This window comes from Macaca mulatta, chromosome 4 (genome assembly GCF_049350105.2).
Source record: "Macaca mulatta isolate MMU2019108-1 chromosome 4, T2T-MMU8v2.0, whole genome shotgun sequence".
In the NCBI taxonomy this organism is placed as follows: Eukaryota; Metazoa; Chordata; class Mammalia; order Primates; family Cercopithecidae; genus Macaca; species Macaca mulatta.
This window is the reverse complement of record NC_133409.1, coordinates 15989166-16111061: the sequence shown is the minus strand read 5'-3', so window position 1 is coordinate 16111061 and position 121896 is coordinate 15989166. Positions and strand designations below refer to the sequence as shown.

At 43.5% G+C, this 121896-nt stretch overlaps 2 protein-coding genes, 2 long non-coding RNA genes, 2 other non-coding genes and 1 pseudogene across 9 annotated transcripts; 3 read left to right on the top strand and 4 right to left on the bottom strand.

Annotated features, from left to right (window-relative positions):
* Positions 1-3519: 3519 nt before the first annotated feature.
* Positions 3520-46885, bottom strand: RPF2 (ribosome production factor 2 homolog). Its single transcript, NM_001258154.1, has 10 exons — positions 46844-46885; positions 43582-43714; positions 39655-39692; positions 36348-36387; positions 30279-30360; positions 27641-27717; positions 19071-19170; positions 11691-11793; positions 4797-4941; positions 3520-3709 (listed from the first exon to the last, which is right to left on the bottom strand). Exons 1-10 carry the CDS (start codon positions 46864-46866, stop codon positions 3530-3532), a joined length of 921 nt encoding a protein of 306 aa, NP_001245083.1. The 5' UTR covers positions 46867-46885; the 3' UTR covers positions 3520-3529.
* LOC114677819 (U6 spliceosomal RNA) lies at positions 18839-18942 on the top strand. Its single transcript, XR_003729261.2, has one exon. It is a non-coding gene; the product is annotated as a U6 spliceosomal RNA (small nuclear RNA).
* An 84-nt stretch (positions 46886-46969) lies between the features above and the next one.
* On the top strand, positions 46970-70163 carry LOC144340263 (uncharacterized). 2 transcript variants are annotated; one of them, XR_013416161.1, is made up of 4 exons: positions 46970-47080; positions 59811-60031; positions 62197-62974; positions 68887-70163. It is a non-coding gene; the product is annotated as an uncharacterized LOC144340263 (long non-coding RNA). The 2 variants fall into 2 exon arrangements; XR_013416162.1 differs by having other exon boundaries at positions 46970-47087.
* LOC144340264 (uncharacterized) lies at positions 56219-58355 on the top strand. The gene is made up of 2 exons (XR_013416163.1): positions 56219-56456; positions 56771-58355. It is a non-coding gene; the product is annotated as an uncharacterized LOC144340264 (long non-coding RNA).
* GTF3C6 (general transcription factor IIIC subunit 6) lies at positions 60628-70790 on the bottom strand. Of its 3 annotated transcripts, XM_001087346.5 has the most exons (6): positions 70669-70790; positions 70239-70319; positions 68988-69051; positions 68855-68899; positions 66948-67061; positions 60628-60987 (listed from the first exon to the last, which is right to left on the bottom strand). In XM_001087346.5, exons 1-6 carry the CDS (start codon positions 70720-70722, stop codon positions 60707-60709), a joined length of 639 nt encoding a protein of 212 aa, XP_001087346.2. In that variant the 5' UTR covers positions 70723-70790; the 3' UTR covers positions 60628-60706. The 3 variants fall into 3 exon arrangements, with proteins under 3 accessions (XP_001087346.2, XP_028702866.2, XP_028702865.2); XM_028847033.2 differs by lacking the exon at positions 66948-67061; XM_028847032.2 differs by lacking the exon at positions 68855-68899.
* On the bottom strand, positions 66206-66309 carry LOC114677906 (small nucleolar RNA U13). The gene has a single exon (XR_003729332.1). It is a non-coding gene; the product is annotated as a small nucleolar RNA U13 (small nucleolar RNA).
* A 34871-nt stretch (positions 70791-105661) lies between the features above and the next one.
* LOC697906 (28 kDa heat- and acid-stable phosphoprotein pseudogene) lies at positions 105662-110254 on the bottom strand (annotated as a pseudogene).
* Positions 110255-121896: the final 11642 nt, after the last annotated feature.

Sequence of the window (121896 nt, the reverse complement as noted above, 5' to 3'; positions counted from 1 at the left end):
AGCCTGGCCAACATGGCAAGACCCTGTCTCTACTAACAATACAAAAATTAGCTGGGCACAGTGTGCATGCCTGTAATCCCACCTACGCGGGAGGCTGAGGCACGAGAATCGCTTGAACTCAGGAGGCGGTGGTTGCAGTGAGCTGAGTTCGCACCACTGCACTCCAGCCTGGGCGACAGAGCAAGACTCTGTCTCCAAAAAAATAAAATAAAAACTTTTTCTCAAAGAGCTCTGAAATGGAAAGAGTGCACAATAGCTTCAATTCAATGATGGCAAAGTTAAAATTCCTAACATGGTCTCCTGGCACACTCTGGATGATACGGGAAACACAGTGACATCCTTGCTGTTTTTAAACTTGAGCAACTCAAGTTGTTAGTATGAGAGGCAAATAATTAACATCTAAATGCAAGCTGACTTTCTTCTTACAGCTAGCATATACCTCAAGTCAGCAAGCCCATTTCATCTTCTTTTTCGAATAGCTTCTGTCAATGAATTCTCTACAATTTCATAATGTATACATGCTAGGATGCATTTGTCTTAAATGCAGTTATGTTTTGACTATTTCTAAGTAAAAGTGCATTCAGAACATAATGAAGCCCGTATTTTTTTTGCACTGTCTCTTAATTTTATGGTGGATAAAGCACCAATTTCTGAAATTCAATAAAAGCAAATCTTCCTTTGTTGTTCAGATCTTAGCAGTGGGTTTAGTAGTTTTAACCTCTTCCATTTTGAAGCTTTCCATTTTTAGCCTGAAGTAGCTAAACATATAAAGGAAAGGAAGGAGAGATCATCTAAGTAGCTAATCAGATAAAATGAAAATTGACTTGAAGTTAGGCTTTATTCTCCCTTTCTTTTCTTGAATTGGATAATAACAGCTCTACTTTGGATTATGTTCAATAACCAAGAAAACAAACAGCACTTAAAAAAAAAAAAAAAAAAAAGAAACCCAAATTCCATGAAAAAATAGCTTGGTAATATATTGTATTAATATTCCAGAAAAAAAATATAAGAAGTTTGGTATTTAAAACAAAACAAATAACCAAACTGCTTTCCTCATCTACCAAAATCCAACATTAAGTAACACTTAAAACAGGCCATTTACCACCTCCATTGAAATGAATACATAGTCTCCAATTTATATATGTTGTACTCTAAAGTAAGGACAACTGAAAATTAAGATGCGCTTTCCACAGAAAGTGATATAAATGGCAGCTCAAGAGTTCCAGATGCTATAACACTACAAGGTGTTCTCAACAAAAAGTCTTTGTTAGACTTCAGCAATACTATTTGGTACTTCTAACAGCAACTAGGAAGCATTCCAATACTTATTAGATCCTCTACCATCAGACACAGAAATTACCTAGAAAATAGAAATGTATTGCCAAATCTCAAACAAGAGGGCTACTGATTAAAACAAACAAAAACACCCTTATGACATCTCACATACAGAAAACATGGCCGTCTTTGGGTTACGATTGGCTGATTTTCCAGTAGTGCTCGGGTAGGTCTTCCTGATAGAGGGGTCCGGGAATGGCAGGGTCCCATAAGCGGCTGGTGAGCAGGACCCACTGCTTTGCCTCCTACCAGTGAGGAGCGAGGATTTGGGGAAGGACTATGCATCCATCGCTCCTGATGTTCTTTTCATGGCTCCCCTTCTCCTCAGTTATTGTCCCTCTACCTCCAGATGGCAGCAAACGACTTATTTTAGCCCTTTCTTCTCATTTAGATATAAAGTGCAAATGTCTGATTCAGATACAAGACTGTATGGTCTTCGGTTAAATGTATAATCAAACTAAAAGTATAAATGATACCAGCTCCCTGATTTTTCTGGCAAGAGGGGAGTAACAGCTATCTAGAGAGGACTAGGGAAAGCTAAGGAATGGATTCACAGGAGAACGGAAAGGTAAAAGGTAAAGCTGAGTGAGGCTCGAACTTTTGCTTAGTGCCAGCATTGTTGATCTGCACCTGAGCAATCTTACATAAATGCATGTACACACAGGCACGGAGCTCTCTAACATGGAATTGAGGTGAAACCCTGTCTCTATAAAAAAATACGCCAGGTGTGGTGGTGGGCGCCAGTAATCCCAGCTACTCGGGAGGCTGAGGCAGAAGAATCGCCTGAATCTGGGAGGTGGAGGTTGCAGTGAACTGAAATCGTGCCACTGCACTCCAGCCTGAGCTACAGAGTGAGACTGTCTCAAAAAACAACAAAAACAAAAGCATTGGTACTTCACGTAACAAATTATGATTTGCATATGTCTGTACTTTTACAACATAACTGGCACTTGTATAAAGGAAATTCTTTGTCAAGGACTGAATCAAGGAACTTAACACCCTATTCTGGAAAAACAAGTATGCAATACTAGTAGGAGGAAGTAGAAAGCTGCTTTCTGTTTTCCTAGGCACAGGGCCTGTCTTCAACTTTCAAAACAGGTAGTTAGGCTTTGGCTGGCTTCTACACCATCTGCAAATGCCCAAGGCCTTCATGCAACCTTTAGCTACCTAGGGCTACCCAGTACCCTAAAGTGCCCTGCACCTTAAAACTCACCTGTTTTCTCCTTTTTCATTTCTGCCCCTATCACTGCCTTTCTGCTAGGTGCAGTGGACTAACACCTGTAGCTCCAGCTGCTCAGGAAGGTAAGGTGGGAGCATCACTTGAACCCAGGAGTTTGAGTCCAGCCTGGGCAACACAGCAAGACCTCACTGCTTAAAAAAAAAAAAAAAAAAAAAAAAAAGTAGGGCTCAGTGACTCATGCCTGTAATCCCAGCTACACAGAAGGCTGAGGCGGGAGGATTACTTGAGCCCAGGAGTTCGAGACTGTAGTTAGCTGTGATTGTGCCACCACACTCCATCCTAGGTGACAGAACAAGACCCCATCTCTTAAAAACAAACAAACCAAAAATCACAGGCTTCCTCTCAGAGAAGGGGGGTGGGGCTCTACTTAGTAGCAGAGTCTCTTAATCAACAGTAGTGTAATGTATCAATAATCAGATACATCACTTTCAGAGATCTATATTTTCAGCCACAAAGCTTAAAATCTCAATTGTCAACTAGTAGGATTTCCGGCAAAATAACAGAAAAGTAGAAAATAAAAAAATCAGGTTGTAGATCTATGTTGGGAAAGGAGGTTAACTTTCCAGGTAGTTCATATTCAACGTGTCTACACAGCTCCTGCGGGTCATTTCTGCTTTCTATGTCTTCCTTTAGCTAAGGCCATTAATTCAAAAAAATTCAAAAAAATTCCATTGGTTATGGAGATCCCTCTTAACCCACCCATTCACTCAATGAGAAAGAAGAATTTGTGGAAGGCAGGGGATATCACAAGAGAAAATGGCACACCAGAGTGTAATGTCTCAAATAAAAGGCTTACTTTACACTTAATACTAGTATATTACTGTTCATAATATTGTAAAATTATCATGTTATAAAAATATATAATAAGATCTCATAAGAAACTCTGAATGGACTGACACTTGATAATTCTCTTAAGTAGAACACAATGAAACAGTAGTGGCTGGCTAAGTTCCATCAATTTTTTTTAACTCTTTTTGACTTTTTCTCCTGGTCTTCTGTTATCCTTTCTGCAGGTCGCTTCTTCAACCCCTTCATTTTCCTGGTTTGTAGTTTGCTTAGGTCTTGCTTCTGCATATGAATCCTTCCATAAGTTGTACCAAAAGTATCATGGGAGATATTTTTCTTCTTCTTTGGCTACGACAAAAGAATACGTATATATTTAATGGCCTTCTACTATAATGAGCCAGTAAAAACCTAGTCTGTAACAACTATCTTAGTAGCAATTTCCATTAGTGCCTGCCCCTTCAATGACAGAGTATATATAGCCCTATATACTTTTCTTCTCAAACTTAAGTGTACATACAAATCACTTGGGATCTTGCTAAAGCACAGATCCTAATTCAGTATGTCTAGGGTAGGGCCTGATATTCTGCACAATTCCCAGGTAAACTGTCAGGCCACGCTTTGAAAAACAAAACTATAAACTACACTAACCACTGTCAAACATCAAGAAAATATCCTGTGTGTAGCTTAAGGAGTTGTGACTATCATTTCAATTTCTATTGGCATTTTAGGGATTACATTTCTGCTTGTCTTTTAAGACTACTTAAAAAGTCAAAACACATTTTATGCACATATGGTTTACATACTCTGTGCTCTAAATCCTCAGTCTTTACAGCGTCCCAAACAACTCTCTTCCTTTTGTTGAAAACAGCAGTCTTGACTATCAGAAGGCACTCAGCCAAACCTCACGTCTGGGTTGTGCAACTCTTTTTTTTATTATCCCTTATTGTTGGCTTATTTGGTTCTCTGTCCTTTTCCTGGCTCTGTGAGTCCTAGTTTAATCTATCGTATTGATCTCTTTATGTATGTCCTTGTCTTTTTTTTTTTTTTTTTGAGATGGAGTCTTGCTCTGTTGCCCAGGCTGGAGTACAGTGGCGCAATCTCAGTTCACTGCAAGCTCCACCTCCCAGGTTCACACCATTCTCCTGCCTCAGCCTCCCAGGTAGCTGGGACTACAGGTGCCCACCACCACGCCCGGCTAATTTTTTGTATTTTTCGTAAAGACGGGGTTTCACTGTGTTAGCCAGGATGGTCTTGATCTCCTGACCTCATGATCCGCCCGCCTCAGCCTCCCAAAGTGCTGGGATTACAGGTGTGAGCCACCATGCTGGGCCCATCCTTGTCTTTTAATACAATATGCCACAAATCCTTTTTGGAAACAAAAAGGATTAAAGTAGAATATACAAATAAATATGGCACCAAGCTCTAAGTCATATACCTTGAGAGCTTTTGGCATTTTCATAGATAATTTATAAAGGTCATCCGATGCCAGGTGTGTCCTCCTCAGAACGAGATCCAATGAGGGTCCCATCTCTTCCAATTCAATCCGTGGTGTTCTGCAACCAGATTTCTTCAACAGCAACCTTTAGGAAATAGGTAAAAAGAAATGTTGCTATGACTTTCATAAAAGTCCTCTCCACCAAATATTTTTTGTTCAGGGGATTTACAGGTCCATTAAATGACATAAAATGTTTAGAGAGACTTACTTGAATACTTCATACATTCAAGCCAAGCATATCCTTTGGTTCACTTTTTGTTTTATAAATTTTTTTTTTTTTTTTTTTTGAGATGGAGTCTTGCTCTGTCGCCCAGGCTGGAGTGCAGTGGCGCAATCTCGGTTCACTGAAAGCTCCGCCTCCCACATTCACACCATTCTCCTGCCTCAGCCTCCTGAGTAGCTGGGACTACAGGTGCCCACCACCACGCCCAGCTAATTTTTTGTATTTTTAGTAGAGATGGGGTTTCACCTTGTTAGCCAGGATGGTCTTGATCTCCTGACCTCATGATCCACCCGCCTTGGCCTCCCAAAGTGCTGGGATTACAGGCATGAGCCACCGCGACTGGCTTTTTTTTTTTTTTAAGTCTTTTATCCCTTTTTGAGCTAAAGGGTCGCACAAATATCAAATTAAAAAAAAAAATTTTTCCCTGAGGTAAAGGACAGTTTGCTTATTTTTAAAAATCAGAAATAAAATTATACAATATTGTTAAGAAACAGCGAGATACAAAATTCTCAGAAATGAAATAAAATCCTTTGATTTGACTTCATCTTACTCATAGACTTATATATGTATAAAAATAATTTTAATTGGCTTTTTCTTTGAAACAGTATGTTTGTACGATTAACAAGTTCTTATCTAAGACTGTAGGAGTTAAATCAACCCATTTGGAATCAACTTTTCCTCATAGCACAGATATTTACTAACTTCCTTACATTGAAGTGAACTTTAAAATCTTAAAATAACAAAACCACAACTTTCTGAATAGCCTATGACTAAACAACTCTGGATCTGGAAACACTGGTGGAGGGGAACTGGGGAGTACAGGCAGGATAAAGGGATGGTGGAGCAGCCTGGCGCAGTGGCTCACACCTGTAATCCCAGCACTTTGGGAGGCTAAGGCAGGCAGATCACCTGAGGTCAGGAGTTCCAGACCAGCTGGCCAATATGGTGAAACCCCATCTCTACTAAAGACACAAAAAATTAGCTGGGCGTGGTGGCGGGCGCCTGTAGTCCCAGCTACTCGGGAGGCTGAGGCAGGAGAATTGCTTAAACCCGGAAGGCAGAGGTTGTAGTGAGCCGAGATAGCGCCACTGCACTCCAGTCTGGGTGCCAGGGCGAGACTCCATCTCAAAAACAAACAAAAAAGAAATCAAGGACGTGTATTTACATTTTCAACTAAAATTTTTTCTTCCACTTAAAGTGCTAATTTTCAGCTAGTTAGAAAACTTGTGAATTCAAAACAGCTCATGGCATGTCTGATAGATTCAAATCACCCAAGTACTACTATACACTGCCAAAAGCACTTTTGAATTAACTGAAGCCCCTTTTAATTAACTAAAAATAATTTTAAAAATTGATGCATAACAGATGTACACAGCTTCAGGGTATACATAGTAATTTAGTATAGTGCCTTTTTATTCACACAAATGTCCTAATGAATTAATTTTTTGAGTGGTACATAAAATTAAGATTTCCAAGTAACTATGTATAACTACCTATGTTGCTGTTTCATTAAAGAGTTAAGTACAATGCCATACTTGTCTGTGTAGATGATGTGATCTTAATCATTTCAGTGAGTATGTTTACTGGAACAGCAAACTGATTTAAGCAAATATTCTCTGGCTTTTAGTTATCTGCAAATAGAACCCAGTTCTTTCTCTCTCAGATGGATTCAAGCTGGTAGATATGCTAACTGGTAATTGCTACATATTTTAAAATATTATTTGCCTATTTCTTGAGGAAGAGTGACATTACTACTACTGTTCAAATTGTAATTTCCTCATTTTTCTCCCTCTCATACACTTTTCTGGCTGAAAGTGTGTTTTCATTAAGTAAACTCCTCTATTAGAATGTTGTGTTTGCTTTTCAAAGTATGCTAACACTTTGTTTTGCATATTCCCCCCCATAAGGCCTAACCATTGTGCAAAGGCACATGTGGCATTACTAACATTTTGTTTCATATTCATGGCCCTGACTCTACAGTGAATAGAATTTCCCAAGGGACATCAACAGTCACTCACATATAAGGAATAATTACTACAGGATGTATAGGAACAGTGGTCAGTAACACTATGATTTATTCTCCCAAAAGATCATGTTAAAGGTTATATTAATATAATTTCATGTTTAGAGTTCCTTTCATCCAAAAAGCTCAAAACCATTTTATAAGCCTCATTAATCTTCACAAATAAAGTGTGTGAATATTAAATATTACCATTTTCAAATTGCTTAAGGGCTAATTTGCAGTAAGAGAGAAGGAAAGGGTTCCACAGTATAGCCCAAAGAATGCCTGGGGAGCCGAGTTAAGTCAGACACACTTTCTGGTATATGCCCATCTATGAGTACCTCTTTACTCTTATAAAGCAGTACTGTCAATCTTACGGGGACCTCAGAATTACCTAAACGGTATTGCTATAGTTTGCAGAGGAAGAAACAAAGACCCTGAGAAGTGGTGACCTGCCCATGTCGGGTGGCTGAGCCCAGCTCAGAGCCAGGTCAGTAGGCTCAGATGTGATGTGGAATCCCTGGACCACCCCTTCCTCCCATCCTCAATGCTCCTCAAGTGTGGCACAGCCTCTGGAAGCTAAGCTGATCCACGTGTTTAGTGATTCTTTCAAGTAGCAGCTCACTCTCAATCACACTGTCCATTTATCATTTCAAATTAATAGCTAACAAGTATTACAGGCACATATGGAACATCTAGTGATCAAAATTACATACTGGGGTCTCTGATTTTAAAAATTCAAACTTTTCTTTTTTTCATTATGAAAGATGTCATGCTAGTGTAAAGGTGATTCTAGCAATCGGATTTTTGGTGGATCTATGCATTATAGTTACACTGCTAGTTTTTTGTTTTTGTTTTTGTTTTCATTTTTATTTTTTGAAATGGAGTCTTGCTTCGTCGCCAGGCTGGAGTACTGTGGCACAATCTAGGCTGGCTGCAATCTCCGAATCCCTGGTTCAAGCAATTCTCCTGCCTTGGCCTCCCAAATAGCTGGAATTACAGGCATGCGCCACCATGTACAGCTAATTTTTTGTATTTTTAGTATAGATGATGTTTCACCATGTTGGCCAGGATGGTCTCGATCTCCCAACCTCATAATCTGCCCACATTAGTCTCCCAAAGTGCTGCTGGGATTACAGGTATGAGCCATTGTGTCCGGCCTTACTGCTAGTTTATTCTTTTTTTTTTTTTTTTTTGAGATGGAGTCTAGCTGTCACCCAGGCTGGAGTGCAGTGGTGCGATCTTGGCTCACTGCAACCTCTGCCTCCCAAGTTCTCCTGCATCAGCCTCCTGAGTAGCTGGGATTACAGGCGCACACCATGTTGCCCAGCTAATTTTTGTGTGTTTAGTAGAGATGGGGTTTCACCATGTTGGCCAGGCTGGTCTCAAACTCCTGACCTGAGGTGATCCACCCACCTCGGCCTCCCAAAGTGCTGGAATTACAGGCATGAGCCACCACGCTGGGCCAGTTTATTCTTGTTCTAAAGTCTGACTTGATAATTCTCTATTTTGTTTTTCTCTGTATCCTTTTCACTAAATAAATAAATCCTTTTCACTAAATACAAGCGAATACTTTCTATGAAACTGTTCAACACAGAATAGTTTTAGGCTACTGTTATTATTCATTTCTTATTCTCAACAATTGTTTATTGTTATATTTTTATCTCCCTTGTATCCCCTCTATGTTTAACACAGAGGGCATACATATCCACCTAAGGCAGGAGAATCGCTTGAATGCGGGAGACAGAGGTTGCAGTGAGCTGAGATTATGCCACTGCACTCCAGCCTGGGCAATAGCAAGATCCTGTCTCAAAAAAAGAAGTGTTCCAGGCCGGGCGCAGTGGCTCACGCCTGTAATCTCAGCACTTTGCAAGGCCAAGGCGGGTGGATCATGAGGTCAGGAGATCGAGACCATCCTAACATGGTGAAACCCCGTCTCTACTAAAAATACAAAAAATTAGCCAGGCATGGTGGCAGGCACCAGTAGTTCCAGCTACTTGGGAGGCTGAGGCAGGAGAATGGCATGAACCCGGGAGGCAGAGGCTGCAGTGAGCTGAGATTGCGTCACTGCATTCCAGCCTGGGCAACAGAGTGAGACTCAGTCTCAAAAAAAAAAAAAAAAAAACAAAGAAAGAAAAGTGTTCCAGATTTCTGTTTTTTTTTCAGATTTTGAAATACTTGCATACACATAATGAGATATCTTGGGGATGAGACCCAAGTCCAAACACAAAATTCATTTATGCTTCATATACAGTTTATACACATAGCTTGAAGGTAATTTTATACAATTTTTATTTTATTATTTTTTATCTGAGATGGAGTTTCTTTCACTCTTGTTGTCCAGGCTGGAGTGCAATGCCGTGATCCAGCTCACTGCAACCTCTGTCTTCCAGGTTCAAGCAATTCTCCAGCCTCAGCCTCCCGAGTAGCTGGGATTACAGGAGTCTACCACCATGCCCGACTAATTTTTGTATCTTTAGTAGAGACGGTATTTTGCCATGTTGGCCAGGCTGGTCTGGAACTCTTGACCTCAGGTGATCCACCCGCCTAGGCCTCCCAAGTGCTGGGATGACAGGTGTCCAGCCAACATAAGGTTTTGTTTTTTTTTCAGACAGTCTTACTGTGTCGCCTAGACTGGAGTGCACTGGCATGATCTCAGCTCATTGCAACCTCTGCCTTCCAAGTTGAAGCAATTCTCGTGCCACAGCCGCCCAAGTAGCCGGGATTATAGGCGTGTGGCCCAGGCTCAAGCAATTCTTGTGCCACAGACTCCTGAGTAGCTGGGGTTACAGGCGTGTGACACCATACCCACTTAATTTTTGTATTTTTTAATAGAGACGGGGTTTCTCCATGTTGGCCAGGCTGGTCTTGAACTCCTCATCTCAAGTGATCCGCCCACTCTCTGCAACCTCTGCGTCCTGGGCTCAATTGTCCTGCCTCAGCCTCCTAAGTAGCTGGGAGGACAGGCGTGTGCCACCATGTCCAGCTAATTTTTGTATTTTTAGTAGAGATGGGTTTTGCTGTGTTGGCCAGGCTGGTCTTGAACTCCTGGCCTCAAGCAATCCACCCACCTCGGCCTCCCAAAGTTCTGGGATTACAGGCGTGAGCCACCATGTCCGGCCTGAGTACCTTTTTATATTAGTGATTTTTCATCTTTTATTTCTTGTTCTCTAAATAACAGTCATCTACTGTATAGTATAATATATACTTAGAAGCCCCCAGATCACATATGGAAACTCAAACAGGAGACTTAGGGCTTTCGATCTTAACTAGCTAAAAATTATAAAGTCACTAACTACATCTTATGATCATTGGGTATTTTATTGCATTTTGCCTTATTATTTTATTTTTAGTGAGAGGAAAATAGAAAAACAGAAGTGGTTGTATTAATCATATGGAGAAAACTAAGTGTCTCTGATTTAATACGGTTGAGCCCAAGATGGAAATTACTAGCTGACAAGAGGTGAATATATAAGTTTCATTTGGACATTTCATTGGACATCAGTCATGTATTTCATTGTGAAGGAAAACAAAAACCATGCACGAAATGCTAGATACAAATGGCTGCACAACCAGCACGACTGGACGGAAGACACTGTCAACACCAAGCTGTCAGCTCTCAGGCTGCGGCGCCAGCCACACCATAGCTCAAAATGTACAGCAAAGTCTAAACTCAATGTACAGAGAAAGGCAATTTGTGGGAGTCAGTGTATTCTTTAGGAAACTGTGTGCTCTGTCAGCCAGTACCAACGCCTTAAAAAAGAGAAGTCACACACTTACCTCAAGAACCACAATTACAGCATGTCATTAATTCTTTAATAAACATAGAATCTGCTTAAGAGGTTATTTTTTTGTTTTTTTTTTTTTGAGACAGGGCTCTCACTTTGTTGCCCAGGCTGGAGTGCAGTGGCACAATCATGGCTCACTGCAACTTGCACCTCCCGGGTTCAAGCGATTTTTGTGCCTCAGCCTCCTGAGCAGCTGGAACTACAGGCATGTGCCACCACGCTGGGCTAATTTTTATATTTTTTTAGTAGAGATAGGGTTTTGTCATGTCAGCCAGGCTGCTCTTGAACTCCTGGGCTTGAGTGATCTGCCTGCCTCGGCCTCTCAAAGTGCTGGGATTACAGGTGTGAGCCACCATGCTCAGCCTGCTTAAGTTATAATATAGTTATACTGTGGTAGGGGTAGAAGGCCTAGGCTAGAGAGACAGGGTGAAATGAATCTAGCCACTGAATCTTCTTATTCCTTTTAGACTCAATTGTTTAGACTTAGGGTTTTGAGATTTGCTTCGGCTGGCCAAGGATTTGTGGCTTAGTGCTGCGAATCCAACCAAGAACAATAAAGAGATGCTGCATAAAGCTAGGAAGAGCTGGTGCACCTGGCTCAGTGACACTGCAGTATCAGATGCTCTGGGGCACTGGAAAAGTAGGGTTTCGGAGGCAAAGGACTGAGGATCAGCAGAAAGCTGGTGCCACTGCTATCCCGCCAACTCTCCAAAACACCTTTTGGCCAGATACCAATTCTAAGTTTGGGCTCTATAAAACAGTCACACAGTTTTAAACGCTAACCCTGAGGATTAAGAAAATATGCGAAGAAATGCTCTTACTTATAGCTTCGAAAGTAAATCTTCCCATTCAGTGCAGTGAAGTGCAGAACATACTCTAATCCAGCCAGGCGGATATTTGATACTGTGGGGCCTCTGAAGAAATCTAAAAGCACATATTAAATTGTTAACAAAACAAAACAAATACTTGCAAAATTCAGTTACAACTGCATTCTAAACAGTTTTGTTCTAATACTTATCTAAAAAAGCACAAAAAACGATTCCTGAAAAATGTCTGAAGGTCTCACCCCTTAAGCATTTAATCTCATGACTTTATTTCTGTGTTCAGTTCACTGAGACATTTAATGTTTCAGTTTTGAAGTTCTTCCTCTGAGTCAGCTCGGCAACAAAAAATCATATCCATTAAAAAAATGTAAATCAAAGCATAAAATTTTAACCTATAGGTAGATGAAGGTAGCAAATTTCTGTAAAAATGATTGTTCAAACTGACTATTAAAATCAAATTAGCTTCAATTTTTTTTTCTATGAGGGAGGTCAACAAGAAAAAAATTCTAAGAAGAAATTTTGATTATATAAGCAAAGGATAAGAAACTTTATAAACTGTTAATGCCAGAAAAGAAACTTGGATATCAGGGATAGGCTTTTTTCTCACAAAGTGGTAATCATACCACTGGTGGCACATGCGAGCATTTTAATGATACAAAGCCAGATATAATTTACTACATATTTATTTTATCATGTACCATTCTCCATTTATGACAGGGACATAAAGTTTCCTTTTAAAAAGAGTAGTTGGCCAGGCAGTGGCTCATGCCTGTAATCCCAGCACTTTGGGAGACTGAGGTGGGCAAACCGTTTAAGCTCAGGAGTTTGAGGCCAGTCTGGGCAACACGATGAAACCTCATCTCCACTAAAAGTATAAAAATTTAGCCAGGTTGTAGTCCCGGCTACTGGAAGGGCTAAGGTGGGAGGATTGCTGAACCACTGGACTCCAGTGAGGGTGACAGAGCAAAACCCATCTCAAGCAGTAACATAAAAAGAGGAGTAATTAAAAGAAAATCTCCAGTGAACTGCACGCTATAGATACTACACGGACTTGGCTATGAAAGAAGTTTGGAAAACAAGTGTGATACCTTAATTTTACAGCTGAGAAAATCGAACCTCAAGAAGGCTAAATGGAAATTCATGAATAACATTTGACTAAGATAAAGTTCTATATAAAAATGTATCCAAGTTTGCTTAGGAAGAGCTGCCCAAGGCAGGTGACGTAGTAAGTAGGAAATTTTATTCTAGTCCCATTCTGTAGCCACCTAGCATTTTCCTTCCCTCTTCCCATTAGCCCATAAGATGCAGATGATCTCCATGTGCACAGATGTACACATCTTTTGTTGTCTGCTTTTCCCTTCTTGTGGTTAACCAAAAGAAAATCACAGGCCGGATGCGGTGGCTCATGCCTGTCATCTTGGGAGGCCGAGGCGGGCGAATCACGAGGTCAGGAGATTGAGACCATCCTGGCTAACACAGTGAAGTCCCGTCTCTACTAAAACTACAAAAAATTAGCGGGGTGTGGTGGCACGTGCCTGTAGTCCCAGCTACTTGCGAGGTTGAGGCAGGAAAATCACTTGAACCTGGGAGGCAGAGATTACAGTGAGCCGAGATCGTGTCACTGTACTCTCCAGCCTGGGTGACAGGGCAAGACTCAGTCTCAAAAAAAAAAAAAAAAAAAAAAAAAAATCAGCATTAATGTGTATAAAACAAACACAAGTGTACAGGCACATTTATATATTACCCTTCTCTACTCCCCCAAACGAGAAAAAAAAACAAAAAACCCTAATGAACATTTTTAATTTAAAAAAAGTACATATATTACATATATTTATACATATATTATATAGAGATGGGGTCTCACTATGTTGCCCAGGCTGGTTTCGAACTCCTGGACTCAAGCACTCCTCCTGCCTTGGTCTCTCAAAGTGTTGGGATTACAGGCATGAGCCACCATGCGCCTGGCCTGGGACATTTTTATAAAACAAGTTTGTACTTTTCAAGATATTTTAATCTAAATATCATAATAAAGAGCTTTCCCATAATTTTGCCAAAGCCTGGCTCTCCTTCAGTGGCCAAGTTATGCTTCGGTAATGCCACACCAATGCCAAGCCCACTCATTGGTGTGGCATTACAGAAGTCAGAGTAGTTCTGGGGAACAAAATATGTACATTCCAGTCTGCTCCGAAACAACTTTCATAATGCAAAATTTTCAGGGCATCTGTGCTTTTTCCATAAGCTTTGGGAGAAAACTTTAGGAACACAATAAGCACATGGAAAAGTACTCTTTAATAGGTCAAAATTTCTAAGACTATGAATATAAAAGGATTTTCAGTCTGTATCCAATAGTTTGAAGTAGTCATCCTTTTATTACAACATTTCTCTTAACTGCCAAACTGAAATTTCCCTAAAGTTTGCAAATCATCAAGGTAACACAAACAAGTAATGAATGAAAATGGGAGGGCATAAATGGTAGTACTTAGTAACCAAAAGCAAATACAGCTAACAGCATGATATTTTCTGGCTAGAAACAACAGAGTATTGTTTATACATGAATACCATTGGCAAGAATCCATTCACTTAACAAATTCTACCAGAGCACCTATTATGCATAATGATAAATGACATATAGCATCTTTCTACCAGGGGCCCCGCATTCTAGGTAGATATGAATACATACAAACAACGCAATTTAAAATAGCACATTAAAGGAGAACAGTATAAACCATTCTGGAAGTTCTGAGGAGAGAAAGATCATTTCTAGTTGGGAACGATCCCATGCAAGTGGTACATACATTGTAAGGATTTTGACCAAGAAGTATGATAAACAACTTTATGAACCTGAGAACCTGAAGTATAATAATACTGTATAAATAAAAGCATGGCTGGGCATGGTGGCTCATGCCTATAATCCCAGCACTTTGGGAGGCCAAGATGGGTGGATCACCTGAGGCCAGGAGTTCGAGACCAGCCTGGCCAACGTGGCAAAAACCCATCTCTACAAAAAATACAAAAATTATCCAGGCATGGTGGTGAATGCCTGTAATCCCAGCTACTCAGGAGGCTGGGGCAGAAGAATCGCTTGAACAGCTGATGCAGAGGTTGCAGTGAGCCGAGATTGCACCACTGCACTCTAGCCTGGGCGACAGAGTGAGACTCCATCTCAAAAACTAAACAAATAAGAAATAAAAGCATGTACTATAAAAAGACCTAAATTCAAAACTTTAATATGCCACTTGGTAAATGCATGACCTTAGAAAAGCTACTCACCTCTTCAGGCCTCAGTTTTCTCAATTATATAATGAAAATCAGAATTAAAAATTCCTCTACTCCAAATTTTAAAAAAACCACATAAATAATATGCTACCATTTAAGAAGGGAAGAATAGGCCAGGCACACTGGCTCACAACTCCAACTTTGGGAGGCTGAGGCTGGAGGGCTGCTTGAGTCTAGGACTCTGAGACCAGCCCAAGCAATGTAGCAAGACCTCATGTCTACAAGAAATAAAAAAAAAATTAGCTGGGCGTGATGACATCTACCTGGGATCCTAGCTACTGAGGGGAATGAGGTAGGAGGATCGTTTGAGACCAGGAAGTTGAGGCTACAATGAGCCATGATTGTGCCACTGCACTCCAGCCTGGGCAACAGAGTGAGACCCTGTCTCAAAAAAAAAAAAAAAAAAAAAAAAAAAAAAGATGCAAACAAATTCAGAATGAACAAAATGGGTATCTTGCATGAAAAAAAAGGTCAATTTTTCTTTTTGGTCAAGAAAAAAAAGAAAAGGAGCTTCCTAAATGAAAGCCCTTCATACATTTCTTGCTCCCTACTGATATTTCATTTGAACACACAACATAAACCAAGGAGCAGTTGTTTTACTTCATATTTATACTGAAAACCCAACTTCCCTTAGTGCCCTACAGTCTGAATCTGTTCCTCTTCTACCTTTCTGCTTCTGTACAGATTCCTTTTTGGTTTTCACTCCCTTCCACTCATCACTGCATTATGTGATTATTCCTGCCATCTAGTGGAAGCACAAAATAATGAGAAGGTGGGGCTTATTAAAATACAACAAACATTTAAACAAATGCAAACAAAAGCTCTCTCTGTTATAACAAATTATAAGTATCTGCCTCACTGACAATAAACAATTATATGGGAGACCTAGGGGAAAGAGAAAAAGGCAAAAAATCGGGGTCAATGGAGTACAAGTAATGGAAATCTTAGCTGAAAATCTGGCTGACAGTTTGGCTGGAAAAATATCCTTGGCCAGGCACGGTGGCTCACGTCTATAATCTCAGCATTTTGGGAGGCCAAGGCAGGCAGATCACTTGAGGTCAGGAGTTCAAGACCAGCCTGGCCAACATGGTGAAACCCAGCCTTTACTAAAAATATAAAAAATTAGCTGGGTGTGGTGGTATGTAACCGTGGTCCCAGGTACTAAAGAGGCTAAGGCAGGAGAATTGCTTGAACCTGGGAGGTGGAGGTTGCAGTGAGCTGAGATCACACCAGGGCGACAGAGTGAGACTCCATCTCAAAAAAAAAAAAAAAAAAAAAAAAAAAAATAGCCTTGATAATTTGGGATATATAATATTGAGAGAAGGAAATATTGGTCATTGTCTTTCATGTACGAATTCATGGAAAATGTGGATAAGAACCTAGAAAGATTCTAGAAGGGATCATGGGAATATGTTCACCACAGGCAAGATGGACAGTAGGGGAAGAAAAGCTCAGGCTTTGGAAACTTCAGGTTTCAACTCGGCTTTACCTACTTAATAGCTCTCATTTAAGTTCTCAGAGCCCCTGTTTGTTTTCCCATCTGTAAAATGGGAACGCCATTGAACTCAAGAACTTTTGTAAAGATTAAACAGATAATAGTGGTTCTTTAATAAGGGAAATAAGTTCTAAAAAGTACAATGCCAAGAATGGGTGACTGGGTTTTTTTCCCCTAAAAATTATAATCCTGATAATAAAGACCAAAAATAATCCCAAAAAGAAAAAATGAAAGCGATATGTTTGTCACAAAGTTTTTTTGGTGGGCTCAGATTTGTAAAGCATGTGTATACAACTTAACTTTATATGCCATCAATTTTTCAAAAGTGATCTAGGGCAAAGTACATAAAAATTTAAAAGAAGGGTAACAAAAAGTGTAGCATAAGCCTGTAAGCATGGTGCAAGAAAAGCTCAAATGGAATAACGTAGAAAATGCCACTGAGCATTAGATGGAGGCCTCGTGGCTATCAACACTGAGGTGAAAGAGGAACATAAAAGACTGCTGCTTTGAGAGTAACAGTGCACTGTGCAGGAAAAGCTGAATCTCTCAAACCCCATGAGGGAAAAGAAGCAAAAAATTCAGTAAGATTTTCTTAAATTGGAGAGAGCTAGGTGCAGTGGCTCATGCCTGTAATCTCAGCACTTTGGAAAGCTGAGGCAGGTGGATCGCTTGAGCTCAGGAGTTCAAGACCGGCCTGGGCAATATAGAGAGACCCCCATCTCAACAAAAAATTAAAATAAAAACTAGCTGGGCATGGTGGTGTGAACCTGTAGTCCCAGCTGCTCAGGAGGTAGAGGACTGCTTGAGCTCAAAAGGTTGAGGCTGCAGTAAGGCATGATCACACCAGTACACTCCAGCCTGAATGACAGAGCAAGATGCTGTCTCCAAAAAAAAAAAAAAAATTGAGAGACAGAGACACAGACCCCCTAGACCCTTTAAATTAGTACCAATCTCTTGGAAAATTAAATTACTTTCTAGAGTTATAAAAGAGCTGGCAAATAGAATCGCGGAATGCTAAGTATTAGTAACCTTTTAAAAATCATGGAGGCTGGGTGTAGTGGCTCACACCTGTAATCCCAGCACTCTGAGGGGTTGAGGTGGGAGGATTGCTTAAGTCATGAAGTTCAAGACCAGCCTGGGCAACACAGTGAGACCCCGTCTTAACAAAAAATTTTAAAAATTAGCCAGGTATGGTGGCATATGTCTATGGTCCCAGCTACTTAGGAGGCTGAGGTAGGAGGATCACTTGAGTCCCAGAGGTTGAGGCTGCAGTGAGCCATGATTAAGCTACTGCACTCCAGCCTGGGCATCAGAGCACGACTTGTCTCATGAAGGAGAAAAAAACAGAAAAGGATGTAGTCCTTACATTCATTACACAAATCATTAAGAACTAGCATAGTTCACTAGGTGTGGGTTATCTGTAGAACAACCTCACGAGGTTCTTGTTAGAATGAAGCAGTGTATATGAAGTGCCTACTATATGCCTGGCACTTAGGATGATGATGGTAATAAAGTAAAAATGAGCCGGGGCCTGTCGCAGTGGCTCATACCTGTAATCCCAGCACTTTGGGAGGCCAAGGAGGGTGGATTACCTGGCGTTAGTAATTCAAGACCAGCCTGGCCAACATGGCAAAACCCCATCTCTACTAAAAATTAAAAAAAATAAAATAAAATTAGCGAGGCATGGTGGCAGGAGCCTGTAATCCCAGCTACCTGGGAGGCTGAGGCAGGAGAATTGCTTGAACCCGGGAGGTGGAGGTTGCAGTGAGCCGAGATCACATCATTGCTCTCCAGCCTGGGCAACAGAGCAAGACTCCATCTTTAAAAAAAAAAAAAAAAAAAAAAAAAAAAGGAGCCAGGAAGGTCACTGAGGGCTTCCTGGAGAAGAAAAGAAACTTGACGATCTGACACTGAAATGAATTAGTAGAAACTGGATAAGTAAGAGTAATACCAGAATAGACAACAGAAATGTGAATAATATATTGGCAATAAACCCTTTCTAATGGAAAAAAGAAGTAGGAGATCAAGAAGGCCAAGTTACATTGGTTATATGTTGTGAAAGGCCTTGTATATTCAACTCAGAAAAACTAATTAAGGTTTTTGAGTTGGAAGTCAGTGATACATACAATCTTGAAATTTTAATCCCTCAACTTTCTAAATTTAATTTTAAATGATGCTAGGAATGACAGGAGATGGGTGCAGGAATTTTATAAAACACTATGTAAGTAATACCTAAGTTACTAACACATTGGGAAATAATCATCTGCACAGTACAACAGCTGCTTTAACTCTCCCGAGACACTTAGGTACTTTCTTGCTGCTGGTAAGGGGGAAAAAAAAGAAAAAGGTCCAAAAAAAGGAGGAAAAAGAAGCTGTGCTCACTTCGGCAGCACATATACCAAAACTGGGAGCACACAGAGATTAATATGGCCCCTGTGCAAGGATGGCCTGCAAATTTGTGAAGCACTCCATTATTTTCAGTATATATTATTTTTAAAATAAGAGAAAAAAGAAGTTACAAACCTAAAGTGGCAAACTGCCACCAGTGACAGTCTGAGACTGCCTTCCTGAGCTACTCTGAAGATAATAAATGCTAAAATACTTACCAATAAGAAGACTTTTTAGTCTTCTATAATCTTCTGTTACATCAAAATCATCACCAGCAAATATTAGCATGGGTTTTGTTCCCTCAGGACATTTACTGTTCTAAAAAAAAAAAAAAAAATGCAATTATATAATTACCAAAGTCTAAACTGTTTACATACTGATTTTTTATTATTATTATTATTATTTTTGACATGGAGTCTCACTCTGTCATCCAGGCTGGAGTGCAGTGGCGCAGTCTCAGCTCACTGCAACCTCCACCTCCCGGGTTCAAGCAATTCTCCTGCCTCAGTCTCCCAAGTAGCTGGGACTACAGGTGCATGCCACCATTCCCAGTTAATTTTTTTGTATTTTTCGTACAGACTGGGTTTCATCATGCTGGTTACGCTGGTCTCAAACTCCTGACCTCAAATGATCCACCTGCCTCGGCCTCCCAAAATGCTGGGATTATAGGTGAGAACCACGGTGACTGGCCTATACTGATTTTAAAGTAGTCGGTACTTTACACTAATTTGTTTTCACATTTTAACTGTTCTAAAACTATGTCTGTGAATACTGATATTAGAGGTAAAAACAGAGGTGGGATTTTTTTTTAAAGAGACAGGCTCTCGCTGTGTTGCCTAGTCTGGACTCAAACTCTTGGGCTTAAGACATCCTCCAAGTATCTGGGCTAAAGGTGCAGGCCTGGCTAAGATGACGTTTTTAAGCTTCTAGACTTCTATACTAAAAAAACCATTCTTTGTCCCATTCATTTACATTAGCAAATAAAATATGGCAAAAGAATGATGTAACGGGCTTTTTAAACATTAGTCTATGCAAAGAATAAAATTAAAAGTTACACTTGCAAAAGCAAAACACAACACAACACAATACAACCAACTAACCAAAAGAGCCTTCTGATGGCCAGCATCCCTGAATCAAAATAAATTTAAGGCCAGGTGTGATGGCTCATGCCTATAAACCCAGCACTTTGGGAGGCCAAAGCAGGAAGACGGCCTGAGGCCAGGAGTGAGTTCAAGAGCAGCCTGGGCAACACAGTGAGACCTCATCTCTACAAAAACCTTTGTTTTGAAATGGAGTTTCACTCCTGCTACCCAGGCTGGAGCGCAATGGTGCTATCTTGGCTCACTGCAACCTCTGCCTCCCAAGTAGCTGGGATTACAGGCATGAACTACCACGCCTGGCTAATTTTGTATTTTTAGTAGAGACAGCTCCATGTTGGTCAGGCTGGTCTCGAACTCCCCACCTCAAGTGATCCACTGGTCTTGGCCTCCCAAAGTGGTGGGATTACAGGCATGAGCCACCACACCTGGCCAAAAACAACTTTTAAAAATTAGCTGGGCATGTTGGTGAGTGCCCATGGTCTCAGACACTCGGAACATGAGGTTGGAGGATCGCTTGAGCCCAGAAGGTGGAAGCTGCAGTAAGCCATGATCGTGCCACTGTACTCCAGCCTGGGTGACTGAGCGAGACCTTGTCTCAATGAGTAAATAAATTTAATTATAATTTATTTGTACCACTGTACCTTTCCTACTATATCTTATAAAAAGTATTTTAAAATGAAGGCTATGGACTGGGCACAGTGGTTCACGCCTGTAATCCTAGCACTTCCAGAGGCAGAGACTGGCTGACCACTTGAGGTCAGGAGTTCGAGACCAGCCTGGCCAACATGGTGAAACCCTGTCTCTACTAAAAATAGCAAAAGTTGGCTGGGCGTGGTGGCACACGCCCGTAGTCTCAGCTACTCCAGAAGCTGAGGCAGGAGAATCGCTTGAATCCAGGAAACAGAGCTTGTAGTGAGCCAAGATCATGCCACTGCACTCTAGCTTGGGTGATAGAGCAAGATGCTGTCTCAATTAAAAAAAAAAAATGAAGGCTATAGGCTAGGTATGGTGGCTTACACTTGTAATCCCAGCACTTTAGGAGGCCAAGATGGGCAGATCGCTTGAGCCCAGGAGTTTGAGATCAGCCTGGGAAACGCGGTCTCTACAAAAAAATATAAAACAGGCTGGGCACGGTGACTGACCCTTATAATCCCTGCACTTTAGGAGGCCGAGGCAGGTGCATCACTTGAGGTTAGGAGTTTGAGACCAGCCTGGCAAACATGGTGGAACCCTGTCTCTACTAAAAAATATAAAAATTAGCCAGGTGCAGGGGTATGTGCCTATAGTCCCAGCTACTTGAAAGGCTGAGACAGGAAAATCACTTGAACATGGGAGGTGGAGGTTGCAGTGAGCTGAGATAGCGCCACAGCAGTCCAGCCTCGGCGACAGAGACTCCATCTCAAAAAAAAACAACAAACAAAACACAAAACAATTAGCCAGGCGTGGTGGTGCACATCTATGGTCCCAGCTACTTGGGAGGCTGGGGTGGAAGGATCACCGGAGCCCGGGGAAGTCCAGGCTGCCGTGAGCCGTGCTCACGCCACTACACTCCAGCCTGGGACAGAGTGAGACCCTCAAAAACATAAATAAATAAAAATAAAATGAAGGCTAAGTTAAACTACCAACTAGACATTCACATGAGAAGCAATGTAATTTTATATAAGCTATAGAAAGTATAGGCCAATTCTCATCAGCAGTGTTGAAACTCTTACTATAAAAAGTATTTTCACCAGTTATAGATTTTTTACACCAAATAGAATGTGATGTGATTAAAAAGAGGATTTAGAAGCCACCAAAGAGGCAAAAAATGAAAGAATAACAATTCTTTAACTGAGTGAGTAATTTATGGAGGAAGGTGAATGACTTGGTCTGGGCTTCCTATAAATTCTCTGTTCTGACCAAAAATCAAGGGCTATCCAAAATCCAGCAACAAAACAAAACAAAAACAGTACAAAAACCAAACACCCTCTGCCCTAGGACCAGAGGTCACCTGTTGCTTTGCTGCTCACCATGACCACTCTTGTTGACATTCTCTACTTCCAAACCCGGAACCTCAACGGTCTATACTTAGGAGATGGAGATGTGCCTAACATCTGTCTGTCTGATAGAGAAGCTGAAAGGACATTCCAGATCTAACAGGTCTTCCATGCTCCAGCCATGCCAGTCTGACCCTAGGTCTATAGAGTCTATTTAGGTGTACAGAAGGGAACAAAAAGCACAGCATCATCAACAACTACTTTTGGCTTCCAAACCATCCTGACCACAATGCACAGTAAAAAAAAAAAAAAAAAAAAAAATTGAACTTGTCACCCAGTATACACATCATACAAATACAAATCAAAGTTATGTGAAACAGTAATTGGCTGGGCACGGTGGCTCACACCTGTAATCCCAGCACTTTGGAAGGCTGAGGTGGGTAGATCACTTGAGGTGAGAAGTTTGAGACCAACCTGGCCAACATGGTGAAACCCCATCTCTATTAAAGCTACAAAAATTAGCCGGGCGTGGTGGCGCATGCCTGTAATCCCAGTTACTTGGGAGGCTGAGGCAAGAGAATCGCTTGAACCTTGGGGTGGAGGTTGCAGTGAGCTGAGATAGCACCACTGCACTCCAGTCTGGGGGACAAAGCAAGACCCTGTCTCAAAAACAAAAAAAAAACAAAAACAAAACAAAAAAAAACACCAATACTTAATACATACAGCACTGATATTTTTTACTCTATTCCATTTTTAAAAAACACTAGTCACGGCTGGGCACGGTGGCTCATGCCTCTAATCCTAGCACTCTGAGAGGCCAAGGCAGGTGGATCACGAGGTCAGAAGTTCGAGACCAGTCTGGCCAACATAGTGAAACTCCGTCTCTACTAAAAATACAAAAAATTAGCCGGGGATGGTAGTGTGCGCCTGTAATCCCAGCTACTTGGGAGGCTGAGGCAGGAGAATCGCGTGAATCCAGGAGGTGGAGGTTGCAGTGAGGCAAGATCATGCCATTGCACTCCAGCCTGGGCGACAGTGTGAGACTCCATTTCCAAAAAAAAAAAAAATGCTAGTCACATGCACATCATGAAGACCCTGAACTAGGTAGGAGTCTACAACAGATGAGCTGGCTGGGGGCGGTGGCTCACATCTATAATTCCAGCACTGTGGGAGGCCAAAAGTGGGTGGATCACCTGAGGTCAGGAGTTCAAGACTAGCCTGACTAACACGGTGAAACTCCGTCTCTACTAAAAATTCAAAAATCAGCTGGGTGTGGTGGCACACACCTGTAATCCCGCTACTCAGGAGGCTGAGGCAGGAGAATCTCCTTAACCCGGAAGGCGGAGGTTGCAGTGAGCCGAAATTGGGCTGCTGCACTCCAGCCTGGCCAACAAGAGTGAAACTCTGTAGGTGAGGGAGACGTGATGCCTCACTCTGTTACTCAGGCTAGAGTGCAGTGGAGCGATCATAGCTCCCAGCAACCTTAAACTCCTGGGCTCAAGCGATCCTCTCACCTCAGCCTCTCAAGTAGATGGGACTGCAGGCACATGCCACCATGCAAGGCTAATTTGTCTCACTATGTTGTCCAGGCTAGTCTTATTTCATTCAATATAATCATCCTTCAATGTATGGCCATCTTGAGAAAACAGGCTCCTAGAATACTAAATTTCCTGGTAGAGTCTAATATTAAATATTCTCATTGAGTTTGTTTAAAGAGTTAAATATTCTCATTGTATCTGCTAAAAATACAAAAAAATTAGCCGGGCATGGTGGCAGGCACCTGTAATCCCAACTACTTGGGAGGCTGAGGAAGGAGAATTGCTTGAACCAGGGAGGCGGATGTTACAGTGAGACGAGATCGTGCCACTGCACTCTAGCCTGGGTGACAGAGCAAGACTCTGTCTGGTGGGGATGGTGGAGGAGACGGACAAGTTAACGGAGGAAAGAGGGTTGGCAACAAAAGTAGGTAGGTGAGGTAAGAAATACCTAGCAAAACATCTTAAAAACAAAGGAGAAGTAAAGGGAAGATAAGGGAAAGTGTACCAAAACAAATTAAAAATATAAACCTGTAATCAATAATGGGGTATTGGTGACACCGGTGTTAGAAAATTTAAAAAAAAAAAAAAAAAAAAAAAAAAGAGGTAAAAAGTGAAAGACTAGGGCCGGGTACGGTGGCTTACGCCTGTAATCCCAGCACTCTGGGAGGCTGAGGCAGGTGGATCACCTGAGATCAGGAGTTCAAGACTAGCCTGGCCAACATGGTAAAACTCCGTCTCTACTAAAAATACAAAAATTAGCCAGGCGTGGTGGTGGGCGCCTGTAATCCCAGCAACTTGGGAGGCTGAGGCAGGAGAATTGCTTGAACCTGGGAGGCAGAGGTTGTAGTGAGCCAAGATCATGCCACTCTGCACTCCAGCCTAGGCCACAAGAGCAAAACTCCATCTCAAAAAAAAAAAGGACTGCCTAATAAGTCTGAGTACACGTAAGAATTGCCAATGTAAGCACATTCTCAATTAATAAAATTTATAGTTATATATATACTCCATGAGTGAAAATGTAGTGTTCAATTTAAACGGTTCTTGTTTAGAATGAGACCTGGGCTGGGTGCAGTGGTTCATGTCTGTAATCCCAGTGGTTGGGGAGGCCAAGGCGGAAGGATCGCTTGAACTCAGGAGTTTGAGACCAGCCAGGGCAACATGGTGAGACCCCATTTCTTAAAAAAAAAAAAAAAGGCCGGGCGCGGTGGCTCAAGCCTGTAATCCCAGCACTTTGGGAGGCCGAGACGGGCGGATCACGAGGTCAGGAGATCGAGACCATCCTGGCTAACACGGTGAAACCCCGTCTCTACTAAAAAATACAAAAAAAACTAGCCGGGCGAGGTGGCCGGCGCCTGTAGTCCCAGCTACTCGGGAGGCTGAGGCAGGAGAATGGCGTAAACCCGGGAGGCGGAGCTTGCAGTGAGCCGAGATCGCGCCACTGCACTCCAGCCTGGGTGACAGAGCCAGACTCCGTCTCAAAAAAAAAAAAAAAAAAAAAATTTTGGCAGGGCTGGGTGGCACACACCTACAGTCCTAGCTGCTCAGGAGACTGAGGCAGGATAATAGCCTGAGCCCAGAATTCAAGGCTGCAGTGAGTGGTGATCCCACCACTGTACTCCAACCTGGGCAACAGAGTGAGACCTTGCCTCTAGAAAACAAAAAAAGAAATGAAACCTGGTAATAATGGTTTTGTGGTCCAGTTTACTTTTTTATTTTCTTTTTTTTAGACAAAGTCTTGCTCCGTCGCCCAGGCTGGAGTGCAGTGGCATGATCTCGGCTCACTGCAACCTCCACCTCCCGGGTTCAAGAGATTCTCATGCTTCAGCCTCCCAAGTAGCTGGGATTACAGGCATGCACCACCATGCCTGGCTAATTTTTTTACTTTTAGTAGAGATGGGGCTTCGCCATGTTGGCCAGGCTGGTCTCGAACTCCTGAGCTCAGGTGATCTGCCTGCCTTGGCCTCCCAAACTACTGGGATTACAGGTGTGAGCCACTGCGCCTAGCCGGTTTACTTTATACATATACGAGACAAGGTCTCGCTATGTTGCCCAGGCTTGTCTCAAATTCCTGGCCTCAAGTAATCCTCCTGCCAGGGCCTCCCAAAGTGATGGGCTTACAGGCATGAGAGCCTGGACTGTGGTCCAGTTTAGAAGCTGCACAGTGAATGAAATATTTCATTGCTTTGGAAGTGAAATGGAAAGACTAGAGGGGCTGGCATGTGCTCATTAGCCAGTGCTCCCTCCCACTAAGCTGGTGATAAGCTAGTAGCAGTGGTAAAGGTGAAATGGGGTTACGCTGGTCATCTCCAGAGATTTGTGCATGCTCCCAAAGAGACACTATAATAATATGACAGCTGGGCACCCCAGCACTTCGGGAGGCTGAGGCAGGAAGATCTCCTGAGTCCAGGAGTTTGGGACCAGTCTGGGCAACACTGTGAGAGCTTGTCTTTACAAAAAAAAAAAATTAGCCAGGTGAAGTGGCACACACCTATAGTCCCAGGTACCTGGGAGGCTGAGGTAGGAGGATTGCTTAAGCCCAGGAGGTCAAGGGTGCAGTGAACTGAGATCGCACTACTACACCCCAGCCTAGGTGACAGAGCGAGACCCTGTCTCCAAAGAAAAAAAACAGAAAGAAAATAATATGAGGGCTTCCACCATAATCAAGCATCACAGTTTATATACTTTACAAAATACTTCCCAAAATATTATCTTTACTGATAAGCACTTTCACATATATTATCTCATTTGATGTTGTTATACTTATTTTATATGTGATTGCAATTGAAGGTTAAGGAAGCCATTAACTTGTCAGGTCACAAATGTCATCTAAATAGCCAAGACAGGCCTCAAATCCAAGTGTTCTGCCTCTAAATCCAATTTCAGACCACTGTTCCACCTGTACCTGAGGAAACTGGGGTGACTGACTAAATGGGGATCTGGTAAGAACCTTTTTTTTCCAAACTCATGGGATAAAGTCGCTTAGTACAGGAATTCTACCCAAACCTGGAAAGCATGTCCTCTCTTAAAGTCAGGCAGGGAAAAGAGTAATTATATATTTTTGCTACAATTCTTCCGACTAGACCATGAGCCTCAAAAACCCATAAACTGCCAGTAGTTACATAACTTTCTATTACCAACAATAATATCACTTCTCCCAAAGCCCTGGAGTCCTAATCTTGGTTATACTGACTATATGTGTGATTCTAGTTCACCAGTGAAACCCCTACGGGCCACAATCTCCAAATCTATACAAAAAAGAAAATTACTTAGGCCTTACCCAGATTGCTATGAGGTCTAGGTGAAATAATGTATTTGCTAAGATAGATTAAGCCTGAAGCAGAGTTCTGAGGGAACAGTAGCCCAATTTGTACCTAAGAGCCGAGTTAGAACACTCTATTTCATACTATCATTAAAACAAAGATGACACAAAAGATACAACTCCCCAAGGGTGAACTGAGCTGCCATTTGGTGGTTAGTAACCAAAATACTATAGAATCAGCCAGAGCTTCCTGGGTTTACAAGAGGACTCAATTTGAAAATTCTACAGGTTTTTCTAAGGTTCCATAAAATAGATGCTGTGATAATTGAGAGGAAGAGGACAGCATTTAAACTATAGGCCTACAGGTGCTTTGGCTCACACCATGGCAGGGGGAGCCCTTGAGCTCAGGGATTTGAGACCAGCTTGGGCAACATGACAACACCCTGTCTCTACAAAAAAAAATACAAAACAATTAGCTGGGCGTGCTGGCACGCCCCTGTGGGGGCTTGCTTGAGCCCGGGAAGTCGAGACTGAGTAAGCCATGTTCATGCCACTGGTCTCCAGCCTGGGTGACAGAGTGAGACCCTGTTTCAAAAAAATAAAATAAAACAAAAAAAAAAAATAAAAAATAAATTCAAACTATGAAAAAAGCAAAAAAAAAAAATTAAACTATGGCCTAGACAAGAATTAGTAACCACAGTCTGAAGTCTAACAGCCACAAGGTCCACATATGTTGCTATGCACTACAAATATATTCCTCTTTTTAAAAGAAAGGTAAAATAAAATTGCATTTTTATCCTAGAGCATGTCAAAATAAAAACACAAAGTTCTTGATCTACTCTTCACCACAAGATGTCACTACTGGCCAAGAGAAGCATTACAAAATACTTTTCATTTCTATGATGAGTATCTTACCTTAATGTCTTTTAGAGAGACGAAATTCTCAATACCTAATTCAATCATATCCAGCACATGGTGGTCATACATACGACCTGGAAGGAAAATGTATTTTTAAGTATGTATTTTTCCCAAAGAGCCACCTTACATATCCCCACATGAGCTGTGTATTCAAAATGTCCTAATATCTGCCTCTTTTCTTTCTCCCTATAATCCCGCAAACATATCCCACTTTCTTACATTTTCAACTCTACTTATTGTTATGATATTAGTCATTGAAAGGATCTTAGACATTACCTAGCCCAACTCCTTTATTTTATACTAGAATAAATGATGGCCCACAAAAGGTAAAGGGCTTGCCTAAGCCAGTGAGCATGCCAGACTCAATCTCAATACACTGAGGCAAAGGTTCATTTTCAAATCTACTTACTCAATAGATATTAGAGCAAGGTTAATTTACATGGGTCGATACACTAACTCTAATATTGATTTAGTACATATATATATATATCATACTAAAAAAAAAATCTACAGCTTCGGATAATTTTTTTCCCCCAATTCCAATGGATCCATGCTACGTGGGAGCTCAGAGACACTCAATGCAAGTATAAAGTAATCATGTTGCATCTACAACCCAGTAGGCAGGGATGCTGAGAGCCCGAAGAGACCACGGTTCCTATTTAAATCAGAATTTGATTCCAACAGAGACAGAAGGCAATGGCATTCTAAGAAACATGAATTACCAGGAAATCTTTTCATATTCTTTCTTACTTGTGGCACTTCACTGTATCGGTAGGGTCATATTTATTTATATGCCCCATTCTTTACTTGCAGACTGACATAAATTTTTTTTTTTTTTTTTTTGAGATGAAGTCTTGCTGTGTCACCCAGGCTAGAATGCAATAGCATGATCTCAGCTCACTGCAACCTCCGCCTCCCTGGTTCAAACAATTCTCCTCCCTCAGCCTCCCGTGTAACTAGGATTACAGGTGTGTGCTACCATGCCTGGCTATTTTTTTGCATTTTTAGTGGAGACAGGGTTTCACCATATTAGTCAGGCTGGTCTCAAATTCCTGACCTCAAGTGATCCACCCACCTCAGCCTCCCAAAGGGCTGGATTTACAGGCGTGAGCCATCGTGCCTGGCATGATCTAAAAATTTTTTATTCAATGTCACAAGGTGAAAACAAAACCAAAAAACCCCACCAAACTAGTTTACAGCTTATTGATTACTCCTGATCCCTCAATACCATCAGTTAATCTGAGTCACAGAGCTTGTTACAGTAGATAGGCAGACATGCACGGGACAGGAGAGGCTGCCCACTCACCCCACCCCAACCAGGAATGTCAGGCAACCATCAGGTGATGGTCAGGTGGCTGTTTAACTGTCTCTCTAAAATAATAATTGGTTGCAGCCAGTGCCAAGGAGAGGCATGCTCCCAAGAAATAGATAACACCTGAGGCTAGTAATCAGCAGCTTCCCAATAAGATCTCAGGAGTTGGGTGGGTGGGCTCAAGCACGCACACTAGGAGGCAAAATGGCAGACTTTACCTGGTATATGACCTTGCTCTATGCTTCAAATGAGCATATGTATAACTCCAATAAACACACTGTGCATGTGGCCCCTCCCAAGTGCTGGCAGGCCACTGCACAGGCAGACAGCTCATCCCAAGGAAAAATCAAGGTAGGAGGAGAGGCATGCTGGCTCATGCCTGTAATCCCAGCACTTCAGGAAGCGAAGGTGGGCAGATCACTTGAGGTCAGGAGTTCAAGACCAGCCTGGTCAACATGGTGAGACCCCCCATCTCTACGAAAAATACAAAAATTAGCTGGGCATGGTGGTGGGCACCTATAGTCCCAACTACTCAGGAGGCTGAGGCAGGAGAATTGCTTGAACTCGGGAGGTGGAGGTTGCAGTGAGCTGAGATTGAGCCATTGCACTCCAGTCTGGGCGATGGAGCAGACCAAGACTCCGTCTCAGAAAACAAAAAAAAGAAGAAAAGAAAAACCAAGGGAGAAGAGACGCCAAACCCCTGAAGCATACCAACGTATAAAGCCCCCAAGTCAAAGGTCAAACAGCACACTTGAATCTTTCAAGTTGCCTGCTTGGCGCTGCAAGGGTACTTTACTTCCTTTTACTTTCTTTTGTTTCTGCTCTATAACTTTTTTTTTTTCCCTTGAGACAGGGTCTCACTCCGTCGCCCAGGCTGGAGAACAGTGGCGCCATCTTGGCTCACTACTACCTCCACCTTCTAGGTTCAAGCAATTCTCATGCCTCAGCCTCCCCAGTAGTTGGGACTACAGGCATGCACTACCATGCCTGGCTAATTTTTGTATTTTTAGTAGAGACAGGGTTTCACCACGTTGGCCAGGCTGGTCTCGAACTCCTGGCCTCAAATGATCCACCCACCTCAGCCTCCCAAAGGGCTGGGATTACAGGCATGAACCACCATGCCAGGCCCCTGCTCTAAAACTTTTTAATAAACTTTCACTCCTGTTCAAATAATTCCCTCAGTCTCTTACTCTGCCTATGCCCCCTGGATGAATTATTTCCTCTGAAGAGGCAAGAACCAAGTTGCTCCAGACCCATATGAATTCGCTGCTGCTAACAAGTTGACTCTAACAGTGAAAACATTAAAAAGTAAATTATACTTACCTATTACTAGATTATTTGGCCGCTTCTTATTATGGGAGCCAAACATGAATAAAGAACAATCTGACTTCTTTGAAAAGAATTCCTATAAAACCAAATAAATCCCATTTAGTCAACGCATAAATTTAAGAACTTTAAGAATCTTACCTTTAAACTCAGGCCAGGCACGGTGGCTAACACCTGTAATCCCAGCACTTGGGAGGCCGAGGCGAGTGGATTGCTTGAGATCAGAAGTTTGAGACCAGCCTGGACAACAAGATAAGACCCTGTCTCTACTAAAAATACAAAAGACAGCCAGGTGTGACGGCACACGCCTGTAATCCCAGCTACATTAGTGGCTGAGGCACGAGAATCGCTTGAACCCAGAAGGCAGAGGTTGCAGTGAGCTGAGAATGCAACACCGTCCTCCAACCTGGGGGACAGAGTAAGACTGTCTCAAAAAAATAAAACAAAACAAAACAAAAAACTATACCAGTTTTTTTTTTTTCCCCCAGTGGAAGTTAATGAAGACTTAATGAACCAGAAAGGAAAATACAGGGGAAAAGTATTTCTAGCTTTTTACTTCAAGTTTTCTGATTTGGGGTACTTAGGGAAAAGATGTACATTTCAAGACTAAGAATACATGAAAACTATTCAGTTAATAAATAAAATGAAACCATTTATTTTGTTATGCTGTCATTTTGGAATAGCACACCAAGTGTTCATTTGCTGAACAAATCCCTTTAACTCATAGGATATCACTACTATCATTGCATACATTTAAAACACATGAGGCCCAGTAAGGTGGCTCATGCCTGTAATCCCAGCACTTTGGGAGGCTGAGGCAGCTGGATCACCTGAGGTCATCTGATGTCAGGAGTTTGAGACCAGCCTAGCCAACATGGTGAAACCGTGTCTCTACTAAAAATAAAAAAAATTAGCCAGGCGTGGTGGTGCATGCCTGTAATCCCAGCTACTCAGGAGGCTTAGGCAGGAGAATTCATTGAACTTGGGAGGCAGAGGTTGCAGTGAGCCGAGATCACGCCATTGCACTCCAGCCTGGGCGACAAGAGCACTGCACTCCAGTTTAGGTGACAAGAGTGAGACTGACTTTAAAAAAAAAAAAATTATCTGGCTGGGTGCAGTGGCTCACGCCTGTAATCCCAGTACTTTGGAAGGCTGAGGTAGGTGGATGGCTTGAGATCTGGAGTTTGAAACCAGTCTGAGTAACATAGTGAAACCCTGTCTTTATGAAAAATACAAAAAATTAGCTGGGTATGGTGGTGAGCACCTATAGTCCCACCTACTTGGGAGGCTGAAGTGAGAGGAAGGATCACTCGAGCCCAGGAGATTAAGGCTACATGCAGTGAGCTGTGATAACACCACTGCACTCCAGCCTAGGTGACACAGTGACAACATCTTGGAAAAAAGAAAGAGAGAGATCTTATCCATTTGGTTCTCAGAAGTATAGACTTCCATTACAGATTTCAGAGTAGTAAAAAATCTAAGTGTGGGGTTCTAATCCTAGACAGCTCTTTTTACACTGTGCCTATAGTCTCCACATCCCACATGCTTTGATTCAGTTTACTGAGATCACCACTCTTAGCACAAAAATTAGAATTAACATGTTTTAGTCCAAAAATCAATTGGAAAGCCTCTTATTAAGAAAAAAAAAAAAAAAAGGCCGGGCGCAGTGGCTCACATCTGTAGTCCCAGCACTTTGGGAGGCTGAGGTGGGCGGATCACCTAAGGTCAGAGTTCGAGACCAGCCTGACCAACATGGTGAAACCCTGTCTCTACTAAAAATACAAAATTAGCCAAGCGTGGTGGTGCATGCCTGTAATCCCAGCTACTCGGGAGGCTGAGGCAGGAGAATCACTTGAACCCAAGAGGCGGAGGTTGCGGTGAGCTGAGATCACGCCATTGCACTCCGACCTGGGCAACAAGAGCAAAAACTCTGTCTCAAAAAAAAAAAAAAAAAAAAAAGAAAACAGATGAAAGAGTCATAACCCTCAATTTTTCTTTACTCCTTACAAGACTCTCTGAGGTATGAGCCCCTAGTTTGGTTATCATTCATTCTAGTCTCTAAACAGAAGAATAAAGGACAAACAACTACCCAGCTGGCCTGTCCACAACCAGTATGGGGGATGCAGAGTCAGAAAGTCCAAGAATTCAGGCTCTGCCACTAAGTATCTGGACAAATAATCTTTTCTGAGAATTAACTTTATCAGCAGGGATAATACCACCTCCTGCAAAAACTTGCAAAGGCCACATGCGATGTCACGTGAACGCACCTTGTACAATGTTGTACAATGTCCTGAACAAAGTAGGTGTCCAGAAAATACTTTTTATGGCCAGGTGTGGTGGCTCTTGCCAGTCACCCCAGCACTATGGGAGGCTGAGGTGGGTGGATCGCACGAGCTTAGAAGTTGGAGACCAGCCCAGGCAACATGGCAAAATCCTGTCTCTAGTAAAAATAGAAAAAAATGTCCGGGTGTGGTGGTATGCACCTGTGGTCCCAGCTACTTAGGAGACTGAGGTGGGAGGATCACTTTAACCCAGGAGGCGGAGGGTGCAGTGAGCCGAGATGGTGCCATAGCACTCAAGCCTGGGTGATAGAGCGAGACCCTGTCTCAATTAAAATATATATATTTATTTTGTATGTCTAAATCAATGGAATTACTTTCTTAAAATTTCTTAAACATTCTCATGGTATGACTAACATCCCAAAGCTTTCCACAAAACACCCTTCATATATACTTGAGTGTTTTATATATATACCCACACACGTGTGTGTGAATGTGTGTGTGTGTATACGTGTATATACGTATATATAATCTCATCCCATTCTCCACAAAGTCTACTTTTTATTTCTTAAAATTCTAGAACAGGGGTAGTCAAATTACCTGCAAAAAGCCATATAATAAGTATTTTAGGCTCATCCTTTTGTTTTGTCTTTAACCAACTCTTCTTTTTTGTGTGAGACAGGGTCTCACTCTGCTGCCCAGGCTAAAAGTGCTATGGTGCAGTCATGGCTCACTATAACCTCAAACTCCTGCACTCAGCAGATCCTCCTGCCTCAGTCTCCCAGACAGTTAGTACTTGGGCTCCCACCACCATTTCCTGCCAATTTTTTACTTTTTTAAGAGATGGAATCTCAATATGCTGCTTAGGCTGGTCTAGAAATCCTGGCCTCACGCAATCCTCCCACTTCATCCTACCAAAACAATGGAATTAGAGGTATGAACCACGGTGCCCAACCTAACCTAACCAACTCTTTTTTTTTTTTTTTTAATTGAGACGGAATTTCACTCTTGTTGCCCAGGCTAGAGTGCAATGGCACGATCTCGGCTCACTGCAACCTCCGCCTCCCGGGTTCAAGTGCTTCTCCTGCCTCACCTCCCAAGTAGCTGGGATTATAGGCATGCGCCACCACGCCTGGCTAATTTTGTATTTTTAATAGAGACGGGGTTTATCCATGTTGGTCAGGCTGGTCTCGAACTCCTAACTTTAGGTGATCCACAGGCCTTGGCCTCCCAAAGCGCTGGAATTACAGGCATGAGCCACCACGCCCAGCCTAACCAACTCCTTAAAAATGTAAAAACCATTCTTAGCTCATGAGCCTCACACAAAGAGGGATTTGGTTTGCAAGCAGTGTATTTTTGCCAACCAACCCCTGTTCTAAAGCAGCAAAACTCATGTCTCCAAGATCGTAGTGAAAAAAATGTGTGGAGAGGGTCAGGAGGAGAAAATTGATCACTATTTCCAACACAACCACTCCTTCCATAGCCATTTTGAGCTCTGTAGGTCTGGGATTCAGATAGCTAATAAATATATCCTATATCTGGAGATAGGAGATCAAAGAGAGGGAATGTCACAAACTTAAGAGTAAGAAAAGCTGTTATATCAACACTAGACTAAAAAAGCTCAAGTGCTACAGCTTTCACTATGGAACACTGCCACAAAGTGGTCATGCAACTAAAAGCATTATGGTATCACAAAACAAAGCCAGGCCTTGATTAAGTGGTATATGAAACAGAGAATTCTGAGATAAATCTTTTATTTTTACTTCCAGGATCTCTTCAACAAATGACTGTAAAAAATACGAGACAAGGCCGGGCGCGGTGGCTCACGCCTGTAATCCCAGCACTTTGGGAGGCCGAGGCGGGCAGATCACAAGGTCAGGAGATCGAGACCACGGTGAAACCCCGTCTCTACTAAAAATACAAAAAATTAGACGGGCGCGGTTGTGGGCGCCTGTAGTCCCAGCTACTCGGGAGGCTGAGGCAGGAGAATGGCGTGAACCCGGGAGGCGGAGCTTGCAGTGAGCCGAGATCGCGCCACTGCACTCCAGCCTGGGCGACAGAGCAAGACTCCGTCTCAAAAAAATAAAAATAAAAAAAATAAAATAAAAAAAAATAAAAGTAATTTGAAAAAAACTGAGTAAAATGCATTTTATCGATACTATCTTAATTTTCACTGCAGTTAGTTACAATAAGATTATTTGATTTTAATCTAATTAATCATTAATTTCTTTCTTTTAAATTCGCTAATTAAAAGAAAAAAAATTACAAAAGTCAAATGAGCTTAAGGAAAAAACAACAAATAATGGGTTCCTGGTTGGGTGCGATAGCTCACACCCATAATCCCAGCACTTTAGGAGGCCAAGGCGGGCAGATCATTTGAGCTCAGGAGTTTAAGACTAGATTGGGCAATATGACAAAGCCCTGTCTCTACAAAAATTAGCCAGGCATCGTGTCGTGCACCTGTAGTGCCCGCTTCTGAGGTGGGAGAATGGCTTGAGTCTGGGAGGTGGAGACTGCAGCAAGCAGAGATCATTCCAACGCACTCCAACCTAGGCAGCAGAGCCAGACCCTATTTCAAAATAAACAATGGGTTCCTATCAAGAAAACATAATCATATTAAGTTTTTTAAATTTTTTTAAATAGAGACGGGGTCTCACTATGTTTTCCAGGCTGGTCTCGAACTCCTGGGCTCAAGCAGTCCTCCTGCCTTGGCCTCCCAAAGTGCTGGGATTACAGGCGTGAGCTACTGTGTCTGGCCCAACTCTTAAGGAAGAAACTAATTTTCTTAAGGAAGAAACTAATATCATCACATACTGAAATCCATTCATCATTCCCCATTTACTATAAACAATCTTTGATTTCACTTCCTAGTTTTTTCATTTAGTTTTGGTTGACTATATACTCAAACAAGAATCTGATTAACTCTAAGAAAACAACTGACATCTGTTACCAATAATTCAAGTAGCGTTTCTTGTTTTAAAAGTATCCATGCTAGTTGCGGTGGTGCACACCTGTAGTCCCATCTACTTGGGAGACTGAGGCAGGAGGATTGCTTGAGCTCAGGAGTTTGAAACCAGCCTGGGCAACATAGCAAGACCCAATCTTAAAAAGAAAAAAAAAAGTAAAAGCATCGGAAGGAAGAATCATATTTTTAGAACTCAAACTTGCTTTATAAAAATAGGTCTATAATAAACTTCCTTTTGAAAATTCATTATGTCCTTTAAATGCAACTCAAGTTTTACTTTTTTTTTTTTTTTTTTTTTTGGCGCTGGAGTTTCACTCTTGTTGCCCAGGCTGGAGTGCAATGGCGCAACCTTGGCTCACTTAAACCTCTGCCTCCCGTATTCAAGTGATTATCCTGCCTCAGCCTCCTGAGTAGCTGGGATTACAGGCATGTGCTACCACGCTCGGCTAATTTTTTTTGTATTTTTAGTAGAGATGGGGTTTCTCCGTTGGTCAGGCTCGTCTTGAACTCCTAATCTCAGGTGATCCACCCGGCTTGGCCTCCCAAAGTTCTGGGATTACAGGCGTGAGCCACCACGCCCGGCCAAGTTTTAAAAATTTTATCAATGTATTTGCAGGCAATGAATAACACATTTCCCAGCCACAGTGAAAAGAAAGATCTATAGATATTTTTAAAAGTATTTCCTCTCCATTTTACATCAAAATTCCCTCACATAGGATGACCTCTAATTTAAAAAAAATCACAAATTTGGAGTACAAATGAATTAATCTGAATCATTACTACTTATATGTTCTCTTAAATCATAAAGATTATTGTACTTACCAGTGATGTCTGATCCTCAAAAGGTCTTGTAATATTTTTCCTAAGAATATAAAAAAAGTGACTGCAATTTTAATAACCTCAATAAGTATATACAATGAATGTATTAAGGTAATTTTATATTCAGATGATAAAAAAATTGAAAGGATATTCATTCATTCAAATATTTATTCAATGCCAATTATATGCCAGGCCACCATTCTAGGAGCTAGTGATACTATACTACTACATCAAACAAAATGCTTGCTTTCATGGAGTTTACAGGCTTGTGGAAAATAAAGTCTTCTGTATATATGGATTCTGCATCCTTCCGCATCCTTCTGCATCCATGGATTGATTTGACCAACCACAGACTGCTAGTATTCAATAGACAAAGAAAGTGTGTTTTTAAAAAAAAAGGTGGGGGGGCTGGGCACAGTGGCTCACAACAGTGAGCTATGATCATGCCACTGCACTCCAGCCTGGGTGACAGTGAGACCCCGTCTCTAAAAAAAAGTTAATCAAGAAATAAAAAGAAAGAACAATAAAAAGCAGGATAAACCAGAAAATACAGCATTATAACGATTTACATAGTATTACATTATATTAGATATTATAAGTAATCGAGAGACGATTTAAAGTATATGTGACTTACTTTTATGGGAAGCATTTTTTAAAAAAAGTACACAGGAGGATGTGCGTGGGTTATATGCAAATACTAGGCCATTTTATGTAAGAGACGAGCATACCTAGATTTTAGTATCTAAGGGGAGGTTTCTGGAACCATTGCCCACAGATACTGAGGGATGACTGTAGCTTATTCCAGGGCTGTGGTAAGGAAAAAGACAAGATGAATCCAGAGAATTTTGTGATGTTAGAAAGTAAGGAAGTGCTCAAAAACAGGAGGCATGTTGAAAGGTCATAGGAACCAAACTAAAAGAGTTCCCAACTTTGGGAGGCCGAGGCGGGCAGATCACGTGGTCAGGAGATTGAGACCATCGCTACAAAAAAAAAAAAAAAAAAAAAAAAGACAAAAAAATCAGCCGGGCGTGGTGGGCACCTGTGTAGTCCCAGCTACTAGGGAGGCTGAGGCAGGAGAATGGTGTGAACCCGGGAGGCGGAGCTTGCAGTTAGCCAAGATTGCGCCACTGCACTCCAGCCTGGGCGACAGAGCGAGACTCCACCAAGAGCTCCCAGCTGGGAGTGGTGGCTCACGTCTGTAATCCCAGCACTTTGGGAGGCTGAGGCTGGTGGATTACCTGAGGTCAGAAGTTCAAGACCAGACTGGCCAACATGGTGAAACCCTGCCTTTACTAAAAATACAAAAATTCGCTGGGCGTGATGGTGGGCACCTGTAATCCCAGTTACTCAGGAGGCTGAGGCAGGATAATCGCTTGAACCCAGGAGCTGGAGGTTGTGCTGAGCTGAGATTGCACCACTGCACTCCATCCTGGGTGACAGAGACTCTGTCTCAAATTAAAACAAACAAATAAACAAACAAAAAAACGGGGGGTTCCCAATTGCCAAACAGAACAATTTAAGCAATTAAATTAAGAACACTGGATTAGGCCGGGCGCGGTGGCTCAAGCCTGTAATCCCAGCACTTTGGGAGGCCGAGACGGGCGGATCACGAGGTCAGGAGATCGAGACCATCCTGGCTAACACGGTGAAACCCCATCTCTACTAAAAAAATACAAAAAACTAGCCGGGCGAAGTGGCGAGCGCCTGTGGTCCCAGCTACTCGGGAGGCTGAGGCAGGAGAATGGCGTAAACCCAGGAGGCAGAGCTTGCAGTGAGCTGAGATCCAGCCACTGTACTCCAGCCTGGGCGACAGAGCGAGACTCCGTCTCAAAAAAAAAAAAAAAAAAAAAAAGAACACTGGATTAGAATCCAGAAGAATATATGAGGAAAGTGCAACATTTTTGTAGTGTTCTTGACAAACATGCATAACCTCAGCCAATTCATGAGAAAATTTAAACCCAAATTGAGGGATAATTTACAAAATAACTGACAAGTACTTGTCAAAAATGTCAAGGTCATCAAAGACAAGGAAAGACTAAGGAACTGTCACAAATTGGAGAAGACTAAGGAGGCATGAAAACTAAATGCAACATGGGATGCTACAAGAGAAAAAGTATTAAAAGGAAAACTAGAGCCGGGCGCAGTGGCTCACGCCTGTAATCCTAGCACTTTGGAAGGCTGAGATGGGTGGATCACCTGAGGTTGGGAGTTCGAGACCAGCCTGACCAACATGGAGAATTCCGTCTCTACTAAAAATACAAAATTAGCCGGGCATGGTGGCACATGCCCATAATCCCAGCTACTTGGGAGGCTGAGGCAAGAGAATTGCTTGAACCCAGGAGGCGGAAGTTGCGGTGAGACCAGATCGCGCCACTGCACTCCAACCTGGTCAACAAGAGTGAAACTCCATCTCGAAAAAAAAAAAAAAGAAAAGAAAGAAAAAAAAACTGGGCCGGGTGTGGTGGCGGCTCACGCCTGTAATCCCAGCACTTCGGGAGGCCGAGGTGCAGAGATCACCTAAGGTCAGAAGTTTGAGACCAGCCTGACCAACATGGCGAAACCCCGTCTTGACTAAAAATACAAAAATGAGCTGGGCGTGAAGGCATGTGCCTGTAATCCCAATTCGGGAGGCTGAGGGAGGAGAATCACTTGAACCAGGGAATCGGAGGTGGCAGTAAGCTGAGATCGTGCCACTGTACTCCAGCCCGGCGACAGAGCTAGACTCCGTCTCAAACAAAACAAAACAAAACAAAACAAAAAAACCACAAAAAAATTAGCCAGGCATGGTGGCATGTGCCTATAATGCCAGCTACATGGGAGGCCAAGGCAGAAGAGTGGAAGTTGTAGTGAGCAGAGATCACGCCACTGCACTCCAGTTGGGCGACAACAGGCCTCCGTCTCAAAAAAAGGAAAAAAGAAAAACTGATGCTAATCAAATATGTCTGTCATTTGATTAACATTAGTGAATCAGTGTTAATCTGTTAGTTTTGATCACTGCGTTATGGTTATGCAAGATGTAACATTAGGCGAAGCCAGGTGAAGGGTATATGGGAATTTCGCATTATTTTTGTACTTTTCTGTAAATCTGTAAGTATTTCAAAATAAAATACATATGCTATGGTCACAACTATGCAAGGACATTCAATACAAATGAAAAAATAGAACAAAAGAAAGAAATTATAATATTAATAACTGTAAGGAATTTTAGTATCTTTAAAAAATTTTTTTGTTTTCCAAATCTTCTATAAAGTAGTTACTTTTATAACGAAACAAAATCATTTAAAATACAGTAAAAGAAATCATGACTTACTTTTTATACAGGACACCATATGGTTTTTTCAGTGCATACTGTAAAACAAAATTTATAGCTTTTAAAACAAACACATTCTGAAAAGCAGAAATAAAAATAAAACATCATAACAGTCACTCTCCAAGACTGCTCTGGGGCCTCAATCTTGTCCTGAGGCCTTCTTCCTGGCTCCCTTTTCATCACTTACAGTAACTTGAAACATAAACTTAATATTCTTGGACTAGACTTTCCTATTTAAAAGTTTCTATGCCCTTTCAATAGTCTATCAAACTTAAACCATTTCCTTCATGTCTTTAAACTCGACTTAGTCCAGTCTCTCTCTGGGGAAACAATGCCAGGTACAGTGGCTCACGCCTGTAATCCCAACACTTTGGGAGGACAAGGCAGATCACTCGAGCCCAGGAGTTCGAGACCAGCCTAGGCAACATGGCAAAACCCTGTCTCTACAAAAAACTGCAAAAATTAGCCAGACATGGTGGTGCATGCCCGCAGTCTCAGCTACTTGGGAGGCTGAGGTGGGAGGATCACCTGAGCCTAGGAATTTGAGGCTGTGGTAAGACTTGATCGCACCACTGCACTCCAGCTCTGGTGATAGTGTGAGACCCTGTCTCGGAAAAAAAAAAAAGTAGTAGATAAAAACAGAAAAAATAAATTCTATCAGGAAAGGTTGATGTTGTGTGGAGATAAGAAAACTCAGAAACAGTCACAATGATGACAACTAGAATACTAGCCAGGGGTTAAACACAGCTCTTTAAAAAATGCCTATTATTCAATGTTCTTCATTTTTTTCCCTACTTCTACCCATCCACTAATAATCATTCATTTTATTTTATTTATGTATTTTGAGACAGGGTCTCACTCTGTTGCCCAGGCTGGAGTGTAATGGTGCGATTAAAGCTGACTGCAGCCTCAAACTCCTGGGCTCAGGTGATCCTCCCATCTCAGCCTCCCAAGTACAGACACATGCACCACACCCAGCTAATTTTTGTATTTTGAGTGGAGATGGGGTTTCACCATGTTGTCCAGGCTGTACTTTACTATTTTTAAAAATTTAATTTATAGAGATGGGGTCTCACTTTGTTGTCCAGGCTGTTGTACTGGGCTTAAGCAATCCTCCCACCTCAGCCTCCCAAAGTGCTGGGATTACAGGTGTCAGCCACCACACCTGGCCTATAATCACTTATTACTTGTATGGCCAGTACTGCTCTACCACAGAGAATAACAAAGATGTCATCAGGTACTACCTTGCATTAGAGAAATGGGTAAATGAGGGAAACAATGAAAAATAAGGTATAATAATCATTCATCAACTATCAGAGTTGGTGAACAAAGAAAATGCAACAGTAAAATCTGCCTTTTTAAGTATAAAACTTTTGATGATTCGTGGCCAACTATTTCCCTGTTTCCGTGTAATAAACATTGCCACCTCTTCTTTCTTGATAACTCAGATGAATTTTGATAATCATGATGAATTTTAATTATTGTAGTAATCTGTAATATTGTGCTGCTTTTAAAGCTTACTTAAATATGTAGGATCATTGTGCTGATGGATATACTAGGAGAGGGGCAGTGTCCCGTCAGCACAATGACATTCAGACAAACATTTCAAAAAAGGGATGGGCCTATATAAGGCATTCAGACATCTGAATTGACTATGCTTATCAGGCATAGAGTTTGGCAAGTTTAAAAATGTATTCAACGCCAGGTGTGGTGGCTCACTCCTATAATCTCAGCACTTTGGGAGGCTGAGGCAGACAGATCACTTCAGGCCAGGAGTTTGTGACCAGCCTGGCCAACATGGTGAAACCCTGTCTGTACTAAAAGAACACAGAAATTAGCCGGGTGTGGTAGCATGAGCCTGTAGTTCCAGCTATTCGGGAGGCAGAGGCAGGAGAATCGCCTGAACCCGGGAGGCAGAGGTTGCAGTGAGCCAAGATGACACCACCGCACTTCAGCCCGGGTGACAAAGTGAGACGCCATCTCAATAACAACAAAAATGTATTCAATTACTTAATTGATTTAATTCAAAGACCTATTAGCTGTACTGAAGGCCTAATTAGTCAAATAACCTACTAGATATCTCCACATACTATGCCTTTTTTTTTGAGATGGAGTCTTGCTCTATTGCCCAGGCTGGAGTAAGTGCAATGGCGTGATCTCAGCTCACTGCAATCTCCACCTCCCAGGTCCAAGCAGACTCTCCTGCCTCAGTCTCCTGAGTAGCTGGGATTACAGGCGTCCACCACCAAGCCCGGCTAATTTTTGTATTTTTAGTAGAGATGGAATTTCACCATGTTAGCCAGGCTGTCTTGAACTCCGGACCCCGTGATCTGCCCGCCTCGGCCTCCCAAAGTGCCGGGATTACAGGTGTGAGCCACTGCGCCTGGCCCTTCTTTCATTGATTACCTATATATTGAGTACCTACTATGTACAGACACTGGGCTGGACACTAGGCTACAGAGGTAGAAAAAACAAAGCTTTTATTTTCATTACTTAAATCACATGTCCCAAACTGAATCTTTCACCTTTCCCTCCAAACCTGCTCCACTTGACACATTTTCTAATTGGCATTATTGCCCATCAGGCACTCAAGCCAAAAACCTGGGAAGTCATACTTTTCACTAGTTCCCAACTCTTCTACCCTCAACATCTATTTTTTTCTGGTCATTTCTCATTTTCATTGCCACCACTGGACTCCAGATGCTCTTCACCTAGCTGGCAGCAATGGTTTAGTTTCCTACATTTGCTCTCAACCCTCTCTAGTCAAGCCAATTAAAAAGACTGGTGGTCCTTTTAATTCTCTTGCTTATTATCTTTCAATGACTACATGGAGCTTTCAGATTAAAATTCAAACTCCATTTTACTATATGACCCATGCCTCTTCTTCTAGCCTCATCTAGCCCACTCTCCTTTGGCCATGCCCAATTATTTATAGTTCTCCAAATGCATCAACGCTCCTTCATACTCCCTTTTGCACAAACTTCTTTCTCAGTCTCAGAGGGTCTTCTCTTTCTCTCCCACTTCTTGCACCAACTTCTCCTTCAAAATGAAGCTGAAGTGTTATCTCTGGGGGGACCTACCCTGTGTGGGGGTCCCCCATGTGATTTTCTTTTTTTTTTTTTTGAGATGGAGTCTTTGTCACCCAGGTTGGAGTGCAATGGTGCGATCTCGGCTGACTGCAACCTCTACCTCCCCGGTTCAGACCATTCTCCTACCTCAGCCTCTGAGTAGCTGGGACTACAGACATGTGCCACCACACCCAGCTAATCTTTTTATTTTTAGTTTTCACCATGTTTCACCATGTTGGCCAGGCTGGTCTCGAACTTCTGACTTTGTGATTCTCCTGCCTCGGCCTCCCAAAGTGCTGGGATTACAGGCGTGAACCACTGTGCCCGGCCTCCCTTATGTGATTTTAACTGTTTCCCACCCTACCCTGTCCATGCCTCCAACACAGCACAATGTGAGAACTTTTTACATGTCTATCTCTCTAAGCTCACTGAAAGAACTGTGTCTCACGTATTAACTCCCAGCAGAGGCACAGTAACTGGTGTTGTTGAATGACTAAATATATAGCAATATGCAGTTATTTCTCTTTACAAATTAAATTTTTTCCTAAAATGTGAGTAAGCCAAATTCTAGTAATTGAAAACAGCTTAAATTTACTAAGGGAGACCTTCACCCTACCAGACCCATCTGTGCTCCTAAAAGATAATAATAAAATTTACTAACAGAACTAGTTGCTTTAAGAAAAACTAGTAGTTGGTGCCTCGCAGGGTAAAGAACCCCCCAACTTTAGCTCTTCTCTAAGATTAGTAGTTCTTATGGTAAGGCAAGCTTATCTATGTATTTTTCCGGCAGCCCAACCTAGCATGCTGAAAATTCCAAAATGACTTCAATACCTTTTAAAGATTAAGTATATATACTCACCACATCTTTAAGTACTTGTGTCACTGTTGCATTTGCATTTCCCCCTTTAATCAGCATGGCATTTTTAATATTTTCATTGAGTTTCGGTTCTCTCTTCTCAAGGAATCTCTTGGCTCTTTTCGTTTTGGGCTTTCTGTTCAGAAAAGCACAATTCATAACTATTTAAACATTTTCCTCACATTGCAAAGGCATTACTTAACTAATATGCAAATTCTTAAAAACACATTTGTCATTTAGGACTCCACCCTTAAACAAAATCTCACTTTTTTTTTTTTTTTGAGATGGAATCTCACTCTTGCCCAGGCTGGACACAATCTGGATGCAATGGCACAATCTTGGCTCACTGCAACCTCCATCTCCTGGGTTCAAGCAATTCTCCTGCCTCAGCCTCCTAAGTAGCTAGGATTACAGGCACACACCACCACACCTGGGTGATTTTTGTATTTTTAGCAGAGACAGGGTTTCACCATGTTGGTCAGGCTATTCTCGAACTACTGACCTCAGGTGATCTGCCTGCCTCGGCCTCCCAAAGTGCTGGGATTACAGGTGTGAGTCACAAGGCCCAGCCAAAATCTCACTTTTTTGGGAGATATCAGTAAAAGATATTTCCTTATGATTGTTAAATAAGTGTTTTGTTAGCTTTTAAAAAAAAAGCTTTCATTTTTATATTTCCACCATTCTTTTACTACTGCTTTTTTTTTTTTTTTTTTGAGACGGAGTCTCGCTCTGTCGCCCAGGCTGGAGTGCAGTGGCCGGATCTCAGCTCACTGCAAGCTCCGCCTCCCGGGTTTACGCCATTCTCCTGCCTCAGCCTCCCGAGTAGCTGGGACTACAGGCGCCTGCCACGTCGCCCGGCTAGTTTTTTGTATTTTTTAGTAGAGACGGGGTTTCACCGTGTTAGCCAGGATGGTCTCGATCTCCTGACCTCGTGATCCGCCCGTCTCGGCCTCCCAAAGTGCTGGGATTACAGGCTTGAGCCACCGCGCCCGGCCTACTACTGCTTTTTCAAATCTTTTTTTTAAGTAAAAAATAAAAGGCTCAAGTAAATACTGTCGCTATTTTTACTCTTCTTTTTTCTTCAAGCCTTAAGTAGTCAAACTGTATCCTGTACCCTAATACAAAGAATTGAGCATCAACTGCTGATCAACCTGTGGGCATTTACTAAACATGAGACTAATGACTGCTTACCTTTCTTTTAGGTTTAAGACCACAATGCCTGCCAGGAAGTATACACTGTTGCACTCCAAAATCATTGCTGAGAATGTCAATATTATTGCCAACAATGGGGAATAATAAGGTTGATGTTTACCTGGAGTCACTCTATTAAGGCTTAATCTTCACCACAATCCTGAGAGTTACAATTCTTTTTTATTTATTTATTTTTTTTGAGACGAGTCTCTCTGTCTCCCAGGTTGGAGTGCAGTGGCGCGACCTCAGCTCACTGCAAGCTCCGCCTCCCGGGTTCACGCCATTCTACTGCAGGCGCCCGCCACCATGCCCGGCTAATTTTTTGTATTTTTAGTAGAGGCAGGGTTTCACCGTGTTAGCCCAGGATGGTCTCGACCTCTTGACCTCGTGATCTGCCCGCCTCAGCCTCCAAAAGTGCTGGGATTACAGGTGTGAGCCTCCACACCCGGCAAGTTACAATTCTTATCTTCACTTTACAGATGAGGCAACTGAACAGACAGGTAATGTGCCCAAGATCACACAGCAAGTAAACAGGCCAATTTTCAAAATGAGCTAGGGCTGGGCGGCCACAGCCTGTAATAAAAACACTCTAGGAGGCCAAGATGGACGGATCACTGAGCCCAGAAGTTCAAGACCAGCCTGGGCAACATCGCAAAACCCTGTCTGTACAAAAAAAAATACAAAAATTAGCTGTGGTGGTGCATGCCTATAGTCCCAGTTACACGGCAGGCTGAGGTAGGAGGGCTGCTTGATTCCGGGGAGGTCGAGGCTGCAGTGAGCTGTGATCGGGCTACTGCACTCCAGCCTGGGTGTCAGAGCCATACCCTGTCTCAAAAAAAAAATGTTTTTTAAGCCAGATTTAAAAATTCATGTAGACCAATTACCCTGTAAACTATTAAGGGAAAATAAATTCATTATTCTGACTTTATGATGTGACAGTAGGAATGGCGTATTTTTATACATTTCTGTTCAAAAAAGGGGCTTCACCTCTGCTTCCTCTACAATGAGCACCCTGATTTTTCAGACAGTTCTCTGTCATCTACTGAAAGAATTCTCCTCCCAAACAATTATGACCCTCCCTCGTCCAGTCCCATGGACACTTTGGGAAGAAAGAGACTATACATGCACTTTAGTTTCCCATGTAGATTTTAAAAATCCTCCTCCAGAGATAATGTCACATATAAAGCTTCTAATCATTTACTGGTTGATAAAGATACAAATTATTCTATCTTCTGTAACTCATTAAACAGCAACAAATGCAAATAGCGATTAACATGTTTTATTAGCTGCCTGGCTCCCAATTAATGTGTAAACTAGTCCCAATACCTAGTAAACGACTCTTCTTTGTAGTCCAAACAGCTAGAGGCATAGCAGGTGTGCAAAAAAATCTCTGAATGACTAAAACTGTCGTTTTGGATACATACTAACCTACGTAAATAGCAAGAAAACCACAGCAAATAACAGCAGGGCTGTTTAGCACAATAAATATTCTTGAACAAATTTAAAACAGGTATTATTCAAGGATAACTCAGAGGAGTGTACAAAGTCGGAAAGAAAAAAAACCAAAACTAATGAACATTTCTACGTGCTGCAGCAAAGGCTCTACATACATTCGCAAAACTAACCCTCACAGCTCTAAGAAATATGACTATGATGAGTGCTATTTTACAGAGTAAACTGAGATTTAGAGACATTTAATGACCCAAAGTCACAAAGCTTTAAGTGAACACGCCAGACTGTCACCCAGATCTGTCGGATTCCGAGGGCTGTGCCCATAACCCCACTCTAACTAACCTGTCTCATACTTCGGAAGTCAGATGTTTTTCAACTGACTAGGATAAAAGCGGCCAACGCTTCAATCCCACATCCCATCCCGCGATTCCCACCTGAGAGCTTCCCCACTGTCTCCTGGCAAGTAGCTCGCGCTGAGGAAAACCCCGGCTGGTGATCGATCGGCTCCCACCCAGGCAAGAAGAGGGGTAACCAGGAAGAGTGAGAGGCCGAGACAATACCACCCTCATCACGGGACCCTTTCACCCCAACGTTCCCCGGGGCGGAGAACCAGCGAACTTACACAACTCGATCCAGAGTGTCCATCGCTACTGCTCCCTGCAACTCTTAACTAAGTGGATGCACGTGCACCCGGCGATTACGTGCGCCGGAACAGGCAGAACCGGAAGCTGAGCGCAACGCCACTTCCGGGGACGCCCTCGCCGACGGTGCCTGGAGGTGTTGGCGGCCATTTTGATTGGAATCGCGCCCTGTTCCCTTGGTTACGGATTTTTGCCCTGGCTCTTTCCCGGAATTACAGGTGCGAGGTAATACTTTTAAGTAACATTGGCCGGGTGTGGTGGCTCACGCCTGTAATTCCAGGATTTTGGGAGGCCTAGACGGGCGGATCACCTGATACCAGGAGTTCGAGACCAGCCTGGCCAACATGGCGAAACCCCGTCTCTACTAAAAATACAAAAATTAGCCGGTCGTGGTGGCGGGCGCCTGTAACCCCAGCTACTCGGGAGGCTGAGGCAGGGAGAATTGCTTGAACCCGGGAGGGGGAGGTTGCAGTGAGCCGATATCGCGCCACTGCAAAATCCGGCCTGGGCGACAGAGCGAGACTCCTTCTCAAAAAAAAAAAAAGTAACATAGACTCTCACAGTATGATGTACACGCTAGTTGTATACTTGGAGTCAGGTATTCAGAAGCCAGATTTTATTCTTCAGGGAATCCCAGGATGCTAGAAAGGTTGATTGCACGGTAGGTACTCACATAATCACTAAAAACATTAATGTGAAATGGGCACTATTGACAACTGTGCGATCAGCGTGACAGAGTTTGTCTATCACAGTTGCCCAGTACATAAAATATGCGCAGAAAAGGTACTGCTGATCGTGATTTTTTCCCCAGTTTTTAAGTTACCACATAATTCACATACCATAAAATTTACCCCTTTAAAGTGTACAATTCATTGGTTTTTCGTGTATTCACAAAGGTGTGCAAACATCACCACTAATTCCAGAATATTTAATCACCTCAAAAAGAACCCCCTCGACACACAAACCCAGTAGCGGTCCAAGCCCCACTTCCCCCTCCTGCCAGCCCTTGGCAACCAATAATCTACTTTATGTTCGGTGGATTTGCGTATTCTGAATATACATAAATGAATTCGTGCAACGTATGGCCTTTTGTGTCTGACTTCTTTCACTATCTGTTTTTGAGGTTCATACATGTTGTAGCATGGATCAGTACTTCCATTTTGTTAGCACTGAATAATATTGCTTTGTATGGATATACCACATTTTCTTTATCTGTTCGTCAACCTAGGTACTTTTTTTTTTTTTCCGACGTAGTCTTGCTCTGTCGCCCAGGCTGAAGTGCAGTGGTGCGATCTTGGCTCACTGCACCCACCACCTCCCAGGTTCAAGCAGTTCTCCTGCCTCAGTCTCCCAAGTAGCTGGGATTACATGCACGCACCACCACACCTTGCTAATTTTTGTATTTTTTAGTAGAGACAAGGTTTCACCATGTTGGCCAGGCTGGTCTTACCTGAACTCCTGAGCTCAGGTAATCCACCCGCCTCAGCCTCTCAAAGTGCTAGGAATACAGGCGTGAGCTACTGTGCCTGGCCAGCTTATGTACATTTGAGTGGTTCCCATTTTTTGGCTACTGTGGATTATGCTGCTTTGTGTTTTTTTGTTTTGCTTTGCTTTGTTTTGTTTCTGAGACAGTCTCGCTCTGTCACACAAGCTGGAGTGCGGTGGTGCAATCTCAGCTTACTGCAACCTCCATCTCCCGGGTTCAAGCTATTCTAGTGCCTCAGCCTCCCAAGTAGCTGGGACCACAAGCGCGTGCCACCCCACCCAGCTGCTTTGAATATTATTTTCCAAATTTTGTGTGGACATATGTTTTCAGTTCTCTAGGAGTAAAATTGCTGGGTCATATGCTAACTCTTAAGTGTAACATTTTGAGGCACTGGTAAACTGTTTTCCAAAGCACCTGCACCACTTACATTTCCCATGAGCAATGTAAGAGGGTTTGGTATTAGTTTCCTATTTCTGTTGTAACAAATTACCACACATTTATTATTTTATTCTTCAGGAAGTCAGAAGTCTGAAATAGTTTTGCAGGTCTAAAACGAAGGCCAGGAGCCGTGGCTCATGCCTGTAATCCCAGCACTTTTCGGAGGCTGAGGTGGGCGGATCACGAGGTCAGGACATCAAGACTATCCTGGCTAACATGGTGAAACTCCATCTCTACTAAAAATACAAAAAATTAGCCAGGTGTGGTGGCACACCTGTAGTCCCAGCTACTTGGGAGGCTGGGGCAGGAGAATCACTTGAACGCGGGAGGTGGAGGTTTTGATAAGCCGAGATCGCACCACTGTACTCCAGCCTGGACAACAGAGTGAGACTGTGTCTCTTAAGTAAGTAAGTAAGTAAATAAATAAATAAATAAATAAATAAAATAAATCGAAGAAGTCAGTAGGACTACCTTCCACCTGGAGGCTTCAGGGTAGAATAGGTTTCTTGGCTTTTTCCAGCTTCTAGAGACTGTCTGCATATTTTGGCATTTCTCCATCTTCAGAGGTCATCAGTTGAACTTCTGCTTCCATTGTCACATCTTTTTCTGTGATGCTCTGACACTTCTAACTCCCTCTTAATAAAACGCTTGTGATTACATGGGCATCACCTGGATAATCCATGATAATCTGAAGATCCTTAATTGTATAGCAAATTCCTTCTGGGCATGTAAAGTAACATATTCACAGATACTTGGGGTTCTCAACATCTTTGGGCTGGGAGTTGAAGGAAGCATTATTCTATCTACCAAAAGTTCCAATTTCTCCACTCCTCACCAAAACTTAGCATTGTCCATCTGTTTTATTAAGCCGTCCTAATGGATATGAGTGCTGTCTCATTGTGATTTTCATTTCCCTGATGGCAAATAATGGTGAGCATGTTTTCATGTGCTGATTGATTACCCATTTTTATATCTTCTTTGGGAAAATGCCTATCCAAATCCTTTGCCCAGTTTTTAAATTGGGTTGTCCTTTTATTGTTGAGTTCTAATATTTTCTCATGTATTCTAGATATAAGTCCCTTACCTGATATATAATTTACAAATATTTTCTCCAATTTAGTAGGTTTTTTCATTCTCTTGTTAATGTCCTTTTGAGCACAGATCTTTTGAACTTTGTTCAAGCCCAGTTTACCTATTTTTTTTCTTTTGTTGCTTGTGCAGCGTATGCATTTTTTCCTTTTGTTGCCTGTGCCTATGGTATTGTGTCTAAGAAGCCATTCCCTATTCCAACATCACAAAGATTTGCCCCATGTCTTCTTTCAAACATTTTTAATTGTAGCTCTTATATTTAAGCCTTTGGTCCATTTTAATTTTGATATATGGTGTGAGATAGGGGTTCAACTTTATTCTTTTGTACGTGGATATCCAGTTGTCCCAGCATCATTTGTTGAAAAGATTATTCTTTCTCCATTGAATTGTCTTAGCATCCTTTTGCAATATCAGTTGACCATAATTGTAAGGATTTATTTCTGGACCCACAATTCTATTTAATTGATCTCTCTGGTTTTCATTATGCTAGTTCCACAACTTTGATTACCATATAGCATTGTAGTAAGTTTTGAAACTAAGAAATGTGACTTCTATGATTTTGCTCTTTTGCAAGATTGAATTTCCATATGAATTTTAGGGTCAATTTCTCAATTTCTGCAACAAAGGCAGCTTGGATTTTTCTTTTTTTTTTTTTTCTTTTTTTTTTTTTTTTTTTGAGATAGGGTCTCCCTTTGTCGCCCAGACTGGAGTGCAGTGGTGTGAACACAGCTCACTGCAGCCTTGACCTGCGCTCAAGCGGTCCTCTCACCTCAGCCTTCTGAGTAGCTGAGACCACAGGCATGCACCACCATGCCTGTGGTCTCACAGCCCAAAAATTTAAGAATTAACACCTCGCTAATTCTTAAACTTTTTGTAAAGATGGGGTCTCACGTTGCCCAGGCTAATCTCAAACTGCTGGGCTCAAGCAATCCCCTTGCCTCAGCCTCTCAAAGTGTTGGGATTATATACGTAAGCCACAGCACCCAGCCTGACTTATTTGCCTAGTTTGTTGAATGCTTTTTATGCTTTTTATCATGCAAGTGTGTTGGATTTTGTGTGTACTTTTTCTGCATCTATTGAGATGATCATGTGGTTTTGTCCTTTATTCTATTAACATTTTATATTACACTGATTTTCATATGTCCAACCAACCTTACATTCCTGGAATCAATCCTATTTGGTCATGGTGTATGATCCTTTTTATATGTTGGTGCGTTCAGTCTGTTGATATTTTGCTGAGGATTTTTGTGTCTATATTCATCATATTGGCCTGTAGTTTTCTAGTGGGAATCTTTGTTTGGCTTCGGTATTGGATTAGTACCGGCCTAATAGATTGAGATGGGATGTGTTCCCTCCTCTTCAGTTTTTTGGAAAAGTTTGTGATGTCTGCTGTTAAGTGGCAAGAATGGTGGTGATGTTAGTGAGATTTTGCAGATGTTATTGAGGATTTTTTTTTTTTTTTTTTTGAGATGGAGTCTCACTCTGTCGCCCAGGCGACAGTGTGCAGTGGTGTGATCTCGGCTCACTGCAACCTCTGCCTCCCAGATTCAAGCGATTCTCCTGCCTCAGCCTCCCTAGTAGCTGAGACTGCAGGTGCCCACCACAACGCCTGGCTAATTTTTGTATTTTTAGTAGAGACGGGGTTTCATCATATTGGCCAGGCTGGTCTCAAATTCCTGACCTTGTGATCCACCTGCCTCGGCCCCCCAAAGCCTGCACTGCACCCGGCTAAGAATCTTTTTTTTTTTCAGTAAACTTTATTAACCACTCATTATTATCAGAATACAAATAGGAGTACACTGCACAGTGAAGAATTTGCATAGCAAATGAATGACATGAACAAAATATTCAGAAGTGTCACACACTTAAATTGATTAATTCAAGTAATTGTTTTCGTGAAAATAATTTGTGAATGGCATGGTCCCTATCATTCTCCCCTTAATAACTTTTCAGTAACATGTTGTAAGATAAGTTAATACAATTGTATTTCATTTATCCTTAAATTGTAGTTGTTTTGATATATACATGTAATTTGGACTGGCCTCTTATGAAAAAATTAGTATTTAACAGTACACAATTACTAATCACCATTTTAAAAAATGTACGATACAGCTGAGTAAAAGTATAGAAAATATTATATTTTATAAATCTAAATATAGGTCAAGTTATTCTTGACAAATTCTTTGGAAAGAAGCTAATGCAAACAAATACTAGAGCAGCACCCCCTATAAGAAAGTACATGGTCCCTAGCACTTTGGGAGGCTGAGGCAGGCAGATCTCCTGAGGTCAGGAGTCCAAGACCAGCCTGGTCAACATGGTGAAACCCCGCCTCCACCAAAAACGCAAAAATCAGCCGAGCATGCTAGCAGAAGCCTGTAACCCCAGCCACCCAGGAGGCTGCAGCAGGACGGGCTAAGATTCTTCAAAATAGGGAGATTATCCTGGATTTTCCAGATGAGCACCAATCTAATGACAATGGACTTTATAAGAGGGAGGTAGAAGTTTAAGAGTCAGAGAAGGAAATGTGATAATGGAAGCAGAGGTCGGAGTGAGAGAGATAAGAGGTAATGCAGCTGGCTTTGAATATGGAGGAAGGAGCTACAAACCAAGGAATTCAGGCAGCCTCTAGAACCTGGAAAAAGCAAGGAAAGAGATTCTCTCCTGGAGCTGCCTGGAGCCCTACTAACATCTTGATTTTAGCCCCATAAGACTCGAACTTTTTTTTTTTTTTTTTTTTTTTTTTGAGATGGAGTCTTGCTCTGTTGCCTAGGCTGGAGTGTGCAATGGCATGATCTCAGCTCACTGCAACCTCTGCCTCCTGGGTTCAAGCAATCCTCCCACCTCAGCCTCCCAAGTAGCTAGGATTACAGGAATGGACAACCATGCCCAGCTAAATTTTTTTGTATTTTTAGTAGAGATGGGGTTTCACCATGTTGGCCAGGCCGGTCTCAAACTCCTGACCTCAAGTGATCTGCCTGCCTTGGCCTCCCAAAGTGCTGGGATTACAGGCGTTAGCCACCACGCCCAGCCTTGAACTAAGAATTTGACCTCCAGAACTGTAAGATAATAAATTGATGTTGGTTTAAGCCACTAAGTTTGTGGTGATTTGTTAACAGCAATAGTGGAAAATAATACAGTGCCCAAATGGGAGCATGAAATATGAGTACAAAATGAAATTTTCAAGACATGATAGTAAAAGAGATCTTATTTGGGATCTGAGAAAAGTAGAACCTCTACTATTTTGACCTTCTTATTAATGATACACAAGTATGGCCGGGCTCCGTGGATCACCCCTGTAATCCCAGCACTGGAAGGCCGAGGCAGGTGGACCTCCTAAGCTCAGGAATTCAAAACCAGCCTGAGCAACATGGTGCAACCCTGTCTCTACCAAAAAATACAAAACATTAGCTGGGTGTCGTGGCATGTGCCTGTGGTTCCAGCCACTTGGGAGGCTATGGTAGGGGGATCACTTTAGCCTGGGAGGCGGAGGTTGCAGTGAGCAGAGATCATGCCACTGCAGTCCAACCTTGGTGACAGTGTGAGACTGTCTCAAAAAAAAAAAAAAGCAGGTGTATGGCTGCCTTGAACCCATGTACTATCAGTAACTACCAGCTACAAATTGACATTAACAAAGGTGTATATTTACTTTGTACTGTATTAATAAAGTAAAATGTACTTGTAGACAATTTTATAAACAGCATTTTCTCATTCCACAAGGAAATAATGGTCAAAGTTATAAAATGTAGCAAATTCATCTCCAAAATCAATACAAACATTTCTGGAAGATAATTCCATGTAAACCTTAGACATATTAGGAAAGTTGAATATTTTCACTTAAGCTGTTGGAACAAGAGGAAATAAAAACAGATTCTAAAAAATTAAAAACTGCTGCTATACGAATAGAAAAGTATATATCGTCAATAGTTTCACTGAGCTGGCTGGCCACAAATTTATGATCTGCCATGCAGTACATAATGAATAAATAAGTGAACTTGCAAACATTTTGAGACAGAGTCTCGCTCTGTTGCCCAGGTTAGAGTGCAGTGGCACGATCTTGGCTCACTGCAACCTCCACCTCCTGGGTTCAAGCGATTTTCCTGCCTCAGCCTCCCAAGTAGCTGGGACTACAGGCGTGTATCACCACGCCTGGCTAATGTTTTTGTATTTGTAGTATAGACGGGGTTTCACCTTGTTAGCCAGGATGGTCTCGATCTCCTGACCTCATGATCCACCTGCCTTGACCTCCCAAAGTGCTGGGATTACAGGTGTGAGCCACCGTGCCCAGCCGCAAACATATTTTGTAATGGGCTTAAGGAATAATTCTCGGCCGGGCGCGGTGGCTCACGCCTGTAATCCCAGCACTTTGGGAGGCCGAGGCGGGCGGATCACAAGGTCAGGAGATCGAGACCACGGTGAAACCCCGTCTCTACTAAAAATACAAAAAATTAGCCGGGCGCGGTTGTGGGCGCCTGTAGTCCCAGCTACTCGGGAGGCTGAGGCAGGAGAATGGCGTAAACCCGGGAGGCGGAGCTTGCAGTGAGCCGAGATCGCGCCACTGCACTCCAGCCTGGGCGACAGAGCGAGACTCCGTCTCAAAAAAAAAAAAAAAAAAAAAGGAATAATTCTCCATGATGCACCTTAACAATACAGTCTTTTTTTTTTTTTTTTTTTGAGACAGGGTTTTGCTCTATTGCCCAGGCTGGAATGTAGTGGTATAGTCACAGCTCATTGCAGCCTTGACTTCCCTGGGCTCAGGTGGTCCTCCTACCTCAGCCTCCTGAGTAGCTGCAACTACAGGTGTGCAACACCACACCCAGCTAATTTTTATATTTTTTGTAGAGATGGGGTTTTGCCATGTTGTCCAGGCTGGTCTCAAACTCCTGGCCTCAAGGAATCTGCCTACCTCGACCTCGACCTCCCAAAGTGTTGGGATTACAGGCGTGAGCCACCGCGCCCAGGCAACAATATGATCCTTCTAAATTGAAAAGTATTATTTGTCAACAAAAGCAATCCACTGTATTTAGTGTCAAAAGTAGTACTTAGTGGGAGGCCGAGGCAGGCAGACGGCTTGAGCCCAGGAGCTCAAGACCAGCCTAGGCAACTGGCAAAACCCCTTCTCTATTTTTAAAAAATAATATTATTAATTTTTTTAAAAAGTAGTACTTAGTGTGATAACTATGCAGGGATTCTGGTTCTTTTTTTGTTTTGTTTTGTTTTGTTTTGTTTTTTGAGACGGAGTCTCGCTCTGTCGCCCAGGCTGGAGTGCAGTGGCGCGATCTCGGCTCACTGCAAGCTCCGCCTCCTGGGTTTACGCCATTCTCCTGCCTCAGCCTCCTGAGTAGCTGGGACTACAGGCGCCCGCCACCGCGCCCGGCTAATTTTTTGTATTTTTAGTAGAGACGGGGTTTCACCGTGGTCTCGATCTCCTGACCTTGTGATCCGCCCGCCTCGGCCTCCCAAAGTGCTGGGATTACAGGCGTGAGCCACCGCGCCCGGCCGGGATTCTGGTTCTAACATTAGCTTTTAGGTAATCCTAGTGAGTTACTAAGGCAATTAATGGCAAAGAAATTCATAAATGAAATTCTAGTCTCACAAAATATTATATAGTTAAAAAATAAGACTATTTTACTAAATTTGAAACACTTATAAATAGGTAAGGAGCTTAACACGTATGTTTTCATCAGAATTTAAGATTTTATTTTCCTCTCAACTTAAGGTAGAACTACACTATAGTGTAGATCACTTTCTTTGGCAAGATTACAAATCTCGGGAATATTTTATTTCTTTATACTTTTTTAATAGAGATGAGGTCTTGCTCTCTTGCCCAGGCTGGTCTTGAACTCCTAGTTTAAGCAGTCCTCCTGCTTTGGCCTCCCGAAGTGCTGGGATTACAGGCATGAGCCACCGTGCCTGGCCTACTCTTTAATATTTTTCATGTTTTCTAAAATACATATGTATCAGGCCGGGTGCGGTGGCTTATGCCTGTAATCCCAGCACTTTGGGAGGCCAAGGCAGGTGGATCACTTGAGGTCAGGAGTTGGAGACCAGCCTGGCCAACATGGTGAAACCCTGTCTTTCCTAAAAATACAAAAAATTAGCCAGGCATGGTGGTTCACGCCTGTAATTCCAGCTACATGGGAGGCTGAGGCAGGAGAATTGCTTGAACCCAGGAGGCAGAAGTTGCACTGAGCTGAGATCGTGCCACCGCACTCCAGTCTCGGCGACAGAGTGAAGACTGTCTCAAAAAATAAAAAAATAAAATACATATGTATCAATTAGTATTATGTTTGGCTATTACAGAGTGACCTAACAGAGAGCAGCTAATTTCCCTCTTTATATAAAAGAAGTCCAGAGGTAGAAAATGGCAATGCCTCAATGCCTTCTCTGCCTAAACATCAGCAATAGCTACAGGTTTGGAATGACACAATCACAGGACCCCAGTAAGCCTTGTGGAACGCAATCTGGCACCCAGCTCACTTAGTATTCCAGGATACAGAACAAAGGACAGCACAGCAACACAGCAGCATGAGACTTATTTCTGCAGGAGTCTTTATTCCAGCCTCCCAAGTGTCAGCTGAGGGGTAAAGAAACTAGATCATGGCCGGGCGCGGTGGCTCAAGCCTGTAATCCCAGCACTTTGGGAGGCCGAGACGGGCGGATCACAAGGTCAGGAGATCGAGACCATCCTGGCTAACACGGCGAAACCCCGTCTCTACTAAAAACACAAAAAATTAGCCGGGCGAGGTGGCGGCGCCTGTGATCCCAGCTACTCGGGAGGCTGAGGCAGGAGAATGGCGGGAACCCGGGAGGCGGAGCTTGCAGTGAGCTGAGATCTGGCCACTGCACTCCAGCCTGGGCGACAGAACGAGACTCCGTCTCAAAAAAAAAAAAAAAGAAAAAGAAACTAGATCATTTTGGATGGGTGCAGAAGCCATGAGGCTTAGAAGCTTTATGCTCCAGAAAAACCAATCCCTGTTGAAACAGTACATGAGTGTTGCTTCCAGAAATATTTGCAATAAGGAACACGACACTTAAGGAATTCCAAAGCCCATGTTTTCCAGTGGGCATTTGTAGTACGTGTTAGTCTTCCTGGTCCAAACAGTTTACCAATAAGGTGTCTGTTTTTTTTTTTTTTTTTTGAGACAAGGTTCTGCCACAGCTGTAGTACAGTGGCATGGTGTGATCTCGGGTCACTGCAACCTCCACCTCCTAGGCTCAAGCAATCCTCTTGCCTCAGCCTCCTAAGTAACTGGGACTACAGGCGCACACCACCATGCCCAGCTACTTTTGTTTTTTTATAGAGACAGGATTTTGCCATACCACTTAGGCTGGTCTCAAACTCCTGGATTCAAGTGATCCATCCATCTTGGCCTCCCAAAGTGCTGGGATTACAACTGTGAACCACCGCGCCCAGCTAAGGGCTCATTTTTAATCATAAACAATATTGCCTAATATTACAGCTGACATTCCATTATTACCTTGCCTAGTAGGTTTCCAGAGAAACAGTACTGAAAGCGAAATTCGAGGTCATTTAGACGGGAAAAATGAAAGGGTTTTATTAACCCTTTACTCATAGCAGTCCAGGGTAATCTCACAGTATCAAGACCCAGTCTTCTATATTGCTGCTCTGCCATTCTTGGCTTCTATTTCCAAAGTTACTTTGAAGTCCAAGAATCCTGCTGGATGGAGCTCTAGCTACCACATCCATGTTCCAGCAGGAACAGATGAGCCCACCTGCTTCCTTTTAAGCCTTTAAGTTTAAGGAAACGTCCCAGAAGCACCACTCAGCACTTGTTTTTTTTCTTCTTCTTCTTCTTTTTTTCCATCACTCAGCACTTCTTATTCCATGTCAATGCCAGAACTTAGTCATATGACCACATGTATCTGCTAGGAAAGCTAGGCACATTGCTAACCTGAATAAATTCTGGGATTCTGATACAAAGCAAAAAAAGGAGAACAGATAATTGGGTCAGGCAATGAGCATTCTCTCCTATACATACATACAGGGGGAACAATAAGCTGTCAGTAAAAACTGAGACTAAAAAAAGTCATAAATTATTAGCTGGGCATGGTGGCACATGCCTGTAATCCCAGCTACTTGGGAGGCTGAGGCGTGAGAATCGCTTGAACCTGGGAGGTGGAGGTTATGGTGAGCCAAGATCGTGCCACCGCACTCCAGCCTGGGCAACAAGAGTGACAGATTATCTCAAAAAAAGTAAAAAAATTAAAAAGTCATATAGACATTGGGAAGATTATGCTTATAATCATCTGCTTATTATTTGAAAATGCTTTTTATCAAGGTAAGTCATTTTCCAATTAAATATAAAACTTTTTGAAGAAAAAAATTCTTTGGGCCAGGCATGATGGCTCACACCTGTAATTATAGTACTTTGGCAAGGCAGGAGGATCACTTGAATTCACGAGTTTGAGACCAGCCTGGGCAACATGGCAAAACGCCATCTCTACAAAAAATACAAAAATAAGCTGGGTGTGGTCGCACACCCCTGTAGTCCCAGCTACTAGGGAGGCTGAGGTGGGAGGATGGCTTAAGCCCAGGAAGCGGAGGTTGCAGTGAGCCCAGATTGTGCCACTACACTAGAGCCTGGGTGATAGAGCCAGAACTTGGAAAAAAAAAAAAAAAATTATTCATCCTAGAACATTAGCTCTCTAATCTGTTAAAATAATTTTATCTCCACCAATTGTGAGATGTAATTAACATGAGGTATGTAACTTACTGGGACTAGGTTAAACTACAGGAAATTGCTGTTTTTTGTAGTTGGAAACAAATATTGGCAGTTTTACACAGCTCAACCTGTAACAAAGTATCAAAGGGTGTGAACAATTTACTTAAAAAATATAAATTAGCATAAGATTACTAAAACATAAGATTTAGTTTACTGCCATAATAAAATAACGAATACAGCTGAATTCCAATAATCTTTCTCAAGTGGGAAAGGAGCAAAATTACATCTGGAATATGTGGAATTGTTCCTTTATCCTTAAGCACTTCAAAATTCTTTTTCTCAATAAAATACTTATTGTAGTAGATTAAAAATAGCCCCAAAGATTTCCATGCCCTAATCTCTAGTATTAATGCCTGTGTATATTAAATGATCTAGCAAAAGAGACTTTGCAGATGGAATTAATGTTTTTTTTGTTTTTTTTTGAGACGGAGTCTCACTCTGTCACCCAGGCTGGAGTGCAATGGCGTAATCTCAGCTCACTGCAACCTCTGCGTCTTGGGTTCAAGCAATTCTCCTGCCTCGGCCTCCTGAATAGCTGGGATTACATGTGTGCACCACCACACCTGGCTAATTTTTGTATTTTTAGTAGAGACGGGGTTTCACCATGTTGGCCAGGCTGGTCTCAAACTCCTGACCTTGTGATCTGCCCGCCTCGGCCTCCCAATGTGCTGGGATTACAAGTGTGAGCCACTGCACCTGGCCAGAATTAATGTTATACAACTTCGGCAGGATGCAGTGGTTCACGCCTGTAATCCCAGCACATCGAGAGGCCAAGACAGGAGGATCACTAAAGCCCAGAAGTTCAAGACCAGCCTGAGCAACATAATGAGACTCCATCTCTTAAAAAAAAATTAAAAAGTAAAACAGCCTGGCATGGTGGTGCGTGCCTGTAGTCTCACCTACTCAGGAGGCTGAGGTGGAGGATGGCTTGAGCCTGGGAGTTCAAGGCTGCAGTAAGCTGTGGTCACGCCACTGCACTCCAGCCTGGGTGATGGAGTGAGACCCTGTCTCAAAGAAAAAAAAAAAAATTATCGACCTTAAAATAGGGAGATTATCCAAGTGGGCCCAGAGTAATCAGACAGACATTTAACAGTGGAAATGGAAGACCGAAGGGTAGGTCAGAGAGAGGGATGATGGAAGAAGTAACAGGAATGATTCAAAATGGGAGAGGGACTTCACCCACTATTGCAGGCTCTGAAGAAAAGGGGATCATGAGCCAAGGAACGAAGGCAGCCTTCAGAAGCTAGAAATGACCCTGAGCTAATGGACAACAAGGAAAGGAGACTTTGATCCTTTAACTGCAAAGCACTGAACTCTGCCAACAACTAAATAAACAAGGAAATGGATTTGCCCCCCAGCCCAAAACCTCCATAAAGGAATGCATTCCTGCCAGCACCTTGAATTTAGCCCAGGTAAGACCTGTGCCACACTTCTCACCTACAAAACTGTAAGACAGTACATTTGTGTTAAGTCACTGACTTTGTAGTAATTTTTGACAGCCTCCAAGGAAAACTTTATATACTTAATAAAACCTTGAATTTAAAGGACTCAGAAGGGTCCCTAAAGTCATTTAAAAATATTTCATTTTACTTATTTTTTGAGACAGGGTGTCACTGTGTCACCCAGGCGAGAGTACAGAGGCGCAAACACAGCTCACTGCAGCCTCGACTTCCAGTCCCAGGCCACCCTCCCAGGTCAACTGACAGTAGCTGGTACCATAAGCGCACGACACTGTGTCCAGCTAATTCTAAAAAAATTTTTTATAGAGATGGGACCTCCCTATGTTACCCAGATTGTCTCAAACTCCTAGGCTGCTCAAGTGATGCTCCCACCTCAGCTTCCCAAAGTGCTGAGATTACAGGTATGAACCACTGCACCCAGCCTAAACTATATTTTAAAAATCCAATTCATGTCTGGTCCCAAATGATTCTGGTAAAATAAGTTGTGTTATGACTGGATGTGTGTGTATAGCCGATAAAATACCAAAAAATGTTAAAAGACTGAAAGCTACACAGCAATTATTTTTATGTAAGAACTCTAAAAAGTTCTTGACAAGTTATGAGAAAAATTTCATCTAGGAGTGATTTCTAAGGCAGCATTTGAGTTTCCATAAAAACAGAACCTTCTGTCTCAGAAGGTATATCAATAAGAGGACCAGAATCTTCTATATCCAAGTGCATTGGTTTCTCCTGTTCACAACTCAGGTTTGAACTGTCGTTCATTTGAATCTCTTCCTCTTCCAATTCCAAAGATTTATCTGGGGCTGAGGCTGCCACTTCTTCGTCTTCATTTTCATGTAGAAAGCTACAAATCATGTTGGGTCGATAGGAGAAATCATTATCCTTTATTTGCAGCCATTCCACTCCACCTAATTTGGAAGGGATGAGAAATAAACCAAAAAGAAACAAAAAATGAATTTTAGTGAAGTATATTTTTATTTAATTTAAATCTCTATCATATGAATATATGTCAAACTGAAAGCCCAACATAAATCAAGGAATATGGTGTCTGTAACTACTGATAAAATATATTTTCCATCTTCTCTAGAGACCTTGGAATGCCTATTAGGTAGGTACCATCAAAATCACTACAAGTTATCAACCTCAATTACTATTCCATGCCTTTTTCCAGAGTTCAGTTCTCAGCTCATTATGAAATATAATTTGAGCACTCTCTGCCATCTTATGCCTTCAAGGAAACTTACCACTACCCTATAATTTTTTTTTTTTTTTTTTTTTTTTTTTTGAGACGGAGTCCCGCTCTGTCACCCAGGCTGGAGTGCAGTGGCGCGATCTCGGCTCACTGCAAGCTCCGCCTCCTGGGTTTACGCCATTCTCCTGCCTCAGCCTCCCGAGTAGCTGGGACTACAGGTGCCCGCCACCGCGCCCGGCTAGTTTTTTGTACTTTTTAGTAGAGACGGGGTTTCACCGTGTTAGCCAGGATGGTCTCGATCTCCTGACCTCGTGATCCAACCGTCTCGGCCTCCCAAAGTGCTGGGATTACAGGCTTGAGCCACCGCGCCCGGCCAATTTTTTTTTTTTTTTAAGACAAAGTCTCGCTCTGTCACCCAGGCTGGAGTGCAGCCACGATCTTGGCTCACTGCAACTTCCGCCCCCCAGTTCAAGCAATTCTTGTGCCTCAGCTCCCCAAGTAGCTGGGATTACAGGTGTGTGCCACCATGCCCGGCTAATTTTTTATTTCAATAGAGACGGAATTTCACCATGTTGGCTAGGCTGGTCTCGAACTCCTAACCTCAAGCCATCCACCCGCCTCACCTCCCAAAGTGCTGGGATCACAGGCATGACCCACTGCACCTAGTTATTAGTCTTTTTTCTTCCAATTCAGTTTCAACTACAGATGTTCATATTTTTTTCCTGCAATAACATCATTCTCCTAGTCAGCCAGGCTCAAAATCTTGAAGCTATCCTTTATTCTGTTATTTAGCATAATACTTAAAATAGAATGAATTTGATGTTCACTCATATTCGTCCGTGTCTGTTTCAATGTAATTTACTTCAGAATGCAAGTTCCTAGAAGGTAAGGGTCACACTTCCTCTCTGTTCTGTTTTACCTCCAGCATGGAGCTGTGTTTGGTAGCCAGCCTACAAGATGGTCCCCAATGATCTTCACCTTCCTGGTGTTCGTGCCCCTGTGTAGTCCTGTCCCACACTGAGTAAGATATTGTGGAAATGACAAGACTGTGACTTCTTTCTTTTTTTTTTTTTTTTTGAGACAGAGTCTCGCTTTGTCGCCCAGGCTAGAGTGCAATAGCGTGATCTCGGCTCACTGCAACCTCTGCCTACCGGGTTCAAGCAATTCTCCCACCTCAGTCTCCCGAGTAGCTGGGACTACAGGCATGTGCCACCACACCTGGCTAATTTTTTGTATTTTTAGTAGAGATGGGGGTCTCACCATGTTGGCCAGGCTGGTCTTGAACTCCTGACCTCAAGTGATCTGCCTGCCTTGACCTCCCAAAGTGCTGGGATTACAGGCATGAGCCACCGTGCCCAGCCAAGACTGTGACTTCTAAGTCTAGTTCATAAAAGACACTGTGGCTTCTACCTTGTTTTCATGGAATACTTTATCTGAGAGAAGCCAGCTGCTGTATCAGGAGGACATTCAAACAGTCCTGTGAGAACAACATGGCAAGGAACTGAGGCCTCCTGCCAACAACCAAAATAAATTTTGAATTGATTTTGATGAATAAGCCATTTTACAATCAGATTTCCAGCATTAGTCAAGCCTTCAGATGACTGCAGCCCAGATAACATTTTGACTGCAACCTTATTGGAGACCTGGAGCCAGAACCACCTACCTAAACTGCTCCCAAATTCCTGATTCACAGAAACTGTAAGGTACTGGTTTTCTGTTGTTGTTTTAAGCTGTTAAGTTTAGAGGTAATTTGTTATGCAGCAGTAGATAACTAATGCAGACTCGAATTGTTGGTTGCTCATTTATTTGACTAAACAAAACACCCAAATATTCCCAAAGATCTGTCAGATTATTAAAGACTACGAAGAGGAAACTCGTAACTTCCTTTAATAAGAATATCCCAATGATAGCTAAGCTTATGATACATGTCAGCCTTTTAAGTTTATTCTAGAACCTAGTACCACTTTCTTCCTATAATTATTACAAGGTGCCTAAAAAAGGGGATAGTTCAGGGATATACATAATAAGAACAAGGGTTTATTATATAGTTGTATATAGGTGATGTAATTAATTTTATAAGATCAATGTACCTTCAAATGTTTATTCCGTTAAGCTATAAATACTCATCATGAGAATCTTACTAGAGTTTCATATGTGTTATTGAGCAGTGAACTTTTAAACCATCAAATTATTGTTTTTTCAACTCCACAAACGTATGTCTACTTCAGGTGAAAGAAGCACTAGTCTAAAAGTCTCTAGTATGTGGTGACCAGCAAGTGAAGAAGAGTAAGTGGATGCAAATTAAGAACTCATGCCTGTAATCCTAACACTTTGGGAGGCTGAGGCAGGAGGATCACTTGAGTCCAGGAGGTTGAGACCAGCTGGGTAACATAGTAAGACCCTGTCTCTATTTAAAAAAAAAAAAAAGGTTGGGTGCAGTGGCTCACACCTGTAATCCCAGCACTTTGGAAAGCTGAGGTGGGCAGATCACATGAGATCGGGAGTTCGAGACCAGCCTGACCAATATGGAGACACTCCATCTCTCTACTAAAATTACAAAATTAGCTGGGCGTGGTGGTGCATGCCTGTAATCCCAGCTACTCAGGAGGCTGAGGCAGGAGAATCACTTGAACCTAGGAGGCGGAGGTTGCAGTGAGCTAAGATCGCACCACCCCACTCCAGCCTGGGCAACAAGAGCAAAACTCGTCTCCAAAAAATAAAATAAGATAAAGAAACCCTGTCTCTACTAAAAATTAGCCAGGCGTGGTGGTGGGTACCTGTAATCCCAGCTACTCAGGAGGCTGAGGCAGGAGAATCACTTGAACCCGGGAGGCAGAGGTTGCAGTGAGCTGAGATCACGCCACTGCACTCCAGCCTGGGGGACAGAGTAAGACTCTGTCTCCAGAAAAGAAAAAAAGAAAAACATCAGAAGAAAAAGAAAGCCTGGGCACAGTGGTCTCTACAGGAGTTCGAGACCAGCCTGGGCAACATGGCGAGACTCCATCTCTACTAAAAATACAAAGAAGGATGGGTGCGGTAGCTCACGCCTATAATCCCAGCACTTTGGGAGGCTAAGGCAGGCAGATCACAAAGTCAGTTCCAGACCAGCCTGACCAACATGGTGAAACCCTGTTTCTACTAAAAATACAAAAATTAGCTGGGCATGGTGGCATGTGCCTGTAGTCTCAGGTACTCACAAGGCTGAGGCAAGAGAATTGCTTGAACCTGGGAGGTGGAGGCTGCAGTGAGCAGAGATCACGCCACTGTACTCCAGCCTGGGCGATGGAGTGAAACTCCATCTCAAAAAAAAGAAAAAACAAAAACAAAAACAAAACAGCCAGGCATGGTGGAACATGCCTGTGGTCCCAACTACTGGGGAGGCTGAGGTAGGGGGATGGGGGGCAGAGGTCACAGTGAGCCGACATTGCACCACTGCACTCCAGCCTGGGTGACAGAGTGAGACCCTGTCTCAAATAAAATAATTAGGCCGGGCGCGGTGGCTCAAGCCTGTAGTCCCAGCACTTTGGGAGGCCGAGACGGGCGGATCACGAGGTCAGGAGATCGAGACCATCCTGGCTAACACAGTGAAACCCCGTCTCTACTAAAAAAATACAAAAAACTAGCCGGGCGCGGTGGCAGGTGCCTGTAGTCCCAACTGCTCGGGAGGCTGAGGCAGGAGAATGGCATAAACCCGGGAGGCGGAGCTTGCAGTGAGCTGAGATCCGGCCACTGCACTCCAGCCTGGGCGGTAGAGCGAGACTCCGTCTCAAAAAAAAAAAAAAATAAATAAAATAAAATAAAATAAAATAAAATAATTAAATAATAATAATAATAAAAACGAGACTGATACGCCGGGCGCGGTGGCTCACGCCTGTAATCCCAGCACTTTGGGAGGCCGAGGCGGGCGGATCACAAGGTCAGGAGATCGAGACCACGGTGAAACCCCGTTTCTACTAAAAATACAAAAAATTAGCCGGGCGCGGTGGTGGGCGCCTGTAGTCCCAGCTACTCAGGAGGCTGAGGCAGGAGAATGGCGTGAACCTGGGAGGCGGAGCTTGCAGTGAGCTGAGATTGCGCCACTGCACTCCAGCCTGGGCAACAGAGCGAGACTCTGTCTCAAAAAAAAAAAAAAAACGAGACTGATGACTAACAATTGTGGTCCTAGAGTCTCCCCCACATTTAAAGCTAGCTTTTGGCCAGGGGCGGTGGCTCATGCCTGTAATCCCAGCACTTTGGGAGGCTGAGGCAGGTTGATCATCTGAAGTCAGGAGTTCAAGACCAGCCTGGCCAACATGGCAAAACCCTGTCTCTAATAAAAATACAAAAATCATTCAGGTGTAATGGTGCATGCCTGTAATCCCAGCTACCTGTAATCCCAGCTACTCGGGAGACTGAGGCAGGAGAATCACTTGCACCCAGGAGGCGGAGGTTGCAGTGAGCCAAGATGGCTCCACTATACTCTAGCCTGAGTGACAGAAAGAGACTGTCTTTAAAAAAAAAAAAAAAAAGCCAGGCGCGGTGGCTCACGCCTGTAATCCCAGCACTTTGGGAGGCCGAGGCGGGCGGATCACAAGGTCAGGAGATCGAGACCACGGTGAAACCCCGTCTCTACTAAAAATACAAAAAATTAGCCGGGCGCGGTGGTGGGCGCCTGTAGTCCCAGCTACTCAGGAGGCTGAGGCAGGAGAATGGCGTGAACCTGGGAGGCGGAGCTTGCAGTGAGCCGAGATCGCGCCACTGCACTCCAGCCTGGGCAACAGAGCGAGACTCCGTCTCAAAAAAAAAAAAAAAAAAAAAAAAGCCAGCTTTTTCCAGCTGTGAGCCTGTTGAAAGCTGCTGCAACTGCCAAAAGTTTCCAAGGAATTTCAGCTTGGGAATTGAGAACTATTGTGATCATATCCACTTTGCTTACAAGGAAGTTTTTTCCCCCCACACATCAGACAGGTAATATGCTGACATCATAACAAGGTTTGAGGGAGGCACATCTTATACATGAATGTAAAAACATAATCATCATGCTTATGAACTACAAAAAGGTACAAGGAAGTTTTTAATTAAAGAGGGTAGGGGGGAAGGAGAAGAGAGAGAGAAGCACTACTGAATTCCCTAGGGCTTAGATATCAAGTTTCTTCAAAAAGTCCTCAGTCATTTCCAATGCCAAGCAGATAAAAGATTTCTACGTCCCCAGTGCCCTCAGCTATATGAGCGTTCAACTGAATTTTAACTCTATGCTTGGTACTTTACATGGAGCACCCTCCATTTTAATATATTAAACATATTATGAGGCCAGGCACAGTGGCTCACACCTGTAATTGCAGCACTTTGTAGGCTGGATCACTTGAGGTCAGGAGTTTGAGACCAGCCTGGCCAACATGGTAAAATCCGGTCTCTACTAAAAAAATTAGCCAGGCGTGGTGATGGGTGCCTGTCATCCCTGTTGCTCAGGAGGCTGGGGCAAGAGAATTGCTTGAGCCCAGGAGGCGGAGGTTGCAGTGAGCCGATATTGTGCCAGTGCACTCCAGCTCGGGTGACAGAGCAAGACTCTGTCTGAAAAAAACAAACAAACAAAAATCATGTATAGTTATTACTAAAAAGTACAAGGAGTGTCCTGGCATCAATGTACCACTGTCAAAGCCAGTACTGGATCACCTATTTTCAGAGAATAAGGGAACTAACCTATGTTTTCTTCTCCTTCCTTCTTCTCTGTCAGAAGAGTTCTTGTCATGCTGAGCTTCTTCATTGTATGACATTTATATTTTAGCACTGTTTTATTATTGCCTTCTGTATCAGCTAGAACAGAAATGAACTCCATTATTATACTGCTTGTGCTATCAAATAAAACAAAGATGAAGCCTTAATAATTCCAGTGTAGGGAGTCAGATTAAACTACTTCCTGTCAAGACAGTGTAGTAAATTCAAGGTATAACTCATCCCTCCTGCTCCAAGCATAGAAAAATAACAGATAAAATACATTAACAGGCCAGGCACAGTGGCTCATGCCTGTAATCCCTGCACTTTGGGAAGCCGAGGCAGGTGGTTCACCTGAGGTCAGGAGTTCGAGACCAGCCTGGCCAACATGATGAAACCCCCGTCTCTACTAAAAGTACAAAAAATTAGCTGGGCATGGTGGCACATGCCTGTAATCCCAGCTATTTGGGCGGCTGAGACAGGAGAATTGCTTGAACCCAGGAGGCGGAGATTGCAGTGAGCAGAGATTGTGCCACTGCACTCCAGCCTGGGCAACAAGAGCAAAACTCTTGTCTCAAAAAAAAAAAAAAAAAAAAAAAACATTAACAATTGAAAGTACAACTGGATTCAAAAGTAACAAACATCTTCAGAGGTCAGAAACACAAAGTTATGAGTGCGATTAAACCCACAGGTCTAACAGGCTTCATCCTTGAAGTAGAAATTGGGGCCAGGAATTTTACCCTATAGCGTATTGGGATCTAAAATTCTACCACTCAAATGAAGGACCAAAGTCAGACTTACTACCTGAAGCCAAAGTGTGGAGTAGGGACATTCTCAATCACGACAGGCTGAGAAAAAAAATTGCTGCCAACCTGCTGCCTGGAGTTGAAACTTTCAGAAAACTCTATGCCTAGGCAGGAGGGAAGATGAGGCCCTTGAGCCAAGGATACGAAGCACAGACACTTCCATACATTGCTACTGTGAGTGTAAATTGATATCATACTTTAGAAAGTAGGCTGCTCTGCCTGTGAAGTAGCCCTTCTTTTATTCCTTGGCCAGGAGCAGTGGCTCACACCTGTAATCTTTTTGAGAGGATCCCTTTGAGAGGCCGAGGCAGGCAGGTCACTTGAGGTCAGGAGTTTGAGACCAGCCTGGCCAACATGGTGAAACCCCGTCTCTACCAAAAATACAAAAATTACCTGGGCGTGGTGACAGGCGCCTGTAATCCCAGCTACTCAGGAGGCTGAGGCAGGAGAATTGCTTGAACCTACCAAGTACAGGAGGCTGCAGTGAGCCAAGATCATGCCACTGCACTCTAGCCTGGGTGACAGAGTAAGACTCTGTCTCCAAAAAAAAAAAAAAAATTCAGGAGAGTGATGATCTCTGAAGACAGAGGGAGAGAAATAAGTTTGGAAATGGAGAGAAGGACTTCAAATGTATCTGGAATGGGTTTGTTTTTGACACATAGTCTAGCTCTGTTGCCCAGGCTGGAGTGCAGTGGTACGATATCGGTTCACTGCAACCTCCACCTCCCCGGTTCAAGCAATCCTCATACCTCAGTCTCCCAAGTAGCTGGGAGGCACATGCCACCATACACAGCTAATTTTTGTATTTTTAGTAGAAATGGGGTTTTGCCATGTTGGCCAGGCTGGTCTCGAACTCCTGGCCTCAAGTGATCTGCCTGCCTTGGCCTCCCAAAGTGCTGGGATTACAGGATTAAGCCACCTGGCCCAGCCTGGCATGTTTTTTTTTAAACTATAATCTGCGTCACATTTGGGAAAATGGTAGGATATGATACAGCTAGACAATGGATACATGAGATATTTAATGTTTATTATGCTTAAGTATGATTGAAATAGTTCATATTAAAAAGGGCTGGGCTAGTAATCACTTACCATGTTCAACATTTTCTTCAAATATAACACAGGTCCCAAGAGTGTCTACAGAAAAATACAAATTGTTGAGAAGAGCTACCATCTCTGAAAGGCCCATATCAGAAAGAGTTCCATCTATCTGACATCCTCCTACCTTCATACTCCCCAGCAAAGACACAGCTGTCCACTTGCAGAATGGGCCTCTCAGTGTCAATGCCCTACAACAGAATAAAGGATCAGAAAAAAAACATGATTAGAAAAAGGCTTCAACATTATAACCTTGCTACCAAGGAAACTAATCTCCAAAACTGGGGAAACTCTAGAGCATCTTGTCCTACCAAGTACAGGATAAACTACAATTGCTCTGATCACAGCAGCTACAACTTGAAGACTACTTAATTCATACTCAAGTAACAAGGTCTATTTCAATCAGCATCTTCTTCAAGAGTAAGCTAAGAACAGAGGAAGTTTTGTCAACAGTAGTGCAAAGAGTCTATCTATCTGTCATCTATCTATTTTTTGAGACAGTGTCTAGCTCTGTCACCCAGGCTGGAATGCAGTGGCATGATCATGGCTCACTGCAGCCTTGACCACGAGGGTTCAGGCAATCCTCCCACCCCAGCCTCCTGAGCAGCAGGGACCACAGGAGCATGCCACCATGCCCAGCTAATTTATTATTTTTTTTTATTTTTATTTTTTGAGATGGAGTTTTGCCCTTTGTTGCCCAGGCTGGAGTGCAGTGGCGCGATTTCGGTCCTGCAACCTCCGCCTCCAGGGATCACGCGGTTCTCCTCTCTCAGCCTCCCGAGTAGCTGGGATTACAGGCGTCCACCACCATCCTCGGCTAATTTTTGTATTTTAGTAGAGATGGGATTTCACCATGTTGGCCAGGCTGGTCTCCAACTCCTGACCTCGTGATCCATCCACCTCGGCCTCCCAAACTGTTGGGATTACAGGCGTGAGCCACCGCGCCCAGCCATTTATTGTTATTATTATTGTAGAGAGGGGGTCTCGCTATGTTGCCCAGGATGGTCTCCAATTCCTGGGCTCAAGTGATCCTCCCACCTCTGCTGAGATTATAGGAGTGCTGAGATTATAGGAATATATGTACTGTTCCATATCACAATGTTACTTCCTCCAAATCTGTAACTTTCTCTTCAGCCACACATTCAAACAAGCAAGCAAAGTTAGCCATTTTCTCCTATCTGCTCCCATAGTACCCCTGTACTTTTACATTACACTTAATTATATATTAATTAATTATACTTAGTGTACTTCTTATCCTTAGAGTTCACTGCTTTGTAAGGTGAAATAAATATATCAATACTTGTGGACAGGTATTTCACCATTCTTGTTTTACATTTAAGAAACTCTAGAACAATCCCCCCAAGTCTAGAAAACTCACCAAAACCTTGCATTTATTTTGACATTTTGAGAGAAAGTCTGAATCAATAATTCCTGATAATTCCACCAGAACCAACTGCTCCTGGTGAAAGAAAGAGGGGTTAATTAACATGCTAGCACGCGAGCGGGCAAGAGGGAGCAATTAGCAAAAGAAGCCAAAAATCCCACCTTTGTGAAAACAGGACTCTGTTTTCAGCAAGAGGAAACGACGCTACCTAAGGTAACTTCCCGGTACTTCCCATCCTAAGTACGGGGTGACGATTAGGGCTCAGGTCCCAAGCTGCCCGGCTCCGCGTGCCCAGGAGCAAGAAGCCGGTGAGGAGCGTCGGGGCCTCCCTCCCGCCCGCAGCTCCCCGACTCCCTTCCCCACACACGGCCAGCACAGGTATCACCGCCACTGCGGTGCAGGCTTTCGGCGTAGCGCTTACTACCTCCTCTTCCTCCTCTTCTCTGTCTTCCAGACCCCGCTCGTCGGCCGCCGCCATGGTCCCTTGGCGCTTCGCCTCCTAGTCACTGGCCACGCCCGCCCGGAGCCGCCATCTTGAGTGCGGGCAGCAGCTCCTACGCGGAGCAGCTCACTGGGTTCCTGCCACTCCGCTCCTCGCCGCGCAAACCGCTCCTGCCAGAACTCAAGATGTCGGCTTCCGGTGGGCGGGTGGCTACGGGCGCCGAGAGCGCTGGTGCTCGCGTGGAGACTCGCAACGGCCCACTCCTTGCTTAGTGACTGAAAGCGGGGGCGGGGGCTAGGCTGCTGTAGGCAGCGGAGCGCTGTCGGTCACGCAAGACAGGCCCTGCGATCTAGGGAGTCGCCGGGCTCCCGGTCCCGCTGGCGGGGAGGACTGGCAAGGCACAGGGGATAAAGGTGAAAGCAAGGAAACCATGGTTTCAGGCGGATCATGGACAGAAAGGCCTTGTGTTGACCCGAGCACATTTCTTGGAAAGAAATTATTAATATTGTGTCAGCGCTCATCCTCAATTCAACGTCCCCCAAGCCAAGTTAAAGGCACATTCAGTTTAACACTAATGAGCGCCTACACGGTAAAAAGCACTGCACCAGGAGCTATGAAAAATAGAAAGTGGGCTTAAGTTTTAGGCCTGCAGGAGCATAGGATCTGTGAGAGGTATATAAATGGACCCAAGCAAGTGCTGTAGAGATACACATTGTTATAGCAATACAGAGACCTGGGCAAGAGAAGTTTGAACAGAATTTTCTTAAAGTATCCCATAGATGTTTCTGATTATGAAAGAAATGGTCTTCGAAAGAAATGGTCTTCCTACCTGAGATAGCATGATCTAGTGGTTAAGATCATGAGCGTTGGATATTTATTTATTTAGAGATGGAGTTTTGCTCTTGTTGCCCAGGCTGGAGTGCAATAGTGTCATCTGGACTCACTGCAACCTCCACTTCCCAGGTTCAAGCGATTCTCCTGCCTCAGCCTCCCGAGTAGCTGCGATTATAGGCATGCGCCACCACGCCCGGCTAATTCTGTTATTTTTTATTAGAGACGGGGTTTCTCCATGTTGGTCAGGCTGGTCTCGAACTCCTGACCTCCCAAAATGCTGGGATTGCAGGCATGAGCCACCGCGCCCAACCTGAGCTTTGGATTTTAATACCTGTCAAGTTCTACTGCATTAACAGCAAGGCTTTGGGCAGATTGGTTATTGTGAGGATTAAATGAGACAATACATATAAAATAAATTTAGCCCAGTATTCAGCACATAGTAAGCATTTAAAGTGCATTTAATCTATTATTAGTAGTAATATATAATTTTTTTAGTATGCTGCTCTCTTTCTTTTATTCTTTGTTTCTTTCTCTTTCTCTCTTTCTTTCCTTTCTTTTTTGTGACAGGGTCTGGCTCTGTGGCCCAGCCTGGAATGCAGTGGTGCCATCGTAGCTCCGTGTACCCTCAAACTCCTGGGCTCAAAGGGAGCCTCCTATCTCTGCTTCCTGAGTAACTGGGACTACAGGTGCACGCCACAGTGCCTGTCTTTACATAATGGTTGTATGAGTGTGCCATAACTTGATCCTCTATTTTTTAACACATAGGTTATTTACAATTTGTGGATATTGTAAATAACATTGTAGTAAACACTCTTCTGTGTATATTTTTGTCCAGTTGCCTAATTAAATGTATTTCATAGTTTAAAAAAGTAGAAGGAACACTGGACCTGTTAGAAGTACATTTGAATTCTAGCTCTGAAGCTTAATAATTGTGAACTTTTCCAACCTCAGTTTTCTTTCTTCTTTCTTTTTTTGAGATGGAGTCTTGCTCAGTCGCCCAGACTGGAGTGCGGTGGCGCGATCTCGGCTCACTGCAAGCTCCTTCTCCCGGGTTCACGCCATTCTCCTGCCTCAGCCTCCCGAGTAGCTGGGACTAGAGGTACCCGCCACCACGCCCGGCTAATTCGTTTGTATTTTTAGTAGAGACAGGGTTTCACCGTGTTAGCCAGCATGGTCTCGATCTCTTGACCTCGTGATCCGCCGTCTCGGCCTCCCAAAGTGCTGGGATTGCAGGAGTGAGCCACCGCGCCCGGCCATCAGTTTTCTTATTTATTATATGAGAATGAAAATAATTATGCTTACACCAGGCGCGGTGTGCCTGAGCCATCCTAGTAGCTGGGATTACAGGTGTGCGATACCACACCTGGCTAATTTTTGTATTTTTAGTAGAGACGGGGTTTTGCCATGTTGGCCAGGCTGGCCTCGAACTCCTGACCTCAAGTGATCCACCTGCCTCGGCCTCCCAAAGTGCTGGGATTACAGGCATGAGACGCCTCACCCGGCCAGAAAGTGAGCCTTCTACCCCTGTCCCCCAACCATTTGTACTAGTTTCTTTTATATCCTTTCAAAGATATTCTGTGTGTTTACAAAAACACGTGTATATAAAATCTGTGAAATAATTTTTATTTATTTATTATTTTTTTTTTTTGACAGAATGAGACCGTCTCATTCTGTCACCCAGGCTGGAGTGCAGTGGCACCATCTCGGCTCCCTGCAACCTCTGCCTCCTGGGTTCAAGCAATTCTCTTGCCTCAGTCTCCCAAGTAGCTGGGACTACAGGCACCTGCCACTATGCCCAGCTAATGTTTGTGTTTTGATTAGAGACAGGGTTTCACCATATTGGCCAGGCTGGTCTTGAACTCCTGACCTCAGGTAATCCACCTTCCTCAGCCTCCCAAAGTGCTGGGATTACAGGTGTGAGCCCCCGCAGCCAACCAATAATTTTAATATTAGAATGTGGCATGCATACTGGAAAACCATTCCCTTGGAAGGAAGACATGATCTAGAGCTTGTACCCTGTGAAAATAAGCTTAAAGTTTGAAACATCTTTCAGACTCAAAACAGGAGCTTATTAGGCACAGTAAGCATCCATAGGCACCCATCAGCATCAGCTTTGAAAGAGGGATACAAGCCTTTTGGTGATTGGGAGGAATTTCCACAATCTTAAAGTGGGACTTCATTCTTAATACAGTCTACTCTCAATGACTTACAATTCTTAAAAAGATTAAAAGGAGCCGGGTGCAGTGGCTCAGGCCTATAATCCCAGAACTTTAGGAGGCTGAGGTGGGAGGACTGCTTGAGCCCAGGAGTTTGAGACCAGCCTGGGCCATATAGTGAGACCTCGTGTCTACAAGAAATTTAAAAAATTACCCAGGCATGGTGACACATGTGTGTAGTTTCAGGTTCTTGGGGGGCTGAGGTGGGAGACTCACTTGAGCCCAGGACCTCAAAGCTGCAATGAGTTGCAATCATGCCACTTACTGCACTCCAGCCTGGATGACAGAGTAAGACCCTGTCTCAAAAAAGAGAAAACATTGTGCCAAGTGAAAGAAGTCAGACACAGAGTATCACATACTGAATGGTTCCACTTATATGAAATGTCCAGAATAGGCAAGCCTATAAAGAGAGATAGTAGGTTGGGCGTGGTGGCTCACTCCTATAATCCCAGCTCTTTGGGAGTCCAAGGTAGGAGTATCCCTTGAGGCCAGGAGTTTGAGACCAGCCTGGGCAACATAGGGAGATCCCATCTCTATCTTTGAAGAGAGAGAGAGATTAGTGGTTGCCAGGGCTTGAGAGGATGGCGGAGTGAGGAGTGACTGCTACTGGATAAGGAGTTTTTTTTGTTTTTTTTGTTTTTAATGTAAAAGCAAGCTTATTAAGAAAGTAAAGGAGCCAGGCATCGTGGCTGACGCCTGTAATCCCAGTACTTTGGGAGGCCGAGGTGGGTGGATCACCTGAGGTTAGGAGTTTGAGACCAGCTGGCCAACATGGCAAAACCCCGTCTCTACTAAAAATACAAAAATTAGCTGGGGGTGGTGGCGGGTGCCTGTAATCCCAGCTACTTGGGAGACTAAGGCGGGAGAATCGCTTGAACACAAGAGGCAGAGGTTGCAGTGAGCCAAGATCGCGCCACTGCACTCCAGCCCTGGCGACAAGAGCGAAACACCATCTCAAAAAAAAAGAAAGTAAAGGAATAAAGAATGACTACTCCATAGGCAGAGCGGCAGCTTGGGCTGCTCTACTGATAATACTTAAGTTCCTTTTTGACTATATGCTAAACAAGGGGTGGGTTATTTATGAGTTTTCCAGGAAAGGGGTGGGCAATCCCCAGAACTGAGGGTTCCTCCCCCATTTAGACCACATAGGGTAATTTCTGGATGTTGCCATGGGATCTGTAAACTGTCATGGCACTGGTGGGGCTGTCTTTTAGCATGCTAATGCGCTGTAATTAGCATATAATGAGCAAGGAGGATGACCAGAGGTCACGCTCATCACCATCTTGGTTTTGGTGGGTTTTGGCCAGCTTCTTTACTTCGTCCTGTTTTATCCGCAAGGTCTTTATGACCTGTATCTGGTGCTGACCTCCTATCTCATCCTGTGACTTGGAATGTCTAACCTCATGGGAATGTAGCCCAGTAGGTCTCAGTCTTATTTTACTCAGCCCCTGTTCAAAATGGAGTTGCTCTAGTTCAAATGCCTCTGACATATTCCCCCACCTTTTACAAGGGAACCCTTAATCCTAAGGGTTGTAGAGGGATGAAGATCCATTTTCTGCCACTTTTTCAGGATGAACAGGGCAATTATATTCCTGCCTAACTATGAGGGTCTCTTGTATTCAGGGTAGAGAGGAGCTCAGTCAGAAAGCGTCAGTATGGCGAGGGCCACTCATAACTCTTGAGTTCTGACAAAAGGTGATATCGTTTCCAAATTCTGGAGAAAACAGGTACAGAGAAACTAATATGCTCCAAAGTTTGTTCACAGGAGTATACTTTACTCAACTTTTAAAAGCTGTAAATAGCTCAAAGGAAAAGTTTTCTTGATTCCAAAGTCAGCCAATTGTGGTGCTTCAGACTATTTCCTTTGGGTTGGGGATCTCCTCAGTTTAGTCCCTTCATGGTTCACCAGGAAGATGTTACTGGAAAGGGGTCCTGATCCAGACCCCAAGAGAGGGTTCCTGGACCTCACACAAGAAAGAAGTTGGGGAGAGTCCATAGAGAAAAGTGAAAGCAAGTTTATTAAGAAAGTAAAGGGGCCGGGCGCGGTGGCTCAAGCCTGTAATCCCAGCACTTTGGGAGGCCGAGATGGGCGGATCACGAGGTCAGGAGATGGAGACCATCCTGGCTAACACGGTGAAACCCCGTCTCTACTAAGAAATACAAAAAAATAGCCGGGCGAGGTGGCGGGCGCCTGTAGTCCCAGCTACTCGGGAGGCTGAGGCCGGAGAATGGCGTGAACCCGGGAGGCGGAGCTTGCAGTGAGCTGAGATCCGGCCACTGCACTCCAGCCTGGGCTACAGAGAGAGACTCCGTCTCAAAAAAAAAAAAAAAAAAAAAAAAGAAAGTAAAGGAATAAAGAAGGGCTACTCCATAGGCAGAGCAGCCAGGAGTTTCTTTGTGGGTGATGAAAATGTTCTGAAATTAATGGCAGTGGTTGCACAGCTCTGTTAATGTACCAAAAAAACAAAAAACAAAACAAAAACTACCAAATATATAATTTTAAAGGGTGATTTTTATGATATATGAATTATATCTTGATAAAGCTGTTTTTTTTTCTTTTGTTTTTTGTTTAAAAGAAAAGAATAGAAACACTTAAACTGAACAGAGAAGAGGAAATTTGCTTGGGGTGATCAAGGAAAAATCTTTGAAAGGTAGATAACCATCGTGGCTGCATAGAAATGTAATTTGGTTCTGGATCCAAAAAAGATGGCTTAAGGACCCATGGCTGAGAGGAAGAAAAGTTGGAAAGGGTCAAGTGTTATTAGTTTGCTTTAACTGAACCCACTTTAAGCCTTGTCTACTGAAACTAAGGCTGCTGAGGCAGAAATAATTTGAAAAACATTTATTGGAAGCCAAATGTGAGGATTGAGCTGGGAAGACACACCAATAGAGTTAGGAGTGTTCTGAAGTCTGTTACAAGTTACTGGAACAGGCTTTTAAAAGGACGGCCTTTTTTAGGAGAAGGGAGAAGGAGAGGGAGGGAAGGAGAAGGGAGAAGTACTCCTTATACCAAAGTTATTGGAGAGTACATACAGTACAGAATTTACAGTCATTGGCTACAGATTGCAACATGCAGGATAAAATGTCTGTGTCCAAGACAATCAGTAAAACTTTATGATCAGAAGTCAGTGTCCTTTTCAGTGTCAGTAGGTTATGCATTAATCAGTATGTCAACAATTTGAAGAACTCACAGATTCTTTACTCAGGGATAGGATGTTGCCATGAATCACAAGACCTCCCCAAGGCAAGTTAATTTGGAAGCCAGTTTACTTTAAAAGTAAACTACCAAGTGTGACATCTAGGTTATCAGCCTCAAGACAGTCTCAAAAGGTAACTATTATCAAGAATGACATTTAATGAATTATCGAGATTATTTAACAATTAACTAGCAGGGCACAACCCTCAGCCATCTTGGGGTAGGGTCCTGGGAAAGTTGGATCATGGGGAGGCCTGGAGTGAGCTAAAGGCTTGCGGTGATTGCTTGTTACTGACTGATATGGAAAAATGTCTCTAATTTAACAACTGGTATGTTTTTATCAGTGCATACAAGCTAAATATCAGCCCTTATTAGTCTAACTTCCATTTTACACTTTGGGAAACTGACACTTAGAAAATTAGGAAACTTGGCCAGTAGCGGTGGCTCACGCTTGTAATCCCAGCACTTTGGGAGGCCGAGGTGGGTGTATCACAAGGTCAAGAGATCGAGACCTTCCTGGCCAACATGGTAAAACCCCATCTCTACTAAAAATACAAAAATTAGGCCGGGTGCGGTGGCTCATGCCTGTAATCCCAGCACTTTGGGAGGCTGAGGCGGGCGGATCACGAGGTCAGGAGATCAAGACCATCCTGGCTAACATGGTGAAACCCGTCTCTACTAAAAATACAAAAAATTAGCCTGGCATGGCAGTGTGCGCCTGTAGTCCCAACTGAGGCAGGAGAATGGCGTGAACCCAGGAGGCGGAACTTGTAGTGAGCTGAGATGGCGCCACTGCACTCCAGCCTGGACTGCAGAGCGAGACTCCATCTCAACAAAAAAAATGCAAAAATTACCTGGGCATGGTGGCATGCGCCTGTAGTCCCAGCTGTGAGGCTGAGGCAGGAGGATCACTTGAATCCAGGAGGCGGAGGTTGTAGTGAGCCGAGAACGTGCCACTGTGCTCCAGCCTGGCGACAGAGCGAGATTCCATCTCAAAACGATGGAAGGAAAGGGGAGGAGAGGGGAGGGGAAGGGAAAAAGAAAGAAAGAAAGAAAATTAGGAAACTTATCTGACTTACTACACTCTATTGTCTTTTCTGGGAAAGCAGGAGAACCTTAACTGACCTAGTAGAGATGCCAATCTCTGCATCAGGCTAGTTAAGAGTCAACAGAATGAGATCGAGCATCCAGCCTTAACAGAGTTGAAGTGGTGTTAAAGAGCTAGGGAGCTGCACACCTGATTAAACTGGGTCAGCCACATCATTCTATGGTGAGACTTTAATGACATTAGGATCAATAACCCTTGTTCTGTAAACATGTCCACTGCTATGTTCTTCATCTCTTTCTGCTTTGTTTTTCACTGTATTTCCGGGGGTGTGAACTGCAACCACAAACTTTGATATTTAAGAAAAACCGTGTTTCCTTATTTTCCTTAAATTGAGCCTGACTCTGAGCCCCTGTCACATCAAGCTGGCAGGAAAATTTAATCTCAGTCAATATCCTCTCCTTTACACCCCCAGACCAGGCATAGTATCTGAAGAGGCCTCTGCAGTCTTTAATCCATATCGGTTACTACTGAGATTCCCGTGGTTCTGGAAGCCACACAGACTCTTCAGTTTCAGGCACTATGTTTCAGTAAAGCATGGGAATCCCTGCTGTTTGAAAACCCTGAAATTTAGAGCAGGCCTTTCTGAGGCTAGACTCTTAGGTCTTGGCATTACTTCTGGGCACTGTTGGGAGAGAAGAGACACACCAGTCCTTTCCCAGACTAAGGAAATCTCCATTTCCTCCTGCAGTTTTTATTTTTTGTTTTAGATACAGGGTCTCGCTCTGTTGCCCAGGCTGTAGTGCAGTGGGATGATCACAGTGCACTGGAACTCCTGGGCTCAAGCAATCCTCCTGCCTCAGGCTCCCTAGTAGCTGGGACTACAGACATGCATCACCATGCCTGGCTAATTCTTCAGTTTTCTTTTTTTTTTTTTAATTTAATTCATTAATTTATTTATTTTGAGACAGAGTCTTGCTGTGTTACCCAGGCTGGAGTGAAGTGGCACAATCTCAACTCACTGCAACCTCTGCCTCCTGGGTTCAAGTGATTCTCCTGCCTCAGCTTCCCAAGTAGCTGGGATTATAGGCATCAGCCAACATGCCTGGCTAATTTTTATATTTTTAATAGAGACGGGGTTTCACCATGTTAGCCAGGCTGGTTTCGAACTCCTGACCTCAAGTGATCCACCTGCCTCAGCCTCCCAAAGTGCTGGTATTATAGGCATGAACCACCACACCCGGCCAGCTTTCCATTCTTTTAAACATCACAGATAAAGAAATACAAATTGCCTACCTGCCTGCTTGGAAGGGATAAAGGGGAAAATGTAGGGCATTAGCGTCTCCATAAATTACCCTGCCATATCACTAAAAGCCTTTCAAAAATTTAAACTTTATCATGTTGGTTTTTTTTTTGTTTTTTTTTTTTTTTTGAGGTAGAGTCTCGCTCGGTCACCTAGGCTAGAGTGCAGTGGTGCAATCTCAACTCATTGCCACCTCCACCTCCCAGGTTCAAGCAATTCTCCTGACTCAGCCTCCCAAGTAGCTGGGATTATAGGTGTGCACCACCACTCTTGGCTAAATTTTTTTTTTTTTTTTTTTTTGAGACAGAGTCTCGCTCTGTTGCCCAGGCTGGAGTGCAGTGGCACGATCTCTGCTCACTGCAAGCTCCGCCTCCTGGGTTCATGCCATTCTCCTGCCTCAGCCTCCCAAGCAGCTGGGACAACAGGTGCTCGCCAGCACGCCCGGTTAATTTGTTTGTATTTTTTAGTAGAGACGGGGTTTCACCATGTTAGCCAGAATGGTCCCCATCTCCTGACCTCGTGATCTGCCCACCTCTGCCTCACAAAGTGCTGGAATTATAGGTGTGAGCCACCGCGCCCGGCCCCTAATTTTTATATTTTTAGTAGAGATGGGGTTTCACCACGTTGGCCAGACTGGCCTCAAACTTCTGACCTCAAGTGATCCATCTGCCTCTGTCTCCCAAAGTGCTGGGATTACAGGCATGAGCCACCACTCCCAGCCTTTATCCTGTTGGTTTTAGGAGTCAAAGGTAACCTGGAGAAGTGGTGCCCACCTGTAGTCCCAGCTTTTTAGGGAGGCTGAGGTGGGAGTATAGCTTGAGCCTAGGAATTCAAGGTTGCAGTGAGCCAAGATCACACCACAGTACTCCAGCCAGGGTGACAGAGTGAGACTCTGTGTCTTAAAAACAAAAACAAAAGAGTCAAAAAGATTTGTTCTCACCTGGGAGCTTGAGGCCTCAAAGTGCTCATTGAAAAGAGATTTGAGGCTGGGCGGAGAGATTCACGCCTGTAATCCTAACACTTTGGGAGGCTGAGGCAGGCAGATCACTTGAGCCCTGGAGTTTAACCTGGGCAACATGGCAAAACCTTGTCTCTACAAAAAATATGAAAAATTAGCTGGGCATGGTGGCACATACCTGTAGTCCTAGCTACTTGGGAGGGTGAGCTGGGAGGATGGCTTGGGCCCAGGAGGTTGAGCCTGCAGTGAGCTGTGATTGCACCATTGCGCTCCAGTCTAGATGACAGAGACCCTGTCTCAAAGAAGAGAAAAAAAGAGAGAGAAATTTGGTGGCAGTGGGCTATTGTTTCCTGGTGATCTTGTGTAGTTCCTGGGGCATTGCTCTTAAGAAAGGGACTGGTAATGAGAGTGTACAAGACAAACACCTGGGTGGTGTTGCAATCCTGTAAGGGGCTGGGCGTGGTGGCTCACACCTGTAATCCCAGCACTTTGGGAGGCTGAGGCGGGTGGATCACCTGAGATCAGGAGTTTGAGACCAGCCTGACTCACAGGGTGAAACCCCATTTCTACTAAAAATACAAAAATTAGCCGGGCGTGGTGGTGTGCACCTGTAATCCCAGTTACTCAGGAGGCTGAGGCAGGAGATTCGCTTGAACCCGGGAGGCGGAGGTTTCAGTGAGCCAAGATTGCATGACTGCATTCCAGCTTGGGCGACAGAGTGAGACTCCATCTCAAAAACAAACAAAAAAAGAAATCTTGGAAGAAAACTCATTTCTTCTTCTATTTATTTTTTTTCTTTTTCAAGACAGAGTCTTGCTCTGTCACCTAGGCTGGAGGGCAGTGGTGCCATCTTGACTCACCGCAACTTCCACCTCTCAGGTTCAAGCAATTCTCCTGCCTTAGCCTCCTGTGTAGCTGGGATTACAGGCACCCACCACCACACCCAGCTAATTCTTTTATTTTTAGTAGAGACAGGATTTCACCATGTCTTGGTGACCAGCTAGGCTGGTCTTGAACTCCTGACCTCAGGATCTGCCCGCCTTGGCCTCCCAAAGTGCTGGCATTACAGGCGTGAGCCACTGTGCCTGGCCAGAAAACTCATTTCAAAGTGTTCTAAGTAAATGCTTTTTACCGATAAGAAGGACGTGTGGGTAATGACGGGAAATTTATAAGTCAGATTAAAAGGAGCCATGTGAGAGACAAATGATGTGGCCTTCTGCAGGCACAGTTGGAGCTACTAGAGAAAAATCTGTGTTTGTACGTTGGAGGAGGAGGAGCAATGGATTATTTATTTATTTAGAGATGGAGTTTCACTCTTGTTGCCTAGGCTGGAGTGCAATGGTGAGATCTGGACTCACCGCAACCTCCGCCTCCCCGGTTCAAGCGATTCTCCTGCCTCAGCCTCCTGAATAGCTGGAATTACAGGCATGTACTACTAGGCTTGGCTAATTTTTTATTTTTTAGTAGAGACAGGGTTTCTGCATGTTGGTCAGGCTGGTCTTGAACTCCCAACCTCAGGTGATCTGCCCGCCTCAGCCTCCCAAACTGCTGAGATTACAGGTGTGAGCCACTGGGCCCGGCCGATGTATTTATTTTTTAAAAATAGAGACGAGGTCTCATTATATTGCCCAGGCTGGTCTCGAACTCCTGGGCTCAATGATTCTCCAGCTTTGGCCTTCCAAAGTGCTGGGATTGCAGGCATAAGCCACCACACCTGGCCCAAGTGATTTTAATTATAGTTAATAAGAATTGGTTGGGTGAGGTGGCTCACGCCTGTAATCCCAGTATTTTGGGAGGTGGAGGCAGACAGATCATGAGGTCAAGAGATTGAGACCATCCTGGGCAACATGGTGAAACCCCCATCTCTACTAAAAATACAAAAATTAGCTAGGTATTGTGGCGCGTACCTGTAGTCCCAGCTACTTGGGAGGCTGAGGCAGGAGAATCGCTTCAACCGGGGAGTTGGAGGTGGCAGTGAGCCAAGATTGTGCCACTGCACTCCAGTCTGGTGACAAAGTGAGACTCCGTCTCAAAAAAAAAAAAAAAAAGAATCATGAAAATTTTCAGAAATATAATTTCTGAGAAATCAAGTGTTGTGCTCTATATTTAAAAGCCTGCCACAGGCCGGGCGCGGTGGCTCACGCCTGTAATCCCAGCACTTTGGGAGGCCGAGGCGGGCGGATCACAAGGTCAGGAGATCGAGACCACGGTGAAACCCCGTCTCTACTAAAAATACAAAAAATTAGCCGGGCGCGGTGGCGGGCGCCTGTAGTCCCAGCTACTCAGGAGGCTGAGGCAGGAGAATGGCGTAAACCCAGGAGGTGGAGCTTGCAGTGAGCCGAGATCGCGCCACTGCACTCCAGCCTGGGCGACAGAGCGAGACTCCGTCTCAAAAAAAAAAAAAAGCCTGCCACTAGGAGGAGACAAATGAATTAAAAATTGTTTAACCTGTTCTTTTAGAACACATTTTCTTTTTTTGTTTTTGAAATTTTTTTGAAATTTTAATTTTTTTAATTTTTTTTTATTTTTAGAGACAAGGTGTCGCTTTGTCCCCCAGGCTAGAGTGTAGAAACGCAATCATAGTTCACTGCAGCCTTGATATCCTGGGCTCAAGCGATCTTCCTACCTCAGCCTCTACAGTAACTGGGACTACAGGCTCATGCCACCGTGCCTGGCTAATTTTTTACATTTTTTGTAGAGATGGAGTCTCGCTATGCTGCCCAGGCTGGTCTTAAGCTCCTGGGATCCAGCAATCCTCCTGCCTCAGCCTCCCAAAGCCCTGGGATTACAAGCGTGTGCCACCTTGCCCAACCCAACATTTTGTCTTAAAAATCAACATTTTACACTTATGTAGTAGTTTATATTCCATTTAAGGACAATGAGAGCTTTAAAAATTATATCTTATTATGTTTTAGATTGAAAACTAAACGCTAATCCAGTGATTCTCAAACTTCAGCTGTATCAGAATCAGCTGGAGGGCTCATTAAAATGCAGACTGCTCAAGCCCCACTCCCAGAGTTTCTGATTCAGCAGGTCTGATGTCTGATATAGGAGAAGACAGGAAACATGCCTTTTTTTTTTTTTTTTTTTCCTTTAGAGACAGAGTTCGCTTTGTCACCCAGGCTGGAGTGCAGTGGTGTGATCTCTGCCCACTGCAACCTCCATCCCCTGGGTTTAAGTGATCCTTCCACCTCAGCCTCCCAAGTAGCCATGCGCCACCATGCCTGGCTATTTTTTTGTATTTTTAGTAGAGACATGCTGCCCAGGCTTGTCTCCTGATCCCAAGTGATCCACCAGCCTCAACCTCCCAAAGTGCTGGGAATACAGGTGTGAGCCACTGCGCCCGGTGGAAAATATACCTTTCTAATAAGTTCTTAGGTGATTCTGATGCTCTGGTCTAGGGAACACGCTTTGAGAACCACTGTGCTAGATGACAGTAGATGTCAACACCACTTGCCAACAATCAGATTGAATTAAATATTGAGAACACACTAAGTAAAGTATTCCAGTTTGCTAGAAAGTAACGTAGTGTTAGAAATAAGACTGGAATTACCGTCTTTGAAGGTCTTGAATTCAAAAGAAAGCACTTGGCTGGCGTGGTGGCTCACATCTGTAATCCCAGCACTTTGGGAGGTTGTGGCGGCGGATCACCTGAGGTCAGGAGTTCTAGACCAGCCTTGCCAACATGGTGAAACCCTGTCCCTACTAAAAATACAAAATTAGCTGGGTGTGGTGGTGCATACCTGTAATCCCAGCTACTCGGGAGGCTGAGGCAAGAGAATCACTTGAATCTGGGAGGCGGAGGTTGCAGTGAGTACAGGTTTTTTTGTTTTGTTTTGTTTTTTTCTGAGACAGTTTTGCTCTGTCACCCAGGCTGGAGTGCAATGTCATGATCTCAGCTCACTGCAACCTCCTCCACCTCCAGGGTTTAAGCAATTCTCCTGCCTCAGCCTCCCGAGTAGCTAGGAGTACAGGCCCCGCCACCAGGCAGAGGCTGCAGTGAGCCGAGATAGTGTCAGCCTGGGCGACAGAGTGAGACACTGTCTCAAGAAAAAAAAAAGTTAGGCAGATTTTGCCATCTTCTCCATCTATTTTTGCTTTAACATAAAAGGAATGGGATGGGTGCAGTGGCTCACACCTGTTATCCCAGCACTTTGGGAGGCTGAGGTGAGTGGATCACCTGAGGTCAGAAGTTCAAGACCAGCCTGGCCAACATGGTGAAACCCCATCTCCACTAAAAATACAAAAATTAGCCAAAGTGGAAGAATCACTTAAGCCCAGGAGTTCAAAACCAGCCTGGGCAGCATAGTGAGACCCCCGATCTCTGCAAAAAATTTAAAAAATAGCCGGATGTGGTGGCGCACACCTGTGGTCTCATCTACTTGGAAGGGTGAAGCAGGAGGATCATTTTAGAGCCTGGGATATTGAGGCTGCAGTGAGCTCTGATGGCACCCATGCACTCCCGCCTAGGTGACTGAGCAATACCCTGTCTCCAAAAGAGAGAAAAAAGAAAAAAATATATATCAATATGGAAAAACAAATTCAGATATTTAAATATTGACTTAAGGCCAGGCGTGGCGCTCACACCTGTAATCCCAGCACTTTGGGAGGCCCAGGCGGGCGGATCACCTGAAGTCAGGAGTTCGAGACCAGGCTGGCCAACGTGGTGAAACCCTGTCTCTACTAAAAATACAAAAATTGGCTGGGCTTGGTGGCAGACGCCTGTATTCCCAGCTACTCGGGAGGCTGAGGCAGGAGAATGGCTTGAACCTGGGAGGGGGAGGTTGCAGTAAGCTGAGATTACGCCAGTGCACTCCAGCATGGGCAATAAAGCAAGACTCTGTCTCTAAATAAATAAACAAATAAATAAATAAATAAATAAATATTATTTACCTAAAAGCAAAAGTTTAGACGTGTTCCAAAACTTAACTTAATGTGATAACCAAAGGCAGCCGATCGATGGCCTTCAGGGAAACCATAAGTATTTGAGGACTGTCAGTGGAAAGGTAATTTGGCAGCTGCGGGTCTAGGGCAGCTTGAAACAGGAAGCTTTTCTCTGAGCCAGGTATGGAGAGATGAGACCCTGGATGAGGGCAGTGACTGAGGAAGATAAAGGGAGAGGTCAGAGACATTCCAGTTATAAACCATAAGACTTGGGTGACTGCCTAAATGAGGAGGAAAAAATTCTCCAGTTATGAGCCTGAGAGTCAGTTCAGAAATATGGTACTGGCAACATGAGGTAGCTTGCCCCAGTTGCTCTATCCAAACAGATAAAAGGATAATTAACCAGACCAATGGTTCTCAAGTGTGGTCTCCAGATCAATGTAGTCAGCATTACCTGGGATTTTGTTACAAATGCAAATTCGCAGGCTGTACCCCAGATGACTAAATCAGAAATGCTGGGAAGGGGCCCTACAACTTGTGGTTTAAGCTCTCCAGATGATTCTGATGCACATTATTATATTATTATGAGACAGGGTCTTGCTCTGTCACCAAGGCTGGTGTGCAGCTTACTGTAGCCTTGACCTCCTGTATTCAAGTGATCCTCCCACCTCAGCCTCTCGAGTAGCTGGAACTACAGGCACACATCACCATGCCCAACTAGTTTTTGTATTTTTAGTAGAGATGGGTTTCGCCATGTTGGCCAGGTTCTGATGCCCATTTAATTTTGAAAAACTGAACTAAGCCAGTCACATTTTTCTCCTTTTTTTTGAGATGGAGTCTCACTCTGTCATCCAGGCTGCAGTGCAGTGGTATCATCTTGGCAACCTCCACCTCCCAGGTTCAAGTGATTCTCCTGCCTCAGCCTCTCGAGTAGTTGGGATTACAGGCGCGCACCACTATGCCTGGCTAATTTTTTTTTTTTTTTTTTTGTATTTTTAGTAGAGACAAGGTTTCATTCACCATGTTGGCTAGGCTGGTCTCAAATGGCTGACCTCAAGTGATCTGCCCAGCTCGGCCTCCCAAAGTGCTGGGATTACAGCTACCAAGCCCAGCCAGATTTTTTTTTTTTTTTTTTTTTTTTTGAGAGGAAGTCTCGCTCTGTCACCCAGGCTGGAGTGCAGTGGCGCGATCTCGGCTCACTACAAGCTCCGCCTCTTGGGTTCACGCCATTCTCCTGCCTCAGCCTCCTGAGTAGCTGGGACTACAGGTGCCCGCCAGTATGCCTGGCTAATTTTTTTTGTATTTTTAGTAGAGACAGAGTTTCATTTCACCGTGTTAGCCAGGATGTTCTCGATCTCCTGACCTCGTGATCCACCCACCTCAGCCTCCTAAAGTGTTGGGATTACAGGCATGAGCCACTGTGCCCAGCGTTTTTTTTTTTTGTTGTTGTTGTTTTTGCTTTTTTTTGGTTTTTCTTTCAAGAATTTGCGCTGGGCATGGTGACTCATGCCTGTGATCCCAGCACTTTGGAAAACTGAGGCAGAAGGATTGCTTGAGCCCACCAGTTCAAATCCAGCCTGGGCAACATAGTAAGACACTGTCTGTACAAAAAATTTAAAAAATAGCCAGGCGGCCAGACATGGTGGCTCACACCTGTAATCTCAGCATTTTGGGAGGCCGAGGTGGGAGGATCACCTTAGGTTGGGAGTCCGAGACCAGCCTGACAAACATGGAGAAACCCCGTCTTTACTAAAAATACAAAATTAGCCGGGCATGGTGGCGCATGCCTGTAATGCCAGCTACTCGGGAGGCTGAGGCAGAAGAATTGCTTGAACCCGGGAGGCAGAGGTTGCAGTGAGCCAAGATCGTGCTGTTGTACGGAGTGAAACTCCGTTTCAAAAAAAAAAAAAAAGCCAGGCATTGTGGCACAGCTGTAGTCCCAGCTACTCAGTAGGCTGAAGTGGGAGGATTGCTTAAGTCTGGGGTGCCAAGGATGCAGTGAGCTGTGATCACGCCACTGCACTCCAGCCTGGGTGACAGAGTGAGATTGTCTCAAAAAAAAAAAGAAAGAAAGAAAGAAAGAAAGGAAAATAAAAGAAAGAAAGAAAAGAAAAAAAGAATTTGAAGTTGATTATACAGAGGATCACTCTGTTGAATGTGGGGAGAGAAGCTGAAAGTGGTTATAAGTGGTTATAGAGAGACATGATATGAGTAAACTGGAATTATGACTAAGCAGAAGCTATGACTAAATGAGGTAGTCGGCTGGTAGTCATAGAGACAGAGAGAAGTGGTGATACACACCCTCAGGGTTGGGGAGTACTGCATGACTCCTGCCACTGAGAATGACACTTCACTCTGTCTGTAGGTGTGCATAGAATTTGTTGTGCACTTCCACGTTCATTTTAGTTCCCAACTGCAGTCTAACCACATTGCTGTTCTTACATTCCTATGATATTCTCATCTTTCTTGTCATGTGTATCCTCAAAATAGACTTCCTCCCAGCTACTCAGAAGGCTGAGACAGGAGGAGACCAGCCTGGGCAAGATAGTAAGACCCCCATCTCTTTATAAAATATGTATATAAAGAGACTTCCTACTACTTGAGATGGCAGGAGTAAATCTGCGTTCCTAAAACCTGAAAAGCTGATACAGGTTAAGCAACCCTGATCCAAATATCAAAAATCCAGAATTCTCCAAAATCCAAAACTTTGGGTTTTTTTGTTTAGGTGGAGTTCGCTCTTATTGCCTAGGCTGGAGTGCAATGGCATGATCTCGGCTCACAGCAACCTCTGCCTCCCTGGTTCAAGTGATTCTCCTGCTTCAGCCTACCAAGTAGCTGAGAGTATAGGCATGCGCCACCACATCCAGCTAATTTTGTATTTTAGTAAAGATGGGGTTTCTCCATGTTGGTCAGGCTGGTCTCAAACTCCCGACCTCAGGTGATCTGCCCGTCTCGGCCTCCCAAAGTGCTGGGATTACAGGCTTGAGCCACCGCGCCCAGTCCAAACTCCAAAACTTTTTGAGTGCCAATGTGATGCCTTAAGGGAAAACTCCACACCTGACCTCATGTGATGGGTCGCAGTCAAAACTTTGTTTCAGGCTGGGGCACGGTGGCTCATGCCTGTAATTGCAGCACTTTGGAAGGCCAAGGCAGGTGGATCACTTGAGGCCAGGAGTTCCAGACCAGCCTGGCCAACATGGCAAAAACCCATCTCTACTAAAAGTACAAAAATTAGCTGGGCATGGTGGCACACACCTGTAATCCCAGCTACTTGGGAGGCTGAGGCATGAGAATCACCTGAACCTGGGAGGCAGAGGTTGCAGTGAGCCAAGACTGCCCCACTGCACTCCAGCCTGGGTGACAGAGACTCTGTCTCAAAAAACAAGAACAACAAAAAGAACTAAATAAATGGGAAAGCATCCCATGTTCCTAGATTGGAATGCTTAAAAAATGTTTTGTCTGTTTGTTTCAGAGGAGGGGAAGGAGAAAAAAAAAAAAAAGAAAGAAAAAACTTTACTTCAACCAGCACATGGTTTATGCTTGTTATCCCAGTGCTCTGGGAGTCTGTTGCAGGATGATCACTTGAGCCCAGGAGTTCAAGACCAGCCTGGGCAACCCAGCAAGATCCCATCTCAATTTAAAAAAAAGAGAAAACTTTATTTCACGCACAGTTATTTAAAATACTATATAAAATTACCTTCAGGCTATGTGTATAAACTGTATATGAAACATAAATGAATTTTGTGTTTAGACTTGGGTCTCATCTCCAAGATATCTCATTATACATATGCAAGTATTTTAAAATCTGAAAAAAATCAGAAATCTGGAACACTACTTTTTTTGAGACAGGATCTTGCTCTGTCACCCAGGCTGGAGCGCAGTGGCATAATCTCAGCTCACCACAACCTCCACCTCCTGCATTCAAGCGATTCTCCTGCCTCAGCCTCCCGAGTAGTTGGGACCACAGGTGCACACTACCACCCCCAGCTAATTTTTGTATTTTTTGTAGAGATGGAGTTTCACCATGTTGGCCAGGCTGGTCTCGAATTTCTGAGCTCAAGGGATCCACCCCCCCTTTGGCCTCCCAAAATGTTGGGATTATAGGCATGAACCACTGCACCCGGCCAGAAATCTGAAACCCTGCTGATCCCAAGCATTTCGTATAAGGGATAACTCAATCTGTATAGCTTCAAACCTGTATAGTACAGATAGAGTTTCCCCATGTTGGCCAGGATGGTCTGCATCACTTGACCTCATGATCCGCCAGCCTTGGCCTCCCAAAGTGCTGGGATTATAGGGGTGAGCCACCTCGCTGGCCTCAAATAATTACTTTTTTTTTGAGATGGCATCTTGTTCTGTCAACCCAGGCTGGAGTGCAGTGGTGTAATTTCGGCTCACTGCAAGCTCCACTTCCCAGGTTCATGCCATTCTCCTGCCTCAGCCTCCCGAGTAGCTGGGACTACAGGTGCCCACCACCACACCCAGCTAATTTTTTGTATTTTTAGTAGAGACAGAGTTTCACTGTGTTAGCAAGGATGGGCTCGATCTCCTGACCTCGTGATCTGCCCACCTTGGCCTCCCAAAGTGCTGGGATTACTTTTTTTTTTTTTTTAGAAATGGGGTCTCACTATGTTGCCCAGGCTAGTCTTGAACTCCTTGACTCAAGTGATACTCCTGCCTCAGCCCACCCAAAGTGCTGGGATTACAGGTATGAACCCCTGTGCCTGGTCAAGAATTACTTTTTGATTAAATGTGTTCTGTCACCTTTCCCCTTGAACAACTACCACTTCTAAATTAACCTTCACTTCTGACGCTGGAGTCACAGTTGGAAATCTTTATTTTTCTCTTCTCTTACTGGCCTCCTTATTCAGGCAGTCACCCTGAAAATGTAGTACAGGTAACACTTTCTCAACTGGAATGTCTCTTGATCTCTCCTCTATTTCTCTCAACCACTGCCCCAATCCACGTCTAAACTTCCCATCCTTAATTTCAACATCTTCTGCGTATAGTGTCTTTGTCTTTTCTTTAATTTTTTATATGTTTCATATTTTTCATATTGATCTTCAAAAAATAATAGTCATGCAATTTGGGTAGAGTTGTGAACACGAAGATTCCGTCAACTGTTGGTAAATGAGGCAGGAGCGTTGTCTGGCATTGTCAAAACTTTAGACAGGATCCTACATTGCCAGGATTCTTTTTTTTTTTTTTTTTTTTTTTTTTTGAGACGGAGTCTCGCTCTGTCGCCCAGGCTGGAGTGCAGAGGCCGGATCTCAGCTCACTGCAAGCTCCGCCTCCCGGGTTTACGCCATTCTCCTGCCTCAGCCTCCCGAGTAGCTGGGACTACAGGCGCCCACCACCTCGCCCGGCTAGATTTTTGTATTTTTTTTGTAGAGACGTGGTTTCACCGTGTTAGCCAGGATGGTCTCGATCTCCTGACCTTGTGATCCGCCCGTCTCGGCCTCCCAAAGTGCTGGGATTACAGGCTTGAGCCACCGTGCCCGGCCCCATTGCCAGGATTCTTAACTTCTTATCTGGTAAAAGAGAGGTTGAATTAAAAGAGATATCTCTAAATTCCTTTTCATCCCTGACATTGCCTATACTATTTTATTTGCTTTATCATCTTGATGGCATTGCTCTTTAGTCTATTTACAAAATACTACTTATTTTAATAGCTTGGTCTAGGGCTGGGTGTGGAAGCTCACGACTATAATCCCAGCCCTTTGAGAGGCCAAGGGGAGTTTGAGTCCAGGAGTTTGAGACCAGCCTGGGCAACATGGCGAAACCCCATCTCTACAAAAAATTAAAAATTAGCTGAGCATGGTGGCATATGCCAGCTATTCGGGAGGCTGAGGCAGGAGGATCACTTGAGCCCAGGCTGCAGTGAGCTGTGTTTGCACCACTGCACTCCAGCCTGGGTGGCAGAGCAAGACCTTGTCTCAAAAATAAAAATAAAAAAATAATAAATAGCTTGGTCTTGTAGAATTAATGTTTTATTACCAACACATTTCAAGAAAGGAAGTAAAAGTTATAAGAGCAAAACTGTTGTACTTAGGGTGTTACAAATGTTTTCATTTGTTATGACAGTTTGCCTTGTATCAGAACCCACCACACCTTATCAAACCTCACACTCTTCCTTTTCACACACCAACTGGCCCTTTTGTGCCAGTTGGTGGCACAACCAAGATGATCTGTTGAAACTCTACATCCTGCCTTATATTATTTTTGCCACTGGGCCTTTGCTAATGCCATTTTCTTTGCTAGACTGCCTTCTGTTTCTCAGTCTTTGACGATTATGTCTCTCTTTTCTTTCTTTTTTTTTTTTTTTTTTTCACCACATGGGTTTAATCTCACATAGGTAATTAGAGTAGGTAGTCTTGAGGGGCAGTGTCTCCGTCATGTCGCCCGTGTCTCTTGTATCTTATGTTTTCTGTCTTCTATTCTGTTCATGGTGTCTCCTGATCAGAAGATGGCCTCTGCACCCCATCCCCACGTGTGTGTGCCAGGGAGATAGAAGAAAGCCGTAAGGAGAAAATAAAATAGAAGGTCCATGCCTGGCATGGTGGCTCGTGCCTGTAATCCCAGCACTTTGGGAGGCTGAGGCAGGCGGATCATCTGAGGTCAGGAGTTTGAGACCAGCCTGGCCAACATAGCAAAACCCTGTCTCTACTAAAAATAGAAAAATTAGCTTGGTGTGATGGCATGTGCTTGTAATCCCAGCTACATGTGCTTGTAATCCCAGCTCAGGAGGCTGAAGTAAGAGAAGCTGGGAGGTGGAGGTTGCAGTGAGCTGAGACTATGCCACTGCACTCCAGCCTGGGAGACAGAGTGAGACTCCATCTCAAAAAAAAAAAAAAAAAAAGAGAAAGTCCAGTAGAGGCTGGGCATGATGGCTCACGCCTGTAATCCTAGCACTTTGTAAGGCTAAGGCAGGTGGGTCATTTGAGGTCAGGAGTTAGAGACCAGCCTGGCCAACATGGTGAAACCCTGTCTCTACTAAAAAATACAAAAATTAGCCGAGTGTGGTGGTGCGCGCCTGTAATCCCAGCCACTCGGGAGGCTGAAACACAAGAATCGCTTGAACCCCAGGGGGCGGAGGTTGCAGTGAGCCAAGATGGCACCACTGCACTCCAACCTGGGCAACAGAGTGAGACTCTGTCTCAAAAAAAAAAAAAAATTACAAAAAGAAAATGCAGTAGACTTTCATATAAGTCCCATTGACCAACACTTTGGAATATGGCCACCCTTGGGCTATGAAGGAGGGTGGAAAATGTAGTTCTCTAGTTAGCAATATTCCTGCTCTCTCAGAAAGAAAAAATAATAAATAAAAGGACAATGAATCGAGGGAAGGCAGCTAGTAGTGTCTGCTCCAGTCTCTACTTTAAAAATAGAAAATTTTCAGGCTGGGCACAGTGACTCATACCTGTAATCCAGTATGTTGGGAGGCTGAGGTGGGAGGATTGCTCAAGCGAGTTTGAGACCATTCTAGGCAGCTACCTCATCTGGCACTACCGCATCTCTACAAAAAAAATTTTTTTTAAATTAGCCAAGCACGGTGGCATATGCTTGTAGTCCTAGCTACTCAGGAGGCTGAGGTGGGAGGATCACATGCACCCATGAGGTTGAGGTTGCAGTGAGCTGTGTTCATACCACTGTACTCCATCCTGGGCAACAGAGCAAAACCCTGTCTCAAAACAAACAAACAAACAAACAAACAAACATTTTTTTCATAGAGAAGCGTTGTCACTGTGTTGCCCAGGCTGGTCTTGATCCCAGCAGTTGGGAGGCCACAAGTGATCCTCCCACCTCAGCCTCCCAAAGTTCTGGGATTACAGGGGTGAGCCACCTTGCCTGGCCTTCCAGTCTCTTCTTGTTCATCTTAGGGGGTGGGGTTACGTCATTATTTTCCCAATAGGACACCTAATAATAATGACCACCAGTTAAGTAACTATCATAAACCAGGAAGTTTGTCAAGTCCTTGATGTTCGTTTTTTTCTTCAGTTCTTACAAGAAGCCTGAGGGTAGATGATTACCATCCTCAATTTACAGATGGAGGAATGGAGACTGACAAATGTGTGTTGTCCAAGGCTTCACATAAGCAATAGGTGACAAAGTCTAATTTTTATTTTATTTTATTTTATTTTTATTTTTTTAGATAGAGTCTTGCTCTGTTGCCTGGGCTGGAGTGCAGTGGCATGATCTCAGCTCACTGCAGCCTTGACCTCCTGGGCTCAAGCAATCCTCCCACCTCAGCCTCCCAAATAACTGGGACTACAGGTGTGTGCTTCCATTCCTGGCTAATTTTTTATATTTTTTTGTAGATACAGGGGTCTTGCTATGTTGCCCAGGCTGATCTTAAACTCCTGACCTCAAACAATCCTCCTGCCTTGACATTCCAAAGTGTTGGAATTACAGGCATGAGCCACTGCACCCAGCCATAAGGTCTAAATTTTAATCCTGATCTCTCTGACTCTAAAAATCTAACTTTCTGCTATAACTCAATATACATCTTGATTATTGCCTCAGAGGAAGGGCTGGTGCTAAGAGATTTTCATGCTGAAGGTTCTTCTTCCAAATCCAGCATCCTTTGTTATGCTCCTCTGATGCTTTGTCTCATTAGTTAACTCACCCATGTGAACAATCTGGTATCCAGGCTCAGCTGGCCATCTGCTTTATTTATTTATTTATTTATTTATTTATTATTTTTGAGATGGAGTCTCACTCTGTCACCCAGGCTGGAGTGCAGTGGCGCGATCTCGGCTCACTGCAACCTCTGCCTCCCAGATTCAAGTAATTTTCGAGCCTCAGCCTCCCGGATAGCTGGGACTACAGACACACACCACCATGCCTGACTAATTTTTGTATTTTTAGTAGGAACAGAGTCTCATCAGCCAGGCTGGTCTCGAACTCCTGAGCTCAGGTGGTCCACCCGTCTTGGCCTCCCAGAGTGCTAGGATTACAGGCGTGAGCTACCGCACCCGGCCCATCTGCTTTATTTTGTATTTTGCAAACAGTTTTGTACCAAAAGTCCTTTTTAGTCTACACATACCAACTTTACAATTAATACAATTGTAAGTTTACAGTGGGTACTTAATAAATACTTCTTGAGTAAGTGAGTAAATTACAAAGAAAAAATTTTTTCCCTTACAAGAAAGAACCCTCTTTGGCTAAGTCAGTGTTTCTCAATGTGGTCCTGGACCCCCTGTAATATAATCACTGAAATGCTTGTTAAAAATATAGATCCCAGGCCGGGCGTGGTGGCTCTCGCCTGTAATCCCAGCACTGTAGGAGGCCGAGGGAGGCAGATCACCTGTGTTTGGGACTTTGAGACCAGCCTGACCAACAAGGAGAAACCCTGTCTCTACTGAAAATACAAAATGAGCCGGGAGTGGTGGTGCATGCCCAGTTACTCGGGAGGTCGAGGCAGGAGAATTGCTTGAACCCAGGAGGCGGAGGTTGCAGTGAGCTGAGATGGCGCCATTGCACTCCAGTCTGGGCAAGAAGAGCAACAAAACTCTGTCTCAAAAAAAAAAAAAAAAAAAAAAAGATGATAGATGATAGATAGATAGATAGATAGATAGATAGATAGATAGATAGATAGATGATAATGATGATGATAGATAGATAGATCTCAGCCCTATAATCCTAGCACTTTGGGAGGCCAGAGTGAGGCTTGAGCTCAGGAGTTCAAAACCAGCGTGGGCAACATGGTGAAGCTCCCGTCTCTACAAAACATACAAAAATTAGCCAAGTGTATTTGTGCACACCTGTAGTCCCAGCTACTTGGGAGCTGAGGTGGGAGGATCACTTGAACCCAGGAGGTTGAGGCTGCAGTGAACCAAGATCACACCACTGCACTCCAGCCTGGGTGACAAAGCGAGACCGTGTCTCAAAAAAGTAAAAAATAAAAATAAAATATTAAATATGGATCCTTCAGTTAAACCACAGACCTACTAGAATCAGAATGGGGAGGGAGGGTTGGTGTATAGACCAGAAATATACACTTTTTTTTTTTTTTTTTTTTTTTTTGAGACGGAGTCTCGCTCTGTCGCCCAAGCTGGAGTGCAGTGGCCGGATCTCAGCTCACTGCAAGCTCCGCCGCCCGAGTTTACACCATTCTCCTGCCTCAGCCTCCCGAGTAGCTGGGACTACAGGCGCCCGCCACCTCGCCCGGCTAGTTTTTTGTATTTTTTTTTTTTTAGTAGAGACGGGGTTTCACCGTGTTAGCCAGGATGGTCTTGATCTCCTGACCTCGTGATCCGTCCGTCTCGGCCTCCCAAAGTGCTGGGATTACAGGCTTGAGCCACCGCGCCCGGCCAGAAATATACACTTTTAACAAATGCTTCAAGTAATTATGATGCTTTTTAAAGTTTGAGCACCATTGCCCTAAGTATAAGGTAAGACTAATAAATAAGGCTCAGAGGCGGCCGGGCGCAGTGGCCCACGCCTGTAATCCCGGCACTTTGGGAGGCCGAGGCGGGCAGATCACCTGACGTCAGGAGCTTGAGACCAGCCTGACCAACATGGAGAAACCCCGTCTCTACTAAAAATACAAAATTAGCCGGGCGTGGTGGCGCACGCCTGTAATCCCAGCTACTTGGGAGGCTGAGGCAGGAGAATCGCTTGAACCCGGGAGACAGAGGTTGCAGTGAACCAAGATCACGCCATTGCACTCCAGCCTGGGCAACAAGAGCAAAACTCTATCTCAAAAAGTTAAATAAATAAGTAAATAGATAGATAAATAGATAAATAAGGCTTAGGGAGGTAGCCGCTCAGCAGTTAAGAGGATGGGCACTGGAGCTAGACTTCCTGGAGTCATCTAACTCAGGACTTACTAAATGTACAATCTAATCACACCAACCTCCCTGTGCCTCAGTTTTCTCATCTACAAAATGGGCAAAACAGCATAATTACCTCATATGGTTGTTGTGAACATTAAGTGAGTCAATGTACATAAGGTGCTTGGAACAGAGCCTGACACTGTGTAAGCTCTATGTATATATTTGCCATTGTCAGAATTTTCCATCAAAATAGTACATTTCTTAGGCTGGGCATGGTGGCTAGCGCCTGTAAGCCCAGTACTTTGGAAGGCTAAGGCAGGTGGATTATTTGAGGTCAGGAATTCAAGACCAGCTGGGCCAACATGGTGAAACCCCATCTCTTCTAAAAAAATACCAAAATTAGCCAGGTATGGTGGCAGACGCCTGTAATCTCAGCTTCTCAGGAGACTGAGGCAGGAGAATCGCTTGTACCAGGAGGTGGATGTTGCTGTGAGTCAAGATTGTGCCACTGCGCTCCAGCCTGGGCGACAGAGTGAGACTACATCTCAGGAAAAAAAAAAAGAAAAAAATACATTTCTTTATAAAGCCTATCTTATTGCAGAAAACCTGTAGATTTTGTCCTTTCTTCTTTTCTCCTTTTCTGTTTTAGAGAAGTGGACACTTCAAATCAGAATATTTCTTTATTGTGGGGTCAAACTGCACAAAGAAAGCTAAGATGATTACCACGTGATGATGAACCAGAGGACCAGAGGTCAGTCTTTGTACAGCTTCCCCATAATTAAGATCGCATAAAAAGGGCAGGGATTCAAAATGAGCCTAACATGTTTTCTCACTTACCAGAAAGTGTTGGGGTAGTTACAAAGGATAACAAAACACAAAGCCTATTGCAGCAACAATCCTTTGGCCAAGTCATCTCCTGTCCCAAATCTCTGTGGAGACTGTGTTGACTCCAGGGCTTCTTGTTCCTTCCTACTCCTATCTCCAGGACGTTTGTCAGCCTCTGCCAGATGAAAAACATTCCCAAGAGCAAACTAGAAGGCTTAGCACTTGCACTCCCCACCCCTTATAGAATGAGATGAGCTTTGGCAACTGATCACTCGAGGATGGATCCTTGAGAGCAGGTGTGCCTGCGAAGTCTAACACAGTTTTTCTACAATGGGCTCCTTGTTGGTGTGTGAATCCAGACTGGATATGATTAATTGACTCTTTTATCTTTTTTTTTTTTTTTTTAACTTGTCACTGACTTGCAGCTAATAATTGACTCTTTTAAAATTAGGCTTTCCTCTTATCATGTGACTTCTTCCAAGTTACTTAAAATTAGAATTTCTATTTCCCTATTTGTAAAAAGGAACTTACAGTAGAAAGTTAGTGCTAAAGGGAATTTCTAAGACAACTTAATATGACTCCTTGCATTTTATAGAGAGAAGATTCAGAGAGGTTGAGGGACTTATTCAAGGTCCAAAGAGCTTGTAAGTGGTAGGGCCAGGAATAAAACTTGAATATTTAGTTAATTTTGCAATTGACATAATTGAGGTGGAAATTGGAGAATTACTGAAATTTTTGCTAGAAGGCCAAAAATTTAAGTGCCATTGATATTTTATTTTTGGCATTATTTCTCTGACAATCTAGTTAGTGAATAAAAAACACAAAGTGGTCAGGCACAGTGGCTCATGCCTGTAATCCCAGCACTTTGAGAGGCTGAGGCAGGCGGATAGCTTGAGCTCAGGAGTTCGAGACCAGCCTGGGCAACATGGTGAGACTCCATCTTTACCAAAAATACAGAAACTTAGCTGGACATGGTGGCATATGCCTGTGGTCCCAGCTGCTTGGGAGGCTGAGGTGGGAGGATCGTTTGAGCCTGGAAGGCAGAGGCTGCAGTGAGCCGAGATCACATCCTTGTACTCTAGCCTGGGTGACAGACCCAGACCCTGTCTCAAAAAACAAAACACAAAAACCCCACAAAGTATAATTTTCTGGTGTTTTATCTAATGAAAGTATAATAGAAGCTTTGCTGTTAAACATAAGATATAAAGTGCCTGTGAATACGTATTTTTCTTTTTGTTCTTTTTTCCATACATATTCTGCTTATGTAATATTTTTCATAATTACTTTGGATCATAATAATTTTTTGAGATTAAGTCTTACTATTTTACCTAGGCTAGCCTCAAACTCTTGGGCTGAAGCGATCCTCCCTCAGCCTCCTGAGTACTTAGGACTGCAGGTGGGCATACCAGGCCATCAGGATCATAATAGTTTTACTTGATGTTTTAATGAATCTTGATTCTTTTTTAAAATAATGACTTATCATATATGAATTATCTATCAATTTAAAAATAACTCTAATTTTCTGTCACTCATTAAATGTGTAATCCACTTGCAGGAACCTTCATTCTAAGTTAAATATAATTTCAGATATACAGAAACATTGCAGGAACCTTACAATGAATTTCTAGATAGTCTTCGCATTATAACATTATATACTTTTCTTTATAAAGTCTATCTAATTGTACAAAATCTAACCTATAGATTTTACATAGGTTAGACTATATATATATGTCTTTTTTTCCTGAGCAATTTAAGAGTAAGTTGCAGACATAATGCCCTTCTAACTTTAATTCTTAACTGGAAAAAATACATCACACCCAGTTAACTATAGAGTAATCTAAGTATCGGTCTTTTCAGCAACACCCACTCACATAATATTCATTGTTGATAGCATCATTTTCAAATTGTAGCATCTTTTAACTTGAACAATGGTAGATAAAGTCTAGCTATAAGAGTAATTGATATAGTCAACCGAGTAGCATGGTGGCTCACGCCTGTAATCCCAGCACTGTGGGAGGCCAAGGCGGGCGGATCATGAGGTCAGGAGTTCGAGACCATCCTGGCCAACATGGTGAAACCCCATCTCCACTAAAGATACAAAAAATTAGCCAGGCATGGTGATGTGCACCTGTAATCTCAGCTACTGAGGCAGGAGAATCGCTTGAACCCAGGAGGTAGAGGTTGCAGTGAGCCAAGATCACGCCACTGCACTCCAGCCTGGGCGACAGGGTGAGACTCCATCTCAAAGAAACAAAAACAAAAACCAGAACAAAACGAAACAAAAAGAGTAATTGATGTAGTCTTTTAGCTCAATAGATACTTACTAAAGAGTAAGTGTTTTAGCTGGGCACAGTTGACGTGCCTGTAATCCCAACTACTCAGAGGTAAGAGGATTGCTTGAGCCCAGGAATTTGAGAGCATCCTGGGCAACATAGCGAGACCTCTGTCTCTACAAAAAACGTTTTTAAAAATTAGGTGTGCATGGTGGTGCTCGCTTGTGGTCCCAGTCACTTGGGAAGCTAAGGCAAGAGGATCACTTGAGCCCAGGAGGTTGAGGCTGCAACTGCATTCTAGTCTGGGCAACAGAGTATGATCCTCTCTCTAAAAAAATTTCAGTTTATATTTGTTTTCTCAGGTGTTACACAGCTGTTTTTATTTGTTTTTTTAAAGGAAGGTGGTGCTTGCTTCAGTACCACAGTATCCTATAGTAATTCATCACATAATTTTCCATATGGAAGTCACTCTGTTAGCTTGGGAGCACAAACAGGCATCATTGGTGGCTTTTCATAAGCCCCTGATAACTTTGTATTGTTTTATTTCTTTTGTTTTTTGTTTGTTTTTGTTTTTGTTTTTGAGACGAGTCTCGCTCTTGTTGCCCAGGCTGGAGTGCAATGGTGTGATCTTGGCTTACCGCAACATCGGCTGCTTGGGTTCAAGCGATTCTCCTGCCTTAGCTTCCTGAATAGCTGGGACTACAGGCATCTGCCACCATGCCCAGCTAATTTTTGTATCTTTTTTTTTTACTAGAGTCGGGGTTTCACCATGTTAGCCAGGCTGGTTTCAAACTCCTGACCTCAAGTGATCTGCCTGCCTCGGCCTCCCAAAGTGCTGGCATTATCAGGCATGAGCCATTGTGCCCAGCCAGCCCCTGATAACTCTGGATACACTTAAGGAAGAAGAAATTTTTTTTTACCTGCATTACAGTAAACTAACAGGATCTATTTGTCTTTCATGAACATTGTGTTCCACGAAACACTGCCCACTATCTGATAAGCAATATGAGAGTACAGGACCAGTCTTCTTATTGTGTCCTTTGATGTCAAGCATAAAACAATACACATTGCAGAAGTTTGATAGCTATTTGATGAGTTGGAGCAAAATCCAGTTTGCAGATAAAGATTCAAAACAGGGGCGAAAAAGAATTGACTTGGGGGAAAAAAGCAACTTCAGTTCTTCTAATATTCCTACCATTAAAACCACATATATTTCTATTCAAAAGTATATTACCAAATCCAGTGGGGTATTATTTAAAGTTGAAACTTGGAAAAAATAAAATATACAAAGAAAAAGTAATTTTATATTTCTTTTTTTTTTTTTTAAATGGAGTCTCACGCTGTTGCCCAGGCTGGAGTGCAGTGGCGCGATCTCGGCTCACTGCAAGCTCCGCCTCCTGGGTTCACGCCATTCTCCTGCCTCAGCCTCCTGAGTAGCTAGGACTACAGGCGCCCGCCACCGCGCCCGGCTAATTTTTTGTATTTTTAGTAGAGACGGGGTTTCACTGTGGTCTCGATCTCCTGACCTTGTGATCCGCCCGCCTCGGCCTCCCAAAGTGCTGGGATTACAGGCTTGAGCCACCGCGCCTGGCCTTATATTTCTTATATATTGTGTTTGATAGTATTGATGTTCTTCTGGGAGAAATAATAAAAGTTCTTTTTTAACTGGCATGCAAAGAAAGTTTTGGCTGGGTGCGGTGGCTCATGCCTGTAATCCTAGCACTTTGGGAGGCTGAGGTGGGTGGATCACGAGGTCAGGAGATCAAGACCAGCCTGGCCAACATGGTAAAACCCTGTCTCTACTAAAAAACCAAAACTTAGCCGGATGTGGTGGCACACGCCTGTAATTCCACCTACTTAGGAGGCTGAGGCAGGAGAATCGCTTGAACCTGAGAGGAGGAGGTTGCAGTGAGCCGAGATCACGCCACTGCACTCCAGCCTGGCAACAGAGCGAGACTCCATCTCAAAAAAAAAAAAAAAGAAAGAAAGAAAGAAAGACAGTTTTATACTACTAATGGGGATGTGAGCAGCATAAATTTCATAGAGTACTCACTTATATCAGCACTAACTTTCTGTCATAGATGTCACATCCTGGATTAGTCATGAAACAGGAAGTTTAAGAGATGTCTAAAATGACAAGTTGTAATATAAAAATTACAAATAAGTGCCTCTCTCACTTTTTTCTTTTTTTTTTTTTGAGTCGGAGTCTCACTGAGCCGCTCAGGCTGGAGTGAAGTGGTGGGATCTCAGCTCACCGCAACCTCCACCTCCCGGGTTCAAGCGATTCTCCTGCCTCAGCCTCTCAAGTAGTTGGGATTACAGGCATCCGCCACCACGCCCGGCTAATTTTTTGTAGTTTTAGTAGAGGCAGGGTTTTGCCATGTTGGCCAGGCTGGTCTCGAACTCCTGGCCTCAAGTGATCCTCCCACTTCAGCCTCGCAAAGTGCTGGAATTACAGGCGTGAGCCACCACATCTGGCCTATAGGTACCTTTCTTATTAAAGAAATGAATGAAAGAAAAAAGCCTTATGACCTTAAGGAAATTCCTTAACAGACCTCAGCTGCCCATTTATAAAATGAGAAAATTGGATTGGATAATACTAAGGTCCTTTCCACACGTCGTAATGTTTTTTTCAGAAACAAAAAGGTCTCATGTGACAGGAACTGACTGAAACTAGCTACAGGCCAGGCGTGGTGGGTCATGCCTGTAAGCTCAGCACTTTGGGAGACCAAGGTGCCTTTGCAGATAGTGGGTACTCAATCAAATCCCATCTCTCCTAAATACAAAAATTAGCTGGGCTTGGTGGTGCACGCCTGTAATCCCAGCTACTCGGGAGATTGAGGCAGGAGAATTGCTTGAACCCGGGAGGCGGAGGTTGCAGTGAGCGAGATTGCGCCACTGCACTCCAGCCTGAGAAACAAGAGTGAAACTCCATCTCAAACAGCAACAACAACAACAACTAGCTACAATGAAAATAATGATAAAGATGGGTAGAATAAAACATAGCATAATTCATTCAGTAATGCAAAGCTCAGGCACTCTGTTATTCACCTGCTGTCTCCACAATTATTACATTTGTCAGAATTTGCTGTTAAAGGGATTTGTTGTGTTCTAGACTACACAACGCTGTGGCAGTCAGGAAATCTTAATGCTATTCTTGGGATTCCAGATCTCTGAGCTTCCTTCATTCTGCAAGTTACTAGTCAGCTATTTACATGTTGGTATTCTTTACTATATTGTAATCTCTAGGAGGGCAGGGATCACATCCTATGCATGTCTCTACCACATTCTACCTTGCCTAATACTTGGCAGACAGTGGGTACTCAATAAATGTCATTTGATGATATCTTTAGTAAATAATTGTGAAACCTGGTTTTTAAATAGCATTTCACATTAAATAATATAACACTTATATAATGTCCATCACCTAAAATATTTGCTTTTCCTCATGCTCATCAAATATTTGATCCTTTCTTCAGGGGTCAGATGAGGTTCATCCTTCTGTATGAAGTACTAATTGACTGTTACAGCACTTAATTATGGCGTTTTCTTATTTATTGTACCATTCAGGTGGCTTAGCATTTTGGGTGAGGTCTCTGTCACCACACTAGATTTTTATTTATTTACTTATTATTTATTTTATCCTGGGCTCAAGCAATCCTACCACCTCGGCACATTAGATTTTTACTTCAGCATGGGAAGAAGCATGTCATTTCTCCTTGTATCCTGTAAGCATGGTGCCTTCATAACAAAGTTGCTAAATGAATATTTGATGATGATCCTGATGATTGATAATAAGTGATTTACTGTTAAAGGTTTACCAGTTGCTTATATCAACCCCCCCAAAATACTTCAGATACAAATTTTCTAAAAGGAATGCGTTTTGGGAGTGACAGCTTTGCTCTCACCTCGGTACAGGCTCCCGCAGCCTGTCTCAGACCATACCCAGGCACAGCCTTTCTGTATTTTATTGCCTTCATTTTCCTGGAAGCCAGGGGATTTGGAGGACAATCAAACAGAAGGAAGGAATGAAGGGAAGGAGGGAGGGAAGGAGGAAATGAAAATATATTTCTGTGCATTGTGAATATAATGTACAAGACGTAACAAAATAATAGGCAGATTTTGAAGACATTATAATCTACTGAGATAATCTGAATATACACAACTGAAAATATATCAAAATATATAAATGGTGAAACCCCGTCTCTACTAAAAATACAAAAATTAGCTGGACATGGTAGTGGGCACCTGTCGTCCTAGCTACTCAGGAGTCTGAGGCAGGAGAATAGCTTGAAGTCAGGAGCAGAGGTTGCAGTAAGCCAAGATCACACCATTGCACTCCAGCTTGGGCAACAAGAACAAAACTCCATCTCAAAAAAAAAAGGAAAGAAAGAAAGAAAAAAGAAAAAAACTGGTTGAGTAAATAGGAGGAGGAGCTAAATTGATAAGGAGATTTAGGGCTCAGTGTAAATAAATTACAGTTTCTATGAGGAGCTGCTAAAAGCAGTTTAAGGTTTATGAAAAAGGACTTAGTATTCGAACAGTGTTTGAGGAAGATTATTCTTGCCATAATAATATTTATTGAACACTTCTTAAATGACTTACGTGCAAATGCCTTACATATTAGCCCATTTAATCTTACAACTACCCCATGAGGAAGACACTGTCATCGCTGTTGTACAGGCAAGGAAACTGAGGCACAGATCCTGGGTAACTTGCTTCCCCAAGGCCCCATTGCTTCTAAATAGCAGACCTGGAATATGAACTCAGGCTATCTGAGTCTAAACCTGGTGTCTCTTCTAACCATCGCATGACATGGCTTGTCTTTCCATAGAGCTATGTATCTGTGTGGGAGACGGAGAGGAGATTCATCAGGAGGTAGTAGTGGTCTAAGGCATGTAGTGATTAGACTGAGCTGGGACTGTGATCACAGAAAAAGCAAGGAAGGGATGAAGCTGAGCAAATTCACATGAGAGAATTAGACTTGCTAGATATATTTGGAAATGGAGGTAAGGGATAGGGAGATAAGGATATTATTTCATTCCAAAAAGATTTATTATTTTTTTGTGACAGGGTCTTGCTCTGTCACCTAGGCTGGAGTACAGTGGCATGATCACAGCGCGCTGCAGCCTCAAAACGATCATCCCTCCTCAGCCTCCCAAGTAGCTGGGAAGACAGGTGCACCCCACCATGTCTGGCTATTTTTTAAATTTTTTGCAGAGATGGGATCTGACTATGTTGCCCAGGCTGACCTCCAACTCCTGGACTCAAGCAATCCACCCGCCTCAGCCTTCCAAACTGCTGGAATTACAGGCGTGAGCCACTGCTCCCAGCCCCCCAAAAGATTTATTGAACATTTACTAGGTGCCAGGAACTGTATTCGGTTAAGAAACAGTGAAACAGATGGACAGAGTCCCTGCATTTATGGAGCAAGATTGTGTTATTAGTGGCAAACAGGCTCTATTTGCATAGAAAACACAACAAACTGGAAACACTGGTTGTTTAGGAGGACTAGATGGAAGCCGAAACATAGAAGAGAAACCGGTTGAATTTTACAGTTCTATTAGAATTTGTCTAAAGGTTTTCCCCTCCTAGACAGGGAGGGAACAAAGGAAACATTGAATTTTAACACATGAATATGTTAACTATTTTAAAAATAGGGTTTTTTGATATAATAAGATCTCATGGTATAAAAAAATGTATAGTTTTTTGTTTACTTTTTTGAGACAGTATCACTCTGTCACCCAGGCTGGAGTGCAATGGCGTGATCTTGGCTCGCTGCAACCTCTGCCTCCCGGGTTCAAGAGATTCTCATGCCTCAGCCTCCTGAGTAGCTGGGATTACAGGCCTGCACCACCACGCCCAGCTAATTTTTGTATTTTTAGTACAGATGGGGTTTCATCATGTTGGCCAGGCTGGTCTTGAACTCCTGGGCTCAGGTGATCTGCCCCCACCAGCCTCCCAAAGTGCTGGGATCACAAGCGTGAGCCACTGCACCTGGCCTATAGTTTTTTGTTTTTTAAAAAAACTGAGATACTGCCAGGCAAGGTGGCTCACACCTGTAATCCCAGCACTTTGGGAAGCCAAGGCAGGTGGATCACGAGGTCAGGAGTTTGAGACCAGCCTGACCAACATGGAGAAACCCCATCTTTACTAAAAATACAAAAATTAGCCGAGCGTGGTGGCTCATGCGTATAATCCCAGCTACTCTGGAGGCTGAGGCAGGAGAATCACTGGAACCCAGGAGGCAGAGGTTACCGTGAGCTGATATTGTGCTATTGCACTCCATCCTAGGCAACAAGAGTGAAACTCCGTCTCAAAAAAAAAGAAACAACTGAGATACTAAGACTACATGCTGTGTACTAACACACACATACACACACACGCCTGTATACGCGTAGACTTTCTGACAGTTCGTGCAAGAAACTGGCAAAACTGGACACCTTGGGGAAGGGAATTGGGTGAGAATAGAGGTGGGAGAGAGACTTTACCCTTTTGTACCATTTGTGTTTTTATGAATTCAATTATTGAATATACTTTGTACAAGTATTAATAAAAGCAAATGAGTTTTAAAAATAGCTATCAAAAACCTAGGCGTTAATAGAGGTTTTATGGAGAAAGAATCCCACAAGTTTGAAATATTTTACATACCAGCGTGCTTTTCTTTAAGTTATAACTTTTACCAAAATTAACATTCAAAGGAAAATTATATGTATGTGCATGTGTGGTAGAAGGAAACCAATTAAAACTTTGGTGTTTGTGAAAATAAGAGAAAGTATTTTGGCATTTGGCTAATGTGGGAAAAACTCCTCAGCTATCAAAATTCTCTAAATAAGTTTTCAAAAAACGCCTAAGGCAGTTTCACTTCTTACAATAGACACTCTGTTGAAACAGGTTCAGGTGGTGGCCAACCTCCACCCATAGGCTGCAGGGTTTTTGTGCTTTCTTGTAGAACTAACTAATCCTGACATGACAGTTTGTACTGTGTTTTAAATCGGAATTGATCCCCTGGTTCCAAACAAAAGTTGGATGATGAAACCTATTATTGTTTCACAGAATGAGGGCCAATTTGGTTGAACCACGATTCAAAAATTTAGTTTTATTTCTGGAGATATTTTAACTTTCAGGATTTTTTTTTTTTCTTTTTTTTGAGACAGAGTCTCACTCTGTTGCCTTGGCTGGAGTGCAGTGGCGCGATCTTGGCTCACTGCAACCTCTGTCACCCGGATTCAAGCAATTCTCCTGCCTCAGCCTCCCGAGTAGCTGGGATTACAGGTGCCTGCCACCGTGTCAGGCTAATTTTTATTTTCTATTTTTTCGATAATGTCAAGTTTAATCTGCCAAATATACAAGTTGAATTTGTGGAGCATGTTTTGCCTGGGTGCTGCATGGTAAACACAGGTTTCTTTCTTTCTTTCTTTTTTTTTTTTTTTTGAGACGGAGTCTTGCTCTGTTGCCCAGGCTGGAGAACAGAGGTTTCTTGAAATGATCAATGGGTAGGGTTAAAAATAGGCACTAGCCCTGGCCAGGTGGGTAGGAACCGGGCGGGGAAGGGCAGAGAGGCGAGGCCTTGGTCAGACAGGACTGACCAGGGGCAAGCCATGACTCTCGAGGACCCCAGGGGCACAGGCTCCCAGATGACAGCCCCTCTCTGAATGAGCACCCAGGCAACATAGTCCAGGGCTGGCTGTAGCAAACCCGTGAGCAGCTGCCTCCTGGCACGACCACGCCCTTATGTGCTATTTACCAGACAAATGACAGCTCTTCTTACCTGATCTCCCAGACATCCCCCAGCTGGGGCTCTGAATTCTAAAAACAGCAAAAACATTCAAATGGTTCCATATGAAATGCTGTCCTGAATCTTTCTGTCTCAAAGAGAGCAGCTACCCCTCCCCCATCCCCCCCCACATCCCCCAAACAATTTCTGTGCCAAGGTGAAGAGGAGGCCCCAGGCTGTGGGGGGCTTCTGGCCGTGAGGGGCTGTTGCAGTGGCGCCAGGGCACAGGGTGGGCAAGACACAGCAGAAGTCCCGGCAGCACGGCCCAGGTCCCTGGCATTTTCTCCTGCGGGTCACAGTTGCTTATTCAGGGAGAGCGACTGCATTGGTTTTCCTGACAATGTGGCATTGTCTTTTGCTTTCCTTTCCTCTTCCTTCTTCCGGGCAGCGTCGTCCTGCTCTTTCCGGATGATGGCCACCCGGGCCAGGTCGGCCTTGGTTGCTCTGTCTTCCCGGCCAAGTGCATTTTCATGTAACGCTCTTTTGCCTTCTGCTTCTCAATCTCCTGTCATTCTCTCCTTGAAAGCTCCTTTGGCCCATCCAGATCCAGTTGTGTGAGCTTTTTGGTTGTCTGTGCCACCGGGTTGGGGTTCTTATTGTTGATGAGCCCTTCCACACGTTTGCGCCTTTGCTGGTAGTCATCTTCATCCTCATTGTCATCTGAGTCTAGAGATTTCTTCTCCTTTTGGGGTCACCTGCAGCTCCATCTCCACTTTCTTTTTGCTCCTCTTCTTCCCTGGCCTTCTGCTTCTCAGCCTGCAGCTGCACGTCGATCTCCTCAGGGCTCATACACTGCCTTGCCCGGCCTTTGTGGCCTCCCTTTCTCCCTCCTTTAGGTATCGTGGCTCCAGCGGTGGCAGCTGCGCCTCAAACTGACACCAGAACCGGAATTTTTGTATTTTTAGTCGAGACAGGGTTTCACCATCTTGGTCAGGCTGGTCTTCAACTCCTGACCTCGTGATCCACTCACCTCGGCCTTCCAAAGTGTTGGGATTACAGGTGTGAGCCACTGCGCCTGGCCAGGATTTTTAAAATTCTTTTCAGACAGGGTCTTGCTCTGTTACCCTCACTGCAGCCTTGAACTCCTGGGCTAAATGGATCCTCCCCACTCAACCTCCCAAGTAGCTGGGACTACAAACATGTGCCACCACTAACCTGGCTAATTTTTAATTGTTTTTGTAGAGATGGGGTCTGCCTATGTTGCCCAGACTGATCTCAAACTCCTGAACTCAAGCTATCCTCTGACCTCAGCCTCCCAAAGTGCTGGGATTGTGAACCACTGCATGCAGCCACTTTTGGAATATATATATATATATATTCCAAATATATGCATATATATATATGCATACCTAGACCAGCTCGATCATGGAGACCCTAACCCAGTGGCATTAGAGGAATTAAAGACACACACACAGAAATATAGAGTGTGGAGTGGGGTCAGGGAGCTGACAGCCTTCAGAGCTGAGAGCCCTGAACAGAGTTTGACCCACATATTTATTGACAGCAAGCCAATGATAAGCATTCTTTCTATAGGTTATAGATTAACTAAAAGTATTCCTTACAGGAAACAAAGGGATGGGCCAAAACAAAGCAAGAGCTCTAGCTATTTATCTGCAGCAGGAACAGGTCCTTAAGGCACAGATCGCTCATGCTATTGTTTGTGGTTTAGGAACACCTTTAAGTGGTTTTCTGCCCTGGGTGGGCCAGGTATTCCTTCCCTCATTCCAGTAAACCCACAGCCTTCAGTGTGGGCGTCATGGCCAACACAAACATGTTATAGTGCTGCAGAGATTTCGTTTATGGCCAGTTTTGGGGCCAGTTTATGGCCAGATTTGGGGGCGTGTTCCCAACATGTCCCCCTTTTTTAGTTTTACAAAGCGATAAAAGTAGTCACAGTGAGCTACTTCTCGCAGGAGCTGGGATCCACGTCTGCAGACTATACAAAGACAAACAACACAGATTAAAAGCACAATCATCATTGAAATCACAGAGCATCCAAAAGTGTCTTTATCTATTTTTTTCTTTTTCTTGAGATGGAGTTTTGCTCTGTCACCCAGGCTGGAGTGCAATGGCACGGTCTCAGCTCACTGCAAGCTCCGCCTCCTGGGTTCACGCCGTTCTCCTGCCTCAGCCTCCTGAGTAGCTTGGACTACAGGTGCTGGCCACCACACCTGGCTAATAGTTTGTATTTTTAGTAGAGATGGGGTTCACCATGTTAGCCAGGATGGTCTCGATTTCCTGACCTCGTGATCCGCCTTCCTCGGCCTCCCAAAGTGCTGGGATTACAGGCGTGAGCCACTGCGCCCAGCATCTTTATCTATTTTAATGGGTTACTAGCTGTTAATCTGTCTGCAGCTCCTTCAAGCACTCCAGTTCCTGGCATTAAGGTCAGGTGTGCCTGGGATGCTTTAGATATTCATTCTTTTGATTTTGCAATATCCAAAGACAAGTTTGTAGAGTGTCCTTCTAGATGCTTTTTTATTCTTTCCCAAATTTTGATCTTATTAAGAGCCATTAATAGTTTCCACAAATTCTTACATTTAGCTCCTACAGTGGGCCATATGATTTGAGGCTGAGGTGCCACTATACTGCCATGTCTCCAGATAATAGGAACTCTTGCCGTATTTCTTACCATTTCCCCACGTGACCATTTTGTTCAGACCAGCTGAACATAGTGTGGCAGTGGCACGCAGACTGAGAGGTGCAATTCAAGCTAAACATCCCCTTAGGGGACCAATCAATAATGATTCCATGGGAATCATTTCACAGCACCTCTTCCTGTTCTGCAATGCAATCTTCCCAAACAAGTATGTTCATTATTTCTGGCCAGGTTCTATTCTGTTGGCAAATAGGTTTTTGATGGCGGTATACCTCAATTATAGGAGCAGAGTTATTATGGTAAATACTGAGATCAGAAAACATGTGTAACTGTGTCATACAGTGATTACATCCAGGCATTATTGCCAGCCAAGATTGATGAATATTCCCAGTAAGTATAATTGTTCTCTGTGTCAGCCCTTGTTGAAGGAATACTCATGGCAATGGTGATCACTGCCATTATAGCTATCATTAAATTATTCATTGTGACTGGTTGTCCTGCTTTCCTCAGGTTTTCTTCCACCATCTGTGACAGCTTCTTGATCAGTCCCCAGGTGGGTGGCTGTGTTCGATGGGTGTTGCTCATGACAGTTGGGGTCCTCCTCAGCGTCAGTCTCAACATGGCTGCAACCGGGGGGTCCTCGGGATCCTCTAGGAATCTCTTCCTCAGCATCTGGCTCATGATAAGGTTTCAGGTGTCTTGATGGTATCCAAATCGACTGTTGATTCAGTCCTGGAGAAACACAAGCATAACCTCTACCCCAAGTTATTATTTTACCTATTTCCCAACTTTTTGTTATCAGATCCCGCCACCAAACCAGTTGTTCTGCTTCTGTCTTTGCAGCTGGTTTCTGTAGATACTGTTCAGCTGCTGAGAGCATCTGGCCTTTAGGCAGGCTCAAAAAATTTAAAGTCAATAATGTGAGATTCAATTGCATACGGGGTATCCCATAGTCCCTGTTTTCCCCCCTCTGCTTTTGCAACTGCTGTTTTAGGGAGAGATTCATTCTTTCTACTATGGCTTGTCCTTGAGAATTGCATGGGATACCAGTAGTGTGTTTAATATTCCACATAGAGAAAAATGTAGCTAGAGCTTGGCTAGCGTAGCCTGGGGCATTATCTGTTTTAATAGAAGCTGGAATGTCCATCACCGCAAAACACTGCAAAAGGTGACGTTTAACACAGGCGGAAGACTCTCCTGAGTGGCATGTAGCCCAGACAAAGTGAGAGAACGTGTCCACACATACATGTACGTAAGCTAGTGTCCCAAACGGGGGAACATGTGTGACACCCATTTGCCAAAGAGAGTTAGGTTCCAATCCTCAAGGATTAACTCCTCCTGTAAAAGATGAGGAAGGCACCATTTGGCAAGCTGGGCATCGCTGGATAATAGCTTTCGCTTCTTTCCAGGTAATGCTGTATCTGCGTTTGAGACCAGAGGCATTAACATGGGTTAAATTGTGAAAGTGTCTAGCATTAGATATTGCAGTAGCAAGTAGGTGATGAGCCATTTGATTCCCTTCAGTCAAAGGTCCTGGAAGAAGTGTATGAGCCCTAATGTGAGTGATGTAAAAAGGGTGCATTCTGCTCCTAACTGCTGTTTGCAATTGGATAAATAAAGTCATCAGTTGTTCATCTGTATGAAATCATAACTGAGCATTTTCTTTTTCTTTTTTTTATTTTTTTTTAGCATTTTCAATTAATTGTGTGGAATGAACCACTCATGAAGAATCAGAAATCACATTAGCAGGCATATCAGAAGCAGTCAATACCTCAATTACAGCTACAAGCTCTGCTTTTTGAGCTGAAGTATAGGGTGTCTGAAAAATTTTATCTTTCAAGCCAGAATAAGAAGCTTTACCATTGCTAGACCCATCTGTAAAAACATTTTCAATTGGTTTAAATTTAGTTATTTTAGGGAGAATCCAATTAGTTAATTTCAAAAATGGAAATAATTTTGTTTTAGGGAAATGATTGAGAATACCCACAAAGTCAGCTAAATGGGTTTGCCAAGTAAGACTATTTATAAAAGCTTGCTGTATTTGTGCCTTCATGAGAGGGACAATAATTTTTCCAGGATCATATCCATGTAATTTAGTAATCCAAGTTCTCCCATTTCCTATCGTAGTAGTGATTTGATCCAAGTAAGGAGTTACAGTCTGTGAATTAGTATGTGAAAGAAAAAGCCACTCTACAAGATCTTCCTCTTGAACAATAACACCAGTAGGTGAATGCTGAGTTGGAAAAATTAGCAAATCTAGAGTCTTCTCTGGATCTATTCTATTTATTTGAGCCTTATGGACTTGCTTTTCGATTAGCTGCAGCTCTGCTTCAACTTCTTTTGTTAATTGCCAAGGGCTAGTGAAACTAGGATCTCCTCTAAGGATAGAAAATAGATTATTCATGGTATAGGTAGGAATGCCTAGAGCAGATCGTATCTAATTAACATCCCCTAGTAATTTTTGAAAGTCATTCAATGTTTTTTTTTGTTGTTGTTGTTTTTTTTTTTTTTTTTTTTTTGAGAGGGAGTCTCGCGCCGTCGCCCGGGCTGGAGTGTAGTGGCCGGATCTCAGCTCACTGCAAGCTCCGCCTCCCGGGTTTACGCCATTCTCCTGCCTCAGCCTCCCGAGTAGCTGGGACTACAGGCGCCCGCCACCTCGCCCGGCTATTTTTTTGTATTTTTTAGTAGAGACGGGGTTTCACTGCGTTAGCCAGGATGGTCTCGATCTCCTGACCTCGTGATCCGCCCGTCTCGGCCTCCCAAAGTGCTGGGATTACAGGCTTGAGCCACCGCGCCCGGCCTGTCATTCAATGTTTTCAATTGATCCCTATGTATGGTTACTTTCTGTGAAACAATGGTAGCGTCATTTACTAAGGCCCCCAAGTAGGGGTAAGTAGTTGTAGTCTGAATTTTGTCAGGAGCTATAATTAAACCAGTGCGAGAAATCAAATTTTGCAAGTGATTATAACATTGGAGTAATATTTCTTGAGTGGGACAGCACAAAGTATATTGTCTATATAGTGAATATTGTAACATTGTGAAAATTTTTTATGAGTAGGTTCAATTGCTTGCCCTACATAAGTCTGGCAAATTGTTGGACTGTTTAACATACCTTGTGGCAACACTTTCCAATGAAAACACTTAGCAGGCTGCAGGTTGTTTACTGCAGGAATTGTAAATGCAAACCGTTCACAGTCTTGCTCAGCTAAGGGGATAGTAAAGAGAGAGTCTTAAATCTATGACTATTAAAGGCCAATTTTTTGGAATCATAGCAGGAGAAGGCAGTCCTGGCTGCAATGTCCCCATAGGTTGTATAACTGAATTAATGGCTCTTAAGTCAGTTAACATTCTCCATTTACCTGATTTTTTTCTTAATTATGAAAACTGGAGAATTCCAAGGGGAAAATGTTGGAGCTATGTGTCCTTTTTCTAATTGTTCATTAACTAAGTCCTCTAAAGTCTGCAGTTTCTCTTTACTTAGCAGCCATTGTTCTATCCAATTTGGCTTATCTGTTAACCATTTTAAAGGTGTAGGTTCTGGAGGCTTAACAATGGCTGCCGTTAAAAATATCTTCAACCTTGGCAGGAACTTTGTCTTTCCGTTTGAAGCAGTTCCTTAAAACCTTGCAAATTTTTTCCTAGTCCCATACCATGGACATACCCCATTCTTGCATCATATGTTGACTTTGAGGGCTGCATAATGCTCTGGAATTAAAACTTGTTCTCCCAATTGTAATAAATCTATCCCCCATAAAATTATAGGCACAGAAGTTATAATTGGCCAGTTTTGGGACCAGTTTATGGCCAGATTTGGGGGTCTGTTCCATATATATATATATATTTATTTTTTGAGATGGAGTTGTGCCCTTGTTACCCAGGCTGGAGTGCAGTGGCATGATCTCAGCTCATTGGAACCTCTGCCTCCCGAGTTCAAGCCATTCTCCTGCCTCAGCCTCCCAAGTAGCTGAAATTATAGGCACCCACCACCACGCCTGGCTAATTTTTGTATTTTTAGTAGAGATGGGGTTTCACCATGGTTTCACCTGGTTTCACCAGGCTGATCTTGAACTCCTGACCTCAGCCTCCCAAAGTGCAGGGATTACAGGCGTGAGCCACCATGCCTGGCCCAGAATTTTTAAAAACAGCATTATTGAGGTATAACTGACACACAATAAATCACACATATGAAAAAGTGTACAACTTAATAAATTTTGTATGTGTACAGCCATCACCACAATCAAGATAGAAAACATATCCATCACCTCCAAAAATTTTCTTCTGCCTTTTTTTTTTCTTTTCTTTCTTTCTTTCTTTTTTTTTTTTTTTTTTTGACTAGAAATGGATTCTTGCTCTATTGCCCAGGCTGGTCTGAAACTTCTGGCTGCACGTGATCCTCCTGGCCTCCCAAAGTGTAGGAATTACAGGTGTGAGCTTCCAAGTCCAGTGGCATACAGGAATCCATGTGATAAAATTGTATAGAACTAAAACACTCAAGAATATATAAGATCAAGGCTTGGCACAGTGGCTCACGCCTGTAATCCCAGCACTTTGGGAAGCTAAGGCGGGCAGATCACCTGAGGTCAGGAGTTCGAGACCAGCCTGACCAACATGGAGAAACCCCCTCTCTACTAAGAATACAAAATTAGCCAGGCGTGGTGAAACATGCCTGTAATCCCAGCTACTTGGGAGGCTGAGACAGGAGAATCGCTTAAATGTGGGAGGTGGAGGTTGCAGTGAGCCGAGATCACACCATTGTACTCCAGCCTGGGCAACAAGAACGAAACTCCATCTCAAAAAAAAGAAGAATATAAGATCAAAGGGCCAGATGTGGTGGGCATGGTAGTGGCTCACACCCGTAATCCCAGCACTTTGGAAGGCCAAGATGGGTGGATCATTTGACGTCAGGAGTTAGAGACCATCCTGGCCCACATGGTGAAACCCTGCCTCTACTAAAAATACAAAAAAAATTAGCCAGGTGTAGTGGCGGGCGCCTGTAATCCCAGCTACTTGGGAGGCTGAGGCAGGAGAATGGCTTGAACCCAGGAGGCACAGTGTGCAGTGAGCTGAGATCTCACCACTGCACTCCAGCCTGGGCAACAGAGTGAGACTCTGTCTCAAAAAACAAGAGTATATGATCAGTAGATTGTATCAAGATCAATATCCTGGTTGCGATGTTGTACTCTAGTTTTGTAAGATGTTACCATTGTGGGAAACTGGGTAAATTGTACAGAAGAGCTCTCTGTATTATTATTATTATTTTGAAATAGAGTTTCGTGCTTGTTGCCCAGGCTGGAGTGAAAGGGTGCGATCTTAGCTCAAGGCAACCACCGCCTCCCGTGTTCAAGCAATTCTCCCGCCTCAGCCTCCCGAGTAGCTGAGTTTACAGACATGTGCCTCCATGCCTAGCCAATGTGTGTGTGTGTGTGTGTGTGTGTGTGTGTGTGTGTGTGAGACGGAGTTTTGCCCTTGTTGCCCAGGCTGGAGTGCAATGGCCCGCCTCCCGGGTTCAAGCGATTCTCCTGCCTCAGCCTCCCGAGTAGCTGGGATTACGGCCATGCACCATCACACCTGGCTAATTTTGCATTTTTAGTGGAGACTGGGTTTCACAATGTTGGTCAGGCTGGTCTTGAACTCCTCACCTCAGATGATTCGTCCACCTCGGCCTCCCAAAGTGCTGGGATTACAGGTGTGATATTATTATTATTTTGAGACAGGGTGTCAGTCGGTCACGCAGGCTAGAGTGCAGTGGTACAGTCACAGCTCCTAAAGCCTTGACCTCCCCTTCATGTGATAAAGCCATTCTGTATCTTTTTTTTTTTTTTGTAGAGCTGGGGTTTCACCATGTTGCCCAGGCTGGTCTCAAACTCCTGGACTCAGGCTATCTGCCTACCTTGGCCTTCCAAAGTGCCTGGGATTACAGGCATGAGCCACTGTGCCTGTGAGACCCCATTTGTAAAAAAAAAAAGATACAGAATGGCTTTGTCATCTTAAGTGTCTCATGTTGCCCTCTTTTAATGTCATCCACCTGCCTACCACACCCTTTATGTGAGTCTATTTCTTTTTCTCGCTGAGTAGTATTCCATTGTGTGGATTATACCAAGACTTGTTTATTCTTTACCTATTATTGACAGACTATGGGTTGTTTCCAGAGTTCAACTATTACAAATAAAGCTGCTACAAAACATTCATGTGCAAGTCTCTGTATGAACATATACTTTCATTTCTCTTGGGTAAATATCTAGGACTGGATTGGCTGATTCATATGGTACATATATTTTTAATGTTTTTTTTTTTTTCTTTTTTCTTGAGACAGAGTCTCGCACTGTCACCCAGGCTGGAGTCCCGCGGCATGATCTTGCCTCACTGCAACCTCCGCCTCCCGTGTTCAAGCTATTCTCCTGCCTTAGCCCCCTGAGTAGCTGGGGTTAGAGGCGCCCACCACCATGCCCAGCTAATTTTTATATATTTTTTTTATTAGAGACGGGGTTTCACCATGTTGGCCAGGCTGGTCTCGAACTCTGACCTCAGGTGATCTGCCCTCCTCAGCCTCCCAAAGTGCTGAGATTACAGGTGTGAGCCACCGCGCTCAGCCGTATCGTATTTTTAACTTTTTAAGAAACTGACAAACTCTTTCACAGTGGTTGTACCTACCAGCAGCGTATGAGAGGTCCAGTTTCAGTATATATTCTCTCCAACACGCCAGGCTTTTCTAAAAACATAGTTCCATTGAGATATAATTCACATACCATACAATTTGCACATTTAAAATAAAAAATTGGCTGGGCATGGTGGCTCATGCCGGTAATCCTAGCACTTTGGGAGGCTGAGGCTGGTGGATTGCCTGAGCTCAGGAGTTCGAGAGCAGCCTGGGCAGCATGATAAACAACCCCATCCCTACTAAAATAAAAAAAATTAGCCAGGTTTGGCGGTGTGCGCCTCTAGTCCCAGTTACTTGGAAGGCTGAGGCAGGAGAATTGCTATAACCTGGGAGGCGGAGGTTGCAGTGAGCTGAGATTGTGCCGCTGCACTCCAGCCTGGGCGGCAGAGCGAGATTCTGTCTGAAAATTTTTAAAAAGCCAGGTGTGGTGGCTCACACCTGTAATCCCAGCACTTTGGGAGGCTGAGGTAGGTGGATCACCTGAGGTCAGGAGTTTGAGACCAGCCTGGCCAACATGGTGAAACCCCATCTCAACTAAAAATACAAAAAATTAGCTGGGCATGGTGGCGCATGCTGTAATCCCCGCTACTCGGGAGGCTGAGGCAGGAGAATCCCTTGAACCCGGAAGGCGGAGGTTGCAGTGAGCTGAGATCACGCCATTGCACTCCAGCTTGGGCAACAAGAGCAAAACTCCATTTCAAAAAAGTAAAACATTGTTTATTGTATTCACAGAATTGTGCATCTATCACTACAACCAATTTTAGAACATTTAAGAAAAGAAAACCCCATACTATTTAGTGGTAACACCTCATTCTTCCCCCAGATCTTTTCCCCCTAGTCCTATGCACCCACTAATATACTTTCTCTCTCTGTGGATTTGCCTATTCTATACATTTTACATTAAATGGAATCATATGATACAAGGTCTTTTGTGACTTTCTTTCACTTAACATATTAGGTTTTCAGGGTTCATCCATGTTGTAACATGTAGCAGCACTTTATTTTTATTGCTGAATAATATTTAATTGTATGGGTATTTTGTTTATCCACTCATTAGTTGATGGACATTTGAGTTGATTCCACACTTCCATCTTTTAAATTGTAGCCCTTCTAATGGGTGTGTAGTGATATCTCATTGTGGTTTAGTTTGTGTTTCCCTAATTATTAATGATGCTATATGTCTGAAAAAACCTTTATCTTACTTAGGTTTTTTTTTTTTTTTTTTTTGAGACAGAGTCTCACGCTGTTGCCCAGGCTGGAGTGCAGTGGCGCGATCTCGGCTCACTGCAAGCTCCGCCTCCCGGGTTCCCGCCATTCTCCTGCCTCAGCCTCCTGAGTAGCTGGGACTACAGGCGCCCGCCACCGCGCCCGGCTAATTTTTTTGTATTTTTAGTAGAGACGGGGTTTCACTGTGGTCTCGATCTCCTGACCTTGTGATCCGCCCGCCTCGGCCTCCCAAAGTGCTGGGATTACAGGCTTGAGCCACCGCGCCTGGCCCTTACTTAGGTTTTTGAAAGATATTTTCGTTGGGTAGAGAATTCTACATTGATGGCCGGGCTTAGTGGCTCATGCCTGTAATCCCAGCACTTTGAGAGGCCAAGGTGGGAGGATTGCTTGAGCCCAGAACCTCAAGACCAGAAGCTCGAGACCAGCCTGGGCAACATGGCAAGACTCTGTCTCTACAAAAAAATAAAAATAAAAAATAAATAAAAATTAACCAGGTGTGGTGGTATGTGCCTGTGGTCCCAGCTACTCAGGAGGCTGAGGTAGGCAGGACTGGTTGAGTCTGGAAGGTTGAGGTTGCAGTGAGCCATGACTGGGCCTCTGCACTCCAGCCTGGGCAAAGAGCAAGGCTCTGTCTTTTTTTTTTTTTTTTGAAAGGGATTCTCGCTCTATTGTGCAGGCTGGAGCGCAGTGGCACGATCTCGGCTCACTGTGACCTCCACCTCCCGGGTTCAAGCGATTCTCTTGCTTCAGCCTCCCGAGTAACTGGGACTACAGGCACGTGCCACCATGCCTGGCTAATTTTTTGTATTTTTAGTAGAGATGGGGTTTCACCATGTTAGCCAGGATGGTTTCAATTTCCTGACCTTGTGATCCGCCCACCTCGGCCTCCCAAAATACTGGTATTACAGCCACCGTGCCCAGTTGGCTCTGTCTTTTTTTTTTTTTTAAAAAAAAAAAACCCAACCACAAAGAGCCGAGCATAGTGAGGCTCACTTCTGAATCCCAGCACTTTGGGAGAGTGAGGCGGGTAGATCCCTTGAGCCCTGGAGTTAAACCTTGAAGTGAGCTGTGACCGGGCCGGTGTATTCCAGCCTGGGTTACAGAGTGAGACCCTCTTTTTTTTTTTTTTAAAGATTCTGTCTCTTAAATAAAAAAACAACGTTGGTTAGAAATGAGCCATATCATGTTAGAAAGATATGTTGAAAGCCCTAGTGGTTCTTTTTTTTTTTTTTTAAGCGCAATCTCAAAATCAATAAAAGCAATTAAATCTACAAGGAAATGATAGTATTAGCTAATATTTATAAACTACTTATAATCTGCCAACGACTATGTTAAGCACTATACTTGAAATAGTGCATTTAATACGCACAGTGTTTAAAGCAGGTGCAGTAAATAGTGCCTCTTCATTTTATCCTTCATACATTTTAGACTGCAGAAATCAAGGAAAACGAGGTTTAGTCAGTTTAAGATATTTGCCTAAGGAAACACAGCTAATAATTATCAGAACCATGGATTGATCCAAGCCTATCCCAATAGTTGAGGGTTTTTTTGTTTTGTTTTGTTTTTTGTTTTTGAGACAGAGCCTCAGTTTGTCTCCCAGGCTGGAGTGCAGTGGCATGATCACGGCTCACTGCATCCTCCGCTTCCCAGGTTTAAGCAATTCTCCTGCCTCAGCTTCCCGAATAGCTGGGATTACAGATGTGCGCCACCACGTCTGGCTAATTTTTGTATTTTTAATAGAGACGGAGTTTTGCCATGTTGGCCAGGCTGGTCTCCAGCTCCTGGCCTCAAATGATCTGCCCATCTCGGCCTCCCAAAGTTGTGGGGATTACAGGTGTGAGCCACAGCGCCTGGCCGCTTAGCTCTTATCTGTGTTAAAATACTATAATGCCTGTCCTGTGTTGTCTTTTTTTTTTCTTTTTTTTCTTTTTTAAATTATACTTTAAGTTCTAGGGTACATGTACACAACGTGCAGGTTTGTTACATATGTATACATGTGCCATGTTGGTGTACTGCAGCCATTAACCCGTCATTTACATTAGGTATATCTCCTAATGCTATCCCTCCCCCCTCCCCCCAACCCACAACAGGCCCCGGTGTGTGATGTTCCCCTTCCTGTGTCCAAGTGTTCTCATTGTTCAATTCCCACCTATGAGTGAAAACATGCAGTGTCTGATTTTCTGTCCTTGCGATAGTTTGCTCAGAATGATGGTTTCTAGTTCATCCATGTCCCTACAAAGGACATGAACTCATCCTTTTTTATGGCTGCATAGTATTCCATGGGGTATATGTGCCACAGTTTCTTTTGTTTTTTGTTTTTTTGTTTTTTTGTTTTTTTGAGATGAAGTCTTGCTCTGTCACCCAGGCTGGAGTGCAGTGGCGAGATCTCAGTTCACTGCAAGCACCACCTCCTGGGTTCATGCCATTCTCCTGCCTCAGCCTCCCTAGTAGCTGGGACTATTGGCGCCCGCCACCATGCCTGGCTAATTTTTTTTGTATTTTTAGTAGAGACAGGGTTTCACCATGGTCTAGATCTCCTGACCTCATGATCCGCCCACCTCAGCCTCCCAAAGTGCTGGGATTACAAGCATGAGCCACCACGCCCGGCCTGTGTGCCACATTTTCTTAATCCAGTCTACCATTGATGGACCTTTGGGTTGGTTACAAGTCTTTGCTATTGTGAATAGTGCCACAATAAACATACGTCTGCATGTGTCTTTATAGCAGCATGATTTATAATCCTTTGGGTATATGCCCAGTAATGGGATGGCTAGGTCAAATGGTATTTCTAGTTCTAGATCCTTGAGGAATCGCTACACTGTCTTCCACAATAGTTGAACTAGTTTACAGTCCCAACAACAGTGTAAAAGCATTCCTATTTCTCCACATCCTCTCCAGCACCTGTTGTTTCCTGACTTTTTAATGATCGCCATTCTAACTGGTGTGAGATGGTTTTGATTTGCATTTCTCTGATGGCCAGTGATGATGAGCATTTTTTCATGTGACTGTTGGCTGCATAAATGTCTTCTTTTGGGAAGTGCCTGTTCATATCCTTTGCCCACTTTTTGACGGGGCTATTTGATTTTTTTCTTGTAAATTTGTTTAAGTTCTTTGTAGATGCTGGATATTAGCCCTTTGTCAGATGGGTAGATTGTAAAAATTTTCTCCCATTCTGTAGGTTGCCTGTTCACTCTGATGGTAGTTTCTTTTGCTGTGCAGAAGCTCTTTAGTTTAATTAGATCCCATTTGTCAGTTTTGGTTTTGTTGCCATTGCTTTTGGTGTTTTAGTCATGAAGTCCTTGCCCATGCCTGTGGCCTGAATGGCATTGCCTAGGCTTTCTTCTAGGGTTTTTATGGTTTTAGGTTTAACTTGTAAGTCTTTAATCCATCTTGAATTAGTTTTTGTGTAGGGTGTAAGGAAGGGATCCAGTTTCAGCTTTCTACATATGGCTAGCCAGTTTTCCCAGCACCATTTATTAAATAGGGAATCCTTTCTCCATTTCTTGTTTTTGTCAGATTTGTCAAAGATCAGATGGTTGTAGATGTGTGGTATTATTTCTGAGGGCTCTGTTCTGTTCCATTGGTTTATATCTCTCTTTTGGTGCCAGTACCATGCTGTTTTGGTTGCTGTAGCCTTGCAGTGTAGTTTGAAGGCAGGTAGCATGATGCCTCCAGCTTTGTTCTTTTTACTTAGGATTTTCTTGGCCATGCAGGCTCTTTTTTGGTTCCATATGAGCTTTAAAGTAGTTTTTTCCAATTCTGTGAAGAAAGTCATTGGTAGCTTGATGGGGATGGCATTAAATCTATAAATTACCTTGGGCAGTAGGGCCATTTTCACAATGTTGATTCTTCCTATCCATGAACATGGAATATTCTTCCATTTGTTTGTGTCCTCTCTTATTTTCTTTAGCAGTGGTTTGTAGTTCTCCTTGAAGAGGTCCTTCACATCCCTTGTAAGTTGGATTCCTAGGTATTTTATTCTCTCTGAAGCAATTGTGAATGGGAGTTTACTCATGATTTGGCTGTTTGTCTATTATTGGTGTATAGGAATGCTTGTGATTTTTGCACGTTGATTTTGTATCCTGAGAGTTTGCTGAAGTTGTTTATCAGCTTAAGGACATTTTGGGCTGAGATGATGGGGTTTTCTAAATATACAATCATGTCATCTGCAAACAGAGACAATTTGACTTCCTATTTTCCTAATTGAATACTTTTATTTCTGTCTCTTGCCCGATTGCTCTGGCCAGAACTTCCAACACTATGTTGAATAGGAGTGGTGAGAGAGGGCATCCCTGTCTTGTGCCAGTTTTCAAAGGGAATGCTTCCAGTTTTTGCCCATTCAGTATGATATTGGCTGTGGGTTTGTCATAAATAGCTCTTATTATTTTGAGATACGTCCCATCAATACCTAGTTTATTGAGAGTTTTTAGCATGAAAGGCTGTTGAATTTTGTTGAAGGCCTTTTCTGCATCTATTGAGATAATCATGTGGTTTTTGTCGTTGGTTCTGTTTACATGATGGATTACATTTATTGCGTATGTTGAACCAGCCTTGCATCCCAGGGATGAAGCCCACTTTATCGTGGTGGATAAGCTTTTTGATGTGCTGCTGGATTCGGTTTGCCAGTATTTTATTGA

Coding starts and splice junctions, on each gene's coding strand:
- GTF3C6 (XM_001087346.5), bottom strand. CDS start 70,722: ATGGCGGCGGCCGACGAGCGGGGTCTGGAAGACAGAGAAGAGGAGGAA. Junction 69,052..70,238: donor AAAATAAATGCAAGGTTTTG/GTGAGTTTTCTA, acceptor ATTCTGTTGTAG/GGCATTGACACTGAGAGGCC. Junction 60,988..66,947: donor GGAAGGAGAAGAAAACATAG/GTTAGTTCCCTT, acceptor CTTCCAAATTAG/GTGGAGTGGAATGGCTGCAA.
- RPF2 (NM_001258154.1), bottom strand. CDS start 46,866: ATGGACACTCTGGATCGAGTTGT. Junction 39,693..43,581: donor CACAAGTACTTAAAGATGTG/GTGAGTATATAT, acceptor TTTGTTTTACAG/TATGCACTGAAAAAACCATA. Junction 19,171..27,640: donor TCTCTCTAAAAGACATTAAG/GTAAGATACTCA, acceptor TTTTTTTTTTAG/AACAGTAAATGTCCTGAGGG.